This window comes from Balaenoptera physalus (assembly GCF_965194825.1).
Source record: "Balaenoptera physalus genome assembly, chromosome: 9".
NCBI classification, from domain to species: Eukaryota; Metazoa; Chordata; class Mammalia; order Artiodactyla; family Balaenopteridae; genus Balaenoptera; species Balaenoptera physalus.
This window is the reverse complement of record NC_138888.1, coordinates 18190980-18312875: the sequence shown is the minus strand read 5'-3', so window position 1 is coordinate 18312875 and position 121896 is coordinate 18190980. Positions and strand designations below refer to the sequence as shown.

At 39.5% G+C, this 121896-nt stretch overlaps 2 protein-coding genes across 3 annotated transcripts; both read left to right on the top strand.

Annotated features, from left to right (window-relative positions):
- The first annotated feature begins 16465 nt into the window (after window positions 1-16465).
- LOC309666883 (uncharacterized protein) lies at window positions 16466-41440 on the top strand. Its single transcript, XM_082475006.1, has 2 exons — window positions 16466-40596; window positions 40762-41440. Exons 1-2 carry the CDS (start codon window positions 40495-40497, stop codon window positions 41137-41139), a joined length of 480 nt encoding a protein of 159 aa, XP_082331132.1. The 5' UTR covers window positions 16466-40494; the 3' UTR covers window positions 41140-41440.
- A 14-nt stretch (window positions 41441-41454) lies between these two features.
- SAMD5 (sterile alpha motif domain containing 5) lies at window positions 41455-118192 on the top strand. Of its 2 annotated transcripts, none has more exons than XM_082474972.1 (2): window positions 41455-42255; window positions 116314-118192. In XM_082474972.1, the coding sequence occupies exons 1-2, from the start codon at window positions 41791-41793 to the stop codon at window positions 116356-116358; spliced, it is 510 nt and encodes a 169-aa protein (XP_082331098.1). In that variant the 5' UTR covers window positions 41455-41790; the 3' UTR covers window positions 116359-118192. The 2 variants fall into 2 exon arrangements, with proteins under 2 accessions (XP_082331098.1, XP_082331097.1); XM_082474971.1 differs by lacking the exon at window positions 116314-118192 and adding an exon at window positions 92098-96907 and having other exon boundaries at window positions 41465-42255.
- Window positions 118193-121896: the final 3704 nt, after the last annotated feature.

Sequence of the window (121896 nt, the reverse complement as noted above, 5' to 3'; positions counted from 1 at the left end):
GCCTTGGAAGATAGACATAGTGAATCCCTATGCAGCAGAGGGCAGCCATGCTTACTGCTCATTAGAAAAAATTAGGATTCCTAAGTTCATGGTTCCTCTCCTGTGATGCAACTCATTGCATGTACAGGTATCTATCTGGGCCCATCTGAATTGCCTTCATGGGACTTGAGGGCAAGAGGAATTGATGCAAATATGCTGATTCATGCTGCTTGTTTCATGAGTAATAAAGTCCTTTGTTTCTGACCCAGGAGTCTTGTGTCTTCTCTCAGCAATGGCAGCCTAACTTGTTAGTTTGCAAGTAGTAAAACCTTCGAACATTTAGAGATTTTGACATCTGTCAAAATGAAAATAATACAGTGAGTAATGAAAACTGGAATGGTGGGGAAGAGAGGTAGATGGAAGTATGAGTGTGAATCTCATTTTTCTTGGCAGAGTGACAATGAATACTATCTAAAATTGAAATATGTAGTTTAGAAAGGGAATAACTGTATTTTATTGATATTTTCATAATCTTGTTTCTTACCTTTTTAGAAAGAAATATATTTTTTTTTTACTGTTAGATTTTTTCCTTTCAGTTTTGTGGAGATGTAATTGACATACAGCACTGTATAAGTTTAGGGTGTACAGCATAATGATTTGACTCACATGCATCATAAAGTGATTCTCACAGTAAGTTTAGTGAACATTCATCGTCTCATACAGATACAGAATTAAAGAAATAGAAAAAAAATTTTTCCTTGTGTTGAGAACTCTTAGGATTTATGCTCTTAACAACGCTCATATGTAACAAACAGCAGTGTTAATTATATTTATCATGTTATACATTACATCCTTAGTGCTTATCTGTCTTATAACTGGAGTTTGGATCTATTGACTGCCTTCATCCAATTCCCCCTCCCCTCACACACACACCCCCCCTCGCCTCTGGTAACCACAAATCTGATCTCTTTTTCTATGATTTTGATGGTTTGTTTGTTTTTGAAGTATAATTGACCTACAACACTATGTTAGTTCCTGTTACACAACATAGTGATTTGATATTTCTATACATTTCAAAATGATCACCAAAATAAGTCCATGTCATTTCCCTGCTGATAAGTATTAGGAAAACAGCAAGTCAAAGTAAGTATGGAGAGACCACCTGCTGAGTTTGTTTTTTGGGTTTTTTTGAGAGACTGATCCAGAAGACTCATCTTCCAAAGCCATGCAGCTCATGATAATATACAAACCTGGTTCTGGAAACAGAGTGAGTAGCAGAGCCAGGGCCACACTGTGGTCATCAGTTTTACTGGCTTCTGAGAAAATATAAGCTTCCAATGGAAGATTTTCCCAATTTAGAAGGCCATGGGAATCATGCCTTCTTCCTCAGACTTTGAATAGCCTCTTTCCAAGCTCATCTCTGTAGAGGCTACATAAAGATGTCCACAAGAGAAATGGCAGCTGCGGCACGTTCTACGGGAGCGTGCAGCCAGGAAATAAGGTCAGTTTTAGGAGGAGTCTCTTAATAGAATTAGCATTAAACCAGTAAACTATTCATTTCATTTAAGGTTGTGGGTTCAAAGGTGAGAAAATAAGAAAAGACCACTAGCGATCAGGGAACATTTGTCCCATCCACCTGTGGACTCTGTGGACCTGGAGAAAGCCAGATGGACGGTGAGAAATCTGCACACACACCTTCCCTTTTCAACAAATGACTTGTATATCCCTTCCAAGTGCCCATCCATATCCATGTCCACACCTGGACTGACGTCATAAAGCATCTGAGGCAATAGTCTCCAAAATGGGGCATCTACTCCCTGGGAAATGTGCATGACAGAACAAGGAGGGGCAAGAAGAAAATATTAGATAAGTCATTTGTATTTGTTTTTATCATTTCCATTTTTGTGATATTTGTAAATTTAAAAATAAAACTATACTTTCACATAGTGTTGGGTGCTCAAAGGCTCTTTACTTGATAAAGATGAGTGATAACAAAGATTAGAGCTATGGACTCTAAGGACATTCAAGTTAATAATATGCATTTGCAGTTTCAAAAACCTGACCACATTCAACTCATTTATGAAATTGGACTCCCCCACTCTGGGGGTCCCTGGGCTGTCTGTGCCCTCCACACGAACCCCTAGGAGCCCCTTCTCCCACTGAGATGCATCCAGTGCACAGCAGATGAGGCCCCAAGGATCAGAAACTGCTCTGAAGCCCTGACACAGCTTCATGGTTTCAGGATCATTAAGAAATCATTAGAAAGGAGGGATTGCTGGTTTAAATTAGAATGACATTGACAGGCTTATAATTAATAGAAATGAAAATTGGTAATTAAAATTATATCTTATTTCCCCCTGGTGTGATCTCTATTTGCTACTTGGTTTAGTAAAAATAAAACCTTTTGATAGAATTTGTCAACCCCAAACAAATGTTAAGAAAGTAGAAAAACATTTTAAAAGCTTCACTTTCTAAGGATGACAAACTACCTCAGTCAGAGCTCATGTTTAAATTAGATTGTGTCTTGATTTAAAAAAATATGTTTTTTAACTTTTTTGTTGTCAATTGTTATGGGCTGAATTGTGTCCACTCAAAATCCATATGTTGACATCCTAATACCTCAGAATGTGACTTTTTTTGGAGATGGGTCTTTAAAGAGGTAACTGAGGTTAAATACTGTCATTGGGGTGAACCCTAATCCAGTCTGAGTTGCATCCTTACAAGAAGAGGAGGTTAGGGCATAGATAAGTACCGAGAGAAGACCATGGGAAAACACAGAGGAAGATGACCATCTACAAGCCAAGGAGAGATGTCTGGCATAGATCCTTCCTTCATGGCCCTCAGAGGAAACCAACCCTGCTGACACCTTGATCTCAGACTTCTAGACTCCAGAAATGTGAGAAAATAAATTTCTGTTGTTTAAGCTACCTAGTCAATTTAGGAATACCCAGTAAATTTTAGGGACACTAATTTCACCTCTTACTGAATTAACTTTCAGAACTATCAGAATTCAATGGTCCATAGATTAATTCTGTCTGTAAAAAGTTCGTCTCTACTATCAGCAGTTAACATATGACTTAAGATAGACTATTGAACATGTTAATAAATATGGAACATCTTGTTTGTTGAAAATTTTTATTCATCAAATTATCATCTGTGGTTCCAATAGTGTACATCTTATCATAAATTTCATCTTCCTCTTAAAAATGATTCAGAATAATCTCTTTTTGCTCCAGTGAAAAACGTTCAAATATGAAAGGAAATTGCACACTATATATGCTGTATACTCCAAAATAAAGCATTCTTCAAGAGGTCTGAGGGCTTTCACATATACATTCAGCGCTTTAGATGTAAATTCACTGACAAAATGAACTTTAAATAGTTCCTCATGACTACAAATATAACTTTTGAAATATGAAGTTATTAATTGCCCTCCACCACCTCTTGGAATCATAGAAGCTTTCCAAAAGTAGGTACAGATCACAGTGAATTGTTGATGACGTTCACCATGAATGCACTGAGGATGGTATCTTTATAAGGGGGAAACACACAGTACATGTGTTTGAACGACACTAGTTGTCTCCTGTTATGTGCTTCATACTGATGGCTGAGCTTACATAGATGTTTCACTGTGACTCATGCTGTCACAAACAAAAGAAAAACAAGCACAAGAGCACTTGTTACAGACTTCAGGAATGACAAGCCCATTGTGCATAAGTCATATTCTAAAACCATCAAGGGTCAACTTGATGCCTTGATGAAGACTGAAATTAATTGGGTCACATAATTAGACATCCAGGCCTGGTATATACCACAGAGGTTGAATTAACCCAGTGGTCCCAGCTCCAAGATGCCATGATTTCCTTGGCTTTCTTCAGCTCCATGTATTGACCTCATTCCGGAGCTGGGAGCCAGATGACAGCAGTATCTCCCGGGCTCACATCTATTCACAAGCACACCCAGGGGCTTCAATAGGCTCTCTCCAGAAGAGTGAGGAAGAACTGTCCTAGTCCTAGAAAATACTTCGTCACATCTCATTGGGTCATGCCCATCCCTGACCTACACACAGTGATGGGGAACGGACCATCCTTAGACTAATTAGTTCCATCCCAAAGGATGGAGTCAGTCTTCCCTGAGGAAACTGAATGTATGAGATGTAGTGAAAAGTCCAAGACAATTGAGGCCCTGTTAAGAAGGAAGAAATAGGGAATTCCCTGTGGTTCTGTGGTTAGGACTTGGAGCTTTCACTGCTGGGGCCAGGGTTCAATCCCTGGTCAGGGAATTAAGGTCCCGCAAGCTGCGCAGTGCAGCCAAAAAAAAGGAAAAAAAAGAAATAGAGGAGTGTTGTTGGATTGGCAAATGCTCTACACTACATGAGATCCCTTCTTTATAGAGGCAGCCCAGATTGGTAGTTAAGAGCTCCACCTTTGGAGCTGTACTGACTGGGTTATATCTCAACTCCTCTACTTACTAGCTCTATGACCTTTGGCAAGTCACTTAAACTGTGTATAGCTCAGTTTCTCATTTGTAAAACAAAAAGTAACAATAATGATGTTTCTTATAGGATTATTGGAGGACTACATTAGTTAATATACATGAAGTACTTAGAATAGAACTCAGCGCATAATAAGCAATTGGTTTCCAAGATACAAAGTTCAAAATAAAGTTCAAATGTAATTATGTTCTTTTAAAAAACCAAACACGTGAAAACACTTATGTCATCCAGGGATCACCAAAAGAGTTACTATTCAACTAATATTCTTGAAGAAATACTTAAATCCAAGTAAACTCATTTTCCCATCCAGTCATCTTATGAGTTGCGATTAGAAAAGGACAATCACATGAACAGAGCTGTAAAGACACCATTATAAAAATGATACAATTACCAGGAACCCTATAATGACAGTCTCCCAAACAGAATTATTGGGAAAAAGACAATAGTGTTACTCAGTTATGCCTTCTTGGGGACTGTCCCTGATTGCCTCTAGCTGCAATTCCTGCCAAACTAGGTAGTAAGAAGGGTAGGAGTTGTCAGAAAGATGCCAACTGTCTCCACTGCATCTAACAACAGCATCCTTAAATTGGGCAGTGGCAATTTTTTTAAAAGCAAGGGAACACTTTGTTTCTAATATAAGACGCTACATAGAATGCCCAACACATGAAACAAATATGAATGAGTTTTTTCTGGTAAAATGAGGAGTGGGGGATTGCAGAGTACTTCTAACCATGTAACCCTGCACAGGGCCAGAGAAGTGGATCTAAAACATTTAGATAAACACAAACAAATAAAAAACCCCCACAGCATCTTAATCCAGATGCACAAATTATTTTAACTAAGGTTTGGAATTGTGTCTTGTGTGTGGTATGCTGGTATAATTTTGCTACGTTAGCCTACTGCTTTCCTGCTGTGTGCTTGAAATGTGAATGCTACTAAAAGTTGAGTGAGGGTTCTTATGAAGGCCTCAACTGTTTTCAAGTTGCTTTGGGGGATGGTGAAGTCTGATGTCACAGGAGCTAGAGACTTCCTTGAAAGAGTCATAAAGGGTCAGGGACCAGGAGTGAAAAGACCACAGTTGGGATAGGGAAAAATTCAGTGATTGCATTTACCACACCAGGCAGAGTAAACTCACAATTCCAATCTGACCTATCATTAAAGTGACCCATAATTTATTGCAAAATTGAGCACGCTTCTGAGACTGAAAGGAGTTCAATTGCTCCAGGAAACAGGTGTAACTTGTGGATACCCTATCCATCACCACCCCTGCCCAAGCACACCCTCATATGTACCCACATCTCTTCATGATTCTCTTGATCTTTTCACTTGATCTGAACACCTTTGCATCCTCTTATGTCAATACTGAAATTGGACTCTGTACCACTAGAATGCTTTTTTTTCTGTAGTTAATACTATGGTCAATTATCAAGAGTTGTCTGAATGAATCATGGACCAAAAGCCTTTCTCTCAATAATAAAAATGCTGGTCAAGCATATATTCAATGATAGCTGTAAAAAGCTTCATAAAATGAAGACATTCTGAGGTCAAATAGAATTTGTGTTCTCCAGAATAAGCACTTGGAAATCTCTGCACTCAGATTCAGGCTTTCAGAGAAGGGAGACTAAGATGTTGGACCATCTATTAAACTCATTAAATTATACCCAAGCCTCTTTGGCTCAGCGGACCCTGAATGCATGGCTTTGCTTGATTGCTTTACAGAAACTCTTGACACTTATTTAGTTATATAATAAGTGTGATTTGGGGTGGAGGGATGCCTTTGATATTGCTTCCATGAGAAATTTTCTATTCTTTTCCCCAAACAACAACAAAAGTCCATTTCTTGAGAATTTTTATTTTATTTACTCTATTGTTCACTGCCTAAAATCTCAGGTTTACATGGTGGTGCAAAACCCCCATAGTTTCCAAAACTTTGGGTTTCAAGTTGCAGTGTTCTTTTTGCCATACTTATGAGAAAATATAATCTAATTATTTTAGCTGGGGTAAATTGCAAATTACTTCGTAAAATTAAGGATTCCCTAACTTGGATAAGACAAATTTTATAATGGATTTTTGCATGTGTTATTTCAATTTTTACAACAAGCTCATAATACGGGTCACTTTTATGTCATTTTAGGGCTGAGGAAAATGAAGCTCCAATGGACTGAGCAGCTTGCCCCAGATTACATCGTCTGCAAATGTCAGAGCTAGACTTGCACCCAATGGATTTGTATCCACTTCACTCTCACAACACCACCATGGCCTCCTAACACTCAAGATAAATGACAACACCTGAGTTCTGAATGAGCGGATCCACTTAGACTCATACAATGCAAGTCCCCCCTAATCTCTGGATTAGGCTCAAACTACAAACTATTATCCTCTCCCTAATTCTTCTGTCTCTTCTTTCCTTTGAATTATATCATTTTCTCTGGCATTTTCTTGACTACTCCACAGCAGTATAAAGGAGTCCCATCTGGATGTCATCAATTTGGGAAATTTCAGCCTACGATGCATATCTTCTAGCTTGGGGAAGCCCTCATAGACAATTAAACAAGTTCAAAAAAAAAATCTATTTAGAGAGAAAACTCCTTTCACTGTGTAACCCTTTCCTCTGCAACACTTTTTCTAAAGGAACTTAGCACATTCAAAGTTCCTTGCACAAAAGTTTCTTTTGATTGTCTGTTTTTCTCCAAAACAAAGGACACAGTGCAATGATGTAGTGGCTCTTCAGCAATACATTAATTCAGTCAGTCTGTGGTATTATTAATCTTGATAGTTTAGTGTATTTCAAACAGATCATCTGCAACAGAATAACCTGGCAAGTTTGCTTAAAGTGCAATTCTTGGGCTCAATTCAAGATTAACAAATCAAAATATCTGGCAGAGGAGCTGTGGAATCTGCATTTTAAACATAGACCCAGGGAGTTCCCTGGTGGCATAGTGGTTAGGATTCTGGGCTTTCACTGCCATGGCCCAGGTTCAGTCTCTGGTTGGGGAAGTGAGATCCCCGCAAGCTGTGCTGCATGGCCAAAAAACCCCCAAAAAGCAACAACAAAAAATAGACCTGAGTGATTCTCAGGTCAAAGTCTGAGAACTGCTGTCTAAGGAGCCAAGGCCATGCAGGTGCAAGGTGTAGCCGCCACAGACTTCTCCTAGAGCTTGGAAATCATGGCACCGAGACTCAGACCTTCTGAGGAAGGTGGCTGGGATGCTGGACCATGCATTAAACTCATTACAGCTGGTGAGCCTCAGTGGGATTATAGTTCAAATCCAATGGGCAGATGAGGAAACTGAAGCCCACAGAGGATAAGTAATTAAGGAAAAGTGTTTTCCAATATTATTCACGGTGTCAAACAAAACAACGATTCAAGTGCCTGCTGTTTTTAAATCTCTGTGGGTCCTTGGCACTCCTCCCAGGCAGTCTCCCACCACATCTCATATTACATATACTTGTATCTTACAAGTGTTGAGTTTAGATGCAGATGATTAGTTGACATAATTTTGTATTCTATAGATATTTCGTCAAACATTTGTTAAAATTTATTAATTTGATTCAGCAGTTCTCCTTCAAGATATGAAATCTCTCTTTTTAAAATCACAAACATTTCATAGTACCATGAAAAGGATATAGGCCCCAGGCACTGTGCTTATGGTGTCCAATGGATTAAAGAGCCCTGGCATCCTGTATGACCTCGCAGAACAGCCCTTTACTACAGTGTAACTGACTGGCAGGCCGCGTCTTACAGACCAGTTCTCGAATTTTCAGTTTCAGAAATGGCTTAATCAGTTCACGTAGAAGTGATCAGGCAAATGATACTAACAAGAAATGGAGCGGCAAACCAGAAACATGATGGGATAATTTACAATGAAAAACACAATAATCAATCATTTCCAATGTTCCTGTCATCACTGTGGCATATAATCATCTCTGGAGGGAAAATGACTTAAGTAACTTAAGTATGGACGTCAGACTATGAGTCATTCCTATACATCTGGGACTGAAGCAGATTTGTCTCTCTGGTTACCTCTCTCTCCTAAGGAGCATCTGGCTGTATTGGTCGTCTAGGGTAACACTTGCCAACATTTTACTTGGTAATCCTGGGTTGTACAATGAGTGTACGGTTAGTTGTATACAAACCTAAAAAACTCTTTTTAGTGGGTGCACAAAGTGGGTGCACAACTTTGCATTTCTCTCAGTGGTGTATGACAGTTTCAGTTATTCCAAATCCTTGTCAGCCCTTGGTATTGTCAGTTTTTAAAAAAAATTGTAGCCATTCTGGTAGGTGTATGACAGAATCTCATTTTTATTTTAATTTGCATGTCACTAATGAGATTATCTTTTCATGTGCTTATCTGCCATTTGTATCTCTCCTATTGTGAACTCAAATCTTTTGCTCGTATTTGCCCAGTATTTTGTGGTGTTCAACAAGCATATTTTGTAGTTTTGCTATATCTGTTCCTAAATTTTTCTTTTTTGAGTTTTGGAGCTATTGTAGATGGTACTTTAAAAAAAGTTTTCAGTACATTTCTACTATATAGAAAGATGATTCAGTTATGTGTGTGTTGACCTGGTATCTTATCCTGTGACTTTCCATATGATTACTAGAAATGTTTTTGTACATTCCTTGAGATTTTTATTGTAGACAATCATGCCTTGTGCAAATAGGGACAGTTTTATTTCTTACTTTTCAATCGGTATGCTACCTTCCTATATCTATCTGTCTGTCTATCTATCTATCTATCTATATCTAATCTGTCTTGCCTTACTGTACTAGCTAAGACTTCCAGTACTATGGTCAATAGGAATGGTAAGAGTGGCCATCCCTGCCTTGCTCTTGATTACTTTATTTTTTCAGTTTTAAAATTTCAACTTGGTCCTTCTTTATATCTTTTATTTCCTTGTTGAGGTTATTTTTCCATTTGTTTCCAGAATATTCACAATAGCTGGTTGGGATATTTGTATAGTAGCTGCTTTCAAGTCTTCCTCAGATCCTTCCAACATCTGTGTCATGTTAGCATTGGCATCTGTTGATTTTCCTTCCCTGTGAAAGTTGAAATTGTCTTGCTTCTTCACATATTGAGAAATTTTAGGTTATGTCCTGGATATTTTTAATATTATGTTACAAGACTCTATGTCTCATTTAAATCCTGTGGAGAATGTTGACATTTTTGTGTCAGTAGGCAGTTGACCTGGTTACGTTCAGGCTGCAGGGTCCATCCAACCTGCTTTCTGTGGATGGGTTCTAATGTCAGCTCTATTTTCAAAGTCTTTACAGTTCTATTCACAATATCCCATTTGTATGCCGCCTGATTGTTATTTGGAGACATGAGCGTGATTGAATGAAGTGAAGGAAAAGAAATGGGTATTTCTGTACTCCTTCTGCTCCTTGAGGCAGAAGTAGAAGTTTTCTTCTGAAGATGTTCCATCTGGTCCTCAGTTCCCAATTCTGGATTTCATGCTGCATTGCCTTCAGGCTGGAAGATACCAGAGGAAAAATGGTGAATTAACTGCTTTTTTGGTGGTATCTAGAATTCTGGTCTTCTTCTCCAGTTTGCCTAGTACTATTTAGTTTTCAGAGTCCTCAAATAGATTTTCCATGCATTTTCCCAGTTTTTATAGTTGCATTTAGCAGAGGAGAGAGAGTGGCATGTACTTATTCCATTTTGCCTGGAACTGGAATCCTCTTTGCCTTTCTACATCCATTGACTTTTTTAAACAGATTTATTGATATATAAGTTGCATACCAAAAAATTCACCAATTTAAAGTGTACAATTCAATGATTTTCTGTATATTCGCAGAGTTGTGTAACCACCACCACAATCAATTTTAGGATATTTTCATCATCCCCCAAAGAAATCCCATATCCATTAGCAGTTATTTCCCATGTCCTCAATCTTTCCAGGCCTAGTCCTAGGCAATCTACATTCTGCTTCTATAAATTTTCCTATTCTGAATATTTCATATAAATGTAATAATTCAATATAGTCTTTTGTTATTGGCTTCTTTCATTTTCATAACATTTTCAAGAGTCATCCATGTTGTAGCATATATTGGTACATCATTTTTTTTATTGCTGGGTAATTTTCTATTGTAGGGATATAAGCCCTTTTATTTATGCATTCATCACTTCATGGATATTTGGTTGTTTCTACTTATTCGTTATTACATATAATGCTGCTATGAGCATTCCTGTACAACTTTTCAGGTAAACATATATTTTAATTTCTCTTGGGTATATATCTATATATAGGTATACCTATATATGTATATAGAGTGGAACTGCTGGATCATATGGTAATCCTATGTTAATATTTTGAAAAACTCCCAAACTCATTTCCAAAGCCAGTGCACTATTTTTCAATCTCATTAGCGTTATGTAAGTGTGCCAGTTTCTGCACGTCCTCACCAACACTTGTTAGCATCTACCTCTTAAAAAAATTGTAGCCATAATTTTGGGTATAAAGTTGTATATCATTGTTGTTTTTATTCTCATTTCCCTGATGGCCAGTGGTTTCTTTTGTTGAGAATATTTTCATGTCATCATACACCTTAAGAAATTTCTCTTCAAATCTTTTGCTCATTGTCACTTGTCATTTTATTATTGTGAGCATTCTTTATATATTCTATATACAAATCCTTTATCAGATAAGTGATTAGCAAATTTTTTTCCCATTCTATAGGTTGTATTTTCATTTTTGTGGTGTCCTTTGAAGCACAAAAAAATTTTAGTTTTGATGAACTTACCTATTTTTTCTCCGGTTGCTTGTACTTTTAATGTCATATCAAAGAAAACATTACCTAACCTAAGGTCGTGAAGCACTTACATCTATGTTTCATTCTAAGACTATAAAATTTTAGCTCTTACATTGAGGTCTTTGAACCATTTTTGAGTTAATTTTTGTATATGTTATAAAGTAGGAGTCCAATTTTATTCATTTGCATATGATATCCAGTTGTTGCAGCACTATTTGTGAAAAGATTATTTTCCCCCCCATTGAATGGTCTTGGCATCCTTGCCAAAGATCAGTTGACTGTAAATGTGAGGATTTATTTCTGTACCCTCAATTCTATTCCATTGACCTATTCTATCCTTCTGTGTCTACCCTTATGCTAGTACCACCCTGTCTTTATTACTGTAACTTTGTAATAAGTTTTGAAATCAGGAAATGAGAGTTCTCCAATGTTGTTCTTTTTCAATACTTTTTGGTCTATTTTAGGTCCCTTGAATTTACACACAAATTTTAGGATCATCTTGTTAATTTCTGCAAAAAAAGCCAGCTGTAATTTTGTTTGCATTGAATCCACAGATCAATTTAGGGCATATTGCCACTTTAACAGCATTAAGTCTTCTGAACAAAGAACTTGGGATGTCTTTCCACTTATTTAGGTCTTCTTTAATTTCGTTAAGCAATGTTTTATAGTTTTCAGAGTTTTATAGTTTTGCATTTCTTTTGTTAAATTTATTCCTAAGTATTTTTTTATGCTATTGTAAATGGGACTTTTCTTCTTGCTTTCATTTTTGCATGGTTCCATTGAATTTCAACTTCAAGCGCTATATTTTTAATTCTTGAAAGTCCTGTTTATATATATTTTTTTCATATTGATCTAATCATTCATGCTTTAATATCTTTTTTTTTAACATAATAAAAGATCAGATCTGGAACCATCAGATACAGAACTTATTCTGTATCTGATTATTTCAATATCTGAAGTCACTTCAAGTATGTTTTTCTCACTTGTTTTCTTCTATGTCTCTCTTGTGGAGATTTCTTTCCTCCTTTGATTAGTTCCTTGGAACTTTAATTGCAGGAATGATGTAAGGCTTGGTTTGAAAGCGTTCAGAGAGCATGTGGTTTGCTTCTGCTGTATCCTTGGGGACACTGCCAACCCTTGATCACTTGGAAATAAATTTTACCGCACAGGAAGTATGTATTCTTATACCACACTTACCTGAATATTAGGAATCTTCTGGGGAAACCTGTGTTTCCTCTGACACTCAGAGTCAAATTTGAGATAAGTGTGCTAGCTCTCTCCCTTCAAATGGTGATGGTTTTCTATTTTACCCTATTACTGAGGTTAACGTCCTTTATAATTTCTAGCTTTATGTGACCAAAAAGTATTGAAAAAGACTTGTCCAAATCCCCACTCTGCTCAAAGCTCCAGATTTTGTATGTGGCTCTTTAAATCCCAAGTTCTTGGCCCCCAGGGATTGGCAAATACCATGGACAAACACCCGATTCCAGCACTTACATGCCACTCTAAATTCACACTTTCTTATCATTTTTGCCCTTCTTAATATTTGTACTTTTCTGCCAGCTCAACCATGCATTATAAAATACTTGAAACAAAATTATACAACAATTTTCCTTTCTTCTGAACATTTAGTCTGCAATATCGCCTGCAATGGAATTTAATTAATGTCTTTTTAATTTCACTCCAGTGAAGGTAGGGAATTTGATTCTGGTTCTAGCCGCGTGACCTTTGGTTAGTCTTTCATTCTCTCTGTGCCTCCATCTATGAAAAATGAAGAGGTTGGGCTAAATTATCTTTACGGACCCTTTCAGCTGTAAATGTCCATGACTCTTAGATGCAATAATTCCTACTTGTACAGGAACTTCAATAGTTATTAATCACATTCAAGGAGTTATTTTACTTCAGCAGGGGTGAGATTGTTCTACTCAAAAGTATAGTTTTTCTCTGACCTGAGTGGCTCATTCCTTTTCTCTCCGATAGTGGGAGTTCTTCTTATACTGGGGCCTGCACACCTGATTGATTACTATTGTAATTCCACTTTAAAATATTAGAAGAGTAAAACAAAATACACCAAAGTAAAAAATTGGTTTTTTTCTTCCCTTGGATTTTAATAGTACCCAGAAGAGGTAAAATAACAAGGTTTTATCCTTGAAAGTAAGACATTCCATAACTATTGTTCATGCTGTTAAAATTTTTTTAAGATATGGTTTGGATTTCTGTAAAAGTGTTGGCCCTAGAAATTCTCCTAAAATTTCAGAAAACATTCAGAGATAACTATATATTTAGCAGCTTCAACATTTTCAAAGCCCTTCAGAAAAACAAACCATAAATCGGCAGCAGGCATGGAAAAGGAAAAATCTTCTTGAAGCAAACTGTTTACTACTAAAAAACCATGAATCATAGAGAACAATATAAACCAAAAGTGTGTTTTCCTTCTGCCATTTGAAGTTGCAGGAGCACCTCTGTGGCCTTGAGGAGATGAAATGCACGGAGACAGGATAAAATACATTATTCAGTTGCTTGCTACATAATGTGATTTAAATTGTTTTTCCTTCCATTATCCTCGGCTCGTGGGCACTTAAGTTGAGGCAGATTTATGAGTATTTCATAATTAACAAGTGTCCTTCTCCAGCAAAGAAAGCAGCCTAATTTGGGGGGAGGGTGGAGTCTTTCTGTCCCCACTGAGCTTCTCCGTCAACACCTTTGCTTCCCTCCAGCCTGTGACTCCGTTAACTTTAAAAGCAAATTAGAATCTAGTCTCTTTAACTGTACTTACTTCATTCAAATCAAAAAGCACTTAATTAGTTTGCTTCTAGGATATATTAGTGCAATAACAGCATCTAGTATAAACAGTATAACAGGATTGTCTAAGATGAAGTGGGTTCAGAAACAGACTTTGAACCTGAATTATGGTCAATGCCTAAAGGACATTCCGGGCAAAGTCTATGAGTCTAACCTACATTCGTAAGACTGTCACCCATTTATAAAGCCTTAAAAGACCCATTTGGCCATGTTTGGCGTGGTAATGGTTCAGTCCCGTGACAAAAGTAAAAGTTTGAAAGTTCTCTTCTCCAAGGTAGTTTTGGCAGAGTCTGTTTATTTTCAACAAATATGAGGAGCTCCTGAAGGAAGTGATTTATCTACTTTTCCTACCCTGCTTCCAATTTGCCCACGCCTGGTACTCCAGGCCCCGACGTCCCCTCGTTGTGCTGGCAGGGACACACCTGCAAAATGTGAGAATGAGATGGAGAGGGCTTCTGATTGTCGTGATGTTGCTGTGCTCTGTTGCCACACCTCATGGTCACTTGGGAGGAAGCCCATGGGCATTTCTTAAATTCCGTCTCTCTTTGCCCAGCTTTAGAAAGCATGATATACATCCTGCTGTGTGTTTCACGGGATGGTTTAGTGATACAGAAACCAAGAAAAGAAAGTATTTCCAGAGAAGGGAGTGGGTAACTACATTGAATGCTGCTGAGAGAACAGAGAAGAGCCCTTTGGATATGACAACATGGATGAAGTCACTGGTGACCTTTCAAGAGAGTAGAGGGGAAAAACATTTGACCAGTAGGAGCTAAGGAGAGATGGAAAGTGGAGACCACGTGTAAAGATAACTCTGGTAATTCTTCTGTAAAGAATAACAGGAACGAGTGATGTACCCAGAGAGGATCACGGGGGTCAAGGAAGTGCTCCTAAGAAGGGAAATATCAGAGAAGTTTGTGTGCAGGTGAGAATAATCCAGTGGACATTAACAATGTATTTCCTTTTCTGGGAACTTAACCTAAGAATATAATCAGAAATGTGAACAAAGAGGAATGTATAAAAATGTTCATTTTATGTCTATTTAAATTAGTGAAAAAAATTGTATAAGTATATATAAAAGTGGGAAAGAAATGTGACAAAATGTCAACAGCAGTTATCCATGGCTGATGAAATTATGAATAGGTACTATTTTCTCCTTCATCGCCTATTTTCTAAATTTTCAATGTGAGTACATATTTCTCTTAAAATAAGTTTAAGAAAAACATTTTCTTTTTAAACATGTGAATGTGTCAAAAGCCCCATTAGATATGTGCAGATATTATTCCTCATGATAACATCTCCTAAACACAGTCTGATTAAGGAAAAGGAAATTCTTATTTGTGGATAAAAGCACAGAATAGCTAGAAATAAGAATTGGAATTCTTGGAAATAAGAATTCCAAATGTTTTTATATTCTCCATTTTAAGATGAGAATATTTATTTCCAAACCTAACATATAATTTTAAAGATGGAAAAATAAAACTTGCAGGTAATATTTATTTTTACAAAAAGGGAACTGCTTACCTTCTACTAGACCTGCAAGCATTCCATATGAATACACAATTCAATCAAATGGATTTATGTGCAGTTACAAAAATTGCATTAAGTGTATAAATTGTGATCAAATAAAATGCCTCTGGTAAGTTGTGTGTAAACCAAATGTTTAAGAAATACTTCTGTTAATATCTTAAGTGTAATAATTCTACCATTGGCAGGTTGTCCAGCTTAAAACTCATAATTAGAATCTAGTCAAGCAGATGACGAAACAGATGCCTAGAATACCAATGTGTAATTTATCCTTGTATAAAATTAATTTATGATACACTCTGCTTTGAAAATTTTGAAATAAGCCCATATATATTTCAAAAAGTCATTTCTATTGTAAGTGGTTTCACAAACAACACAATTTTATATTTAATTTAATTTTCATTATTTTCTTCTGGAACAAATGTTTTTTTCCCTGAAACATTAAAGAAGAAAGATGTTATATTAAGTATATAATTTACAACAAGAGCAGGATCTCCTACTTTATTTTTTATAAGGTATTACTTATTTTCTTGTATTTTAAAAAATTCACAAGACATTGAATTCATTAGTGAAATATTTTTCCCGTCTTCAAAGCACTGACTTTATTTTTGAAATTCTGGTTATGTCCAAATTTATAACATGTATCCTTTATTTTTATGAGCATCAATTTCAAGTATGATAGCTAAAAACCAAACAAATATCTTTATAATGTAAAAACAAAATCTGAAACATTTCAAAAGACTGCTATAAAGAAATAACACAATAGACTGTGACCTTATTAATACTGCTTGACTACAAACCACCCGGAAGCTCTCACTGAACTTTAAGCTCCTTCATATATCTTTAATAATAATCACAATCATTTTTTGAATGTTAGGAGGTTCACTGTGGCTCCACAGAAATGCTGATGGTACATGGAGAGGCCATTTATCTCCACAGTTACTACATTTCTTTCTTTCTGTGAGGTCTCTAGTTTTTACTTTATTTTGACATTTCTTTCGATTTTGACACTGTCCATTGGTTTGCTCTGTGCATCTCAACCTCTTTCTTCAATTATGGAAGACCTACCCTTCGCAACGTTTTATGCCATTGCTTTTACACAGATGCCTTTGGAAAGTTTTTAAAAATCAGATTATTTCAGGTGCTTTGATAATTTTTGATCAAGGATCGATTATATGTTAATGAAATGCAGTGAAAAGAACCTAAAATTTGGAACTGTGAGACGTGGGGTTGATAATCCTTTGTCTATAGCTTAATAGTTATGTGACTAGAAATAACCCACAGCCTTTCTGAGCTCTGGTTTCCACATCTTAAAGCGATAAAAATAGTTATTTCAAGGCTCATAGTGAATGAGGTGCACAAAAGATAAAGTGCTTTGTACAGTGAAATACTAACGCTATTGTTATTTTAAGACTGTAATCGTTCTGACTTTGTCTTCCTTTACTCCTAGTTGTCTCCAAGGCTTTCCACATCTATAATTGAATCTGCTATTTTCTCTTTGTTAAAATTAAAGTTTATGCTAAAACCTAAATGCAGCCATGCTCTGGAGCCCACAAATTAGCACCTTATTCTTTCCCAGTTTATCTATAGGGCACAGGCACGGTTCTAGGCAGAGGAGCGTGCAACGCGGCATGCTTAACTTTAAACAATGGAATGACGGAGATAAATTAGAAAACTGTTAGGAAGGGCTAGTAAGAACGAGACCAATTTTCATTTTATTTCAAAGTTCTTTGAGGCTGCTCTAATCATTCTGCTACAAATCTGTAAACACAATAGGCAATGAATGTTTCCAAATAAAATAATCCAAAGGAATAGGCCAAGAGAGTCAGATAACTTAGAGGCTTTAAAAGTCCTAACAGCTAAGTGTCTTGGCATTCTACTATTGTATATGTTTCCAAATGATTGGAGTAATATACATTACTCCATTATGCGCATATAGTGAAAGTATTCTCTTTACCAAGAAATTGCAGAAATTATGCAAGCTCTTTAACATAAGCTTGCTAGGTCTGGAAGTGCCTTATGGATTTTTCCACCATGTATGTCTTTACTGATCTTTCTAAGAACATCTATCACTGCCCATCATTTCTGCATTCGTTCCAAAAATATTCATTAAACACCTGTCATATGCCAAGCAGTGTTCCAGGCAATGAGTATGAACACACAAAACAGCCACTACCCTACCCCTAACCTCTGCTGTCATTGAACCTACAGTAAATATTATGTTAGATAATAATAAGTTCCAGGGAGAAAAAGAAAATCAGGGTGGAGAGTAAACTGTGCATGAGAGGGAGAATTTTTGTTTGTTTATTTGCTTGTTTGTTTGGTACTTTAATTAGGGTGGCCAGAAAAAGTACACTTGAGAAAAGATGAAGGAGGTAGTGAGGGAGCAGGCAGCAGATCAAGTGGGGAAGAGTCTTCCAGATGGACGGAGCAGCAAGTGTTAAAGTTCTGAGGTCAAGTGTGTGCACCTGGCACATTTGAGCATCGGCAAGGAGATGAGTGTCCTGGAGTGGAGTAAGTAAGTGGGAAGGTTGCTGGAGCCATACATGTATCCTGTAGGGCTTTACAGAACATCGTAAGGTCATTGGTTTCTCTTCTGAGAGAAAAGATGAGCAAACATGGAGGGCACCAAGCAGAGGAGTGACATGGCCTGACTTAATCTGAACAGGATCACTCTGGCTGCTGTGTGGGAATAGACGGGAGGAGAGCAGGGGCCGAAGCAAGGAGAACAGTTAGAAGGCTATTGCAAGAAGTGATGAAAAGCCTGGAGCAAGCTAGTGATTCTGAGATTACCTGAAAGTGTCATCACAATCATCCAAGATGGTGGACAGAGAGGACAGTAGACATTCAATTCAGAAACGCCTATATTTATAATAATAATAATAATGAGAAGAAGAAGAGGAATTCGCGGAGAAAACCAGACATAGTCTCAGCGTTCCAAGAGGTCTGAGTCTCTGCTAGACTTCTAAAGCAAGAAGAAGGACCAAGAAGTTATTATATCCTCATGAGGCAGCAAGGCAAAAATATCTGCTCTCATCACTTATGTTCAGTATTGTACTAGATGCCCTACCCAGAGTAATAACACTAGAAAAAGAAACAAAAGACATACCATTTGGAAAAGAAAAATAAAACTTATTTTATTCTCAGATAACATGACCATTTATGTAAAAAATCCAAGGGAACCTACCACACACACACACACACACACAGATTACTAGAACTAATATGTGAGTTTAGCAAGGTTACAGGATACAAGATCAATATAAAAAATAGTCATATTTCTTTATAATATTAATGAATGATTAGAAACTGAAATTTTAGAAAACATCTACAATAACAATGTAAATATGAAATATTTAGATAAAATTTTACAAAAATTTGCAAAAGACCTGTACTTTGAGAACTACAAAGACAGTGATGATGAAGATTTTTTAAAAATAGAAATAACTGGAGAGATACACCCTGCTCATAAATTTAGACTCAATATTTGTAGAATGTCGAATTTTCCCAAGTTAATCTATACATTCAAGGAAATACAGCTGGCTTTAGGAGGAGGAGGAATAGAAACTGATAAACTCATTCTAACATTTCAACAGAACTACAAGGACCTAGAATAACCATAACAACTTTGAAAAAGAGGAATGAAATCGGGGGATTTATACTACCTGATTTCAAGATTTGCTGTAAAGCAACAGTAAAGGCAGTTTGGTATTGGCATAGATATAGACATATAAGTCAATGGAATAGAATAGATAGTTCAGAAATAGATTCACACATAATTGACCAATTGGTTTTCTTTTTCTTTTTAATATAAACATATCTTTATTTGCCCTCAATATTATTTTTATTGAGTTATAACTGACGTACAACATTATATCAGTTTCAGATGTACAACATGATGATTCATTATTTGTACATATTATGAAATGATCACTACAATAAATCCAGTTAACATCCATCAGCATACATAGTTGCAGAACATTTTCTTGTGTTGAGAACATTTAAGATGTACCCTCTTAGCAACTTGTAAATATGCAATACAGTATTATCAGCTATAGTTGTCATGCTATGCATTACATCCCCAAGATTTATTTACTTATTTTATAACTGGAAGTTTGTACCTTTTGACCCCCTTTGCCCACTCCCCTGCTTCTCATCTCTGACAACCACTAATCTGTTCTCTGTATGTATGAGCTTGTTGGCTTTTGTATTTGTTCTTAGTTTTCACATAAAAGTAAGATCATATGGTATTTGTCTTACTCCGTCTGACTTACTTTGCATAATGCCCTCTAGGTGCCCAACTGATTTTCAACAAAGATGCCATGGAGAAAGGATAATCTTTTCAATAAATGGTATTGGCAAAGCTGATTATTTATATGTAAAAATGATGAACTTTGACCTTTACTTCAGACCACATACAAAAATTAACTTGAAATGGATCATAGATCCAAGTGACAACTACAAAACTTCTAGAAGAAAAAGGAGGAGAAAACCTTAATGATCTTACATTTGGCAAAAATTTCTTAAAGAAAACACAGAAAGTATGAACCCTGAAAGAACAAATTGATAAACTGGACATAATTTAAGGATTTTGTCCTTCAAAAAACAATGTGAAGAAAATGAAAAGGCAAGCCACATCCTGAGAGAAATTATTTGCAAAACATATATCTGATAAAAAAAAATCTATGCAGATTTCATGAAGAACCCTTGCTACTCAATATTAAAACAACTTTGATAACATAAAACAGGCAAAAAGTTGACACTTCACCAAAGATAAAATTACCAGATATAAGTACAAGAAAAAATGGTCAATGTCATTAGTTGTTAGAGAAATGCAAATTAAAGCCACAGTGAGATACCACTGCATATAAAATTGAATCTCTAAAATGAAAGGAACTGACAATGACAAACGTCGTAGAACATGAGTAGCAAATCAGGCTCTCCTCCATTACCAGTGGGATGTAAAGGTATATGGTCACTTTAGAAGGCAGTTCCTTATAGTCACTATATGACCCAGCAATTCCCTTCCAGGTATTTATCCAAAAGAAATGAAAGCATAGCATCAATCCACACAGAGATTTGTGCTCAAATGTTCATGGCAGCAATATTCATGAAAGAACCCAAAACGTCCATCAATCGTTAAATGGACAAATGACAGTACATTCTTAATGATAAATTACTACTCAATAATAAAAAGGCACTAATTACAGGTTCACACCACATGGTTGAATCTCAACACATTTTGCTAAGTGAAAGAAGTCACACACAGAAGACCACATATTTTGAATTCCATTCATAAGAAATTTTACAAAAGGCAGAATCCATGATACAAAGCACATCAGTGGTTGCCTGGAGCTGGGATAGGAGTAGGGATTGACTGCAAAGGGGAAAGAGGAACTTCTGGGGGTGAGAGAAATCTTAATTGGGTTCCGTATCTTAATTGTTGTGCTGGTTCAGGGTGGTCTGTGTATGACAAAATTCACAGAACCATACAATTCGAATGAGTGAATGTCACTGGATGTAAATTGTACCTAATTAAAGCTAATTTAAAATTTTAAACAGAAAGGAAATCCCACAAATGTATAAAAGAAGGTGGCAAAAGTTGGACTAAACGATATTACTTATCACAATAAATCATCCTATCTTTCCCCCTTACTATGGCAATACTAAAAGCAGAATCTTAGCTTGGGTGAAGACATTTAAACTGATTAATGTTTCCTCTATTCATTAAACAATTATTTGTTACAAGGTTTATTGAAAATTAATTGCTGACCAAGAAGGCAAGCCAGGACTTTGAGTTTGGGGCTCTCTTGATCAAAGAGGGGATATGGCAAAGGAAATGGTGGGAAGAGGTAGGATGGGAAACATATTTGTTTGGTGGCAGATTCTCACAGTGGTAAAGACTCGCCACCCTCTGGAATGCCAGGAAGTGGTGTTGAACCCCATTTGGAGATTTTGTATTTAGCTGGGGCCTGAGCACACCCGGGCTGAGCTTGGCATTACAGATGTCACCTTCAGATGGCTCCCAGGAGCCTGGAAGAGGACACGCAGCCAGGGTGGACTGAAGGCTGTAGCTTTTCTCCAGTTTCTTGGCGTGCAGAAGCCTCAGTGTTCTTGCACCTGGACTTGGGAGATGAGAGCATCGCAAAAAATGTTTTATCCTTCCTGCTACCTCTGGCTCATGGGGGTGGCCAGATTTGATTTGATTTTGAGAAACAAAGGAATGGATATTTCACGCTCTTGGAAATTGTGGAGCAATTCCTACCTGTTGTACATTTACAGATACCTACTGCATCCCTGGGATGCTGGATAAAGACTAAAAATGGATAATAATAAATAGCCCCCCACCTCCATCCTCAAGAAACTCAAAGCTGATGGGGAATACAGCTGCATAAATAGATAATGTACAGCACGGTGATAGAGATTTCTGTGGGGTACTGTGGGAACACAAAATAACAGGGGTTCCCTTCTGTGGCTACACTTTTTTTTTTTGGAATTTTATTTTATTTATTTTTTTATACAGCAGGTTCTTATTAGTTATCTCTTTTATACATATTAGTGTATATATGTCAATCCCAATCTCCCAATTCATCCATCCGACTTTCCCCCCTTGGTGTCCTTACGTTTGTTCTCTACATCTGTGTCTCTATTTCTGCCCTGCAAACTGGTTCATCTGTACCATTTTTCTAGGTTCCACATATATGCGTTAATATACGATATTTGTTTTTCTCTTTCTGACTTACTTCACTCTGTATGACAGTCTCTAGATCCATCCACATCTCTACAAATGACCCAGTTTCGTTCCTTTTTATGGCTCAGTAATATTCCATTGTATATATGTGCCACATCTTCTTTATCCATTCATCTGTTGATGGGCATTTAGGTTGCTTCCATGACCTGGCTATTGTAAACAGTGCTGCAATGAACATTGGGGTGCACGTGTCTTTTTGAATTATGGTTTTCTCTGGGTATATGCCCAGTAGTGGGTGTGGCTACACTTTAAAAAAAATTATGTATTGCTTTTTAAATTTGTATTTATTATTATTATTATCATTTTTGGCCCTGCGGCATGTGGGATCTCAGTTCCCCGACCCGTGCCCCCTGCAATGGGAGCTTGGCGTCTTAACACTGGACCTCCAGGGACGTCCCTGTGGCTGGTCTTTAAAAGCAGGAGGGACCCCGGCCTAAATTTTGGTTCAGATGTCAAGACTGATAATGCCACACACACCTTGAGAGGATATGAAGAAGTTTATTACTTACATAATTGAGCTCTCTGGGGAGGGGAGGGGAGGGGAGGGGCGGCTCCTCTAGCAGATCGGAAATGGCTTGAGAGAGGAAGGAAAGGAAACTAACTCCGGGTTTTTCTTGTGGCTGAGGGTCGGAGCCTCGGGCAGAATTCTTGGGAGCGGACGGGGTTTGTGTGCTCTGAATCTCTCTCTGGATCCAAAGGAAGGCGCACCAGCTCTTTCTTATCACCTGGCCCGGACGTGGCACACAAAGGAGAGCAGGGCGAGGCTCAAAAGCTGTCGCAGTCAAACAGCAAAACTGGAGTCTGACTCTTTATTGTAGTCTCTCACCCAGTTTTAAAGGAACAGGGTCCTCTAAAGGTTAGGAAGCTTTCCTGGAGAAGGTAATGCCAGAGATAATATGAATATTAGGAAAGGAGTATTTACTGACTCACTATTTTTCTTTTGTGTCTGCTTGTAAATATATTAAAGTTGCAAACAAATGGAAAAATACAGTAAAGTATAAAACAGAAATAAAAATTCACTCATAAACTCATCATCCTAAAATAACCACGGTGACCATTTTTGTGCATTTCCTTCCCGTATGGATTAGTTTGATTATTAGAAAAAAAATTATAAAAAATTAATAACGTATTTTTTCTGGTGTGTTTTCAGTGCATTTACCTTTTTCCTCAATGAAGTTGCGGTATAATTGTTACTCTCAAACTTCTTTATAGGAAAGTTAACACTTCTATTTAATTTTGCTTATGATCTCTGGTGGTGCTTTTAGCATATTCTGTTTTTTGAAACATGGCAGAAACTGAACCTACTGTATTTTTTTAAACGTTGGCAAATCTATGTTTCTTTGTTACAGAAGTGTTATCTTTACCACATGTATTTCCATTTTGTGGTCGAGAAACTGCTGGAATTCAAACTTGACCTTTTCTCTTCTATGCCTGTAGGATAGCTAAGAATCACCACAGGACCAAACGATTCTACACCACTCCACAAAAAATACATGTGTATTTGGAAATCCACAGTCTCTTAACACTTTCGTCTTTCAGGTGCTTAAGGAACTTGTCAAATTCAAAGGCAGAACAACATGTTTAAAAGATTTCAAGGAGACTTGGTGATGACGCTTCCGAAGACAGGGAGGGTAGGCTCTACTAACCCCAGCAACTCTCACCTTTCCAAATTCCTTACTGTTCTACCTCAAAGTATTTTTCATTGCCACAACTTAGGGACAAATAAGAAAAAGAATTCTCTGTCATGTCTTGCTTGTCACCTGTTCTTTCTTGGTCACATTTATTTTGCCGTGTTCTCTTTAGTGAATATCAACCCACATAGTCAGTTCCATTACAAAATGAGTGAAGTTAGCTCTATCACAAGGCAAAGGCGGTCATGGCCTTGGACTCTGCAAAAAAGCCCTCAAATGTGCAAGGACCTTCAACAACCTTGGTCCTCAAGGTGGTCCCCAGCAAATCCCTTTATGGCTTGTCAAAAGAAGGCTGACTTTGAATCATGGAAATACATGAACATTTTTCCACTTCATTTACATCAGAGACATTTGTGTGAAGTATACAATATAAACGTACACAGGTGACGAGTTTTTTTAAAGGGGGCAATGCATTTTGGACTCTTTGTGGAATCATCGAGTAGAATGTTTTCTGATATTTATGCAGAACACAACGACTAAAGCATTTACTATTGGGCCTTTGCAGCAAAAGTCTGTTGATACTTGCCCCAGTCATACATGTTCACACAGAAAGAACTGTTTATTTATGCCAAAATTTGTTAAAAATTAGTAGTTAGTGTGGCATTATAAGTAAATAGATTAATTAAAAAGTAAATTATTGGTAGTCACTGACTCATAAAATAATGAGATTATACCCATTGCAAAATTGTCTAGAAATGGAGAATATCATTCCTGGGCAGAACACTGGAATCAGACGGTACAAAAAACAAAGAAAGTGACTTTGGAAGAAAGCATGTGGCCTGTTGTTTAACTTATTCTTCAGGCCTCATTAGTTCCTGCACTTGAACTGTATTGTGAGAAAAATAAGCATAAGACCTACTTCAACTTCATCAACAGATATTAAGTGAACCTGGCTTGGTGCGAAATATACAAAGCTATAAAAGTCTAATTTTTCTCTCAAGAAGCTAATAGTAACACTATTATTATTAATAATAATTATACTAACAACAACAGCAGTGATAATAATAATAATATTCACCAACATTTGTGGCACTCTTACTGTGTGCCAAAAACCATTCTAAGCACTTTATCTGACTTATCTAAATTAGTCCTGCCAGCAGCCCTATGAAGTAGGTACGCAAGATCATCTCATTTTAAAGAGGAAATCCCATGTCTTCAAGAGATTCGATAACTTGTCCAAGGCCACGCAGCTACAAAGATTCAGGGTCAGGACACTAAACCAGGCAGTGTAGCTAAAAGCTCAGATACTTTTGCATTCTGTACCCCACTTCCCCAAAGATTCCAGTCCTGCATAGTAGGTGCTCTGGCGAAGGGTCCATAATAAAACCCTGTGGGACACAGGGAACTCTACTTAGTGTACTGTGGTGTCCTAAATGGGAGGAAAATCCAAAAGGGAGGGGATATATGTATATGTATGGTTGATTCATTTTGCTGTGCAGTAGAAGCTAACACAACATTGTAAAGCAACTATACTCCAATAGAAATTAATAAAAACAAACAAACAAACCAAAAACAAAACCCTGTGGGAGACTGGGGTTACTGGAGAGGCCTCCCCAGAGAGCTGAGTCCAGAATGATAAGGAGATTTTGTGGTAGTGTGGGAAGATACATCGCAACCTTCCCAAGTAATTTTTAACTGCAGATACTAAAGCTCTTTGGGCCACAGGCTTATCTCTACTTAGTCTCTGCACAAGCCCTGTTCAATTTGGAGGGTAAATAGGAGGATAGCAGCCTCCCTCTTTCCACCCCTTCTGTCCTAAGCCCATGTTAAAACACCGAGCTGAAGTTTCCTCTCCTTCCCTTCAATTCCCCTGTGTTTCCAGAAGTATTCTGAAAAAGAGAGCTGCATCCTTAGATCCTTGTTTTGTCTCTCCATTATGTGCTCTGCACCCACCATGTTTTTAACCTTTCTACCCTCCCAGTGATGAATACCAGTTTGCCTCCAAGGCCCTGGCATCACAAATAACATTGCAATGAACATCCTTATAGACCTTTGTGAGAACTGGGGTGGAATACGTATGCTGAGGTGGAATTGCTAAATCTTTGAGCCAGTCTGTACCCTGCCTCCCAGGAATGCATGATATCTTCTGTATACCAATATATAAACCTAATACCGATATACAGTGTAGATATTACACCTGGCATTTTCCAGCTTATGCTTCACTTTGCCATCAACATATCCAGTCTAAAACTACAAGTCAGGTAGCTCATCACTACCTGTACCTGCAGGTCCAGCTGTTCAGCTTGGAGGCAGGTGGGCACCTGTAGCTCTTCATTCTTACAGCCAGCTGAGGACTTATTTCTGTGTTTAGGCCTCCGTGCTTCCCATCGTGCGCAGGGCCACCGGGCAGTGAGTGAGTATCTTTTACGTCCAGAGGGCCTTTCACAGCCCCTGGCACAGGGGTACTGAGTACAGTGTTGTTGACTCAAACAAACAGAGAACAGAGCATGAAGAACCAGTTTGGGAGGAAAGATGATTCTACTGGGGGCAGATGGAATTACATGATCAGTTTGATTGGTAGTGAGACATTCATGTACATTTGTCCTTCAGGAAATCTAGAACTTTGGATTTAAAACACACCAGAGAGTGTGGGAGCCAAGCTGCAGCTGTAGCTGTTGAGTCATAACCAGTGCTTCAGGGAACTGCGCGTAGAGAAGTATATTGAGAGGACAAGGAACACCGGTTTATTTAGCAATCTGTGAAAGATGGTCGTCTGCCAAACTGGGGCCAGAGGACGAGGCTCAGTAAGACAAGTTTAGCAGCCGGAAGAAATCGGTGCAGTGTTAGCAAGGTCACGGGAAGTGTAGATGACAGGAAGGACCGGCGTCCCATACTGCAAGGCACTAGGGTTAAAATGAGACTAAGCAGGGGCTGCTGGATCTGAAAATTCATATTTTACTGGAGTCTTTAAAGCCCATTATTTTGTACTGATATTAAGAAGCATAAGACATTTTTTCTTCTAATCTACAGAGCATAGTTTGAACTTCCTCTTGTCTTAACTTGATTATAGGATACTTGAAAAATCTATATGAAAGGGAAATTTAGAATGGGGTATTATTACAGAAAAAGTGGAATTTTACTAAAAGAAGTCATGTTAAAATATTTTGCTTATAGATTACTCTGTACTGTATGGGACGCTTTTTAAAAAACCATTAGCTGATTCCTGTGGCTCGTAATACCACATAAGAATTCCCTTGAAAGTGTTGGAGCTCTGTGTATTTTTTAAAAAGGCACAACCCTGCGTCTTTCTACCACACACTAACATTGACACCATTTGCTTCAAAGAAATCTGCCCTTACCTAGAAATTCCATAAGGAACTAGAAGATACATAGACATAAGTCCCTGTAAAGTTACATAATTTATCATTTTGTTCTTACTTATCATCTAGTATTTTCTTCATGGAATTTTCATTTTAATGGACAACCTAAGTTTTTTGTCAAAAAAATTTAAACACTTTTTTTCCATTAATCTCACAGAACTTCTTGGAGAACATAGTTCTAAAGATCTTCTATTTGGATGACTTCAGACAAAGTCTACTTTATAGCTTTTATATTTTATAAATCTTTCAGGGTGAGTTTTGTAAATTATTCCCACCTTCCTTCTACCAATCCAAAGCATAATCTTTCAGAATTTTCTGGAAAAAAAAAATTTGCCTTAAGTCATTTTCCATTATTTCTAGGTATAGAATTAAATTAATGCAATAAAATTTAAAGAAGAAACTCTTCCTTTCATGTAGCTTTTATGCTCATTTCTTTTATTTCCTTTGTACCTGAAATTTATGTCTTTTTGTGCTCACAGTGACTTGTAAATCGTCTTTTCCCATCTACACCACTGAACTCAGGCCCTGGAAAAAGATTTTTGAGTCCTGATTTCCTTTCCTGCAGCATTTTCAGGGCGGTAGGTTATGCTAAGGTAATTTCAATTAGAATGTAAATTGGGTAATCTGGAATTCTATCAAGTATAGTCATTCTTTCCTCTCCTCTCTAATGTCAAGTTTAGTACTTCTTTCACTAGCACAGTAACTGACGCTCATCATTATAATCCCAAGGTACCACGCTGTCCTCTGAATCAAGAAGGTTTCCGGTATAGTTTCAGTAGGTGTACTCAACCTTTAAAAATGTATAATCTTATGTAACAAAGTTTTTTGTTAGTCAGATTATTTGATTAACTAGCTCAATTCTTTCTTTGCTTTATGCAGGATAACAGAAAGACTGTCAAACTTTTAAGTTTGTTTGTTGGATTGTTTCAGGTTTCCATTTCCTATGTCTAAATCCTCTCTTGCCTTGTATTCTGGGTTTGTTTTTTTCTAAGTCAAGGTTTGGTTAAAGCGAATCCTCTGCCAGCTCTGCACATGCACTGGAGCAGCTCGAAGCTGCTGAAGCATAACATACAATCCTGCTGACTGGTCTCATTCAATTTATGACCATAAGCTGCAAATACGACTCCAGGGTTACCGGCATCCCTGCTATATGTCTCTAGTCGATTCAGTCTCCCACTCCCTAGGAGGAGTGTTTCTACACCATCTCATATCTCCATTGCCTTCCTCCTCTTTCTCATCAGATGACCTTGCCTTCGGTCATCAATCAGAACATTCCACATCCTCCCATCCCCAAATCTGCTCATCTACCTGTGTCTGTCCCCACAGACTTGCTCTCCCACCTGTTAGAAACGAAACGAACCAGCTGGGCTCCTACCCGAGGCCAGAGCCTCCACGCATGCCCCCATTCCATCCCCTCCCAGCCGCCCAGGGGCTCTGTTCCTGCATCACTTGTTCCCCCCTCTTCCTGGATCCTTCCCTTCTGCAGCCCCACATACAGAAATTTCTCTTGTTACTAAAAAAGACCCTTCCTTTACTGCATACCATGCCCTAGCCCTCACCCCATTTTCCTGATCCCTTATGTTTACACTCCCTGTATTGTCACCTCCACTTTCCCCCCTCAGTCTCTCTTGAGCCCACCCCTGGGATGAGACTGCTCTGGGCAAGGCCAGAAACTGACCTCCCTGCTCTAGATCCAAAGTCAGTCTGGATCCCTCGGCAGCAATGGACGCAGTTGCCCGTTGCCTTCTTGAAGTGGCTTTATTCACAGGTCCCATCCCCACCTCACTGCCTGGTCCTTCTGCTTCTCTCCTGTGGTTCCTCAGAGTCCTTTCCAGATTCTCCATGTCGGGGTGCCCTAAATTTTCATCGCTTGCCTTCTTTCATCTAATCTCACTTCATCCTGTGACTTTAAATACCAACTACATGCTGAAATGGCCAAGTTTATACTTCTGCCCTACTGTTCTCCCCTAGCTGCAGACGCCCCTTGACAACTCCACTTAGGTAACAGGCATCTGAAACTTGATAAGTCTGAATGAGGACTCTTGCTTCCTCTGTATCCCCACTCCCAAAATCACTCCTGTCTCTCCATTATAATAGAATATGGCGAATCCGTCCCTCAGTTGCTCATGCCAAACATTTAGGAGTCAACCTTGGTTTCTCTCTTTTTCACAGTCCACACCCAGCAAGCTCTACTAGTGTAATGGCACTCTTTGGGAATACTGCAGGGTTGAGTTCCAGACCACCACAATAAAGCGAATATCGAAATAAAGGGAGTCACACGAATTTTTTGGTTTCCCAGTGTATATAACAGTTATGTTTACACCGCACTGTAGTCTGTTAAGTGTGCAATAGCATTATGTCTTTAAAAACAGTGTACATATCTTAATTAAAAGATAATGCTGTTGGAGAAATGGTACTGATAGACTTACTCAGAGCAGGGTTGCCACAGACCTTCAATTTGTAAAAAACGCAGTGTCTGTGAAACTCAATAAACAAGACGAAGCACAATAAAAAGAGGTATGCCTGTATCAGACATTCTGAATGCTTCTCACCACGTTTGCCAGTATAGGTGCCAAGTCCAAGGCCTTGCTAGACCTACTAAAGTAGCTTTCTAAGTGGTCTCACTGCTTCTACGCTTGGTCCCTGTGGTGTCTCCTCCATGAAGCAGCCAGAATAGTCCTGTTAAATTACGAATTAGCTCATGTTCCCCTGTCAGGAATCTGAAGAGATGGTTTTCTATCACACTTGGAACAAGCTCCAACACCCTCAAGGTGATTTGGCCCTGCCCCCCTCTCTGATTCTGATTGTTCCAACTCTCCCTCACTCTTACTTTTCTCCACAACACAGGCCTTCTTACTTCTCCCCAAATGCACCACGCTTGGTGCTGCCTCAGTACCTTTGCATTTGCTGTTCCCTCTACCCAGAACATTCCTTCCCCCAGGTATTTCATGACATTTATTCTTCCTTTCAGACTTTATTTTTCTTAATATCTTTATCTTCATCTGAAATGATACAGTTTTTTATTTAAGCCCTATGAGGAGAGAAACTGTCTCTCTTGGGCACTGCTGTATCTCTACTCTTAGAACAGTGCTTGAAACATGACAGGCACTCAATAAATATTAAATGACAAAGAACTAATCAATGACATACGGTATCTTCCAATTTTTTGGTTCTGGTTCCACCCTACTAATGCAATAGCCATTGACCATATTCTTTATATAGATATTTTTTCACAGTTCTAGTTCTAGCCATCTGCAGCTCCGACCTCTACATAATCTCTCTGATCTCTGTCATTGGCAATCTCACCTCCTGTTCTAATTACGGTAGGCCACCTTGTGCCCATCTACAGGGTTGCAAGCCATCCCACAGAACAATGTGGAGTTTGCAGCGCCTATATGTTTAACTTGTTATTACGAAAATTTGAAAACATGTAAAATAGTAAAGAAAATAACATAATGAACCCTATTTTATATCACCCAGCTTCAATAATTAACTCGTGGTCAGGCTTGTTTCGTGTATTACTACCTCTTACTTCTCCAAATTACTCTGAAGCAAATCCCAGGCATTATATCACTTCACCTGCAAAAATTGCATCTCTATAGAATTGCTACATTAAAAAGAAAAAAAAGAAAGAAAACACACATAACTACAATACTAGTATCACACCCCTCCCCCAAATGATCAATTTCTTAATATCAACAAATATTTAGTCAGTATTTACATTTTTCTCATTTTCTTATAACAGTATTTAACAGTCTGTTCAAATCAGGTTCCAGGAAAAGTCCATATTTTAAAATTGTTTGATCTGCATTTTGTTTCTCTTGTCAAAGTCTCTGTCTCCCAATTCCTTTCCACACCCACACCCCGACATTGCCATTTTTGTTCAAGAAAAATGGTGCTTTTTTTGTAATCTCCTTCAGTCTGGATTTTGCTGATTGCATCTCCCACATGTTCATCTGTTGTATTCCTATAAATTGGTAGTTGCTCATAGAACTTTGTTCAGAGTCAGGTTCAATATAACTTTTAGCAAGACTTCTTCATAGGTAGTGTCTACTTCAATGGAAGTAATAGTAATGTCTGGATGTCTCTCTTTTAGTGATGCTGTCAGCCATTGACATACTACTAAGATCAGCAGTTATCAAACTTTTTGCCTTATGAGTACATTACACTCTTAAAAATTATTGAGGATCTTGCAGAGCTTTTGCTTTTGTGGATTTTATCTACTGGTATTTACCATATTAAAAATTAAAACTGAGAAAACTTTAAAATACTTATTTGTTTAAAATAACAATAATAAAGCATTATATGTTAACATAAATAGCGTATTTTATGGGAGAAACTATATTTTCCAAAATAAAAAATTCACAAGAAGAAGAACATTGTTTTACATTTTTACAAATCTCTTTACCATCTGGTTTAATGGAATAGAAGAGCGCTGGATTTTTCTTTCTGCTTCTGTATTCAATCTGTCGCAATATGTTGCTTTAATTGAAGTGCATAAAAAATCCATCTTCACAAAGATGTGTTGTTAGAAGTGGAAGAATTATTTTAATACCCTTTTCAGATAACTGTAGATATTCTTCTTGGACACTATACAGAACCTTGATGAACGGTAGTTTTCTAAAGGTTAGTTGCAGTGTGAAATCTAAACCCATGTCAGTGGACTTTTCCTATTCAATTAAGAATAGGCTTATCTTCCTCTTTGAATGGATCTCTCACCAGGCATGATTTTGTGACAATATTTGGAAAATATACTGATATATGTAGAACTTCCAAATGTGGACATATTTCATTATTCAATATCAAAAAACCACATTTATTAATAACCATTGGTTATTTTTTAAAAATCTCTAAGTGTTGGGAAGCTGTCAAGCTCATGGTGGCAAACTAAAGTTTTCCCAAATTCAGATTTTTTTTGGAAAATTTGAATTTTACCACTGGCAACAGATACTGTCAGTTGTTTACTTGACATGTCAGTGTCACTTCATTCATTTTCAGGAAAATACCTGCCAAATACCCAAATCTGAATAACCATAATTTTTCTGTCAATCATTCCTTGAAGTGAAAATTATGTTCCATGGAAAAAGCAGTTAGTTCAGCTGGCAACTCAATCACACAAGTGGTTTTTAAGGAGATGACCACCAGAGGTCAGTAGTCAGCATAAGGGCTCTATGTGTATTTCTCCTTTATTTTTACATGGAAAAAAAATTTTTTTTTTTTTTTTTTTTGTAATCGAGGGTCAAGATTTAATGCAATTAATTACTTTTACTGCTTCATTAGGAAATTCTGAGGTGAAATTGGCTTGTTTTTGTCTTGCAGTGTGTGTTGGTAGAAATACAACGGCTGATAGTAAGGCAGTTTGTGCCACCGCCTTGACAGGTATTGAGGCCCCAGCAGTTTTGCCCACTATTACTTTTGTACCATTATTGTAAAAGTTAACACAGGGGAAAAGGCAATAATATCTTCATAGTGCCATGAAGATAATATTGAACTTGTGGTCTCCCTAAAAGCTTCTTAGGGATTCCTATTTTGAAGTCTAATTGTAGATATATTACTTTAATAGGAGTTGCATTAGTGACATTTTAATTTTCATAGCTGGGATGCTTCTATGAAAAAATTTCTCCTCATCAATGATTTTGTTTCCTGAGTTACAAATCATATAGGAAAAGCAGGAAAAGTGCTTGATTCATTCTCTTTAGGTAACAGTCTTTAAAATAATGAAGTGGTTCTCTAATATTCTCTAAAGGTTACCAATTAGGGTCTTATTAAAATATCATAGGAACTTATGAGTTTAAACATATTTGATCAGTTTTCATTCATTACACTTATGATCCTAATTGATAATGCTCAAATTATTCCATCTTTGTCTGGTGGGAACTTGTTCAGGTTGGTGCCTGAGCCCTTTGGCATGCCTAGCAGTCTTTGATAGATACCTTGTCTTCTGCTATGACAACATTTCCCAGACTAATCTTGTTCATTTCCTTCCCCAAACCTGGAACTGGGCATTTTTTTAAGGAAGTAGTTCCCTTTAGTGGGAAATAGTATTTGAGATCAGAATTTGGGTTCTAGAGGTCTCATTACTATTGGGTCAATCATTTTTTCTAAACCTTTTTGTAGACAAAGCTAAGAAAAGCTGTTTTTTTAAGATAAAACATATTATGAGTTCATATTGACATCTCAAATTAAAATTTAGGACTACAGAGTTTTATTTTTAACTCATTGATCTTACAACTCTAGCTCCTTTTCAATCGTGCCTTTCAAAAATCTTGGATCTCAACACCACCAACAATTATTATTTGATTTATACCACATTATACATGTAACAATGTCTTCATAATAATCCAAATACTATTAACAACAGTCCCATTAGTAAACAAATAGTTTACTATTTGTTGTTGTTGTTCGTTTTTCCTTAGGATGATCCCATTGGGTTTGTATGGTCAAATTGCCCTTTTAAGTCCCTTAGATAGCTCCTCTCTGTGAGGATATGCCACTACAGGGCAAATAGGTTTCTTTGTTTTGTTTTATTTCTAATTTGGGGAGGTTGATTTTAAAATTTAATTTAATTTTATGATTATTTAAAACATTTGCATTGTTCCACAGCCAAATCTACAAAACAAAATATGTTTAAAAAAAAAAGTCTAGGTCCTAGCCCCATCCCTTCCACCCTATGCCATCTATCTCTTTTTGAATAATCATTTCTCAAGTTGTAGGACATATAGTCACACCTCCTCCTCCTTAAATTAAGTATAGAATCCTAAATGTAAGTATTGAATACTTTCCTCCATCTTGCTTTTTGTTTTCTTCAAATAGTGGTATAGCCTGGAGCTCACTCCATGCTCATGTACAGAGGGAGTCCTCTTTCCTTTTAACAGTTGCCAAGTACTTCACTGTGTCGTTTAACCATGACTTATTCCATCAGTCCCTTATTGATGGACATTTGGGCTGATGCCAATATTTGGCTATTACAAAAAGAACTGTGATAAACAGTCTTATGCATACTTAAACAAGTTTTAAAAAAAAATTTGCTAGTATATCTTTGGGATAGATTCACAGAAGTGGGAATGCGAAATTGAAGGATAAATGTACGTGAAATTTGCTGGATATCACCAAATCCCCCTCCATAGGTGTTATGCTGATTATTTGTTCATTTTTTCTCATCTCTCCACCCACCATTTCATCCTCCACTTTGAGATGCAGGTGCTGGGACTCAGCCCTCCACCTTTCTGCTTTACCAGCTGCCTCCCTGCTAAGTTCTGGCAAAAGTGTGCTAGACGTAGGCTGCAAAGCAGGAAAAAGAATGAGGGACTCGCTGCTTTCTGCTTTGTACCCTCTTCCTGTCAGAGTCAACCCTGCAATGGTTTTTCATCCAGTAGGGACAGGTTACGGCTTCCAGTTTTCTACACTCTCAGAACCCTCCCTAAGATTTCAGCCCCAGCTAGTAAGCAGCCTTCCTTAGAAACCTCAGCTCTGCAGGGGGGCCTCCTTGGAGCTCCTGAGGTACCTCTACCAGCCAGATGGTGCTCCTTCCTCAGAACTCTGACCCCAGCTCCATGGGGTCCTTCCTCCTAAACAATCAGGCAGCACACCTTTCTCAGAATTCTGGGTCCTGGCTCAGCAGGGCTCCTCCTTGAAGTTTTTATATTCTAATAATTCCAACCTCTTTCCTTTGTTCCCTCAATTTTTTAGGATAAATAGCTACTTCCTGAAGTTACTACATCTGGTATAATGCAGGGTTTACTTTTTGTCTTTTAGGTTCAATACTTGGTTAAATTCTCTTTCAATTAAATAGATACTGTGAGTTTTATTTTTCTGAGTCTGAGCAACACAGAGGTTGTACCATTTTGCCTTTTTATTCTCAATTCTGAGAATGTTTGTTTCTCTACGGTCTTGCCAACTGAGTTTGTTGCTAAACTTTTGTTTTTTGCTAACCTGATAGGTAAGTGGTGGTCTCTCAGTATATTTTGAAAGTGCATTTCTTTTATCTTGAGGAAGGTAGAGAATGGTTTCAGGTGAGTATCCATTTGCATTTTTACTGGGAACTCTGGCCAATTTTCCTTTAGGTCTATTGCCTTTTTCCTTTTCTATTTTGAGATGCTTTTTTTGGTATTAGCTTTTCCAATCCTTGATTGTCATATAAGTTCTAAATATTTTCCCAGAGGGTGTCATTTGCCTTTTTACTTTGCTAATGGCAGTTTAAATTTTAATTTTATTTGCTTGCCATGCAAAGGCTTTTTATATTTATGTAAGCAAAGGCATCAATCTTTTTTCCCATTGCTTCTAGAAATGGATTCAAAATTAAGAAAGTCTTCCCTACTCCCAAGTTACAGAGGAATATACACATGTTTTCTTTTAGTATGTATATTGTTTCACCTTTATCTTTAAATTGCTGATCCATCTGGAATTTATCCTGATGTACACTATAAGGAATGTATCATTTATATTTTTTCTGGGCAGGTCCCTGAAGACCCCTCTCTCCTTGTTCATGAAACCAGCAAGTCCTCGGAAGTCAGGATACATTGGCGGACAGCATGCTGCCAAGACCATGGCCATGGTCCAAGCTGTGAGGGTCTGGGCTCACTCAGACAAGACAGCTGAACAACCCCAAGAGTCTGAAATTTGGTTTTGGTGAAACTGATAAGCTGAAAAGTTTTAAAGATGTATTCAAAACATCTACTATTCCCTGGTTTGTCAAACACACTTCTAGGAATAGGGCTTTGCTGGTTTAAGAATCTGGTGCTGCACTCAGATAGGATGTTAACACACCCATAAATGAGGTCTGAGTTTGCATATGTATATCCAAAGTGACCTCAAAGGTCACAGACAGTTTCAAAACTGCGGTGCAGTCCACCTGCCTCTATCTAAAGCTGGAAAAGGAACAAGGCCTAAGGTTTCCATAGGAGCCCCAATTACCTGCAGGTTTCCTATAAGTTAAGGGTTCAAGAGTTTTAGAGTGTATATTCCAATAGCAAATTTGAACCAAATAAGGGGGAAGAAAGATTTGAAAACAAACACATAAAATTACTTTGTCTCAAAAGAGACCATCTACAACCTCTCACTCATGGGGAGCCAAATAGATCTCAGGAAGTAGCCTCACCAAATCATTTGTCCTAACACCTGAATGGACATAAACTGTTAGATGGGAACAGCTAGTATTTGTTCAGTTTTGACACCTGGTCATAAATGGAGTGATTTCATTTTTGTGATTAGGTAGATAACTTACACTTGTCTGAAATAGTTTTTATCAATATCATTTCACTTGTATGAGATTATGTAACCTTTCAGGTGGTAAGTTAACTTTGCTGATTTAGATTTAAAAAAAAAAAAAACAGGTACTCCTAAGAGCTGCCTATCATTTAACAAAATACTTCACCTACCACCTTTATTTTAGGAAACACTGAACTAATCAATCCTTTCCTCCTCTTCTTGAGTGAATTTTAAAATACAGCATGTTTTGGGCTTACCAGAGATAAGAGCATAGATTTTTTTTTTTAAATGGATCTCATTTTATTTTCTATCACTATTAGTCTCTTGTTTGGCTTTTTCTGTTAGTGATCTCCAGGTCTCTGACTTTTTGAACATTTTTTTTTTACCCTTTGTTCCTTCCTTAAAGAAAGAAAGGCCTGTTATAATAGAAATGAATAATCTAATGGAATCCTGCTGCTACTCCCTACTGCTTCGTGTCTCTCCTTCTTTCATATACATGTTGTCACACACAAGTATAATGTATACAGCTCAGACATATTAACAGATGCCCCCGCCCAGCCTGCCCCTAATTAAGTTGCCAACCCAACGCCTGGCTCCCAGCCACCAGAGAACACATTGCCTATTACATCATTCAAGTCCATTATTCTCCTTTCTCCCTATGGCATACGCTCCTCCTAGATGCTTTTTAGCTCATAGTTTAAACAGAGGCAAGACGTATTCTGCATTTTAAGATTAATATTGTATATCCTTGACTTCTACAAGGCTAGACACACTGGGGACTGATGCTTAATAGATGTTAATGGAAATTAATTTTTACACACCCTATGTGCAAACAACTTATTCCGAAAAAAATGGTATGAAACCTTAAGTGGCACCAAGAAAAATTCAAAACAAATTGTTTTTCACTCTATATCCTTAGATCAGGTTACAGAGTCTGAGCAAAGTAGAAAAGCTGTCTTTTGAGATTTAGAATTTAAAACTTGAATATAATTATCATTAATTTATTACACTGAGTATCAACAGGCATTTTGCCATAGTTATTACCGTTACAGAACAGTTCTAAAAGAATGTCTACAAAGAAACGTTGTCTACAACCTATTTTCCCATTCATTTTCATCAGGCAAGGAGTCCTCTCTGCAAAAAAAAATTCTGGCTCCAAACATATTAAATAATAATCAGCATCATAAATGTTTTGAACATTTTTATAAAAAGAAAAAGATTCTAATAAAGCAATACCACTTCAAAATACTTGTAAAAGTATAGGTACTCGACAATGTGTGTTGAGTAAATTAATTTGGTGTTCTAAGGCTGTGCCTAGAAGCATAATAGCCACTTGTTTTTTTTAAATACATTTTTGTCTGGATGTAAAATAGTTTAATTACAAATTTGGCTAGTGTAAAGATTCATGGAATTTGAATAATTAATTAAAGATAGAAGAAAATATCACCTTTGTAATCTTCTTAATTCATGAACTCACATGCAAAAAACTATGGGTTTATTCTCTACATATTTAGACTGCTGAAATCTCTCCAGCCAATTAATGAAGGAAAACTCATCTCTTTTTACTTCAGTGCCTGGCACTGAAATGCCTACTTAATAAACGTTTGATGAGTAAATGAATGTTTTTGACAGTAGCCAGGAGCTTACAGCAAAAATGAGGTAATGCAGTGCATTGTGAAGAACATAGGAGGAAACAGATCTGGGTTCCTGTCCTAGATCTGTCACAAACTAGCGGTGTGACCTTAGGTAAGTAATTTGACCTTCCTGAGCTTCAACTTCCTTCATGTAACTATGGATGTTTGAGATGACCTTGCATGGCCTTCTAGCTCCAAAACACCACAGTTCTAAATCTTAAAACTGCCTGTTGTACTTTGGACTTTAGCCTTGTGTCTCTCCCTCCTGTTGAGCCTATAAAACTTTTGTATTTGCGATTATATGTAGTTGCCTCTGGAACTAAATCTATTAAGAGGTTCACTATGCTAAGGCAAAGCAGAAGAAAGATAGTAGAGCCTTGAGGGCTCACAAATAAAAGACTTGAGCAAGTGTAGGAAATAAGAGAAGCAGAAGGGAAAAAGTGTCTCAGTAGTTCAGACTAGTGAAGTCTCCACATAGCAGGCTTTCTCTACAGGTAACAGTAAGTAAGTTTTATTTATGACTGATTAACAGCGATTGATTTATAAAAGGCTTCCCTTCCAAAGAGAGCACCAGGATGCTTTATTTCCTAATTGGATAGTGACTTTGCACATAAATAAAGGGAGAATCCCCGCCACTGGTTGGGAAGACATTTTGACATGGCAGGTTTCTTCTTGTCTCTGCCCTGATTTACTGTATGACCTTGGACAAGTCATTTATCTTCCCCCAAACAAGTTTCCCTAATTATAAAACGGAAATACAAATACTTGCTGCCGTCACTGAGGATTAATGAGCAAGGTGAGTGTCCTCAAGCTCCCAGAGGGGAAAAGGCTGTATATAACGAAGCAAAGAACCCCTCGGTAACACTGTTGGACTTTTCACAAAACTGGGGAAAGAAAAAAACCCACAGCACTAAAAATCCCTGCAGCTTTCAGTTTCACAGTCTAAAAACAAAAAGCGCTCCCCTCTTACAACCAGACCAATTTTTCCTGCACGTTACCCAGCACACGCTGGAGACGAGGAAGTTTCCTGGCTGGAAGACAGGCGCTGAATTTATTCCTCCAGGGTTCTGGCCCTTGCTCTACCGTGAACAGTGACATCTTTGGGGTGGGGTGGGTGGGCAAATTGGTGTTTCGGTGCCCCCATTTCTTCTTCTGTAAAATGCTGGATAATAATACGGCTTGCCATATATAAGGAGATATGTGTAGGTGCCTGGCGTATAGTAAATTACAAATAAATAATCTGCTGTAACTTCTGTTCTTAGCAGCATAGTTCAAACTGCTGGAGTATTTTCCTCCTAAAAGTCAAAGGTCCTTATGAAACAGTGTCGGGGTACAAAGGTAAACCTGATGTAAACATTTGTATTTTAAAAGGGGGCCGGGGAACTATTATAAAGCCTTGAAGCTCACTTCTTTGGGGGGAGGTGTGCTTGAACAACTCGTTAAAATTCGGCCGCGCGATCGCTAGGGGGCACTGTGAGCCTGCTTTGGCGAGAGAGAGGCGGCGAGCTGCGCGGGGCGGAAGGGTCTTGGTGCTTTCAGCACCCAAGCGCGCAGGAGAAACGCAACCTAGCAGAGCCGGCGACCCTAGGTCGAGCTCCGTCAGGCGTGACCCGGGCGACCCAGCGCGGTGGGGGACGGGCTACATGCAGCCCCACAGCTCTGCGCGCTCGACTCCCCACGCCCACCAGGCTCCTACCTGGCAACTGTTCTTAATGTGGTATCCGCGAGTCCGGAGGCTTGGGAACCCGGACCACCCTCTCCCCCTGCCCCCAACTATAGGCAATATTTTGGGTGCACCTAGGTGGGGTGTTTTGCCTGCCCAAAGGGCCAAAGCTGTCATTTGATTCTTTAAGGGGTCTACGTCCGCAAACGGGTTCAGCTCTTTTGATTTAGGAAAGAGGGCCCCCTCCCTGCCCTGAAGGCTAAATGAGCAGGTCTGGAAACGACACTGAAATCATCGTCGTCCATCTCCAGGGTCGGGGCTAGCGGCTGGCATGCCCCACGGCGACTCCAGGAAAAGTGTCCAGTTCAGGTCCTGAAATGGCTCAGGTGCGAAGTTGAAACGCCCTTCCGCGAAAAGAGTGGAGTCAGTGAACCTGCCCCACTGAGTACCTAGACTAAAATTCCCTTAGCCCCAAGAAGAGGTCAAGACACTTAAGGAAACTCGGGCGAGGCACTCGGCGGTTCCACCTGCTCCTCGGGTCCCCACCCTAGGCGCCTGTTCAGGCGTTGGGCACGAAAGGGAAAATCGGTAGACTGCGTTCTTCCCTAGAGAGAAATTGTGGCGGGCGGAGGTCCGTGCGTCTCCTCTAACGCGAGCTGGGTGGTGGTGTATCGATGTCCACGCGATCCCGGGGCGGGAGGCGTAAGCTCTGCTCCCCAGGATCCAGGACTGAACGCCTCGAAGTGTCGTCCCTGGGGGGCAGAGCACCCGGAGAGGTAGGGCAGAATGCTGGGGGGGGGGGTGGGGGGGGACCGGAAAGAAAGCATAGTGGAGACGAGGGTGAGAGGACCCGGCAGAAAGTCGCGCGGGGAGGGGGGGGGCGGGGCGGCAGGGAATGCGCCGGCCGAGGGGAAAGTACAACCCATCCCAAACTTTCGCAGATCCGGGGGCCTAGGAAGGGAGAGCCAGGCCGAAGCACCAGCCTCTCCCGCCGCCCAGAGTGCCCAGCTGCAGCGAGGAGGGGGTGCACGCAGCGCCGGCTGAAAACGGGCGGTCCCCGCATCGCGCCCACCCGCCGAGCCAAGGCGCCGCGGCCGGGCGCCGAGCGGCCGTCCCTGGGAGAAGCCAGAACGCCCGGCTCCGGCCTGCACGCGGGCTCCGAGCAAAGGGGGATCCAACGCGGATCGGGAAAGGAGAAGGGAAAGTTGACCTCACAGCCTCGCCCAGCCTGGGGAAGTGCCCGTGGGCGGCCGGCGAGCGCGCAGGCTGCAGCCAGAGAGGTTCGGGAAGAAGTGAGCGCAGAGATTTCCACGAGCTAGAGAAAGCGGATTAAAAAGAAATGTGAAAAGCAATCCAAGGCATCCGCGGGAGCCCGGCAGTTTAGAAGACACCCCGTCCCCGCTAGGAGGACGACAGTGACTCGCACTCGCGAAGACGAGGCGCTCCTGGGCGGCCGCGGATCTGCGCCGAGGAGCTGCCTCCGCAGCGTGGGGCGCGCGTTCAGACGCCAACGGCGGCGGCCAGAAACTGAGATGCGGCGCGCAGCCCCAGGACGGTCCGGGCTGCGGAAAGTCCTGGGCGGCGCGATGCGCCGCTGACCCCGCGCGGGTCCGAGGGGTGTGCCCGGGCCCCGCCCGCCTCCGCCCCCTCGCGCGCCCGCCGCGCGCTCCTCCCCGCGGCGCCGGCGGCTGCAGCGGAGAATCTAGGGGCGGCGCGGAGCGGCTCCCCGAGCCGTCAGTGCCTGCGAGCTCGAGGCTGCTTGGGGAATTCACTTTGCCGCTTTTCCGCTTCTCCCTCTTCAGGCTTCTGATGACTTTCTATCTCCGGCCCTATCCTTTTCTTTAAAAGGAAAACTTCACTGAGATTTTTCTTTCCCCTTGGAGGAGAGGATTAAAAGTTCTCAGAACTGGTGCCGCCCGTGCCGCTCGGGCGCTGGGACGCCGTTTGCCGGCGGGGGTTCCAGTCCCACCATGTGCACCAACATAGTTTACGAGTGGCTGAAAGCGCTGCAGCTCCCGCAGTACGCGGAGTCCTTCGTGGATAACGGCTACGATGACCTGGAGGTGTGCAAGCAGATCGGGGACCCGGACCTGGACGCCATCGGGGTGCTGGCGCCCGCGCACCGGCGCCGCATCCTGGAGGCCGTGCGCCGGCTGCGGGAGCAGGACGCCGCCGCCGCCGGCCTCTACTTCACGCTGGAGCCGCAGCCACCGCCCGCGCCACCCGGGCCGCCCGCGGTCGCCGTCCCCACTCGCCGCCGGGGGGAGCCTTGCGGCGGCCAGGCCCAGGGCCCCCGCGGAGACCCCCGCAGGCAGACGACCGCCCCTCACGGCAGAGAGCTGGTGAGCTACCCGAAACTGAAGCTGAAGATCATGATCAGGGATAAGCTCGTCCGCGACGGCATCCACCTGAGCAAGCCCCCGTACTCCCGCAAGGTAAGGAGGCGGCGTGGGCGCGCGGCGGGAGGGACGCGGCCCGGCCGCTCCTGCCCAGGCTTGGCAGCCCACTTTTCCCAGGAAACGACGGGAGACGAGGAGGCTCTGGGTATTTGGGATTCTCTTCTGGGTTCTTTCTGTGTTCGCTCTTCTATTCCTTGCTTCCAGGTGTCACCAACGGTTGATAAGACAGAATCCCTCACCCAGGTGTTACTTCTAAACTAGGGCCAAGTGTCCGCGTAGTCTTGGTCAGGAGCTGGGCGCGCGGTGCTTCTACAGGAGCACAGGACAGGTCATGATACCCTCCGTGGTAGTGTTTGGGTCTGAAGGTACCAGAAGACTGGTTAAAACCCACATTGTTCTCGACCTTTCTTTTTCTCACCTTTTTGAGAAGCTCCCAAGGGAAATTGGCCGACTCTTTTCTTCAAAGAGTGAGAAATGATGCCCTGTTGCTCTCAATTCCAGAAAGCCGAATCCCAGCTGCAAATTTGAAAAGTGAACGACTGACATGAGCAGTCTAGGAGAGAAGTTAACAAAACACAAGTCAGTCCGCTTGGGATAAGTTCGTTCAGCTTAAGTATAGGGAGGTAATGGGTGCTAAGGACATTGGTGGTAATGGGGTCACGAGGGCGTGCTGCCGAGTTCTGTGCTGGGTCACCGGTTTGGTTGATTGTTAATCCAGATGAGATGAAGCAGGTACAGCTGTGACTTCTAGAAAGCCTGAGTGGATTCGCATGTAGGAAAGGAGGGCACAACACAAGGAAGTGAGATTTTCCGTCACCAGTGAGGACTTCCCTGGGGAGAAGCTGGGAAAGTATGGCAGCTGATCTGTGAGGAAGGCTGAACTGTGGATTTGGGCTTTTAATAATTAACTACAGAAAGTCTTAATTTCTTACAAGAGCTCAGCCACCAGCTGAGTCTGTTCAGTTCAGGCTTCTGCAGCCATCCAGGTAGAGGGTCCTGACTTGAAAGGGAGAAGTAAACAGTACATGTAATCCTCAAGCTTGCCTGGAGTTGCCCAGGAAAAGGAGCACCTCAGCGGGAAAGTCAAGACATAGAGAGAAGCCCAGCGGAAAATGATGGCAAGCATGCTGTAGCTGGAGGGGAGTAGACACAGCACCGCAGCAGAGACATGCGGATAATCCAAATGTTGTGTGCGGATGATCCAAATGTGTGCTTGTCTAGGACACTTGCGTTGCTTTATAGTCTTAAGTTACGGTCATAATGTCTGGATTTAAGGAAGTTCAAGAGAAAACTTTGTAAAAAGTAGATAAAAATATCTAGGGTAGATGAGAATAGAAGGTTTAATATTATCCATATGTTATCTTGTAAGACTGGCAACTGAGATAACCTGCTTAAGAGTATAAATTTGTTTTATAAGAACTATATAAAGAGGGCAAGTCCGGAGGACAGTTTGCCTCAAATTAAACACATGTTCCAGTTACCCACTCTGACTGTGTTTCTGATATGTGCCCCAAACAGGGCGATGAAAGGGAGAACACAGTTTTCCCAGGCAGGTAGAGGTGGAGATATGTGTAGTGTGTATATAATGACTCTGACCATCACTGTAAAATAAAGGCTCGTTTCTGGAGATGGCAGGTCAAAGGAGTTCAAGGCCAGTCAGACTTTTGTGATTATATCCCGGGAAGTGAGGCGGGCTTAGGCTGAGAGAGTGTGAGCTCCTGGGCACATGGTGAGGGCAGAGGTCAAGTCCTGGCCAGAAAGGGATGTCGAGAACAAGTTAATATCACTAGGGCTTGCTTCTTCTTCAGGAGAAGAGCTGGGTTCAGGGCTGGGAGGGCAGAGGAGAGTGTGGGCTGCAGGTGGGGATGATGTAACACATTTTGATTCTGATGCTTAAAAAGATAGGCCTCGATATCAAACCCAGAAGCTGAAAAGGATAAGTGGAAGAGGATTCTAAGGACATGAATAGTCTGGGCACTGGCTTTGGACTGTGCATTCCTGCCTAGATCAGTGTGTGAGATGGTAGTGCATTTGAGTAAGTGCAATTTATCGAAGAAAATTTTGACTTACATTGTAGTACTATTTACTTTTGTAAATAATAATTTCTGTCAACTTATATATAAATCCAATAACAATAATGTTTGATAGTAAAAATATACCCTCATTCACTTTCTATACATATGTAATTTGTCGAACTGATGAAGAATAAAATGGGGCCAGAAGTGTTTTTGTACCTCCTTCATTGATGCTCCAGGTGGGGATCAAAAAAATGGAGCTGACGAATTTAAGTGTAAAAAAAATTCTGTCACTTCATATATTTGTTACAAGAAAAACACACACTGAAATAGAAACTAAAATACAATTAATGTACCCCAAACTGAGCATGCACGTGTATAGTGCCAGATCATGTTGGTTTTTCTGAATTTGTTGCTTACATGTGCATTGCTTCTTAAATTTTGGATTTTAAATGATCTAAGACGTTGTTTTCTGCAACAGTGTTAGGACTTTTTTTTAAAATAAATAAATAAATAAATTTATTTATTTATTTTTGGCTGAGTTGGGTCTTTGTTGCTGAGCTCGGGCTTTCTCTAGTTGCAGTGAGCGGGGGCTACTCTTCGTTGCGGTGCGCGGGCTTCTTATTGCAGTGGCTTCTTTTGTTGCGGAGCACAGGCTCTAGGCCCGCGAGCTTAAGTAGTTGTGGCGCGCAGGCTCAGTAGTTGTGCCTCATGGGCTCTAGAGCACAGGCTCAGTAGTTGTGGCTCACGGGCTTAGTTGCTCCGTGGCATGTGGGATCTTCCCGAACCAGGGCTTGAACCCGTGTCGCCTGCATTGGCAGGCGGATTCTTAACCACTGTGCCACCAGGGAAGCCCAGGACTCTTCTTTAAAGTGTGATCCACTTTTTAATTTCTCCAGATTCCTTGGCTCTGTCATGATCAGAACACAGTGTTCATTCTGTGCATTTGGAATTCTGCTTGTTAGAGAGGCCTCACGTCTCCTTTATAGTCTGCATGGCTGATCCTTGTAATTTTTTTGTACTTTGGTGAGAATATTAGATGGTTTGAAATCGGATTTTACGTAGGGTGATCAAGGCAGGAATAGTGAATCTTTACAGAGGAAAGTAAGTTGAGGAATTTTCCCAAGAATTACTTGAAAGGACTGCAGGATTGTGGTATTTGCCCCAGTAACAGTTCATGTTACCAGGAACTGTGCTGCAGTGCTGCGTTCATTGTCTTATCAACAGTTGCCACTTTCCTCTTTTAGGTGAGTTAAAATGTAAGAAAAGTAAGTTTTTCTTTGTACCAAGGCAATCCACTTTGGAAAACCAGGAGCTTGGAAAGAGTACTACTTGAAATCTAAAAACATTGGATGAATCCCTCTTCTGCCCTGTCCTTAGCTTCTCCGACTGCTGTGATTTGTACCTTAATGAAGTGGGGATATGTTTTCACAAAGTAAGGATTAGGAAAAGCTTTGTGTACGTGTTCTCAATACTTTACCAAGCTTCTCTATGCTGAGGCTCTGCCAGGCTCCAGGTTACTACGATTGGCAGGATGCAGAAGCCCTGCCTTCAAAAACTTGGGATCGAGCGGGGAAGACATAAAATGGAATGAACAACAGTGATGAAGTGTAGTGATTGCTTCCAACCTAGTTTGCGGGGAGGGGGGACCATGGCAGACTTTCTAGAACTGGCCTTTGGTCTGAGAACTGAAGGATGGAGGGTTTAGCCTGAAGGAGAGGAGGGTCCTAAGGGAACAAGTGTTCTAGGTATAGAGAACAGTGTGTGCAAAGGGCCAGAAAGGGAAGAAGTGCAGCAGGGCACCGGGAATTTAAAGGAATTCAGTCTGGCTGGAGCATAGGATGCTTGGAAGAAGTGGCAAGAGATGGCGAGACAGGCAGGGGCTGGTCCTGGATGGCCTTGGAGTAATATGTAGGAGTTGGAGTGTATCTCGAGAGGGGAGCTATTGATGGATCCTGACCAGAGATAGAGGAAAGGATTAGGACGAGGTTGCAGTGTCAGGAGAGATTTGCTGGCAGCCTGGACTGCGTGGCGACAGGCTGGGAGGTGCCACAGAGGTAACTGAGAGGTAGAATTGATAGAACTGGGTGATTGTTTGGATGACAGGGATGAGAGGGGAGAGAGGTTGAGATGACGTGTAGATTTCTGATTTAGGATTGCGATGCCCTTTCCTGAGCAGGGGACCCAGGAGAAGAGCAAGTTTGGAAACAAAGATGTTACCTTCAGGTTTAAATATACTGAATGTCTGATGCCGGAGGCGTATTTGAACATATTTGTCTAGTTGGCAGTTGGAAATACAGTTGTGGAGCAGAGGAGAGATGCTGGGACAAAAGATGCAGATTTGGGAGTAGTTTGCACATTGAAGCCAAAAATATGAGTGATCTGTAGAGGGAGAAGGGAGAAGGGACCAGGACAGAACCTTGGGGAACACCAGGATTTGGGAGATGGGCAGAGGACGAAGAACCTTCGAGGGAGGCGGAAAGGGTGAGTCAGTGGAAGCAGTGACGCTTCGGGGAGGAGGGACTGGTCAGGAGGTCAGAGACCGACCGGTCAAGCAGGACAAGAGCTAAATGTATCCCTGGGAAGTAGCAGCCATGCCAGCGGGGCCTCTGAAATAGCAGGTTCGAGTGAGGGACCAATGAGAGGACGTGGAAACAGGGAGCATAGACAACTTTTATTTTAAGATTTAATTTTTTTTTAAAGAGCGGTTTTAGGTTTGCAGCAAAATTGAGAGGATGGTCCAGAGAGTTCCTATATACCCCTGCCCCACACATGCATAGTGTTCCTCACTCCCACCAGAAGTGGTACATTTGTTACAATTGATGAACCTACCTTGATACATTATAACCACCTAAAGTTCATAGCTTACATTAGGGGGTCACTCTTGGTGGTGTGCATTCTTGACTTTGAACAAATGTATAATGAATGACATGTAGCCATCATTATGGTATCATGCAGAGTATATTCATTGCCCTAAAAATCCTCTGTGCTCTGCCCATTCATTCTTCTTTTCTCCCAACTCCTGGCAAGCAATGATTTTTTGCTCTCTCCACAGTATTGCCTTTTCTAGAACGTCACATATTTGGAAAGGCTACATAATATATAACCTTTTCAGATTGGTTTCTTTCACTTGGTGATAGGCATTTATGGTTCCTTTGTGTCTTTTCATGGCTTGATAGCTCATTTATTTTTAGCGCTGAGTAATATTCCATTGTCTGGTTGTACTATAGGCAACTTTTTAATGAAGTCAGACTGAGAAGATAGAACTAAAGCTATAGCTGGAGGAAGAAGGGAGAATTTGAGTCAAGGGAAGAGTTTTGTGAATTTGTTTTTTTTTTTTTAAGGATGAGAGAAGCTACAGCATGTCTAAGTGTTGGTGGGAGGGAGCCAGAGAGAGGGAGTGGGTGAAGATGTGGGAGAAGGGAGACCACCCAAGAGATCAAGGAGGTGGGAGGGAATTGTGTCCAGAGCACTGGAAAAAAAAGGGGGACACACTTCCAGTGGGAGGGGATGCCTTCTGTATGACAGAGGGGCAGAGAGGAAGGGTGAATGAGGAGACTGGGAACTTTGTGGGGATGGCGTTGAAGAGCCCTCATTTCTCTGTCTGCTCACATGATACCAGTGAGGGGGGAGATGGAGAGATTAGAGGTTTATGGAGCGTATTGCGTTAATATACAAATACTAGGTATTATGCATCTGATGTTTATAGCTATGCCTAAATGTAAACATTATACAATAATGCTTGTAGGATGGATATAGCTAAACGTGAATAGAAAGTACCCTCACCATTCCTATGTTTGCGCTGCAGGTTACAAGCTATGTGTGATGTTGTATTGCGTCCTGTAAGTTTGGCAGTGCTTGTGCATGGGGGTTGTGGTAGATGTGGATTGTACGGGACTGTAAAAGTATCCTGTTTTCTAGCAGACTTGGAAAAGCGGAAGGCAGGCTCTAGGGTAGATGGTGGATGGGGAAGGTGTATAGACTTCTTCACTGAAAAATATCTCCTTGCCACACACTACCAAGTAGAGCTGAGTTAATATAATGTTATTTAGCAATGCTGTAGGAGTGTTAAGCTTCATTCACACCTCAGTGTGAATTTAATTACTGTAAGTAACAAGACTCTCATGGTGATAGGGTTATTCATGGATTTGGGGGAGAGATGGCTTGGGATGGAGGTGTTTGGAGAGACAGGTGGCATGAGGGCTTTTGTTTTTGGGGGCCAGGGTGAAGGATATAGAAAAAATATTTAGAAAGGAAAGAGAGAGGTTGGCAGAGAATATGCTTGTGTCCTTTGGAGTTGTGCCTTGGGTCCTGGCAGAAGCTGAAATGACAGTAAATATTCCTTCTCCCAAGAATTCCTCTGCCTTCATGGTGCTATCATTGTTTATTTTCAATCTATTGTTTAACTTATTCATGTAGTACCATGGGACACATGACAACTTTTACAAACTTATTTTAGAAAATGACTCTTATAACCAAGTTTGTGGATATTAGCAGGCATTGAGCAAACAACATTTGCCAGATGGATAGCCTGGCCCGTTACCCCGTAGCTGTCCTTGCTTGGACATTTCAGCCGCCATCATAGTGGTCATGTCTTGGCTGTGTACAGAAAAGCCTGTTGGCCCAGGTCTTACTCCTGATAATAGGGGGATTTGGTAATTAATCAGCAGTAAATTTTTAGTACAAGTGATACCCAGTCATTTCTGCAGGCCCGAGGATACAATAATGAAAATTATTTGTAAAAACTTCAAAAATTAGATTTTCAAAATTCGGTTGTAATGTTCAAAACTGTCACCTGGTAGTGAGAGATTGACATATATACTACTGATACTGTGTATAAAATAGATAACTAATGAGAACCTACTGTATAGCACAGGGAACTCTACTCAATGCTCTGTGGTGATCTAAATGGGAAGGAAATCCAAAAAAGAGGGGATATATATACGTATAGCTGACTCACTTTGCTGTACAGTAGAAACTAACACAACATTGTAAAGCAAATATACTGCAATGAAAATTTTTTTAAAAAGGAAGATAAAAAAAGAGAGAGGTTAAGCAACCTGCCCAAGGTCATACAACTTGCCCAAGGTCACACTCTTAACTACTGTGGATGGGAAGAAAAATACAGCTATTCCTTCTTGGTATGTATTATTATTTTCATATTTTTATTAAAATTAAAAAGGTCAAAAAAAAAGAGAAAGCTCTTTTCTCTGCACTGGCATCTCCAGTCTTAAAGAGGTCTCAATTGTGCTTATTCTTCCTTCCTCACTGTTCAATGAGAAAAAGATGCTCGAGGCAGGGTTAGCAGTACTAAGGGTGGCCTCATGAACCTTGTCTGCCCTTAGGTAGTTGTCGAACACATGCCAAAAAAGAAGAAAGAAATTTTGATAAAAAAGCACATTTTTTCAGATTATGTAAGTAATTAGATTCCAGTTCACCAGAAATATGTTCTGAAATGGATTTTCTTGAAGTAAGGTAAGTCAGATGACACGGGCTCAACCAACGCTGGTGCTTGAAATTAACAAGGGATATCCTAAGGTATTTGGAAGAACATTGCCCATGGTGAGGGAAAGTACACCCAGGACCATGATCGGTATAACTTTTCAAGGTTATAGTCTGTGTAGAGCTAGAAACGGCATCGAGTCCTTAGCTATAGCTAAGACTTATTATACTATTGCTAGCACTTGAGTTAAAAAGTTTTTAACAGTTATTTTCTAAGTTTTATGAAAAATGCTATTTCAGATCAACCGCTGATTTGGACTCGAGGACGCCTGGGAGGAGTAGGAAGGGAATCCTTGTTTTCAGTCAATATAAAAAGTATTAAGGGCAGATAATTGTGGATCATGCCAAAAGGCATTAAGCATACAATCCGTCTTACATAGAGACTAAGTGACATCTAATAGTTTAAAGAGATTTAATTACTGCTTCTAATTGAAATAAATGGTCTGATGAGCTCTTAAAACCTTACTGTTATGTTTCCATAAAGTTATAAATACAAACAAAATAAGACCTACTTCATTTGGAACATGTCCGAAAGATGAGGAAAACAATCAGCATGTATTCTTTACCAAAATCATAATGAACAGATTTTCCAAATTTTAAGATATTTTCCCTAGAGCATACCATAATTTTATAATAAGACTGGAAGTGTACCTGTTGTATTTGACACCCATATTTTTTTTAACACCCTACCTCTATTTGACAAAACTATTTTAAGTAAAGTTATGGACTAATACACAGCAATTATTTTCTTGATTTCTTCTTTAGTTTTAAACAGTTAACAGTTAAAATAAGGAATATATTTCAGTTTTAAAGAATTCAAATTTAGTAAAAACATTTCATCTATAAAATAGAATTTGCACTTAACCAAACTAACATATTGCACATTGCAGTTTGTACTCTGTTTCACTGTTTTGAGTTTTCAACACATACAAAAACTCTAAGTGGTCATAAGAATAATGGAATTGAACTAACTCAAGTTTCACGTTTTTCTGTTTTTTTACAAATCACGATGCTATCATTGTTTATTTTCAATCTATAGTTTAACTTATTCATGTAGTACCATGGGAAAGACATGACAACTTTTACAAACTTATTTTATTTATTTATTTTTAAGTTTTTTTAAAAAATTAATTAATTTATCTTTGGCTGTGTTAGGTCTTCGTTGCTGCACCTGGGCTTTGTTTAGTCGCAGCGAGCGGGGGCTACTCTTTGTTGCGGTGTGTCGGCTTCTCATTGCAGTGGCTTCTCTTGTTGTGGAGCACGGGCTCTAGGTGCACGGGCTTCAGTAATTGTGGCACGTGGGCTCAGTAGTTGTGGCTTGCGGGCTGTAGAGCGCAGGCTCAGTAGTTGTGGCACACGGACGTAGTTGCTCCACGGCATGTGGTATCTTCCTGGACCAGGGATTGAACCCGTGTCCCCTGCATTGGCAGGCGGATTCTTAACCACTGCGCCACCAGGGAAGTCCTACAAACTTATTTTAGAAAGGACTCTTATAACCAAGTTTGTGGGTTGGTGCCAACCATATAACCAGGAGTTCTGTGAATTAACTCCCAGGTAGAACACAATGCCTATAAAAGGACAGGTAATAAAAGATGCTAATTAGAAGCAAATGTAAATGCCATTGAAACTCGACAGTAACTGTGACAGCTAGAAGTTAGGCCAACAAAAGGTTTTTTTCAGGGAGAAGTGTTTTATCACTGACATTGTTTAGAGTTTCTATACGTCTTGTTCATAATTTAAAATTTCATTTTGTTTTAAGGGCCCCTTCTTTGCCTGCCCTTTCTCTCTGCCCTTTCCTTGGAAGACATAAGGAAATATGATCTTTTTAGTTTAAGAAACGTTATTTCTTCTTTAAAATAATGCCAGTATTTATCTCAAAAGGTTGTAGTATGAATTAAATGGCATAATATTTATGAGGTTGTTTTGTAAATTCTAAAAGAACTTCACAAATTTGAAGTGTTCTTACTGATAGTGAATAAATCATTGTTTCTAATACAATTTTGAAAATATTTCTGATTGAAAAGTAAATATACTGAATTGAGAAAATTTGGAGAACACTGAAGCAGACTGAGAAGAAATTTAAAACGGTCTGTTTTACAGTTTCTAACGCTACAGTGTATTTCTTTAAAAATCACCTATGAATTAGAATTTCTGTCTTGTACACATGCATAAATCTGGTATTGGATAAGAGTAAGGATACGGCTGGCCCTATGTTGGCAGATATCATTTGAAAAATGATTTTAATGCTAAGACGTATTCCATCTTAGTTTAGCACCATAATTAATTTAACCATTTTCTTATTGGGTTGAAACCTCACCCATGTTATTATTGATTATTTTAATTTCTTCATAATTTGAAAATGTCATGTTTGAGAAATAGTATTTCATCATTCTTTGAATGACATTTCTTAGATTATTGATTTACATAATTTCATGTTTGTGGCTTTTATAATTATGTATTGCTTGTTCACTGTGCTTGCCTGTTTTTTCTGTTGGTCTTAGACCACTTCCAGTTGCTTGGCAAGAGCTCTTAATATATTAAGGAAAATAATCATTGTTGCATAGAGGTTGCAGAGATTTTTCAGAGTGTGGTTTACGTTAGATTTTAATGATTTATTTTTGGATGTCCAAAATTTAAAAACTCTTATGTATTCCACCTTATCAATAATTTTAGTTGTTTCTTCCAGACTGGAGGAATATAGAGGGTACAGACTTAGATAGAATTGAAGTTACATTCTTTTTTACCATTTACTTGGAGAAACTATTTAATCTTTCTAAAACTAAGTTGCTTCATCTATAAAATGGGTATAATATTACCTACTTCTTTTTTTTTTTTTTATAAATTTATTTATTTTTTATTTATTTATTTTTGGCTGTGTTGGGTCTTCGTTTCTGTGCGAGAGCTTTCTCTAGTTGCAGCAAGTGGGGGCCACTCTTCATCGCGGTGCGTGGGCCTCTCACTGTCGCGGCCTCTCTTGTTGCGGAGCACAGGCTCCAGACGCGCAGGCTCAGTAGTTGTGGCTCACGGGCCCAGTTGCCCCGCGGCATGTGGGATCTTCCCAGACCAGGGCTCAAACCCATGTCCCCTGCATTGGCAGGCGGATTCTTAACCACTGCGCCACCAGGGAAGCCCTACCTACTTCTTAAGGGTGTTGAATCAGAGAGACAGTATATGAAAAGTGCCTCAAAGAATAACTGACAGTAATTCCTCAAAACATCTGGCTAATCTTTGTCGTATAATACAAAATCTTGTGATTATGAAGTTATTCTCAATATGAAGACCTATCTTAAATTATTAGTTCATGTCCTTATGATTCTGTTGAGGCTAAATGTTCTTTCCATAATTTCAAAAAGCTCTTTAAATAACAACATACATAATTTGTTTGTCATAATAATTGAAAATATTTTACTCAATTTACCATCTGCCTTTTTGGTTTTCCTTTCTCTTTTTTTAAATTAATTTTTATTGGAGAATGGTTGCTTTATACTGTTGTGTTAGCCTCCACTGCACAACAGAACGAATCAGCCACACATGCAGACATCCCCTCCCTTTCAGACTTCCCTCCCATTTAGGTTATCACAGTGCATTAGGTAGAGTTCCCTGTGCTATACAGTATGTTCCCATCAGCTCTCTATTTTATACATAGTACCAATAATGTATATGTGTCAATCCTAGTCTCCCAATTCCTCCCACCCCACCCGTTTCCCCCTTAGTATCCATACATTTGTTCTCTATGTCTGTGTCTCTATTTCTGCTTTGCAAATAAGATCATCTATACTATTTTTCTAGATTCCACATATATACTTTATTATATGATATTTGCTTTTCTCTTTCTGATTTACTTCACTGTGCATGACACTCTCTAGGTCCACCCACGTCTCTACAAATGACCCAATTTCATTCCTTTTTTATGGCTGAGTAATACTCCATTTTATATATGTACCACATCTTTATCCATTCATCTGTGGATGGACACTTAGGTTGCTTCCATGTCCTGGCTATTGTAAATAGAGCTGCAGTGAACATTGTGGTACATGACTCTTTCTGAATTGTGGTTTTCTCTGGGTATATGCCGAGTAGTGGGATTGCTGGGTTGTATGGTAGTTCTATTTTTAGTTTTTTAAGGAACCTCCATACTGTTCTCCATAGTGGCTGTATCAATTTACATTCCTACCAACAGTGCAAGAGGGTTCCCTTTTCTCCACACGCTCTCCAGCATTTATTGTTTGTAGATTTTTTGAGGATGGCCATTCTGACTGGTATGAGGTGATGCCTCATTGTAGTTTTGATTTGCATTTCTCTAATAATTAGTGATGTTGAGCATCTTTTCATGTGTTTTTTGGCCATCTGTATGTCTTCTTTGGAGAAATGTCTAAGTCTTCGCCCATTTTTTGATTGGATTGTTTGTTTTTTAGGTATTGTGCTGTATGAGCTGTTTGTATATTTTGGAGATTAATCCTTTGTCAGTTGCTTCATTCGCAAATATTTTCTCCCATTCTGAGGGTTGTCTTTTCATCTTGTTTATGGTTTCCTTTGCTGTGCAAAAGCTTTTAAGTTTAATTAGGTCCCATTTGTTTATTTTTGTTTTTATTTCCATTTCTCTAGGAGGTGGGTCAAAAAGGATCTTGCTGTGATTAATGTCAAAGAGTGTTCTGCCTATGTTTTCCTCTAAGAATTTTATAGTGTCTGGCCTTACATTTAGGTCTTTAATCCATTTTGAGTTTATTTTTGTGTCTGGTGTTAGGGAGTGTTCTAATTTCATTCTTTTACATGTAGCTGCCCAGTTTTCCCAGCACCACTTATTGAAGAGACTGTCTTTTCTCCCTTGTATATTTTTGCCTCCTTTGTCATAGCCCAGGTGACCACAGGTGCGTGGGTTTATCTCTGGGCTTTCTATCCTGTACCACTGACCTATATTTCTGTTTTTGTGCCAGTACTATACTGTCTTGATTACTGTAGCTTTGTAGTATAGTATGAAGTCAGGGAGCCTGGTTCCTCCAGCTCTGTTTTTCTTTCTCAAGATTGCTTTGGGGACTTCCCTGGTGGCACAGTGGTTAAGAATCCACCTGCCAATGCAGGGGACACAGGTTCGATCCCTGGTCCGAGAAGGTCCCACATGCCGCGGAGCAACTAAGCCCGTGCGCCACAACTACTGAGCTTGTGCTCTAGAGCCTGTGAGCCACAACTACTGAGCCCGCATGCCACAACTACTGAAGCCTGCACACCTAGAGCCTGTGCTGGGCAACAAGAGAAGGCACCATGATGAGAAGCCCGCGCACTGCAATGAAGAGTAGCCCCTGCTCGCCATAACTGGAGAAAGCCTGTGAGCAGTAATGAAGACCCAACGCAGCCATAAACAAATAATTTAATTAAAAAATTTAAACAACCTAACCTCACACCTAAAGCAACTAGAGAAAGAAGAACAAACAAAACCCAAAGTTAGTAGAAGGAAAGAAATCATAAAGATCGGAGCAGAAATAAATGAAATAGAAACAAAGAAAACAATAGCAAAGGTCAATAAAACTAAAAGCTTGTTCTTTGAGAAGATAAACAAAATTGATAAACCTTTAGCCAGACTCATCAAGAAAAAAAAGGAGAGGACTCAAATCAATCAAAAAAAAAGCAAAAAAAAAGATTGCTTTAGCTATTCGGGGTCTTTTGTGTTTCCATACAAATTGTAAAATTTTTTGTTCTAGTTCTGTGAAAAATGCCATTGGTAATTTGATAGGGATCGTATTGAACCTTTTTTTTTTAATGGAGAAGTATAATCAATCTATTTTTGTGATTACTTTTATTCTTATAATAAATCCTTTCTTTAGTCCAGGATCAGTTAATATTTACCTCCATCTCCAATTAATTTATTTGGTTTTAGGTTTACATTTAACTCTAATTCATCCGAAATTTATTTTGGGACGTGATATAAGATAGAGTTCTAATGTTATATGTAATCATACACAGGTGATAATTTTATCACCTACTTTACAGGAATTATAGCTTTTATTTCTGTGTTCTGGTCCTATTGCATTGGCTAGAATTTATGTAGCATTGTTAAATGATAGTGATAATTAGATGTTCTTGTCTTATTCCAAATTTTAATGGACATGCAACAAGTATTTTGTTATTATTCTGACATTGGCTCTCAGCTTAAGATACTCTTCATGATGTTGAAAAGCATCTTTGTCTTCCTAATTTTGTAGGCATTTTTATTGGGAATGGATATTTGATTCTATTAAATATCTTTGTAGCAACTTAAAAATAATTGAAAGTCTTTTTCTTCCTGGGCCTAATGTTGTGATGTATCGCATGAACAAATTTCCTAATATGAAACCATCCGTAAGTGTTCTCTTTTGAAGCAACCTGAGTGTGAGAGGAGGAATTTTGTGATCTTACTCCCAGATTATTGTGACATTCTTTTACATTACATAGCTTTTCTTTCATGAATGATGTTTGACATTTACCTTCAGTTTGGTAACTACTATGGCAGTTATTGTCATGATATTATTACAGTTGACTTCCTGCCAATAGCTTTTTGGAGGTTGCCGTCTCTGTCTAGACAAGCAAGAGAGGCAGTGACAGCAGTGAGACGTGGGGACCAGCCCCGCACCCTTCTTGCTCAAAAGACAACAGCCACATAGTCGTGGGTAACGATTTAATTTTCTGGTTTTGCAGACATTTTGTTTTTGAACCAGAGGGCAGAGACTCTGAGGGGGGTGAGGGGTTAACTTGAATCTTTATTGATTTTACTGTTTTCACAGCCAAAATGGGCTTTTTTCCCCCCTAAGTATAGTTCGGGAAATTGCTCCCAGATTCTAGAATTATATTCTTCTCCTTCATCCTCCCACTCTTCCACTCCCCCCACTCCCTTGTACTCCCCCATCAACTAGTCTGCTCCCTTCCTGCCCTCACCCTACCCAAGGCCTGTTGGTAGAAAATACAGAGGGGGGCTTCTTGCCAGATGCCATGTTAAACTGAAAACCCTTATAAAAGAAATTGAAGTAGCGTTCATTTTAATTTGAATGTTTGGCTTTGCGTAGAAACAATAGCCCAATTGTAACAAAGATGAAGTTGGAAAACTCTGTAAGAAATATTGTTATAACAAATCCTTGATTTACATTTAAACATGTGTTGACAGGTCAGAAAGAATTACTTTTTTAAAACGTAGTTGAAGCAAGGATTAAAGATGGGGTACAGGAATGGTATGTTTCTGGAAGAAATACCTACCTCAGGTGCTGAATTCAGCTCAGTGTGTAGAAATGGATGCACCCAATGCTTCCCAAGCTGGCCGTCAATCATGCAATAAATATATAGGCACTTTAAAGTAACCATATATCAACGCAGAATGGAACACTGCTGGATTAGGAAGTGCTCCTTTGGGAAACTCTTGATTGACAAAAGTAGTACTGCATTAAGTAGCAGCAATATTTTCATGGCCAGAAAGTAATAAAGCAATAGATAATCTTTATGAAGAGGAAAATATTTTACATAAAAAACCGTTGAGCAATTCTTAGGACTTGCTAACTACAGGATCCAGTTAAGGTGAAAAATAGCTCTACCTAAAGAAAAAAATGATAATTCAGTGAATTGTTAATTGCATCCAAGTTCAGTACTCTAGTCACTGTCATTGATAAGGCATCTAAAGAAAAGAGGGGATTCGTTGCTATCTGGGATTGCACGAACCCCCGGTATCTCTGGCTTGCACAGTAGGAGAAAAATTCAGGATATGCGTATTGCATCCATTATAGATTAGAGTGGAGCCAGAGGGTATGCAAAATAATTTACTCTTTTGAGACCTACTTCATCATGGAGAGGTGGTGGAGAGTTGGAGTTAGGTTGGTGACATTAACTTTGAGTTTTATTGTTGTGTCATTTTATTTTATTTATTTTTATTTTTGGCTGCACTGGGTCTTTGTTGCTGCGTGTGGGCTTTCTCTAGTTGCGGCGAGCGGCGGCTACTCTTCATTGCGGTGCGCGGGCTTCTCATTGCAGTGGCTTCTCTTGTTGCAGAGCACAGGCTCTAGGAGTGTGGGCTTCAGTAGTTGTGGCACGCGGGCTCAGTAGTTGTGGTGCACGGACTTAGTTGCTCCGTGGCATGTGGGATCTTCCCGGACCAGGGCTCGAACCTGTGTGTCCTGCATTGGCAGGCGGACTCTTAACCACTGCGCCACCAGGGAAGCCCCTTGCTGTGTCATTTTAAATCAGAGTTTTCACCGCCACTTCTTGGCACAGCAGTTTGGGCCATATGTTTATTCTGTTAATATGGTTCCTTGTATTGATATACTTACCTTGAAAATGGTGGTGAATTGAATCTTCTGATCGTTTATGAAAACATTGTGACAGTGACATGCTTGACCTGCTGAGGCATATTAGTCCTGCTCCCTGACAGGAAGCATGATCTTCTTTGTTATCCCCAAGATTGCTGTTTTGGGATGCACATGCTAAATTATATTAAAAGTGATTTGTAGGGAAACGGGGAGAGGGATGGTGTTCTTTTGAAAGCAGGCAAATTGAAAAAGCAAGAGCTTCCTAGAGTAGGGAACTCACCCTGTAGTCTGAACACCTTTCACTGTGCTTTGATTTCATTCACTGTAAAATTTAGACTTATTCTTGATTCAACCTTATATGAATTATTTATGGATATGTCTGATTTTCCTCTTCACATCAGGGGAGGACTTCTCTTTTTCCTTGTACCACCTCCCTCGTGCAGGATAATAATAGTGATAACAGTCTATATTATTTGTTAAGAGTGCTTTATCACATTATTTCATTCAATCCTCATCACAGGTCTCTGAGGAAGATGCTATTTTTGCTATCCTTGTTTTATAGGTGGGAAAAATGAGGCATAGTTGTGGGGTAGGGAGTGAATATGTCCTAAAGATTTTTACTTTATTTTTAAAATTTAATAGCATACTAATTAGTGTAAATTTCACAGACTTACGGTAGAATGAATCCATATTTCGTGTTTGATTTAAGATAAGGAGCATTCCTTCATTCTTTCCACATGCATTACAAATCCTGATTGGCAAAAGGAGACTGGAAAGAAAGTCATATATAAATTAAATCACACCAGTTTGGTGACAAAATCCCTGTTAATCTTGAGCCTCCACTGATGAAGTGAGTAGCCATCATTAACTACGTATGATTGTTACTGTGGTACATACTCTGCAAAGCAAATATTGGTTTCCTTTGGTTCTGCTTTTCAGGAGTCTTTACTGAATTAATGTCTTTGCTAATAAATACATAACCTGTGATTTTAGTTTAAGATAAGTTCTTAAGATCAGGACTTTTCTTCTTTTAGACAAAGTGGAGAATAGTACTGGAAGCAGGCATTTAATCAAATGATTCTTTTCTTTCTTGGAACACTTCTTGAAGTTAATTTGAGTTGCTTTCTTAGCCTCCAGCACAGTTTTTGAATATCCATAATGGCATATTTGGTGTTTGAGGTGGGATTTGGAAACAGTTGAAAGTCATTTTGGTAAACAAGTTAGTTAGCGGGTAGTCCTATTTTAGTCCCAAATACCAAACAATCAAATAAAAAACAAAACAAAAATGTTGACTATCACGAGACAAGTCTGATTTTCTTAGAACTGTGCATTTCTCAGGAGAAATGATTTATTAATATCTTGATCATGTACATAGCTCTACTGTTGTAATAAGCATTGTCTCCCAACAAAAATTATTTTTAAAAAATTTCTTATTTTAAAATTTTTTAAAAAATTTAATTTTATTGGGTTATAGTTGATTTACAATGTTGTGTTAGTTTCAGGTGTACAGCAAAGTGATTCAGTTATACATATATATATATATATATATATATATATATTCATTCTTTTTTAGATTTTTTTCTCATATAGGTTATCACAGAATATTGAGTAGAGGTCCCTGTGCTATACAGTAGCTCCTTGTTGGTTATCTGTCTTATATATAGTAGTGTGTGTATGTTCATCTCAAGCTCCTGATTTATCCCTCCCCCCACGTTTCCTCTTTGGTAACTCTAAGTTTGTTTTCGATATCTGTAAGTCTGCTTCTGTTTTGTAAATAAGTTCATTTGTATCATTTTTTTTTAAATTAGATTCCACATATGAGTGATATCATATGCTATTTGTCTTCCTCTGTTTGACTTCATTTAGTATGATAATCTCTAGGTCCATCCATGTTGCTACAAATGGCATTATTTCATTCTTTTTTATGGCTAATATTCCACTGTATATATGTGCCGCATCTTCTTTATTCAGCCCTCTGTCGACGGGCATTTAGGTTGCTTCCATGTCTTGGCTATTGTAAATAGTCCGAAAGGATACATGCACCCCAATGTTCATTGCAGCACTATTTACAAAAATTACTTTTTTTTTTTTTAAAGAAATGTTTCTTTTTCCTTTTGCTTTTATTTATTTATTTATTTATTTATTTATTTTTTATATTTATTTTTGGCTGTGTTAGGTCTTCGTTTCTGTGCGAGGGCTTTCTCCAGGTGCGGCAAGCGGGGGCCACTCTTCATCGCGGTGCGCGGGCCTCTCACTATCGCGGCCTCTCTTGCTGCGGAGCACAGGCTCCAGACACGCAGGCTCAGTAATTGTGGCTCACGGGCCCAGTTGCTCCGCGGCATGTGGGATCCTCCCAGACCAGGGCTCAAACACGTGTCCCCTGCATCAGCAGGCAGACTCTCAACCACTGCGCCACCGGGGAAGCCTCACAAAAATTGCTTTTAAAGATACCTTTTTGGGTCATCTGTAAGTCTTGATTTGTTTGCTTAAAAAATCTATTTAATCATTTGTAATAAGTATCCCCTTTGCTTAGGTTCATGTGTTCTAATGGTCTTATTTTGCAATTAAAATTAAGAATAGATATTTGAAATTGAGTAGCAATTATAAACTTGGAGAAACAGGCTGTCTTCTAGGCCTTAATTATAAAAGAGGGAATTAACCTCTTCTGAAGAATTAGCTGACATATTATTCAGTTCCAGTAAGACTCAGCCCATGTTACATCTGTGAACACTGTGTGTGTCTTAATGGGAATATTCCTAGGATACCTTCAGATCATTTGAGTCTGAAAAAAGACTCACATACTGAATATGAGGCTTAATTTTGTTGGAAAGAAGGAAAGGAAAGTTTCAAAATAATGAGAAAGCCTTTGGTTCTACTGTAAAGTCCTATAGGATCATTAACTTGTTTTAAATAATACTTAACTCTAGAGTTCTGCTTTCATTTAAGGTATAGAAAACCACAAGAAGATACTGCTCCCACATTAACCATGAGAAAAAGGTGGATAATGTACAGTATCATGCCTATTTTTGGTCCCATCAGAGACCTGAGTTCTAAAGGTAGTCAGATGATCTAAATTCCAAGGAGAGAAGAGACACATCATTGTTTTGTCTTTAGCAGGGCCCGAGAAGGAGGGTTAGCAGCCATCAAAGCAGATGTGAAGACAACAAGTAAAATTTTTGTGAATATTTAAAAGCTAGTATGGGCTAGCATGACAATTTTAAATTGTCAGGAACCCCAGATACAAAGAGGATCTGTATCTATCAGTACTTACCACTTTTTACCATAGGCCTTCAACTCAATACTCATGAGAAAGAATGAGTGGGGCAGGATACCAGAGGAAGCTTGTCAGTGGTGCAGGCATGTAGGTCATGACCAACTCTACCCCTCGGAGACAGGCACAAAATCCACCAGTGTCCCAGGGCTTGTGTCATAGGACACAGAAGCTGTCATAGGCAGGGGATGGGCAAGAAACCTGCCCAAACCTGGATCCAGGCAAAGTTTGGTACATTGTTGGAATAGGGATAGAAAGTATACTGTCTCAGCCCTGCACTGATGCTGGATAGATCCCATCAGCTGGGGAGAGCAGGCTTGGATTCATGATCCACTGATCCACCAATGGTGCAAGGTAGAGGCTGGCTGTCGTTCATAGGTAGCAGAGGAAGGGATGCTGAGAAAGCCTCACTTCTGAAGCTCAGGTGCACAAGGTCTGTCAAGACAGAGGCTGCAGCAGGAGAATAAAGAAAACTCCTTTGACCCCACCATGTATCGGTGTGGAACAGGAACACTAAGAAAAACCCTCTGTTACCCCAGATCTCACATTAAACATGAGGTGGCTGGAATCCACTGCTAGAAGAATTCATAGTTTTCGCTGTACCGAAAGTTACTATAGCATCAACAAAACACACACCCACCTCAGTACTCTTAGATTAACTCAAGCACTCACAATAATAACCTGACAGCAGAAGAGATATGCCCATTCCAGAAGTAAATTCATTTACCTCAGTCTCAGCTGCTCTTCTGTATACAGTGTTTTGTATTTAATCAAAATCTGTAAGATATGCAGAATAAAAAGGGAAAAGAAAATTAACCTACCAAGAGAAAAAGCAGTCAATAGAACCAGACCCAGGAATGACCAGGATGTTGCAACTATCAGATAGAAACTTAAAAAATGGATATTAATTATAAAAAATATACCATAGTAATGTAAGATGTTAAAAACGGGGAAGCGGGTATGGGGTTATATGGGAACTCTTTGTACTATCTTCTCCATTTTTCTGTAAATCTGAAACTGTTCTAAAAATAAAGTTTATTAAAAACTATATTGTTAAGGAATATATTTAAAATATATTATTAAGGAAATAAAAGTTCAAGCCAGAGACTGAGAGAAAGAATTTGCAAAGTGCCTGTCTGATTAAAGAAAGAACTCTTAACAACTCACTAATAAGAAAATCATTTCAGCAGGAAAATGGACAAACATTTTGACCTTCACCAAACAAGATTTATGGATTGCAATTATGCACATGAATAGATGCTCAACATCATTAGTCATTAGAGAAATGCAGATTAAAACCACAGTGAGATGCCATTAGAATGGCTAGAATTAAAAAGCCTGTCAAAACCAAGCGCTGTTTAGAATATAAAGCAAGTAGAACTCGCATACGTTTCTGTTGAGAATGCAGGATGGTCCAACCTCTTTGGAAAACAGTTCGGCAGTTTCTTATGAAGGGGCGTGTTAGCTTACCATACAAACAAGCAGCCCCACTCATAGCTCTCTACCCAAGAGACATTAAACGTATGTCCATACAAAGACCTATGCATGAATATACATGGAAGCTTTACTTAAAATAGCCCCAAACTGGAAACAACCCAAATCTTCATCTACTTGTGAATGGATAAACAGATTGTCATATATCCATACTATGAGATACTACCAAGCAAGAAAAAGGAACAAATTACTGATACTTGGCAATAACATGGATGAACCTCAGAAGAATTATGCAAGGTGAAAGAAGCCAGACACAGAAGACTACATAGTGTATGATTCCATTTGTATGATATTCTAGAAAAGACAAAACTATAGTGACAGATAAAAGATCAGTGATTGCTGTGGGCTGGGCTGGGGGGATGGGAATGACTGCAAAAGGGCACGTGGAAAATTTTTGAGATGATGAAAATATTATATATTTTATTGTGGTTGTGGTTTCATGACCGTGTACATCTGTCAAAACTCATTGAGCCAAATAGATAAGAAGGGTAAATTATTGTACGCAAATTATATTTCAACAAACTTGTCCAAAGACACGATTATACCATAGATGAACAAATAGTAAGTTCTCAGAAAATAATTTAAAATGTAATTTTAAGAACTTTTGGTACTTTCTGTCTACAGTAATGCTGTGCTATGTGAGGGGCCTTGAACAAGTTACTTCACTTCTTGGGTCCTTATTTTCCTTATCTATAAAATGGGATAGCAGTCCTACATATAACTGATATGAATTTTTTGTGAGCATTTAAATAATACTCATAAAGGACTTAGAAAAATTCCCAGAACATAGTACGTACTCAAATAATGTTATTTCTGTGCTGCTTTAGCTTCTGTGTATAATAGGGGACTGAAAACTTAGATGTCCATGTGTTGTTGATAACCTGAAGTAAGGATTTAGAGAAACATTACTATTGTTAACTGAAAAAAATGCGCAACCTAAAAGTTGAGGGTTATGTTTTATTTGATGGACTTACTGAGGACTTAAACCCCCGATATAGCCTCTCAGATAGCTCTGAGGGACTGTTCCAAAGAGGTAAGAGAGGAGCCAGGATATATAGGAGTTTTTGCCAAAAAAAAAAACAAAACAAAACCCCAAAACCCATGTAGTCGGAACATCAAAAGATTACTGCTAACTAAAGAAAAAAGAGACATCTCAAGTTAATGAGTTTAATGCTTTTCTATGTATGGGAAGATGCAAGAGTCTGAGCTTACTGAAATTATTCCTTTGATGTGCACCTTAACTATCTAGGGCCAGTATCCTGTTTTTCTCCACCCTGAGTTCCCCTCAGGTGCACCATCAGGGGTGGCTGCAGTGGCTGACGACTTGATGGCTGCAACATCCTTTGTTTACTGAAGTGGCAGGTGACATTCTTTGTCCACACAATTTTACTTCAAAATTGATGTTTGCTTGTGCTATTGCATAGACTCATTTCTGCATTCATTTGAAAGTTTTTAACTGGGCACTTCTCTCTCTGTTAGACATTGTTTGTCTTGAAGAATAAGACTCAGTCTGTGTCCTCAAGAACTTATTGTGAAAACAGACCACTCAGTAGGGGATTACAATGCTTTGACTGTGATAAGTACTATTGAGTAGGCATGGGAGCCTGTTATGGGAGTCTATATAAAAAACAGAACTGGATCTGTATAAATAGTATTCGACCTTTTAGTAAAATCAGTTGATACCCAAAGTTTAGGTAGCTAGAGGTTACAAGGGATCGGATTCTAACTTTTCCCATTTGTGACATGGCATTGTTGTCAGTCACAATGGTAATGTCAAATTTAAACCACAACCATCAAATTCCTGAAGAGAGCAGTCAAGGTTTTTAAACTGAGGCGTGAACCATGGTGCTAGGTTCCTGCATGGGCAAAATCATCTGAAGCCTGTGTCTCAAAGCCTGATGGCGAGAGAAACATCTGTCAGCCTGTGTTAGAGAAGCACTGGTTATCGTTACCGTCCCTGAATATGCTTTAGAAGGATCAGTCTGTTGATATGCTTACCTACAGGTAGAAAAACACAACCAAGAAAGCCAGTATGCCATCTGAAAAGCTAGACGGTTTATGATAGTGATAAGCATCAATTTCTAAACCGATCTTAGGTTCCAGCAAGCAGGTACAGGTCCAACCTTTGGGCCATTATCCTTGGATATACCACAGAGACCATACCTGGCTGGCTTTTGTCATTTAGTTAGTGTCACCTACACACCACACTCTAGATGGCCTGCTAGAATTCCTGGGGCAGAATCCAGGCATCATGAAGTGGGCTGAGGCAGTTCAGCTCAAAAAAAGTACGAACATTTGCAGAGGGAATGGGCAACAGTGTTTTGCAGAGAAAACATTGTAAACCTAGAAATTTGGGGGCCTAGATTTGGTGAGTTTCATATTTTTGTTTAGTTCTGTACCTTAGCATATTACTGATTACTGTTCATTAATATTTTAAAATTAATTGACGTTCAGCAAATATTTTTTGAACACCAAGAATGTGCAAAGTACTGTTAGGTGTTATGTGGGGAATTCAAAGGTAACTAAAGTATAAATTATGCGCTAATGGAATTTATAATCTAGAGGACGATCTATATGGATATATCTGTATCTGTATTGATATCTATGTACACCCACAAATCCATACATAGTAAATATGTATATATGTAAGTATACGTAATATTTCAGTATGATATGAATGCCAAAATGAAATATAAACAGAATTTGGGGGGGTACGAAAGAGAAAGCTGTCCATTTTGATTGGAGGTTGGGAGGATCTTTGGAGAGTAAATGGTAGGTTTCACTAGGCAGAGGTACAGTGGGGACTAGGGACTGGAAACTGAGGGAAATAGACTGTCCATTTTATAAACTTTTGAATATTCAGCACCTTGCTACACAACATTTGTTGAATGAATGCATGCATGAAACATCATCACCAAAATTTCAGAGTAAAGAGGGGCATAATGTAAATTGGTGAGTGGTCCACCATGGGCAGTGCTCAGCTAGGGGCCAGTGTTTATATGGTATAAGGTGCAGCTTAGCGCTGGGCTGGGTTTTTGAGGGACTTTGCTATAGTGCTAAGGAGTTCAGAATTTATTCCGCTGCCTGGGACCTGTCGGATATGTTTGACCTGGAGAGTTACCTAAACTTATTTATTTTACAGAGCTCCTTCATGCTTTCACCATTCTTTGCTTTCTTTCCTGTTATCTCCTCAGGAGTTCTGAATCTCTTTATCCACAAGCACCCAGTTTATTGGGCTCCACCCTACCCCCATCTTTGGGGCTTTGTTTTAAAAGACTATCTCCTACATTGCTCTAATGGTAATCAGTTAATTTTCCTATTTTATTGGTCAAAAGCATGTAATTCAGGAACATGATATTCCTGCAAAGGTTGAATGTGGATTTAATTGCTGACTGTGTTAGTTGGCTGGGACCGCCATAACCAAATGCCACAGGCTGGGTAGTTTAAGCAACAGAAATTTATTTTCTCACAGTTCTGGAGGCTGGAAGTCCAAGATCAAGGTGTGGGCAGGGCTGGTTTCATTCTGAGGACTCTCTCCTTGGCTTGCAGGTGGCCATCTTCTCACTGGGTCCACACGTGGTCTCCTCTCTGTTTGTTGTCTGTGTCCTAATCTTCTAATCTCCTCTTCTTATAAGGACACGAGTCAGTCATATTGGATGAGGGCCCACCCATATGACCTTATTATACCGTAATTACCTCTTAAAGGCCCTATCTCCAGTACAGTCACATTCTGGAATACCGGGGGTTAGGACTACAACATGTGAATTTTGGACGGGACACAGTTCAACCCATAACACTGACCTAAGAAGTTACATCCGTGCTCTACCACCTGACAGGAAGTCATTCTGTTGGGGTTTAAGGCAATCTGTGTCACATGTGGTTGGGATCTAAGCTTGAATCTAAGACTAAGTGGCTAGTTGCTCAGAAGCTGATGGAACTCGATTGTTGCCTAGTGAAAGTGATCCCTTCCGAAGTGCTCAGTCTCTACCAAATCCAGAAGCAGTCCATATTATAATAGTTTTAAGTAAGTTTGGACAGGATGAACATAAATCCAGAGCATAGTTGTACGACATTTACTAGAAAATCACCAACTAAGCAAGTGCTAAACAGTATAGTTGATGAGATGAGTCAAGTCAGGTGTACTGGACTCCATCATTTTTGATCTGTGTGACCTCAGGCAGATCTTTCTCTGCTACTCTTTCCTTATCTATAAATCAAAGATAATGCTTCCTACCTCATAGGATTGTTCTGAAAGGTTAAAGGAGACAATGTAGATCAAGCATTTAGCACAGTGCTTGGTACATAGCACTCAGAAAGTTAACTAATCTAATATGTATTCAATGTTAGCTGCTATTAAAGATGAAAATGGTGGATCTATTCATAGGCATGTTAGCAATAGAACTATAGCAAAATATTAGTCTTTGTAGCCATATTTATATAAATAGCAGAAATAATTTTTATATATTTTAAAAATATCATAAATATTGTTCTGATACCCTTATTAAATAAATGTACTTCTTATTCTTGTGTACACTATAGTATTATTGAAAAATAATTTTCCTTGGCCTTAATCCAACAATTTGAGGAATACCAATTTAGATGTAACTTAGGTGGATTTATCTTCTAGAATTGAACATTGGATTCTGTTAATAGTATAAACTTTAATTGTCTTACGGGGTATAGATACAAATAAGTTATTTCTTTGTGTTGTTAAGATACACAAAACAATTGGACGCCATTATCATTTCATTACAGATAATGTCATAGGAAGCCTTCCAGGAGGTTTGCATAAAGGAAGGGTGGCACTCATATAAAATGCTGAATAAATTCATCAGTAATGATTTGCTTGGACCTTTTGTACTTTCTGCCTACTTCTTCCCACCTTGAGTAAAGCAGTTTATTATTAATGCTTTTCATACCACTTATTTTGCTAGTCCTATACTTGTTTTAGAACATTTTGAAATTCCAATAAAAATGAGTCAGGTACTTATAAATACTTTGTAATATATGGCTGTTTTGAATATTATCATAAAATAATTCTTTCAGAGGTTGCCCAGTTTATACAATACAAATGATAACTGAGATACTTAAGATTTGTATTGCATGTTTAAAAGAATAAAGTTAGTGGGAAAGGTTTGTTAGTTTTAGAGACGGGTTGAAAGGACATTTTAAAATATTGTCAACAGTTGGGATGTTTCAGCATCCTTTCTTTTTTCTTTAAAGTGGATTAGTCTTTATTACATATGGTGACGGTACTTTTCTAATATTTAGGTTCTGCTTTAAAAAAAGAAACAAAGCTACAAGCTGAACTATCCAGCAAACATATTAAGAGGTTCTGCCACAGGAACGGAAATATTTGTTGTTTGTGTTTGGGATTTCTCTTTAGTAATAATTAACCTTCGCTTTTTTTTTTTTTTTTTTAAATAGAGAGAAAGTCTTTTTTTTATATATATATTTATTTATGGTTGTGTTGGGTCTTCGTTTCTGTGCGAGGGCTTTCTCTAGTTGTGGCAAGCGGGGGCCACTCTTCATCGCGGTGCGCGGGCCTCTCACTATCGCGGCCTCTCTTGCTGCGGAGCACAGGCTCCAGACGCGCAGGCTCAGTATAACCTTCGCTTTTATACTATAAACAGATGGGACCTGGACAGGAATCACTTCAATATTAGCGGAGGAATGTTTTTTGGCGATATGGTTAGTTACTACCGTGTTGTAGCCACGTGTGGGCACACACGTGCACATTTTTCTTGTTGGCATTTACCTTGGAGCAGGGCCTGTGGGCAGTGTGCAGGAGACAGGTGCAGAGAGCTTTTTATGAGTGATAGGGCATGTCAGTTCTCATTTCCTTCTGCAGAGAAGTGCAAAGTGAAGCAGCCCACGGTGCCCTCTGGGGCCAGCCCACTCCTTCCTTTAGCTGGCATCCTGGAGACATGCCATCCAGCCCCTACCCCCGCCTTCTCAACCACAGCTGGCTTGTAGTTTTTATTTTTGCTTTGTTTTGTGTTTTAAATCTTTGTGGTGATTGTTGAGGATTGTGAAATTAATTTAATAAGCAGAACAACCAGTGAGAAGCAAACTTTACAGAGGTTTGGCTGTAAATGCTAAGAATCAGCAACTAAAAGGCAGAGAGCTGGGGTGCAGAGTGGCTTGGGGTGGAGTTAAGGAACTAGTGAGATGCATGGCCAGGCCACTATTTCCCAAACACTGGGAGAAAAGTCCTGGGTTCTGAGCCCTGGGCGTTTTGCATAATCAGGCTTCTTTGCAATTTCTGTCATCGGATGTCTTAATCTGTTATTCTTAGAACTACCAAATTGTGTTACAGAGATCCAGGTTAATCCAAGTTACCCTCTGAACTTGACCTACTTTCACTTAGAATTAGCCTTATTTAAAATTGTAAACTACTGTCATGACTATGGCACGTTAAACAGTGTTCTGTTTATCAAACATATGCCTTTTTTCCTACTGTAGATCCTTTCTGGCTTGAGAAATCTCTATAACAAAACCAGAATATGTATTTCAATTACCCCAGGACATTTGAACTTTCAAGGATTTAAAAATAATAGTTTTTTTTTCCTTTTCAATTTTGGAGATCAAAGAGGTTCTTTAGGCTCTAAAACTCTCAATTAATTTTTGTTCTAATGTTTTAGAAAAAACACTTTAATCTTGTTTATGTGAATAAAGTCCAGTCCACGTGAAATCTACACTCAAGTCATAATAGTCAGTTATGATTATGTAAATTGTAGAAGTGAATTTGGCTCAGCATTTAAAATAGTCTGCCTGAAATTACAGTATTTAATTGTAATCTTAGATGATTAGCAGGATAATTGCTGTTTTAAGTCTTTTTCGTTCCGTAAGATGTGAAGGCAGGCCCATGTCTTATTCACTTCTTCAGCCCCAAGGCCGGACACCGTGCCTAGTGCTTGGCAGGCACCCACTCAATGGAATGTGCACCAGGAGGACACTTGCCGCCATTTTCATCTTGCTCATTAATTTAAACAAACATAGCAACCAACATTCATGTCAGAACTGGACTCTTATAAGATGGGTTGGCTTCCAGTACAAGAGTTCAGCCCAAATCAACAGAAGCATTCTGTGACAATCAATTGGGTATGATGGAATTACAATAAGGGGTATTACAGAGTTTACCTTTTTGTAAATTGTGTGCTACACATCATTTATATCAGTAAAATTTATAATATATTTATGAACGTGTATGTATGTATACATTTTTTTCCCCCTGGGGAGCCGGTTATTAAATATTAACAGCACTCCACTGAGGAGGCCTTATTATTAGAGTTACTTCTAAGATTTTGGATAGTCAAGGTTAACTTAAGTTCTTCTGAGCTGAGATTCTACACACCTGCCATGCAGCCTAGTCCCAGGAATGGTCAGGCCTTGGGCAGGGTAGGAGTCCCGCAGCACTGCCAGAGGCGAGGCAAGTTCAGCGCTCAGACTCCAACATAGGGACCCAGGCCCACACAGCCATGGAACCCAGGGGTGGAGCCAGGTCTTTTGGAGATGAGGTTTATCAAACTGAGAGGACCCTTTTTAAGAAACTAAATACACAATTAGGTAAAAGGCCTGGGAAAAGCCCAAGTAAGAAGCCTCGAGGCTTCTACTTCATGGTATACCTGCCTTTGATCAAGCAAAGCGAACATTTTAGAGATCAGGCAAAGCTTTCAGGCTGAGGTCAGGAAGATAGACAACAGGATTGCAAGATTCAGTGGTGGCAGAAGACAGTGAGAGACTTACTGCAAATCCAGCAGGGTGAGTATCCTGTATTAGAGGATCAGAATCGATAGGGTGTGTGCGTGTGGGGTGTGTGTATGTGTGTGTGTGTGTGTATGTGTAGAGAGAGAGAAGGAGGGAGTGAGAATGATTTATTTTAAGAAATTGGCTCATGTGATTGTGGGCGCTGGTGTGTCTAAATCTGCAGGGGAGGCCGGAGACTCAGGGAAGAATTGATGTTACGGTCTTGAGTCCAAAGTCAGTCTGAAGGCAGAATTTCTTCATTCTTGGGGGACTTCAGGCTTTTCTCTTAAGGCTTTCACCTGATTGGATGAGACCCACCGACATTGTACAAGAAAAGCTGCTTTACTCTATTGTCTGGTGTTAAACACATCTAAGAAATATCTTCACAGCAACATCTAGACTGTTTTGGGGCACCATTGCCAAGCCACACTGACACAGAAAATTAACCATCACAAGCCCCAGTGCAAGTTCTCAACCTGGACCACAACAAGGGGTGGGGGAGGGCAGGTCACCTCCTGCCACAGTGTGGAGATGGCCTGCTACACCTAGAATGCAGCAGAATGACCACAAGTGGAATATGGGGGTCCAATCCCTGCTCTGCCATTGGCTACTTTAGTTTGGGGTCCTGAGGGAGGTGAGCCCTTAGCCTTTCCAGCCTGCGTTTTCTTCTATATTAAATGAAAGCATTTGTAGAGACATGCCACGTCAGAGGTGAAAGGACTGGGGTTTTCAATTTTTTTTCTTATAGTACTTTAAAAAAAAAATTTATTTATTTTTGGCTGCGTTGGGTCTTCGTTGCTGCGTGTGGGCTTTCTCTAGTTGCGGCGAGCGGGGGCTACTGTTTGCTGCAGTGCGCGGGCGTCTCACTGCGGTGGTTTCTCTTGTTGCGGAGCACGGGCTCTAGGCGCACAGGCTCAGTAGTTGTAGCTCGCGGGCTTCAGTAGTTGTGGCGCATGACCTTAGTTGCTCCGCAGCATGGGGGATCTTCCTGAACCAGGGCTTGAACCCGTGTCCCCTGCATTGGCAGGTGGATTCTTAACCACTGCGCCACCAGGGAAGCCCTATAGTGCCTTTTTTGAAGCAAAAATCTCATAAGGAGTTCCTAAGCAGAGTTAAAAGGAGCTTGTCTGAATGAACAGTTAGGGCAAGGACTAAGAGTCAGATAACAAACACACAGCAGGCTGGGTAATTCAGTGGTGTGAGAATCACTGATCCATGTCATTCTAACCCTACTTTCCCATCCCGGTTTTCTAAACCACTGAATCAACATCCCAAACTTGTGGAATGACAAAATCAAGATTTGAAGTCACATTCCCTCTGGCTGCAGAATTATTTTCTCTATTTGAAAGCTGTGTCATTTGGCCTGACGTGCATTGATTTGCTTAAACACATGTATACATTTTGACATCTAGAAACATTTTTATGGTTTCAAACGAGAACATCCTCTGTTCACTCCTCTGGAGAAAGTTCTAGTGAGAGCAAGGTCAGAATTATAGAACTTAGTTGAACTTATCTAGAAGTGAGAAAATTTTAATTAAAAAAAAATTTTTGCCATTTGTTCTGCCATTTGTGTGTTTGATTTGCTTGGAGCCAAATCGGATATAATGACCAGAATATACAATATTTAGGTCTAAATAACTTGAGAAAGAACATCTAGTCCTAAAATTATGGAATTCTTGAGTGTTGAGAATTATGGACAATTTTTAAAAATACTTCAGCACTAAGGCATAGTTTCTGTTGATGAACTTATAGTTGATAAGAAAAGACAGAAAATTGTGAAACGTGAAATGCATAGCTTAAGGCAGCAAAGATGGGAAAGCAGGATGGCTGCTAAATGAATGTAAGAGTTTAGAATAAGGAGAATGAATTCTTCAGGATGGGGTGATCTGGGAACTTATAACATAAAGGATGGAATTTGAGTCAGGTTTAGATATGAGTTGGGAGGAGGAGCGGAGGCATTCCAGGAGAATGTAATAAGATATAAGCGAACACATATAAGCAGTGGGAAAGGACTGTTCAAGGGAGAGCAAGATCCTCTCTTTTGAAAGGTAGTAGAAAAGTATATTCAAAAATAAGATGCTCAAAGGAGATTAAGGCCCTTCAGATGCCAGTACACTGTGAATAGAAAATTATAACGCATATAATTTATAAAAAGGCTTTCTATGGTGGCACAACCTCATTGAAAGAAAACTGTTGGTCTTTCAGGGCTGTAACGTCTATTGTGGACATCAGGCAAATTAGTAGGCGTTAGTATATAGGAAATTTAATGTTAATAGAATGATTACACTGCATACTCAGCCATGTGATGTAAATAGTAAATACTGTATCTACACAGATACATATATTCATGTGAACTCCAGCATTTACGGCATATATTTAAGAGGGAGTTATTAGATCATTAGCTATTAAACTTAAAGTTATATTCATAGTATCACCATCCCTCCCAGTGGCTTGGTGGCCGATCCTGTGTTCCTTGCTCATATGCACGCAAATAACAGTGTTGTCGTTATCACCTTTTTGTAAATGTCCTGACACACCCTGGTCATTTGTAGTAAGGAGATTGATGCTGGTGTTGCCGGGTCTCTTGTAGCCCCCATCACATCCCATTGGGCAGGGTGGAGGGGGCTATGGAAGTGATTTGGGAAGGGATGCACCATTTAATATCCTTTCGTGGATGGTAGATTCTATATGATTTTTCTGTTCTGTTTTTCTTTTTGCATATTATGGTTTGCTTTAGAAATGTAAAATCCTGAGTGCTTAAGAAACCATCCACATAGTTTTGCTCCGAAATCAACTCCCCCAATTTGGCAGTGTAAAATGCTCTTACTTATTGCTCTAGACAAAGCAAACGCTTTCAAAGTTATTTCTGAATAGCTGAAATTCTTTGGCAACAAAATAATTCTGAATACTAGCAGAAAATTTATGGATTTCAATTTGAGTTTGTAGGGTATCATAATTCCAATTTTATATTCCATGCAGTTCAGTGTTCTGGATTTTTAATGGGGCCAGTGCAGTAATAATAAAAGTGATTCAAAATGCACCCAGTAATTACAGAGATTTGCTGTTGCCTTTGCATTAAAAATGATGATGATTTATGCTCAGTGAAATTGCAGTCTGTGGCTCTATTTAGGGTATTCTTGCTATTAAGCTGCTTATTAGTTATGGTCAGTGATTTAAAGCTTAAGAGCTGTATTAGAGGGCTGTAAAATTATTTACTCTTTAATAGATAACAGTAAATTTGAAACAGACTTTGGGTTAATTATAATCTCGTACATTAAAGGAATACGTGTTAGCCCTTTGTCTCTTCTTAGGTCTTGAAATTCATTTCAAGTAAATGGCAAAATGGGTGATTGGGTTAGAAGGCCTGGTATATTCACTTCTGCCTCCTGGTTTATAAGTGGTTAACACCTTTTCTGAATGTTCAGGAAAAATAATTTGACTTCTCATTGTGAGTCCTTCTGCCTGCTAAACAAATGCTAGTTTTCACTTTAAACTTGTCTTTGTTCCAGGCTGACATTGATTGCTTACATTAGGCTGAAAAGATCAGAGCGCTGGGCCCATTTTCTGAGGCGGGGGTGGGGGTAGTGGGGGATGGAGATGTGGTTAAGGTTAAGTGTACTTTTTTTTTTTTATTACACTAGTTTTATTTTAAAAGTCTTGTTATTGCATAAATAAGTTTCCACAAGGTTAAGTATACTTTAAACTGGCGTTGCAGGAAGGAGTTTGTCATTATTCCTATTATTAATAATTACATGTATGTGTATAAATCTGCATGTATACGTGTGCGCCTCATTGTAGTTTTATGTAAGACAGAAATTATCCAGTGTAAATATCAGATGTGTCGGAATGTGAGTGTCTTGTAACAGTAATTAAATTTGATATTCAAATTCCTGTGTTAATGTCCTTGTGTAATGCTTGGGTGTTACACTAAATCAAGAAGAAGCCTAAGATAAAGAGATTCTGTCTAAACCTGTTAAATTAAATCCAAGGAGAAAATATATTTGTATTATTTAGGATAAGTGAATATTATTAAGCTGTGCTGTAATAAGAATATTACCCTCCCCCCCCCCAATCTGAAAACCTTAACAGATACTTATTTCTGGCTCCAACAAAGTCCAGTGTACCTTGGTGGAGGCTGTCTTCCATGCAGTGACTCAGAGATCCAGGCTCCCTCAACAGGTGGCCTCTTCAGGGACAAGAGAACTTCAGATTGGTTCATGATATTTTTGAAGAGGGTGGCCTGGAAATGACTTCTGTTATTTCTACTTACATCCCATTTGCCAGAACTCCACTGTGTTCCCAACATATTTGTAGGGTAGCCTGAAATGGTAGCCTTCCTTTGTGCCAAGGAAAAGGAAAGGACATCAGGTGAACACACAGTGTTTCCTCTGCTGCAATATGTAAATACTTCTGAACTCTGCATATAATCATGTGAATTTATAATTGGAAAAATGCCAGAAAGGCATGACATCGTTTAAACAATTTCATCATCTCCCCTCTCTCCCCCACCGCATGTACTAAGAATTGACAAGAAAATCAGTTGGTTGTACCCAGTTTCCTGTCACTTTGTGCCGTGGCACATTTTAGTTTATCCTAGCTGTTCTGCCTCTTTCCTTCCTTTAGAGTACTGTAGTTGGTGGCCCAGCACATGTGACACTGCAACCAGGCAGGGTAAATGATACAGTGTTTGCCATTAGTCTGTCCCACATTGGGTCCTACTTTTCCATCACTGACCCTCCTCCCCCTTTTCTCCCAGACAATTCCCCTCATTTCATTAGAATTAATGGTGCATATTCTGAAGGTGGGAAAGAGTCGTTATTTAGCTGTTTAACAATAGAACACTCAGTTGATAAATCTGGTTACATGTTGTATTAGTTTTCTCTTGCTGCATGACAAATTCCTACCAACCTAATGGCTAAAAATAATACCCATTGGTTATCTCACAGTTCTGTAAGTCAACACTCTGGGCAGGTTGGCTGGGTTCTCTGCTCAGGGTCTTATAAGGCCAAAGTCAAGGTATCAGCCAGCTTGGGCTCTTATCTGGAGGATTTGGGGGAGAATCTGCTCCTAAGGTGGTAAGTTGTTGGGAGAATCCAGTTCCTTGCAGGAAATTCCCTGGCCGTCCAGTGGTTAGGACTCCACTCACAGCTGTAGATTCGAGGTTCCCAAATCTTTGCTGGCTGTTAGCGGTGGGCGTCTGGAGACTGACTGCATTCCTTCTCCTGTAGCCCTTCCATCTTTAAACCAGCAGTGGTGAGCCAAGTCCTTCTCATGCTCCCAGTTTCTCTGTCTTCCTGTCTTCTAGCCAGAGAAGCACTATGCTTTTAAATGACTAGGATTAGATTAAGCCAACCTGAAGAATCTGCCTTTTGTCATACAGTGTAACCTAATCATGGGAGTGACATCGTGTATTCATGGGTTTCACCCTTACCCAAAGGGCAGGAACTTGGACAAAGGCAGGAGTCACTGGGGCCATTCTTAGAATTCTGCCTCTTGTACGTGTTTCTGCCCAGGACAGGTAAGAAAGGAAGTTTTTGTTTAGCAGAACCTGTATTTTTGCCCAAATACAGACTTGAAAGGTCAGAAATCTTTCTACAGCAAGAATTAAATGCAGGTAGGAGAGGAGGGGGTAACTGAGGGTGGTGAGGAGGGAGGATGAGTTTTCTTTCAAAGGCTTCATGATGTATAGAAAATACTTAAAAAGCAACTTAATTTGGGTAATGGGGATATAAAATAGCTTACTTCATTTTTAAATTGTCTGTAATCATAAAAGTGTATTTAATAAATAAAACAAGAAAAAATATAGTAATGGGCAATTAAAAGAGAGATTTAGTGAGGGATGGGAAGTGGAGGGAAAGTACAGAGGGTAAAATCCATTCAAAGATCTTACTAGAGTAACAGTAGCCCTTAAAGGATAATGTTGCTGATTGTTACTAACAACCGGGTTGTGATTTTACATAAATAGTGTCATAATTTTCTTACATGATGCCTGCTCAGAGAGACCACCACTTACAGATCGACATCCCACCTCTCACCATCAAACCACTGTTTTACTGTCTTTAAAGACCTACCCTAATGTGAAGTTACCTTGGTTATCTACATGTCTAATTGTTTATTCTCTGCACTCCCCCACCCCCTCCCCAAAGTGTACACATCGTGAGGGGAGGGACATTGCTGCCTTGCTCTTTACTGTCAGCTCATTGCCTAGAACTGCGCTGTGCACAGGATGGGCGCTCAGGAAAAACGGATTCAGTGAGTAAATGGATGGAATAGTTTGCCATGCTTTCATCATTGGCCTCGAAGGCAGATCAAATTAGGTAAAGGCTTGGAGGTTACAGTTTCCTCTCCCAAATAGGGACTCCCTTTATTTAAATGAGGCTCGTCTAACCTCTTCTCTCTTCCCTCTTGGTTGTTTCATCTGACAAAATTCTGATGGTTCTTAAGTTTGTACAAAGAACTCGATATCTCTGGTCAGCAGGCTGGTAAATCAAATGCTCTAACTGTAACATGCTTCCTTTAATTTATTAACAAATTAAATTGAATTTTGTCTCGTCAGTGTAGTGCTCACGTCGCTATTTTAAATTGTTTCATTGTTACATTAGGTTGTTAACTTTATAAAAGAAACAGATATTTTCTGTAAAATGTATGTACTTTTCAGGTAATTTGAATGTAAAATGATGACTAATGTTTTCTATCAACTCTGTCCTGGAATGGGAATACAGAGAATTGAAGCCTAGTCCCAGGTCTGTCATTAACTTCCTCAGGAGTCACTTCATTTGGGATTTCTTAAAATCATTTGAACATCTATAAAATGAAGAAATTCACAAAACAGGAAGTAGATGGTTTCTTAACCTTCCCCATGAGGTATCACCCATGCTTTCTTTTTCTCATTGGAAAAAGATTTGCTTTCTTTGATTGAGACTTAATATTCCTAAATATTGGTTGCCATGTGCCCAAAGAAAAATGGTGCTATGAAATAATTTTCACAGGATTCCTTTAAGTTAATTGTTCCTCCTACCCTTGGCTTTTCTGCCATGAAAATGAAAGTATAGAGTAACAGGCTGTATTACTGTACTCCAAATCACTCTTCCTACATTACCCCTCCCTGCAGGAGGATTATATATTCCAGCCCTTCAAACTAAGAATAGGCAGATGGCATGTTTTGGTCAATGAAAGGTGAGTAGAAGTGATGTGGACCTCTTCCAGGCAGAAGCTTTATACAACTGTGCATAGTTCACAAATTTAGTATTTTCCCTCAAGTCACAATGACTGGCTATGTTTTCTGATGGAGACTGATGTGTCAGCTTTGGTCCTGGAGTGAAGAAAATGGCCCAGAACCATAGCAGACCCACCTTGGATTTGTAGCATGAGTAAAAATTAAACCTTTGTTGTTGTAAGCCATTGAAATCGTGGGGTCATTTGTTACTGTGGCATAACTGGCCCATCCTGACTCATACACATGCCTGATGCTTGTGTGCACCAGTTCAAATCACCTTAGCCTTGTTTCTTATTCCACCCACTGCTGAGTGAACACTTCTGCACAGGCTTAAACAGGTAGCACATAAGTGTAGCCTAACGGCTCATTGGCTCAAGCCTGCGCTTCTTGCTTTACAGCCAGGAGCTTCTTTGATTTTGTAGTTCACTTCTATGGGAGCTGACTAGGCTCTCACCGTGTGAAAATACAAAGTGCAGAAAAATTGCCACCCACCAGGAAAACCTTGACAAGTGGGTAATAGAAGATGAGGTCTAAATATTCCTCCTTTCTTCTTTCACATGCATGGTTCTGAGATGCATTTCCTAAGGTTCCCCTGAAGGTCTTACAGAATTGAACAGCACGTCACTGAGTGGCCAACTCCAGATGCATCCTTGTGTTGGCTTTCCCTTCTTTATTTCACTCTCCCTGGGCCCTACTTCTGCTCTCTGGGATCACATTCCCAAATAAACGACCTGCACCTAAGCTTTTGTCTCAGTCTCTGTTTGGGGGAACCAGTCAGACCTTCATTTAATTGAACCAATCAGAACATTATCCACCACCAGAGTGAATTATTTAAGTAATTCAGTGGTGTAAAGGATTATGCTATGCATTTATAGAAACTTGCAAAGCATAAACACTTTGTTACTCAACCTGGAAGTTATTGTTAGATTTGCTGATCCAAAAATAAGACTTTCCCCTTACCCCCTACAGAGATTAGTTTCCTGTCATTAGTTCTCTGTCCATTCTGATGGTGTGACACAGACCTTAGTTGGGAGGAATCCATGTTTTTTCTTTTTTTCTTTTTTTTTTTTTTGAGGTTCAGTGATTTGTTGAATAGCATATTGTTAGGCAAATGTTTACTTGTTTTGTTTTTATTTATTTGTTTTAAAAGCCAATACTCAGTTGAATATTTTGTTTTTTAACAGGTGTCATAGGGATCCTTGCATTAACAATAGAATGGATTAAATAAAGTGTGTAGGCAGATGTTTAAATGTTAATGTGGAGTTGAGGTTTTGGTGAAACTGCTGTTCTGTGGTAGCTTCGAATTGCCAGTCCACTGACAGTGCCCAGTGGGATGTGTGTCTGCATCATGGGAAATACTGCCTTGTTTAGGAACTGAACTGGCCAAGTTCCCATAGCATCTTGGCTCTGTTTCCCCTTTGCCTCCTCATCAGACTATTCCCTAGAAATCTTAAAATCACGGCATGATAGAACCAGAGGGTATCTTAAGATCATCTAATCACACTCGTTATTTCCTAGGTCAGAAAGCAAGCCCATAAAGGTTAAGAAGAATGACCCGCTTTGGTGGCGGGGGAGGAGAGAAATTGAGGGGGATGCACTTCTGGTTGTTAAAAAGATACCGTTCTTTTTTTTGACATAATTAAATTCTTGATTGTGATGCTCTTAAATGAACCATGAAATTATAAGTGCTTCCAATGCAAGTGTGCTTTTTAACTAAGGCTTTTCTTCCCCCCAATCTGAATGTTAAGGTGGCAGATGCATAACTAATCTTAGCTGAATCTATATTAAGAAATCAGCAAGGTGTCTTTTTATTTAGCTTGCATGATCTGTGAATATAATGTAGTGTCAAATAACATGATTTTGCACATTATGTCCTAAAATAAAAACAACTCTGCCTTTAAAGTGATAGCAAAATGCAATTATGTGAGAGGTTGTTTTACATTTGCTCTCAAAGGGAATGAGAAGCACAGGAGAAAATAACTGAAGGACTTGTTCCTAAACGTAATTTCAGCAGACGTTTATACCTGTTTTAAATACTATTTTGTCTGAGGGACAAAAAGTCAGCTCTTGGGATTGCGTTCCGTGTCATACAGAGGAAAGTCCTATCAACAGTAGGGAGTTTCTAAAATCTCTTGTTATCCTAGTTTTGAATTGTCTGAAAAATGTCCAGTCCCCTGAGCTTCTCTGTTTTTGCCTGGGGGTGTTTCCATGCATCTGTATTAGTTCCAGGAAATTTGGGTCCTTTCTGTTATCTCTGGAACCAGGCATGTTTCCTGTAGAAACTGCATGGGATTATCTGTTTCTCTGTTTGACATCTTTGCTGCAGAGGGTCAGATTCCTGAAGGAGTAAACAGTGAAAAATTGTGAGGCTCAACTGTGAAAGATTGTGTGGAGAGGAAAGCAAGCTATTCTGATTTAAGTCATAAAAAATGTTGGCCTTTAGCTTCTTGGAATACTGCTGTATTCAGATGTACTGAAATACTTCTTGCCTGCCATATGCTAACCAATGCAAGCCTGGAGTGACCACTCGGTGTTAGATTAAAGTCGGGATCCTGGGGTTTGACTTTCACTTGGTTAATCAACTTTTATTTTAATATATTTGAATTTCTTCAAGAACACGATCGTAGCTTCTGATGATTCCATTACTCTGTGAAAGCGACTTCTAATCTGAGAAACCCAGACCCCTGAGGAATTAATACAGGAGTCTTGGAACCAAGTTCCCTGGTGGCCTACTGGTTAGGATTCTGTGCTTTCACAGCCGTGGAATCCCTGGTTCAATCCCTGGTTGGGGAACTGAGATCCCGCAAGCTGCTCGGTGCAGCCAAAAAAAAAACAGTTGGAACCTACTTGGGTACCAACTATCCTCAGTGGATCTGTACATAAATAATATGTTTCATATACATTTATTTGAAGGTATTCTTACATTCTTGGTCACTTTTAAAGCAACAATTTTTCTCAAAGAGTGGTAGGAAAGTAAGAAGAATTTAATAGTGAAGTTACTCTCTTTTGTGCGTGTGTGTGTGTGGGGGGGGGGATGCATGCACTCACACACATGCCCTGTGGCGGGGGGTGTGACTTACGTTTTAAAACAATTAAAGGGGTCTTTATGCTTGAACAAGCTGAGAACGACTGCTATGGCAGTTATGTTCTATAGGGCATGCTTCACAAAGCTAAATGAAATTTTTCAAACTTAATGGCTAGACAGTGCTTAAAGCATACACATTATTCATGATTTATTCTAATAACATTTGTGGATGACTAACTTAATAATGTTGCCGCACATCCATTATGTTTTTGTTCTGAAGATGTGCCTAAGTATCTGTGCCTCCTTAAGGGTGGGTTTATATCACTCGGTGATTGAATGAAGAAATAGAATTCCATGCCTTTTATGGGGTATGTGTTAGAAGAAACATCCACTTATATAGGCTTACACCGTGCCAGATACTGTTCTAAACAGTCTTGCAAATATTAGCTCGTTTAATCCTCATAACAGCTCTCTGAAATGGTACCACTGTTGTTCCCATTTCAGATGGGAAACTGAAGCACAGAGCAGTTAGGTTAAGTAATGTGCCCAAGGCCACCCATCCAGGAAGTAGTAAACCTGGGGTTTCCTTCCAGAGTCTGAGCATGGGTCTCTAGCCCTGCACTGCTTCCCCCCAGGGGCTTTCACTTCTGTCCTGGCAGGAAGGGATGCGCTGACTGCTGAGCAATACCTGGAGGTTAGGCTGGTTTGGTTTGAGGAGGTAGACCCAGGTGTTCTCCATTCCCCACCCCAACCCTCAGTGTCTCTCTGTCTCTCCCTCTCTCTGTCTTTCTCTCTCTCTCTCTCTCTCTCTCTCTCTCTCTCTCTCACACACACACACACACACACACACACACACACACAAAGAGCCACCCTGGGCTCACTCTGGACACAGTGACATTAGGCTACCTTGAACTGTAACCGTGTGAAGGCCTGCGATTTGGGTTTTGCTCCCAAACCTTCTAGAAGTGTCACTTCACAACAGCAAGTGTGTGTGTGGTAAGGACCTTCAGTGTATGATGGAACTCAGTCCTATTTACATATTTTGCTGCTTCAGGTAACCCATTTACATGTCCTCAGAGTTTATTTGGACAAGGCCAGCATCTTGAGGCTTATTCAGATGACTTCATAAGTACTGTTTCTTTCTTTTTTTAATTTAATTTTTTTTTTTTTTGGCTGCATTGGGTCTTCGTTGCTGTGCGCGGGCTTTCTCTAGTTGCGGCGAGCGAGGGCTACTCTTCCTTGCGGTGCGTGGTCTTCTGATTGCGGTGGCTTCTCTTGTTGCGGAGCACGGGCTCTAGGCGCATGGGCTTCAGTAGTTGTGGCACATGGGCTCAGTAGTTGTGGCTCGCGGGCTCTAGAGCGCAGGCTCAGTAGTTGTGGCACACTGGCTTAGTTTCTCGGTGGCATGTGGGATCTTCCCGGGCCAGGGGTCGAACCCGTGTCCCCTGCATTGGCAGGCGGATTCTTAACCACTGCACCACCAGGGAAGCCCAGTATTGTTTCTTTAAAGCAATTAGCTGATGGTCCTTAAGACCCAGAATGATGGCATCAGAGCTTGTGGCTTTCTTGAGACATTTAAAAATGTCCCTCTTTTCCCCTGCCAAAACCAGGGAAGAGGTAGAGTGATGGAAAACAGCACAGACCCCCTGGGTAGTGCTTCACTCTGGCTGCCACTATACATGCAAATGTGCTTTCCAAGGAATTGCTAAAAAGGATTATGACAGTTGTCTTGCTTCCCTGCCCATTCCAATTTGGCAGGTGAGGTTAAGGCCCAGTGGAGGCCACGCTTCAGTGTTCAGGGGTCTGGGACTGGACGCCAAGAGACCACGGGTTATTTTTGATCAGAATTGCCTAAGTCACATGAAAAGCCCTTGCTTTTGTCAAAGCTGGCAAGCACTGTCCCTCCGAGAAGGGTTTCCCCCCCTAGCCAGCCCAGCTACCTTTGCAAACCCTCTCCCCACAGGAGGAAAGTCAACTCACCTTCATGGCAGGAAGGCTACAGACTTTCTAGTTTCATGGGGCTGAGGCAGGTGGGGAGCCAGGTGGGTAAATACAGAGTGATTGTTAGGAAGGAGTTATCATTTCAAAGGGCAGAATTATATTCCAGACTGATGAGTTAGTCTGAGATCTACTGGTGCTGATTTTGTGGCCTGTACCATCTAGAAGTGGTTTAGACAGTGGTTCTCAAAGTGTGGTCCACAGATCCTTGGGGGTCCCAGGGGTCTTTGAGGTAATAATTATTTCATAACAATGCTATAACATTATTTGCCTTTTTCACGTTGTGGGCATTTGCATTGGTAGCACAAAAGCCACAGTGGGTAAAAATGCTGGCACATTAGTGCCAATCAAGGCAGTGGCATCAAACTGCATCAGTGCTTATGGCATTCATCACCTGCACACATGCCAAAAAATAGCTGTTTTCCTTAAAATATCCTTGATGAAGCAGTAGAAATTAGTAAGTTTATTAAATTCTCAACCTTTGAGTACATTTTTTTTAATATTCTGTGTGACAAAATGAGAACTACTCACAAAGACTTCTGTTGCAAATGGAAGTGCATGTGAACCTTGTCTCGTCACCAACCACTTCTGCTGTTAAGTTACTAGCTGAACTCGCTGCTTTAGTCATGGAACAGCATTTTGCTTTAGAAGAACAACTGAGGAACAAACTGTGGTTACTTACTCGGTATTTGGCAGCTAAATTTCTTTCTTTTTTAATATTCATTTTATTTTATTTTTGCCCACGCTGCGTGGTATGTGGGATCTTAGTTCCCCAGCCAGAGATCGAACCCGCACCCACTGCATTAGAAGCCCAGAGTCTTAATCACTGGACTGCCAGGGAAGTCCCGGCAGCTAAATTTCTTGAAAGTGAGTAAAGGGAACCTAATATTTCAAGAAAAGTAATGGATAATGTTTGTTAATGATAAAATTTGAATATTCAAGTAAAAATTACATTAAAAAAAAAAAACTTGTGTCTGCCACAGTGAGCTTGACAGTTTCCCAAGACTTGAAGGCTTTTTTGATGAGCTGGGTGGTGATAGTAACAAATGTTACTTTTTTGATATTGAATGATGATACGTGTTAACATTTAGAAGATCTGCATAACTCAGGAACCTAATATTTTCCAAATGATTAGTGCATGATGTTACCAAATCACGTTTGACAAGAGATCTGTTAATAGTAGAAGACAGACCAAAGATTTTCATGTAGTTGATGGAGTACAAAAAGTTCATTGATATGGTTTCAGATTTCACATGGTAACTGACTTAAGAATCTATATGTTGTCAAATTTTGGCATGGTAGCAAAAGAATATCTACAATTATCTATCTTAAAAAGCTATTAAAATATTTTCCTTTTTCTAATGGCACAGATTTTCTTCATCTATTTCAAATAAAACAACATATTGTCACAGTTCAAGTGTGGAAGATATGAGAACTCAGTAGCCTATAAAACTAGCCATTAAAGAGATATGCAAAAATGTAAAACGACGTCATGCTTATTATTAATTTTGGGGGAAATATATTTATTTTTAATAAAAATGTTATGTTAATGTGATACATGTACTATTTTAATTTTTAAATGAATTAAATAAATATTTTAAACATTTCTCAGTTGCAGTTTCAAATATGGTAAATGTCGATAATTATAACACATATAAACAAAAGCTCTTTGGAATCTTCAGTCTTTTTTAAAAATGCAGTTTGCTCCTGGAAACAAATGTTTGAGAACTGCTAATATAGAAACTGCCATGTTATCTAGCTGGAGGTTTCTGAGCTGTCAAAAGAGTCAAGAAAGTTTTCCAGGTTGGGAATAGTCACTGTTTCATTATATATCTTTAAGTATATCAATGAAAATTATTTAAATATTTTCCTCTGTAAAATGAAAGCTTCATTACAGTTCAGATATGCTTACATTGCACATTAAACTCACATTCTTCAATAACTGATATCAAAACAGAAAAATACTGGTGTTTACATTCAATTTTAACTTATTGGAAATAAAAATGTCCACGTATATAGTGTGTTATTTGTAGAGAAATGCTTACAAATAGTCACTGTAACCTTCCCTCTGGTCTTGCAACTTAAAGGAAATCATAAATATTCAAGTAAATTAACTAGTGGACATCAAGCAAAATGAAAACAATCATCCCAACTGCTGATTATTTTCTATTTTTGATGCTGTGGGAAATAGTTAAATCTCAGTCTGCATCGTAATATACAAGGAGGATGCATAAACACAGCATATAGTTTTTAATGTATTTTTTACAAATCATATAACAGTTTGCATCATTTATTTAATAGGACGAAGTTAAAATTTGCTTGTATATTTTGAATGACATTAAATATATCTAAGTAAGCATTATGCACAACATTTTGTATCCTGAATAAAAATAAAATACCTTTTGCCTAAAATCACATTTGCATGTATTGCTAAAAACGATGGAGTGATTAAAAATACTCCCAAGAGCATTTGAGAAATTAAGTATTTCTGTGAAAGGATTCCATATTAGTTTATGAGAGCTGCTGTACAAAGTACCACAAACTGAGTGGCTTCAAGCAACAGAAGTTTACTCTCTCACATTTCTGGAGTCCGGAAATATGAAATCACAGTTTGGGGGGGCCATGCTCCCTCTAAAGGCCCGAAGGGAGAATTCTTCCTTGCCCCTCCCAGTTTCTGGTGGTTCCTGGCATTACTGGGCTTGTAGCTGCATCACTCCGCTCTTGGCCTCTGTCTTCACATGGCCTTCTTCTCGGTGTGTGTCTGTGTCTTCTCCTCTTCTTAAAAGAACACCAGTGACTGCATCTAGGGCCCACCCTAAATCCAGGATGATTTCATCTCCAGAGTTTAAACCATCTGCAAAGGCTGTATTTCCAAATTCACATTCTGAGGTTTCAGGTGGATGTGAATTTTGGAGGATGCTGTTTAACTACTATACATTCACAGTCAAAAATGATAGGGGGAAATTCCCTGGCAGTCCAGTGGTTAGGACTCTCCGTTTCCACTGAAGGGCGCACAAGTTCCATCCCTGGTCAAGGAAGTCCCGCATGCTGCACGGACCAAAATAAATAAATAAATAAAAACAAAAATGATGGGGAGTGCAGACATACTTTTACAAGGTTGGGCATTGCTGTGGGACAGGACTGCTCTGCCACTGATTAGCTCTTTGACCCTCTCAGGGTATCTACACTTGAAGGCCTCAGATTCCCCATGTGTAAAACTGAGTCCGTGATAGCCATCATGCTGGCTTGTGGTAAGAAGTAAAGGAGATTATGTTTAAATATACTGTGTCCTTTGCACAGTGCCTGGCACAGAAGAAGGTCGCTCAGTTACTGTTCGTAGCTGTTTACTGTTGGCGGGGTAGGCAGGTAGTAATAATTGTAATATGTACTATAAACCTACAGTTGATGGCAATTACATTGGTGATAATTGTTAGCAGAGTTAGCAGGTTAGTGTTAATGGCGGTTTCAAGCACCATTAGTACATAATAAGGGATGATTTTACTGTGAGTAGGTAGATGAGAGAGAAGGAGAGAGGGAGGGACAGAGAGGTGAGAAACCCTTAAATGGGTAGCCAGGGAGCCTGGTTAGAGACAGATGATGCTATAGACTGAATGTCTATGTCCTCTCAAAATTCATATGTTGAAACCTAATCCCCAATGTGATGGTATTTGGGGGCGGGGCCTTTGGGAGGTGATTAGATTATGAGAGTAAAGCCCTCAGGAAGGGATTGATGCCCTTATAAAAGAGGCCTAAGAGCTCTCTTGCCCTTTCTTCCTTGTGAGAACCCAGTGAGAATATGGTGTCTGTGAACCAGGAAGACGGGCTCACCAGACACTGACCCTGTGGGCACCTTGACCTTGGACTTCCCAGCTTCCAGAATTGTGAGAAATAAATCTGTTGTTTATAATCCACCCCGTCTGTGGTATTCTGTTATAGCAGCCCAAACAGACCAAGCTAGTCCTCAACGGCACTGTTTCATTCAAAGGCATATCAAATATGCCTTAAAGAGCTTTACTGGAAGACAGAACACTCATATACAACATACTGTAGCATTCATCATTATTTCTATTCTGGACTTCCATTGCGCATTTCCAGGCCTGTGTCTTGATCACTATTTTGGGTAGTATTTGGAGACTTTGAAGCGTAATACAGAAAAACTCTAAAAGCTCATTTCACTGTAATTCTATGCAGTCCAGCCCAGCTGAATCTGCCCTCTTGCAGCTGTCAAACTGATTTCATGTCCCAGTTCAGGCCCCCCTTAACCGCCTCTGGGCGCCTTAAAACTGTACCCTTGCTCCTCTCACCTCCCCTTCTGCAGATGACCTTGGCTAGGTCGTCCTGAGAACTGCAAGTCCGTTGCACACGAGCTACCTCCCTCGCTCTCTCCTTCATCTCCAAGTGTGTTGACATCTTTGCCCATCTGTTCTTCTTTCCCTCTGTTTCTGATGAGGAATTGCCCTTCTCCCCTCTTAAGACTAATCCCTCCTCTGGGTATCTACTCTTGGCCCTAGTCATAATTATGGTCCATGATTATGCCTTTATTTTCTTGCATTTGGTCTCTCTCCATGGATTCCTTCCACTCCATCTGTAAACATGCTCAGAATCTCTCTTTGTTCTTAAAAGCACTGTCCCCTCCAGCTACTATTTTACCTCCTTAACAGTACTATTAAACTTCTTGAAAGTGTGGTGACCTGGTCCCAGTTTCATGTTGTGACCAGCTGTTAATTATTATAAAATTGTTGAAAGAAGAATTCAGAATTCCCAACGGTTAAACTCCTGATCATTTCTTCCTGGTAGAGATAAGACATGACCCAACTCTGGGCAGTGAGGAGGTCCCAGGCCTCTGAAGCGTGGTCTCCTGGCGTTTGCTGTCACTTGCTGACCACAGCCCTGTGGGCTGTCCTCCGTGTGGGGGGAATTTAGCATATTCAGAATATGTCAACGATGACTATAACAAAGTGCTTGTAAGAAATTGGGAATTTACATAGCTATTCAGTTGGAAAAATTATAAAATCGGTGAATGCCCTGAGGAGAGCATAAATAAAGACGCTTTTGTCTTTTAACCTCTGAATTTGTTCCTGAGGGTTTTCTGAATAATAAGGGGTAGGCAAATTTCCATCCTCTCCAGTATACTTCCCATTTGCTTAAAACCTGCAGATTCAGTCCTGAGTGAAGCTTAGAACTCTTGTGGCGAGAAGCCGCGCAGTTTATTATAACCTGTTTAGTTTGTTTCAGGAGTTAGATAGTAAATCAGTACTTACCAAGTACACACCATAGATGGAGGCAGGATAGTTGTATAGAATGGTTTATAATGGTTTATAATGCGTCTGGGTATTTGTGTTTAAAGTCAGAAAAAGAAAATATACGTGGATCATTCTGGAGCAGGCCAAACATTTTTCTAGTCTACAGAATCCCTGGAAACCTACCCTGTAAGACTCCTGTAGAAAAAAGGACATATATGCCCGCTCATTGTGTAACATAACATTGCATCCTCCAGCCTATTGGGGGCTGGGAGGCAGCCTGAGGCGTCCCCCCAGAGGCCTTCCGAGGAACTGAAAGATGACCGTGAAGATGCAGATGGGTTTAGTGAACATATTGCTGTTTTATTCTCTGCTGTGTAGGCAAAGGAAACTGTACTCCTATCTATCTAATATTCCCGAGGCAGAGAGAAAGAAGTGTAAAATGTGGTTTCTGCCTTTGGAGAAATTTACAGCTAAAATGAGGTTGTATTCACACCCGCCCACCTCCCCCGGTCTCTTATCAAATTACCAACCTTCCTTGGTTCCATAACAATAAGTAGTGTGACGTGGCTGAATGTTGAGAAACTTATGCGGCAAAAAAAATCTTGTCTTATCACCAGCCACCCAAAGGTTCAGATTCATGTGCCTTGTGCCATCCAGGAGGAGAGAAGGCAACATTTGCACCATTGTTCTTTATTAATTTTTTCCTATGAGAGAGTCGTCCCTCTCTCCCCGCCGTAAGGAAATTGCATGGCCTATTATTGTACAGTCACCAGTTTTATTTTTTTTATCTCAGCCACCACATGTGGAGAATTTATTGGTTCTACATCTGCAATGGAGCTACATCCTTTAAACTAATATCGCAATAGAGAAATAACTTCTAAATGGTTTAGCCTGCATATAACTCTGATTGCCTTTTAATTAGGGGGAAAATCACAAGCTGAAAAGAGCAACAGACTGGAAGCCAGTTACAAATCAGAATAATCAACTGAGAAAAAAAAAAAAACATAATCTCGTAACACTTAATTTTTAACCACAGGATAATAGTTTCTTTATTCCTTAAATAACTTTTTCTGCACCCCTGCCCACCCCCTCTGTTTCTCAGATTGGAACTCTAACACAGATTAGAATTGCCAAATATCTGTGAAATGAAGGACTGTCCCTGTACCCCTCCCATCCCCCATAAGAGCTTAGAGCAAATAAAACTGAGAAAGTCACAGTTCAGCCCAAGAATTAGGTTTGTATGGCCCTGATGTAGGAACTGAGAGTGGGCTCCAGGCAGGTCGGGGAAGAATTAGGCCAGACCAGAGTATAAACCTTTTAGTAATGTTTCCTTAGACATAGATAATAATTTGGCATATTACAAACCGCTGGCATTCAAGTTTTACAAACTTTAAAAACAGGAAAACTTCAGGAGCATTAGTAGAACCAAAAATATAACTTGATATTTATTGGTCCAGGGGTTGACTTACATGAATTTTGAGAAAGGACCAGATTTGAGGCAATTCCTTTCATGATTTGTTAAGTCAGCCTAGTCATATCCAAAGAAGGCTGTAAACGCATATAAACAGATTGTTATTTTTGTTGGTGGAGTGAAGAAAGGGCTTTTTTCTTTGTAGGAGTATGCTGGATTATTTAGGGGGGAAAATGAAAGGAAAAAATGTGAGGTGGTAGGAGCAGCTCTGTGAAATGAGGCTGGACTGGCATCGCTTGTTTGCCCCAAAGACGTATTTCTAGCAGTTATCTCCTTAAAGCTGGTCAGAGTTGTAAACATCTGTTCATTTCTATTTGGCTTGACGACTGCGGTCTGTAAGGAACAGAATCTGGGATGTCACAATGCATGCCAGGCGCCAGAGCTCCAAGGAGCCTTCCTAGCATGGAAATTACTCACGTTTCCTATGATCATGAAGCAACATGTGCTCAGCTAATTACTGTTCTCTGCGACTGCTCTCACATCTTGAAATTCTCCATGACCCAACTGTGGAAATCCTGTTTGCCTCCCACCCCCTCCCCACAAAGAATGAAAAGTAGCAAATTGCAGGGCTGGGCTTGTTTAATGAATGCGATTTGTTTTTGTTGAACCAAAGACAAAAGAGGTTTCCGAGGCTGTTAGGTTGATGCTAGATTTGTGAATGACTTCATGGTCCACATCTTTAGATAAGTTTAAGGTGGAGGGTGTCTGCCCGTTTACTAGATGATAGTCTGTACAAAGGCATTTTCTTTATTTGCACAGGTTCCTGGAATAAAATGACCTTTAACAGTAGACAAGGTCATCTTGCTGACTTCAGGCAGAGCCTATCAGTTGCGGTGCAGACATCTGAGAATCATTTTAATAAGAATGTCCTCAGTATGCTGCCTCCTTCCTTTGTGACCCCTTCAGAATTCAGCTGTAGTCTTCCTGAGGTCTTAGTAACCCTAATGCTGTAACCTGAGGCTCTTTCTGGTTTTTCAGCTAGAAATAGCAAGTTATCTTGCACTCTATAGCAAATACAATTTCTGTTGCAATGCTTTTTCATTCATTCATTCGTTAGAGCATTAAAGATGAAACAGTTTTGCCTTCTTCGTGTTAAGGTAACTTTGATCACTCCTCCCTAAAAAAAAAGCTTAGTTTGTCAAGACAGATTGAACATTACTTTTACATAGTTTATAACAGGAGTTTGGTTTTCATAGAGGCATTGATTGGCTTGGGTATGGGTTTATCTGAGTGACTGTGAATATATTAGTGAGTAGTAAGATATTATTACTTGGTCTTACAGTGGCGAAAAAGGCCTGAAAACAGATTGATTTTCTGGAGAAAGAAACTTCCTGAGCATGGCTAGTAATACTTCCTATCCATGTAGATGCAACTGCCAGATGATATTACCCAAAGTAATTAATGATGACATATTAGTTAACATATTGCCATCGGCAGGTTTGAGCAAGGGTGAAGATGGCACGTGCTAAAACAAATTATTATGCCCGAGAGAAATATGCTGAATTGTTTCTTAAAAGTCTTAATAATGCCTGCAATATGATTTTTTTTTTGCAAGAGATAAAACTGGGGGTACCACTGGAGAGATACAGACTAGAAAAACAAAACAAAACAAAAACAAAAGAGAGCAAAATTGATTCAACCTTTTCCAAAAGCTTTTCCAGTTAAAAAACAACAACAAGAAAATCGTTGAATCCAAGCAGCACAGCCTGCCTGTCATATCAAAAATCATAGGAGAGACCCAGGCATCCTCATTCTTCCTTTGCACTCTTTTTTTTTTCCTTCTTCTCCTTTGTCCATTCTCGTTCTGTCAAGGGATTCTAGGCCCAGGGCATAACTATGACAGATGGGCAGGAAACTGTAATCTGTTGCTGTCTTTCAATTTTGGAGGAATCATGGTGACCACGAAGGGGTTAAAACTGTCAACACCGATCAGAGCTTGGAGATAATTAGTGTAATATCAATCCCAGAACACTGGTGCAGATGACCACACAATAGCAGATGAATTCAACTAGGTTACTGCTTTGTAAGAAATCCGTCTTCATCTCTTTCCAGCTCATGCACAACTATGCTTTTTAAATGCCTATGTGAAAAAGTTATGTGCATACAAATCATGATTAAAGATGATTGTGAATCTTTTTTTTATTTTGGAAGGTACATTTTGAATTAGCAGTTGCACAGACAAGCTGGATAGATAGATATGTACCCTCTGAGCACGAGCTAGGTAGCCTTTGAAATGTTTTGCAGTATGTTGACTGTTACCTATGACTAAGGCTGACAGAATGTAGAATTCAGTGATGTGATTTAGGAAGGCAAACTATTACAAGATATACTTTTATTTATTTATTGTTTTTTAACTTTTCTTATAAGAAACATGAAAGGAAAGAGAAGTAGACCTTTTTTTTTTTTTAAACAAAACAGAGGCTTGAGAAGAATAAAATACATTTTTCTCTTATTAGCTTCAAAGAGAAAATTGATAGATAAAAAGCAGAGACTGAAAGCTAGTTTTCAAAAGTCCATGTGGTAACCAGAAAGGGACAAGTATGACTTAAAAATTGGAGCAGGAATCCATGATGGACTAGGGGAAGAATGGGTAAAGGAGAACTTAAATAACCCCGATATGTTCAAATCCACAGGTCCCAATGGCTGGCATCCTAGAGTTCTTAATGAATTGGCCGAAGTCATCACAGAACCGCTAGATATCATTTTTGAGAACTCGTGGAGGACTGATGAGGTGCCTGAAGACTGGAAAAGGGCATATTTAGAACCTTCTTTCAAAAAGGGAAATGGATGATGACCCTGGAAATACTCATCAGCCTAACTTTTTGCTTGGAAAAATTCTGGAATAATCAACTTAGTACACTGGGTAACGAACTTACAATAGCTAGACAAAAGGCAGTGAAATATCACACATAAAGAAGTACTGAGTTCATTTTTTAAAGACATACCATTGTGAGAGACAGTCTTCTACATATTTTGGGATTCTGCCCTCGGTACTAAGAATTCTTGCTGAAAATAAGTGAGGTTGGCTAAGGCATTTGGGTACTGACTAATTTTAAGTGGTAATACAAGACAAAAAGATTTCTGGCAATAGCTAGAAATTACATCATTTCCAAATTAGCCTTTAACTTGAGAATAGTCATTTTAATTTTGTATTTTAACATACTTTTTCACTTTATGTAGGGCTGTTTTCATAGGTTAAGTATTTTATATAATTCTCTATAGAATAGTTTGGTGAAGGAATTCTTATTTTAAAGTGCTTTATATAGTTATTTCATATGTAGGTACAGTGATAAAGGTGACAAATTCAGGAACATCTGCAAAGGAAGAAACTTTTTTGTAACTTCTCTTTTTAAGTTTCATCTGGCTGAAGTTGAGTGTTAGGACCTGTGTCTTACTCTGATGTACATTGAGCAAGGGCCAGCTGTGTGACTGGATGACCAGTTTTCCTCAGCCCTGGACACTGCCATGGCCCAGATTCCCTCCCCAGATTCTGATTTCAGGCCTTTGGAGGTGGGGCAGAGAGGTGGGCCGTGGCAGTGGACAGTAAGAGCACTGTATAACCACAGCCAAAAAGGAGAGTAGAAGGAGGTGGGAGGAAGAAATTAAGATGAATCCGGAGTTCTTCTAATTCCTATTGTTTATGCCTTTGGATGTTGGCAGTTTTCTTTTCTGCTTAGAAAATGCAGTCATGTTGATCGGACCCAAAACTTAGTTAAAAGGAGATCATCAAAAGAGATCTAGACATGCAGCAAGCTCCACAGTCAGACAGCTTCTGAGAGCAGCTAGGCAGTACTGTATTCCAGAATCTTCCCTGCACTACTTAGAAGTACAAAAGAGATTGAAGCTTACATCACATTGTAATGCTCAAGAGTAGGGAACCCTCGGAGAAAAAGAGATAGATGTACATTCATTTCTTCCTGGTGCGTAGGGGAATGGGTAGGCAGTTAAGGTCTCCAAGGGCTATTTTAATCACAATACTGCTTTAAAAATCTGAGGTTGACATAGTTTAGCTACTTCTAGAGATTAATTTAGACATCGGGTAAAGTCAGTCTCATTCTTAAGTACAAATGCAAGGAAATTAAGCTCTAAAAGCATGTATACGTTGTCTTTTAAACTACATGTTTAAAAAAAAACTGCTTGCAGTTTTGTGAGAATTATACGCCAATCAACCTTTCATCATTTTTTTTTCCAAGTGAGTCTTTAAAATTTCCAAGTTATGTTTTGTTTTTGTTTTTTTTAAGGAGTGGGGGGTCTCTGTAGATTATAGATATAATTTATTGTGATAATAAATGGCTTCCTGTTCGAGACCTCATTTCCAGGTGCAGGATCTGTGGCAGATTTATTTCACAGATGTACATTTACATGCATTTGTTGAATTGTTGCTAGAGAGGACCCGATTTCTGAAAAATCTAGTATTTTTCACTGTGGGCATTATGATGCAATCTGCTGCAACCAAAAAGGGGGCTCTTTGGTCATTGCAAGTTTTATTTTCTATTTATATAATGTCTAGCTTCAATTATTTTGCCAAATTTAAATCTTCTCTTTGTGTTTACTATTGGAATTTGAAAATAACAATCCTCTATCACAATGTAGAATGGTGAAATAGCCCATGGATTTTAAAGACTTCTTACCTAAAGCTAGAGGAAGAAAGCTTTAAAATAAGCAGAGAAATATTAAAGGAAGCCCATTAATTCTTTTGCATTAAATGAAGATGAGTTAAGGGTTAGACTATAAGACATAAGAGAAAGGAAGTAATCTTACCATGAATTATATCTGGAGCTAATTATGCTTAAGAAGAGTAATTTTTTCATAGTGTTTTTTTCTTTTATCTATTTTTCATGATATCCTTAATTTTTTAAGGTAAAGGAAATAGCAAAGGGACAAATAAATACATTATCAAAACTAGAGGATTATCTTGATTTGTATTTCCTAGAACATGAAGAGAGGTTAATTACAGACTTTTACTTCATAATATTGAGGAAATGAGAGGATTATAGCAACACTTTCTTCATTTCATCTTAAAACAAAATTTTTAAGGTGAGGAAAGAAAGATTTTACGCACATATTCTTGGCATAGGGAATGCATGATTTTAAGGGCTCTTTCCTCACAGAGGAATTTACAGCAACATAGAATAGCTGTACTCAAGCAGTTTTTCAATCCAGAGAAATTTATAGCATCTTGGTGTTGTGAAATAATAACAGAAACAGTAAGCACTGAGTTTTTATTTTGGAGTTCCTCAGATCTGAGTTCAAATTCTAGAATCACGTTGATAGCTTTTTCCTGTCATGAATCTGTTAAGAACATAAGCTAAGAATGTAGCATGAGAAATGATCTTGAACAATTATTAAACTCATCAAAGCTTTTTATCCTTGTCCATAAAATGGGAAGAATACATACTCTCCCTTAGTTCTTAAGAGGCTTAAGAATTCTGCAACATACACCCACACAGTTCTTGGCTCGGTGTTGACACATAGTAGGTGCGCAGTGCCTCGCTCCCTTCCCTTCTTTTTTTCCTCTTATATGAAAGAGATTACCTTAAAACTGACTAGAACACTCAAGAATAAATTGACTCAAGCATAAATTGTCCTTATTGATGCCTTAAACCCACTGAATAAGGAAGGCCCTTTGCTTTCTTTTAGGAAGGATAAAGGAGAGCTACAGTGCCTGCCCATAATAGGAGTTGAGTAAATGTTTATTGATCGAATGTGATTTTTAAAAACAATGAGCAAATAGCTAAGGCCAGCATTTTTCAAGTCTGGGGAAATTGTCACATAGACATATAAAGGTATTCTTTAAGTTGCCCCTTTTTAAAACAGCTTTAGATTTATAAATTTAGTGTGCAAATTAGAGAGTGGCAGATATGCATTTCCTCTGATGTTATGATTGTGATTTACAAGTTAAGAGTGCAAATGGGCATTCCCCCATAGCCTTTTCTGGGATAAATCCAGCCAAGACATGAAGCAGATGATGGTGGATCGGCAAACTCTTTTCTATGCAAAGAGAAACCAGATGTGCAAGTGCCTGGGATGCACCTGCCAGCAAACTGAGATAAGCCTGTCTGGATTGTCCTCTGTGAAGAATCTGAGTGTTGTAAACAGGTCCTTTGCATGGGCATTGAACAGTAACAAAAAGGAAGGTGGAAGAAGATTAAATTCTTTGACAAAATGGTTAATTTTTACATGTCATATTTAATTACGTGTCAAAATATCATGTTCAGACAGGTGGAGGATTTCTGCATTTCAAAGTGAATAAGGAATAAAGAGTAGAAAATTACATCCAGAGACATATGCAAGAAATGAGCAAGAGCTACACCTCCAAAATGGCCAGTTCACCATTCAGACCAAGGGCAGAGGAACAGAATTCTTAGAAGAGACCAGCTGGCATCTTATGCTTAGAATAAAACCATCATACTTGCTGTATTAAATTAAACCAGATAAGTTGTGCAGAGCAAAGTGAATCAGCTAGGCTTTCTCTTCTAGAATTTTCTAATTAGCAGTCTCAGTGGTCATCAATTAAGTATTCCTACATCAGATGTTTTATACTATCAGATTCTTTGATTAGAAAATCCTCTTCAGTTTTCTGTTATTAATCTCTAAGGAGATAAAAATCTAATAACTTTCTACTCCATGATCACTATTTTAGATATTTCCATAAAAGGCAAAAAAAAAAAAGGTAGAATGGTAGTTCAGAAAATTGAACAACATAACTTTTTTTACTTATAAAAATAGATATTTTGTTTTAAATTGTTTAAGTTCCTGGAAATTAAGTTTTAAAAAAAAATTTTGTTGTTAAAAGATAACTTTTAGAGGAAAATTGGAGGTTAAAGTCTACCTCAAGAGCCTGGTGGTATTTTTTTTGACAATTTGACCAAAATTTCTTCCACTGGAACAAAAGGAAAGAAGTCGACTCTTAAACATTGTTTGAGATGAGAAATACCTTTTATAGGTGTATTCCGTATCATGTCCTTTGTCAGATGAATTTTCCCTTGTTATTCCAAAAATGAAGTGCTGTGTTGAATTTCTTGAGGGCAAAGTAGGATATTGATTGGGGCAAATGTTAGAAATTCTGTTGTTCACTGAAGTTGTTGCCCTGCTTGCTAAACTCTACACTATTCTGAGATACTCTATGGGTTACGAAAGCATTATTCTTTGAGAAGTTCTGACCGTACAAAAACGTGTGCATGGACCTGAAAAATCACCTTGTGTCCATCCAAGTAGTAGAGCAGAGATTCATTCTAAATGAAAGTTGCCATGTGGTTTTGTGCATGTAACTGCAATTGACACCTTTTTCCTTTCAGTTACTGTTTTAAAAAGGGACTGTGTGAGAAGGCCCTTTGGAGAGCCGAATTGGAACAGCATTATGAACCCTGGACTGTGTGCTCGTGCAACGCTGTAATTTGCAAACATATGTCCTGTGTTCAATAAACGTTAACAGCTTTCACCGCGGTTCCCGCCTTGACTCTTTTGTGATCGTTTACATTTCGATGAATGGGACAGAGTATGTGCGTTATTTAAATGGACAATATATAAATGTTTAGGGTACTGGAGCATTATGGTTAGCATGGGAAATCAGAGTGCGACCTCAGAAGAAAGGAGAAAACCAGACTTCCCACACTGCCTGCAAAATGCAAATAAAACCTTAATGATGTTTGCTTGGATGCTTTTGTGTGATGGTTGTATACATGTATGTTGTGGCTTTCTCCCTTCTCCCCCCACCCCGCTTCTGACTAAAAAAGTACTTCTGAGGGTGATAGCATGCGATTCTGTGCCAGTAATTGTGGGCCCCCGCCCCCACAGTGGGAGGTGGGGTGGTGGTGTATATTAGGTGGTAGGCAGGGTCATATGTGGAGTTTCTCTGTATGGGATCCTGCTGTGGCTGCCAGAGTCCCTGAATCTCCCCCCAAAGGTTGTTGTGATTCAACCATAGATAAGCAGCATCTCAGGGGTCCTGAGACCTAAAGATTTGAATCCCAGCCTTACTACTTTCTTCCTTCAGGACCTTGAGCAAATGGAATAATGCTTGTAAATGCTTAACACGATAATTAGCACATGATAAGCAGCCCCGAACATTAATTCAAAGAAGTTTTGTAATAGTGTTTTGGGTTCTGTATAAATGGCATCATGTGATATGTGTTGATGATGATGAATAGCTGTTTTTATTCACGCTGAATACAAGATGAAAGGAAAGTAAATTTAAAGCAAGGAAGATGTGGAGTAAATATTAGGAAGCAATAGCTACATTTTTGATTTTTAGAAATGAAAAGGACCTGAGGATGTCCTAGATGGATTCAGAATTGTGTAGTTAAGACACTGAGGAGCCTAGAGTGCGTGGCACACCCGCCGTGACACTGGGCTGGTGATAGACAGTTGAGGTTATTCCCAGGTCCTCTAATCCCAGCTTTTTGTCTGATGTCAGATCCTAGAAAGTATACCTAAGATATGTGGCATCTTCAAAAAAAAGACCTATCTTTCTATACTGTCCTAAATTTCAACTTAGATTCATGGTTTTCAAGGCATAGCCTTAGAATACTTTTGTTCATAAACTAAAGCTCCAACCAGCCCCAGGGTTCTGCAGGGGCCAGCATTATGGTATGAAAACCTAATCTGTCAGCTCTAAAATCGTATGCTTCAAGACTTCGTTGATCTGTCAACGAAAAAGTCAATAATAGAAAAGTCAGTAATATTGGTGAACAGCACTAAAATGTATTTTTAAAAAAGGGAAAATGCGAGCATGCAGTAGAAATCCCAAGTAAGGAGCGTTTGATAAAGAGTAGGATGGTTTATATCATAAATAAAATCACTTGACCTAAGGCAGCCTTTAAAGTCTGTCAACTGAATCTGGAAAATGAGTACCTTTTAGTCTCATTCCAGGTCATATGCTGTCCCACTGAGGACTTTTTAATTTAAAAGAGGAATCTTGAACAATTTTAAGTGAAAAACTTACTTCCCTCCCTCCCCTACCCTAGAATTACTCTGAGGACAGAGTGCCTTCATGTAATTACGGACACTTTTTTGGCCCACCTTCTCTACTTTATTATATCCATGTACCATTAACAGGATGCCTGTGGAATCTCATCTGTCTCTTGGTTGAAAAATGAGCACCAGTCATGAACTGTATATATTCCGTGTGCATTCTTTTACATCCGCTGAGCTCCATCAATTTAACTTCAACTTCATTTTGGAAATTAATCAATCTACATAATAGCATTTGTAAAAATAGCCATTTTGAGTGAAGAATATACATTTAATTTCTTTCTAAATCCTGACTGATAAATCAGAAGCGCTGAATCCAATCCAGTTTTGGTTTTCTTGGTGAGTAGCTATCTAACCACTTCTTTTTACCCCTTTGCTGCTCTCACGTCTGTAAAAGAGTCCAGTGAACAGTGTTACCTAAACACACACTGTGAAAGGTCTGGGAAACAGATGGTATCTGTGAATACCATAATGCCCTTTAGAAGAAAGTCACAGAGCAATATGGTCTGGTTTTTTACTATGACCTCCCCGAGGCTGTGAGCACATCTGGTTCGCCCCCAATAGAATTGTTCCCGGCTTAGTACTTCTGTAGTTCTGGTGTATTTTCTGGCACATTTTAGGTGTTCAATAATATTGTTGAATGAATGAAGAACCAAGTGAACTTTCTCACGTGCCTAAGGAAACTGAACACTGAAGTTGTATCAGTTGGTTCTACCAGGGCATTTCCTGGTCTCAGGGAATTTGCAGGAACTCCATGCCCTTTGTGTTTGAAGGAGAGCATGCCTTTCACACCAAGAAGCGGGAAACCAAAGTTCTTTTTATCAGAAGTTCACCTTGGGGTGTGGTTTTGTTGTTATTCAAGTCCTCTGGCTTTCCTGTTTCCTTTTATATAAAACTATAAATGCAAATATTTTATAAAATAAAAATTTACATGCTCATTTAGGTTTTCTTTTGCAGAAATGAATTAAATATTATAATTTGTGAAGGCATCTGGAAGTATTAAAATGACACAGTATTTGAATTATGATTTTCTTTTGGCTGTATTTTCCTAATCTGAATTGTGGAGGGATATCACCTATTCCTGCAATTAAAGCTTACAAAATATCAATCTATTCTTGCAATTAAAGCTAATCAAACTATGATGAATATACTTATCATATGCATGCTAGTGTATGGTGTGCTACTAGACAACATACAAAGATATTTTGATAACCTATCCTACAAATAGTAACTTCCCTCTTTGTTGCATTTTGGACACACTGCCTTTTAGATATATTTAATATAAATATATGACCCATGGTTTTGTCCTTGGAAATGATTATTTCTTCCCTAAAGATTATGTTTACCTTCTACCATTAGAAAGGCAAAAAAAGAGTGGATTATTTAAGAATAGTCATTCCACGAGTGATATAAACAGGTCGGGGAAGGGATAGATTGGGAGTCTGGGATTGACATGTACACACTGCTATATTTAAAATAGATCACCAATAAGGACCTACTGTATAACACAGGAAACTCTACTCAATATTCTGTAATAACCTAAATGGGAAGAGAATTTGAAAAAGAATAGATATATGTATATGCATAACTAAATCACTTTGTTGTACACCTGAAACCAATGCAACATTGTTAATCAACTATGCTCCAATTTAAAATAAAAATTTAAAAAAAACAGTCATTCCAGGGTTGTTCCGACTGGATTTGAATCCCAGAGAGCACTGAGAATTACAGTCACTTGATCTAGAAGGAAACTTGTGACTCTACAATGGTCACATGTCTTTCTTCTGTTCTGTTGATATGTGTGGATCACGTGGAAGGAAGGGAAGAACATTAAGGCTTTGGAATCACAAAGACCTGGATGCAAATCCCAGTTCCCCACGCCGGGCTCAGGCTCAGTGACCGTAGGCAGGTCACTGAACTCTTTCAGGCCTGTTTTGCCATCTGAAACGTGAGGTTAATAAAACCCCCTCAAAGAGGTCTTGTGGAAATTGAACAAACTAACCTGTAGCCAATATAAGGTCTTGTGTTGAAGGAACACGAGTCCTTACCACAGATCTGGTGGGCAATATTGGCAGGTAGGAAGTAGAGATGCAGGACATAGAAGAACAATTTGTGACTCATGAACTAAAATTGTATTCCAGATCTGTTAGAAAAAAGCTTACCGCCTTGATTACAGACAACAACATTAAAACGTATAGTTGTCAACACTTTAAAGGATATTTAATATAGTACCCAGGACAGTTCAAAGTACTTTGCATGTATGTTCTCTTTTAATCTTCCCGACAACCCCATGAGGTAGATGTTATCATTATTTGCCCTCTACAGCTCAGGAAACTTAAGTAAAGACGGGTTTTTGATAATTTCCCTGAGGCCACACAGCCAGCAACCAGGAAAACCGGAATTTGAATCTCAGTCGTGTAACTTTAAGTCTCTCCCCTTAACCTTTATTTACGGTTTATGGGGCCAAATTATTATGAGACCAAACATAAGGGCCATAAATTAAGAAGTAGGAGAGGGCAGGAGGATGAGAGTAGGGTTTATCTTAAAAGAGGGAGTGCTTGAGGGGTCAGGAGACAAGGTGAAGAAGGTGTGAAATATATTGCAAGTCTTAGGTGCCATAAAGGGTAAGACCGCTAGTAAGTGCCACTGAGAAAGAAGAAATGTTCAGCTGGTACATTATACTGCTTTTCCATTAAGATTTTTATTTGCAACTTATTGACAGAGCTGTCTTAGACTTATTTATACATAGATGTTTATGACTTATCACTCAGACATAACTATAAAAGTAAAGTTAAGCAAGTATGAGGTAATCCTTCAGCATTTTTCTAGGCAGACTCTTCTGAGTCACTTTTGGACTCGGGTCCATCCTCACAGTGTCATGGTCGGCAGGAGGATGGCTAATGCAGCCTGTCTCCGAGCACTTCTGTCATCTCTGGATTTCATCCAAACCCTTCTACGAGTTTAGATGCTGGTACTATCTTGATCTTACTTGACTGCAGAAGGTTTCCAGACAGCGTCTCATTCTTTTTTCAAATGGTCATTAAGTGGTTTGTAAACTGAAATGTGGGTTTGCGGCTCTGCAGTTGTGCCACCAGGAATGGCATCCGCGTTTGCATACATGCACCTAGGGGCAACTGCATCGCTAGCCGCGGGTCAACATCAGCTGTAGCTCCCCCTCCATTGTTCTCAGCCCTGGTGTCGTTGAAATGTGACAAAGTGTGCATTCAAATCCACAAAATATACTTGTGTGTTAAGTTATGAGGAAAATTAGACCTCCTATCTCATTTTACTTTATGTTCCTCTACTTTGTTGATAATTATATATTAGTAATTTTGTCTGTAACTACCTTAGACTCAATAAGAATTTCTTTCGACTTTTTTGTAGTTGAGCCTGTGCTAGTATTATTCTCCAGTGGCTCTCTGACATGATTTACCCCATAGTCACATAATACATATTGGTAAATTTGGCTTACTGTATTCTGTATCTCATGGGGATCTCTGGCTCATGGAGAGTCTGTAAACAATGATTTAAATATTATTTTATAGAATTTATCACCTTCACCCATGGAATGATAATTTTTATTTGAGTCCTTTAATAATGATGCCCCATTATAGCGTTAACCATCATAGCACCAATGTACCTGCCCACTGTTGGAAGCAGGAGTTTGTTCTCACTAAGGCTTCAGGGTAAGAAATACTCTCTACTGTAGTTAGAATTCCAAGTGGCAGCTCATAATTTACCATTTGACCTTTAAAAATTAGGACCCTGTTAAAATATTTGAAGTTTCTAAATGTCTTCAGGAGCTATTAGGCTTCCATTCCTTGTGCTCAGAGTATTATGGGTGGTGTGGCAGAAAGAGGGTGGGGCCTTGGGACCAGGAAGAAAGGAATACCAAACTCCCTACTGAGTGGCCTTGGTAAAAAAACACCAAGTGCTTTCACTGGTCAGAGCAAGGTACATACAAATTCCATTTAATTCTTACAATAACCCAATAAAGTAATTGCTGCTACTACTCCATTTTACAGATGAGGAAACTAAGACTCAGAGAGTTTTTAAGTCCCTTAGGAAATTTATTTCACCTCTTTCATTCTAGGTGTCCTTAGATTTATAAAAGTGATTATTTGTGAGTACTAGTCATATCCTGAAAACACACTGCATATATCAGGTGCTTGAAATGGAAACTAATTTTATTACACTGGTTTTTAATTGCTTTTCTCCTCCTCCATGCATGCCCTAAGGTGTAATAATTTGCCATTTGAAATCGCCTTATACATTCTGAGAGGAAAAATAAACATTTTGGAATTTTTGATCCCCCCAAACCGTTTTCTGTTACACATATTGATTTTTCATGTTTTGTCTTAAGTGATTGATAACCTTTAATTTTTTTAAACTTTTTATTTTATGTTGGAGTATAGTTGGTTAATAATGTTGTGTTTGTTTCAGGTATACAACAAAGTGATTCAGTTATACATATACATGTATCTATTCTTTTTCAAGTTCTTTTCCCATTTAGGTTATTCCAGAATATTGAGCAGAGTTCCCTGTGCTATACAGTAGGTCCTTGCTGGTTATACATTTTAAATATAGCAGTGTGTACATGTCAATCCTTTTTTTTACTCAGAAAACCCAGTAGGCAGCTTCATACCAAAGTCCAAACATTTCTAAATATTTGTGAATATTCTCCATGATGCCTAAACTGAAGGAATTTAGTGACCAAATATTTTTTAATTGGACCTTTGGGTGACAAAACCTAATATCTTCTGTACTTTTAATGAACCAATGATCATCCAGTTAGATACATAACAAACTATAACTTCCAATAGTTCCTATCTTGATAAAATCCCAGTGTTAGCATTAGAAATATTCCCTTCAGAAAATTACTTCAATGCCCCAACAAAATACAAAACAGGGTAGTATTTATATACATATTAAGACTAAGCAGTCCATTCAAGAATTTGATAGATATAATTGATTAAGGCATAGTTTTAGGAAACATTAAAATCATTGCCTTAAGTTTTTGAGCCTGTCTTCTTTCCTTCCTTCTTTATCTCTCTTTCTTGGAAGTGACAACAAAATGAACCAAATATATCTCTTTCAGCCCACAAGTCCTATTCATCTGCTTTTATTTTTCTATGCTTTAATCTCCTTCCAAGTACATTCAAAGAATAAGTAAATATATTTTCTGAAAATCTTGGCACATTTCCTAGATTTTGGAGGGAGGAAAGTGTTGGTAAAAAAAGTGATTTTTGAATGAAAAATTAAATCTCTTTTAGATTTAAAATCTCCAGAGACATCATTGATGTAAACCAAAATAGCTATTGGTAGTAAGGAAAATAGCTAGGTTGTGTGTGATTTTGATGAATGAGTTTTAAAACATGTAGCAACTAAATATATATATAAATCTAGTGTTTAGTGTTTTTATAACACAAACCATAGTGTCATCTCAACCAATAATTGGAAAAGAATAAACCAATGAGGCCTATATTCTAACATTGAGTATACTATTTAAAAAGTCCAGTCTATCAACATAATAGGTCTGTTAAATGCAATGTTAGGAATAAGGCAAAGCATCTGTGTCATACAATGAGGAGAAGTTGGAAGACATTTACAAAGCCTACTTCAAGGAGTTACATACAACCGACAGAATAAGGAAGGACAAGAAAGTGCTGTGAATTAAGTTTACTGCCCATCGGAAGAAGTTTATTGCCCTTCTGCTTTATAAGGTTTTTGAATCTTGCCTTTAGATTTTTTGACTCTAATTAATAGTTGCTTAAGGTTTAATCATTTTGATACTCTGCTGCTTAGTTGTGGTGTTAGTAGAATGTTTATGGTCTACTTATGTATAATTTACCTGGCTTCATAAACAGCAAATAATGTTCAGCAGCTAAAATGCTATGCCCATTTTCATTCCCACCTCCCAAAAGAAGAGTGACCTTAAGTTAGGAGGGTAACCTGCACTGGGTAATGCGCCTCTCTGCTCACCTTGGAGATATTGAGGGAGCTTTTAACTCACATCAGTTATTAAAAAACTGCATGAGAGGGACTTCTCTGGTGGTCCAGTGATTAAGACTCCACACGTCCACTGCAGGGGACATGGGTTTGATTCCTGGTCGGGGAACTAAGACCCTGTGTGCCGTGTGATGCAGCAAAAAACAAACAAACAAACAAACAAAAACTGCATGAGAATAAATATTTCTTCACAATAAAGGATGAGTTTATTTTTTGCGTGATTCAAAAATAATTCTGAGGCATTATCTAGTCACAGAAAAAAGTTAAGCATGAGTTTCCCCTTGATGGTAAAGGTTACAGTAGACATAGAGAGTGATAAATATTAATAGGCTGTAGTCCACATCCTGTAGTTAAAAATGCTTTCAAACGTTTTGGAGTTAATGTCCACAGGAAAAACAGATGGCAGAGGTTGAAAGTCGTTTGTGGGTAATAATCATTCATATTTTATAGATAGCATCAAGAGTAGTATCTTCAAAGTGAAAAAAATCAAACCTATCCACACTTATTACAGATGATAAAACACAGTGCAAAGAAAAGAAAACACAAAAATCAGTGGAAAGAAAAGAGTTAGATGTGGGTTTGAATTCCTTTCTGCCACCTAAATCCATGTGGCCTTGGGCAAGTTACCTCACCTATGTCAGGATTATATGAACTATTTGTGTAGTTCTATTCATATAGTAAGTGCCCAATAAATGTTAGTTAGCAGTTGTCATCAGAATTCATTTTCATATTTGACAACTATACTGTTACGATTGTGTGATGAACCAAGGCCCATTTCCTAAACGATGCTGTTTAAGGAGAAATTATTGAGCAGTATGCCCACAGGTACCACACTGGGCTCTGAGGGGACCACAAGGAAGACTGAACAAAGGATTTACTGTGTATAGGAGGAGGTGGTGTGCAGAGGATTCAAACTCCATCAAAACAAAATGGCACTAGTGCCAAGTAAATTCCTAGGACATGATGAGAAGTAAAGAGATGTGTATGATTTAGATGAACAGTCTTAACAGGTGGGTAGGATTTTGATTATTGGGGGGTTGGAAGAAGAGTGAAGTGGGGAGGGATTCCCAGATGGGGGAGCTGCATGAACAGAGGACTAAAGGGATGAAAGTGTGTGGTGTTTGTGGAGGAAAGGATGTTGGCCAGTGGCTCTGGAGCCTAGGAACCTAGGACAGATAGGTGAATAAGAGGAAGATATGTCTGTCATAGCTTGGAAGCAGGTCTCAGATCCTTAAATATTATACTAAGAGGACATGTTTTATTTTGTAGGCTGAGTCTTTTCAAGCTTTTCTTTCTCGAGGTGTACGGCTGGATGGCATTCACACGCACAATGTATTTTCATGCGACAAATATGTATTGATTCCTTACTCATGCCAGGCACTGTTCTAAGAGCTAGGGAAAACTAGACATAATCCTGCCATCATGGAGAGTGTATTTCTAGAGAAGTATAGGTGTGGGTCATTTAGTGGCTATTCCTTTCGTCTTTAACTCAAGAAGGCATATTAGAATGCAAATCCATGATAATGTGGTTATGATAGGAAGAGCCTAGTGCATAAAATTGCTAATTATGCACAAACTGCTGCTTTATATATACTTGTCAGCAGATTACTGGTACACTTAAAATCCATGCCAGCTCTTCTGAGCGTCTGACAACTGCCGCTCAGGAGGGAAGAGATGTGATCTGAGAAGAAACCAGAGGATGCTAATATTAAGGCTAGTCTTGACTTCCCTGGTGGTCCAGTGGTTAAGACTCCACGCTTCCACTGCAGGGGGCACGGATTCAATTCCTGGTCAGGGAACTAAGATCCTGCATGCTGCATGGTGTGAAAAACAAACAAACAAAAGGCTAGTCTCGTGAGCACCATCATTCCATGAATTCACAGGCAGCCCTTCCCTGGGCTTCCCCTGAGACTTGCTCCTACTTGTTTGTCAGCACCACCTTTATACCATACAGGCTAAAGGCGCAGCTCCTGACAGAGCAGATCCGCCACTGGCCTTTTCCTCTCATTCAATCTTACCTCTCTTTGTTTTAGTTACCGTTCTCATTTCTGTAATTATATTTTTCTGGGTCAGCACTGTCAGATAGCACTGTCTGCAATGATGGAAGTGTTTTATTCTGCACCGTTCAATACAGTAGCCACTAGCCGTATGTGACTGCTGAGCGTTCGGATTATGGCTCGTGCTACTGAGGAATGCAACTTTAAATTAAATTAAATTAAATTAACTTACATTTAAATAGCCTTAGGTGGCTAGCAGTAACATATTAGACAGTGTAGATCTAGACGTTCGTAAAAAATGTCCAATGCCGTGTTCTACTTCCTTGACAATCATGTATCTGGCAAATTTTTCTAGTTTTCAAGTACCTGGAATTCTTTTTTGCAGCCAATCTATGATTTTTTTTTTTTTTTAATTTAAAATTCTCAACTAGATCGAGGAGCAGGAGAGTGACATTGCTATTTGCTCTTTGTCTATACGTGGTCTTCCGGCCATAGTAGCAGGCAGGAAAGAGATGCCAGCTCAGGGGTACAGCGCTGCTGTGGCTTTTTATTTTAATCTACCTCTTGCCAGTCTCTAGCCAAGGAAAAGAACGTTTTTTTTTCTTCTTCTCTCTTCTAAACAAGCTACCTCAGGGTAAGAATTGCAAGAGAGAAGAGGTAGTTCTGTTTAGACAAAATGGTACCCTGCAAAGTGATATGGTTCCTCTGCACTGGCTCCTGGTTTTTAAGGGATGTGGGGTGAAGGAGAGGGAGGGGTCACGTATGACCTGACAGGCAACTCCATGTGTGGTGCCATTCATTCACGAAGGGTGCACAAGAGAAGAAATCCATTAGCAGGGCCAGGGAGGTGATGCGCTCCAGTTTGGACATGTTGAGTTCGAGGTCTTTGTGGTGAGATGTGCAGTTGGATGGGGGATGTGTATCTGCACCTCTGGAGAGTGATCTGTTCTGGAGATAAATGCCTGGGGGTCATTGGCATATGCTAATTAAAGCCACAGGAAAGATAAGATGGCCCAGACACCGTGAGAAAAGGAAAGGACAAGAGACAGCACATAGCCACAGCATCAGTATTTACGTGATTGATGAAGAATAGCAGCTTTGAACGAGGTAGGAGGAAACAACCAAGAGAAGACAGTCACCAAAGACAAAAGGAGAGACAGTTTCAAGAAAAAGAACATTTGACAGTGTCATGTGCCGTGGAAAGGTCCAGTTAAGGAGGGACTGAAAAGTAGCCATTAGATGAAGCCACATGACATGGAAAGTAGAGACTCCAGTGAGAACGGGTGACACAGCTTTGAGGGATGGGTAGGAGGTGAGAAAACAAGGACAGCAAGTATGTTCCACTACTCAGGAAAAGTTTGGTTGTGATGGGGAGAGAGCTGGAATGGCTGTAGCTGAGGGAAAGTGAGACGGGTGGAGAGGTCTTTGGATTTGGTTTTGTTTAGTTCTAAAGGTAGATTAGAGTTGGCTCAAGCTGAGGGGTCCATAGAGAGGGGTTGAAGGTGTGATATGGGAAAGGGAGTGAGCAGATCATCCAGGGAGGGGGCTCATGAGAAGGGGGGATGGTTGGGGTCCAGGAACAGGTGGAGGGGGAGACATCAATCTTAGGCAGAGAGAGGGGTGACTTTCAGTCTAAGATGGAAAGGACCGGTGTGGCCACGGGTGAGTTAATAGGCTCAGTAGATGGTGAGAAAGTCCTGTCTGAGCGCTGGCTTTGCCAAAACTAGTTTTATGTCTAAGATTCTCTGTATCCCTAAAGTGACCTTTTTATTTACCCTAATAGAAGTATGCTCATAAAGAGTCCCCATCCAAATCAGCTGTGCTTCTGAAGTTGGTCTAGGGTTTATGAAAGAGACGGGTTCACTGTCATCTGCAGGACTCAGCAGCAAGCAGTCCTGAGGCTCTAAAATCAAGAGGAGCTCGGACTTCCCTGGTGGCGAAGTGGTTAAGAATCCGCCTGCCAGTGCAGGAGACATGAGTTCAAGCCCTGGTCCGGGAAGATCCCACATGCTGCAGAGCATCTAAGCCCGTGAGCCACAACTACTGAGCCTGTGCTCTGGAACCCGCGAGCCACAACTACTGAACCTGCGAGCCACAACTACTGAAACCCGCGTGCCTAGAGCCTGTGCTCCACAACAAGAGAAGCCACCGCAATGAGAAGCCCGCGCACCGCAACAAAGAGTAACCCCTGCTCGCTGCAACTAGAGAAAGCCCGCGCGCAACAATGAAGACCCAACGCAACCAAAAATAAATATCAAATAATAAATAAATTTAAAAAATAAAATAAAATCAAGAGGAGCTCTAGGTATCCCCCTTGAGTAAGTTAAAAGCTGGAAGCGAGCACAATAATTGTTTTGGGTTTTCCTCTCTGCAGTTTGTATTGCAAATGTGTGGTTTTAATTTTAAAAACTCTACAAAAACGCATCCTTGAGTTTCTAAGGTGCAGAGCCCTAAAAGCTGTGAGCTATGCTTCGGATTGGATCAGCGCTGCAGCCAGAGGCCCAGTGTTAGAAGCGCCTGTTTGTGTGAGACAGGGGTCTGTGGTGCCTGCCTGGCTGGCTGCTTTGGTGCACAGCTGAAGCCATCATTGTCTTCCCAGGTGCTAGAAAACACAGTTGCTTCAGGCGGATGGGACGGGTTGGGATCTGGGTGGCATCAGCTTCTGAGAAAGTCTTATTATGCAAAATGAAAATATGACTAAACATTAAAATACTTAATGATTTCTTAAAATAACATACCCTTTTCATTACATAAAAACTGTATGTAAAATATCCATATCTAGTTTTAAACATAAACATTTCATTACGTGAATATTTCTCCAGTATGAAACAGCGCAGCTGTTTCTCCAGATGCCACATCAGGGCTCTGGAGGGAATAGTTACTCAGTCCAACACCACAGTTAGTTAGATATTGAAAGAAATACTACAAGATATATCTGGTCTAATCAGTAAGCCTCAGTGAACCAAAATTTAAACACACAGCATGGAATTGATGTGAGAATTTGGGTTACATTCTAAACAAGGGAAATGTAATTGCTATGCTTCTGTGCTTATCACGTTGTAATTTTTATTATTTAAAACCTATTAAGGATCCATCACAAGGAACCCTCTTTGTTTTTCCTACAATCAGTTGTCATTGTGGCAGCCAATTGTTTTGAGAGAGAAAGTATAACATTATTATTTATGGGAGAGCTGACACATAAGATCCACATATTTAGCCGACTCTAATATTCCTGGGCCAGCATAGTAAATCATATGCGTAGCTACTTGAAAGATAGATCCAGAAGGTTATAGGTAATTTTTATGCAGGGACCATCAGCCCTATACTGAAGTGAAAATCTACTCATAAAGTAGTCTGTAACCTATTGCCATTCCGCGAGGAGTGGTAAAATGAAGAGGAAGAGAAATTTATGGAAGGATTCCATTGCTCTAGAATGAGTTACCTGATAATTATGTAAAACAGTGGATTTTTAAAAACCCTGCAAAAATTGGCAAGTTACCTGGAAGAAGTTTATTAGAAAAAAACGAGTTGATTTTTTTTTTTTTTTTTAACAAATGAAAACTATGTCTCTGGACTATTCTTCTGTTTCTAAAATGTATAAAGATAAAATGTTCAATTGTACTGCCAAGTTAAAAAAAAGTCCTTAAAATGCTCTAACATACTCTGAAGCATATAGGATTTCAGTAAAAATTTATATAGTCTATCCATGTAGGAAAAATACTGGAAGGTCAAATGGCAGTATGTAATAATTTTTATCTCTGATTGGTATGATTATAGGCATTGTTATGATTTTTCCTTTATTAATGAATATTAGCTCTGAGCTTGTATTACTTCCATGATTACTAAAACACAATCCACCAAAAAAAACCCCTAAGTGTTTTACACACTTTTATAGAGAGTTCATGAACACCATTCAGATGTTCTTGACTAAGGACTTCCTTTCGTTTCTCAAAGAACTGTCATTTGTCTTTACATTATATTGGATTTATAACGGAATTCTTTAATCTCTGTAATTTGATACACTGCTTCTTTAACTCTTTGCCACTCATGTTCCTTATCCTAAGATACCAAAGACCACAGCACTGGTTTCAAGCAGGGCTCACTTAGCCTGAAGCTGCCCAGAGCCCAAGTCTTCCACCTGCTTTTCCAGCCCAGCCAGAGCTGATCTGGCCTCACAGCTGCTGCTCTGGCCAGTTCCTGGCCCACACCCCTCTCCTTATTACTGCATGAGAAGCCCAGGGGCCATGCCAGGCGGTGTGGGAACATAGCTTTGGATGACATTTGTTCCCCTGATTCTACACAGTGTCTTATCACTGATGAATTATTATATAAATTACAATTATATACATATTTTGTTAGTGTAACATACCTTGTTAGAGTAAGTAAATGAGGACACATATTTATTGTTAACTGTTTCAAGCAACTAATTAGATTAGCCCTGTGAGTGCCTGGCAAAATGTAACTTGTGTGTTATCTTTGGCAGCATCAGTTATAAAACCCTTATTAGAAAATGTGACAGAAAGGAGAAAAAGAGCATGAGAGAAAATCGTTGACTTCACAAAAGTAGCTTGCTGGTAGAAATAGATGTAGCAAATCAATAGTTCTTTATATCATCAAGGATGTATAAATGTATGGTTATATTAAAAGTATTTGTGGGGGGACTTCCCTGGGGGCACAGTGGTTAAAAATCCGCCTGCCAATGCAGGGGACATGGGTTCAATCCCTGGTCTGGGAAGATTCCACATGCCGCGGAGCAACTAAGCCCGTGAGCTGCAGCTGCTGAGCCTGCGCTCTAGAGCTCGCGAGCCACGACTGCTGAGCCCGCACGCCCTGGAGCCCATGCTCCACAACAAGAGAAGCTACTGCAATGAGAAGCCTGCACACTGCTACGAAGAGTAGCCCCCGCTCGCCGCAACTAGAGAAAGCCTGCACACAGCAACGAAGACCCAACGCAGCCAAAAAAAAAAAAAAAATTGGGGGGGATGGGGTTCTAAAAATTGCACCCATCCACATTGACTCTATATGCTTTGCCGCCAACCTCTGATGCCCCAGCCACTTGAGTGAGCCTTTCTTATTTATGGGAGTTGTGTTGGTACAAAAGGTTGAGAACCATTGATAGTGATATAAGAATCTGGAGAATATCATGGCAACTAGATGAGGATCTGTTAATGGAGAGGGATGGAGGCCAGTGCAGGATTTTTAAACATTGAAAGTTTCAAATGAAAAGTTACAGAGATAACTCCAAATGCAGCTGTAAATATTATGAGACGGAATGGAGGAAGGAAAGGATGAGGCTGATGGAGGTATAGCATGAACCCTTCTTCCAGTGATTGTTAAGTCAGAAAACTTGCCCCCAAAGTCAATAATCAATCTCACCAAAGAGAATAAGATTTTGCTCTTAAGAGCTGTGATGGGCTAACTGCTGCCTCTTATGAACTTTATGTACTAGGAAAGAACTATTAATGAGAAGGCAGCAAAGTACTCCTGTTAGTAGGTGCATTAAGTCTCTCAGGCCACTAGGAATTCATTTAATAAATTACTACTCTAGCATAAGAGATCTCTCCTTAATAGCCTGAAAAAGTGTTCCAAAGGAGTAGCGATTTACTTCCTTCTTTTCAGGAGGAACAAACCCCATTATACAGTATGAAGAACCTGCCATTTCTTTGTCATTTCAAGGATTCTTATTTTTGGTCTTTAATTATGAATTTCGAAAGAACTTTGATTTTCTTAAGTCGTAACGCCACCTCAGTTTGAGAGAGAAAATATATGCATATCTTTACACCGCGAATGCAGAAAACAGCTAGCGAAAAGTGAAAATTCATTGTTGACATAAATTCTGCAGAAAGGACCACAAAAGAGATGAGTTGTAATTTAAATGAAATTTTCTTGGTGTCTCAGTTCTGAACAATGTGGTCATGACAAAAAGAAATGGGTCACATCAAAGAATGGGGTGGGAAATGAATATTAACTCGGAGCTGAGATAGCAGTCATCCTTAAGGATGGCCATCACAAGGAGCCATGATTAATTAAGGTATCTGCCAGTCATATGGGCTTGAATCATTGCTTCGAAAAGGGCAGAAAGCCTGGGTATTTACATAGGGATCATACACTCATATTCAGAGCGCTGTCACCGCTTCTCTTGGCAGCCTGTGACTTGTTGGCAAAATGTCTTCAATTATGGGCAAGCTGCCTAGTCTCATATCATCACAAACCAATTTGTTAGGATGTGTGTATTTGGAAAGCTTTGGAAACAGAAATATTTAACTTATTTTAAAAGGGTGGGGAAAAATCCTTGTGTACGTATATTCAGAAACACCCAATCTTATGAAATTTCACTCATATATTTAATAAAAATGTTTATGCCTTTCACAAGGGGAACAAACTAGAGAAGAAATATCTGTGTTAATGTTGATGATAATAGCTCTTTGGGTGTTTACAGAGAGATTGCTGAGTGGAGAGACTAGAATATTTCTGCCTGACCTCCACATTTAAACTAATCAACAATACCATGGTCTTTCTTAAATAAGTCCACATTGCCTAGATTTTTTTTTTAATCATCATTTCCTCCATACTCTGTGAGAATAATGGGGGTTAAAGTATTAGCTATTATAATTTATATTGCAATAATATAAAGATATAAATGATATAAAGATAAACATAAAGATACAGAGTATGGAAAAGAGCCTACGGCAGCAAAAATAAAGGCCAATTAGTAGAAGAAAAGCCGAAATGAAGACATACATTAGCATTCTTCCATTTTTCTTGCTTCTCGTCTTTCTCTTTCCAATACGCTGAAAGAAAAAAGGTTATGGGAACTAACAAACAATTATTAGTACATAAATTATGTATTCCGTTGCTCCTCGTCTACGGTTTTATGTTACTTTAAGCTTTGAAGAAAATAGCTGCTTTTCTGCAATGTTGATTGTAACGTGAATGCCAGCAAAACGAATGTTATTTTCCCATTAGATTTAGTTATGGAGTTTAAGAGTCTTTATTTATTTGTGTGTCCACTTGTTTACTTCTTGTCTTCCCTGCTAGATTGTAAGCTTCTAAAGGGTAAGGCTTATGTCTTTTTCATCACTGTATTCCCACTACCTGCAACAACTATTATAATTCTTGCTAAAAATATTTTTTTCAACGACTCTTGAAGACATGCTGTTCTGGAAAAGTATCATCCAATATAATAAATCTAAAATCTTGTAAAATAAATAAATATAGACAGTTAAGAGATAGTCTACATTCATGTCATAATGAATATACTAGCACAGCAGCAGGGATACACCTGCAGGCCACGGAGTTTACCATGTGATTACTTTTTCTATCACAGCTTTTTCAAGACTTGGTGGGACTTCTCCTCTTCTACAGTTTTCCCTTCTACAGTCTGACATAGTTTGCCCCTCCCAGCCTGCCAGAGTAAGGACTTATTTTGTTCCTTAAGCTCCTAGGAGTTAGCCCCTCTTCTCTGTTTCACCTTTGAGTTTCCAGTAACAGAGTTGAGCTGTGAGGATTCATTTCCCTGAAGGATATTCTACAACCTGGAAACTTTCCATGTTTGAAGCTTTGCATTTTGCAAAACGAATGAAGATCTGTTTCCACTTTTAAAGTTTAAACTTCTCTCTAGAGACTTCTTACAATGGTAGGTACTTGCCGTTACAAGATTTATAAAACGGAAGCAAAGAAATTAAGGTGAAACAAGCCATCATGTGAGGCAATAGAAGGATGAGGAGCAAAGACCAGGGTAAAGTTGCTTTAAATTTCCCTCATTTATTCTTGAGAGAAATTATTATATGCTAATTAACAAATCTTTGTAGGAGTCTGAAACATCTAATTTGCTTTCAAGTATTTTAGATAAATATATGATGTGAATAATATTAACTGGTTTCAGACAATCATTTCAGTTCCCTGAATAAAATTTGTTTTCTTACTCTGTGATGTGATTTTGTTTTTGTTTTTAAAAATTTTTTATTTATTTATTTATGGCTGTGTTGGGTCTTCGTTTCTGTGCGAGGGCTTTGTCCAGTTGCGGCAAGCGGGGGCCACTCTTCATCGCGGTGCACGGGCCTCTCACTATCGCGGCCTCTCTTGTTGCAGAGCACAGGCTCCAGATGCGCAGGCTCAGTAATTGTGGCTCACGGGCCTAGTTGCTCCGCGGCATGTGGGATCTTCCCAGACCAGGGCTCGAACCCGTGTCCCCTGCATTGGCAGGCAGATTCTCAACCACTGCGCCACCAGGGAAGCCCTGTGATGTGACTTTGAAGTAGATTTTAGAGGACTACTAAAAAAACATCGTTTGCTTATCAAGATGATTTATACTTTTGTTACTTGTAAGGATCCCCTAACCTAGAAAAAGTGGTATGTGGGTTATTTTCCCCCATGCATCTTTTTTCCCATTAGATTTAGTTATGGAGTTTAAGAGTCTTTATTTATTTGTGTGTCCACTTGTTTACTTCTTGTCTTCCCCGCTAGATTGTAAGCTTCTAAAGGGTAAGGCTTATGTCACCTTATGTCATTACTCACTTCAACTAATAAGGTGATTCATGGAGATATGGGCATGATTTTATCAGGGTTCTGGTGGTGACCATACCTCTTGGTTTACGCCTGTTGTCCTGGCATTATTATTAACAGCGCCCATTTCACTTTCAAAACTTTAGACAGTAACTTATGTGGTTAGTCAGTCTATAAGGACTTTCAGAAAACCTCTTCATTCTTTAAACATTTCCCACTTTTCTCCACCTCTGCTTCTCTAACAACAAGCTTTCCTTTCTCACATGTGCTACAGAGATAAATCTAGCATGGCCATTATACCATGAGGACATAAAGGATTGGGAGCTGGAGACAGATGACCTAGTTTGAGAGCCCAGCTTGACCATTTGCAGGCTGTGTGACCTTGGGCCAGCTAGCCAGCCCTCCAAGCCCCAGTGTCCTCATTTGCACACGGGGTTTCAGTAGCACTTCATTGGGAGGCAGTTACAGGCCTAGACTCTGGTGCCCAGCTGCCTGAGTGTGAATCCCAGCTCTGCCACAACTTAAGGCTATTAGAGCGTTAAACAAGCTGACATATATACAAGTTCTTAAAATAAAGCCTGACGAATGGAAAGTGCTTGGTAAATGTTAGCAATTGTTATTAGCGCTCTGAGAATTAAATATGGTATAAATGCAAGTGCCTAACACATAGCACTCATTAAATGAGATCTAGTGGTGTTACTGGATACTGACCTGGCATGTCTCTGGTTTTTTCCCTCCTCATCCCAGTAAAAATATATTCATCATAGATATCCTAAATATGTGCATTCATATGTGTGTATATATGGACCCGGAATTAGGAACTCTGAGCAGATACTGCTTTGTATCCCCAAACAGGCAGTTCAGTGCTGCCCAACTACAGTTAAAAAATCTAGTGAAATGCCAGCACATTTGGAATAAGATGCAAATGTGAAATTCACTTGCTCTTAGAGGGTGTATAAAGGCTTTGCTAAATAAGAAATGCAGAGAAAGGAGGGTTTATTTGTCCAGTTTATTTGAAGTCAGAGCCAGAATTGTGATGCTTTAATGGTCCTAAATACTTCTTTGGGTTTTTCCAGGAGAGAGAGATTTGTATTTATCTCTTAAATGGCCCATAGCTATTTCCACATAAGAACTGGGAGAAATTTTATTTCTTTAGCATTCTTCAAAGAAAGTGTAACTCCAGGGGAATACAAGCTTCTTCAGTGAATGATGTATCTCGTATCCCTCACGTACCTGGCGTGAGACCCTGTACCCGTCAGAAACTAGTGAGCGTTTGCTGAAGTGAAGGGGGTTGCACCCCACAGGAGGGTGTCAGCCACTGCTTGATTTCACGGTCTTTTTTTCTTTCCACTTCTTGTTTACCAGGAACAAAGTTCAGTAATAAGAAGTCTACTTGACCTCACTGAGTGACATTTGAATGCAAAGTTTTGAACATTTCTTTGTGACCAGCTTACATTTTACAGCTTGCAACATGAGGATCAGCGTTCTAGCAACATTTAATTCAGTCATGTATCTGGGTAATGTGTTGCTCCATTGAAATGGGGATATTTATTTGGCAGAAATAGGAGATTTTCACTAATGTGACTTACTGTGCTTAGAATAAGGATATAAGGATCACTGTGACATTTTTGGAAAACGACGAGCTGTGACAAGCATAGAGCGCCCACATTTATAGGTTCCGGAGCACGAAGCTCAGAATCCCTGAGCCACTGCTAAGGAGGGCTCTGGGGACATAGCCGCTCAGCAAGCAGCTCTTCTGTCTCCAAAGGTCTCCCCAGTTTCTCCCAGCCTCGGGGGAGGGCAGCCATAGGGAAAAGCAGGTCAGATCAGTACTGGAAAACAGGAGAGTCTCGCTCTCTCTTTAGGCCCTGGAGGGCCTCACCTTCTGTATTCAAGGAGACGCCCAGCTGTTTCTTAAACAAAGCCCTCCCTTGGCTGGTATGAACTGTTCCACTCCCCCAGTGGCTTCGCTTAGCTCTTGTTTAAAGGGAGAATGTTTTCCTCTCACCACACAAATGAAGAAGCAGCTATAATACGGTATCGTCAGTGCTAGGAAAGGGGTGAACACAGGTTGCCCTTGCAAACAGAGGCGAGGCACCTGGTCTCAGGTGTTCAGGGAAGGCTCCTAGATGAGGAGGTACGCGAGTTAAACTACCAGCACATCCAAAACCAGGACGTTGGTTCCTGATGATTTAAAGAATGAAGTCCAGGGCTTCCCTGGTGGCGCAGTGGTTAAGAATCCGCCTGCGAATGCAGGGGACACGGGTTCGAGCCCTGGTCCGGGAAGATCCCACATGCCGTGGAGCAACTAAGCCCGTGAGCCACAACTACTGAGCCTGTGCTCTAGAGTCCGCGAGCCACAACTACTGAAGCCCGCATGCCTAGAGCCCGTGCTCCGCAACAAGAGAAGCCACCGCAATGAGAAGCCCGTGCACCTCAACGAAGAGTAGCCCCCGCTCACCGCAACTAGAGAAAGCCTGCCTGCAGCAACAAAGACCCAATTCAGCCAAAGAAAAATAAATAAAATAAATTTATTAAAAAAAAAAAAAAAAAGAATGAAGTCCAGATATTTAAAGTTCTACTCAATCCGTTTTTCATCCACATTTCTTGACTTCTTTCTTACTCTGCCGCTTCTCAACCTCCCACGCCCATCAACACTCTCCCTGGTCCCCAAACACTTTTGGGTCCCATTGATATCTGCCTTCTGCTCTTCTCTGACTCATAAAGTCCTTGCCTCACTCAGGTCCATGATCACTCATCTACACTCCTCTTACAATGAGTAGAGAAAACACAAGTTTTCTCTTTTGTTCTTTTCTCCAAGAGACTCCAAGCTCCTAGGAGACTGGGTCTGTGTGCTGATAATGCCCAGCATGGTGGGTACTCAGTGATGCTGATGGCCATGAACTTTAGGTAGCTGCGAAGCAGTGGGCAAGATGTTTAACTTTTCTGCACGTCAACCTGCAAATCTGCAAAACAGAGTTAAGAATGTCCATATTGCAGGGTTGCTTGAGGAGTGAGTGAGAGAACACATGTAAAATGCCCAGCCTGGTACCTGGCATAGAGCAGTCCTTCATAGATGGCTGTAACAGCTGTTCCCACTACTTGGTTTCTCATGCTGTATTCAGGATCTGTAACATCTATCCAACGTTGAGATCTTGAACCTCCTTCAAGCAGAGGTAGAATCATAGGCTCTTGCAGTCAGATGAGACCTTTAATATCATGTGGTCTGGAGAGATGATTTTTTTTTTAATATTTTATTTATGTATTTATTTAGGCTGTGCTGGGTCTTAGTTGCGTCACGTGGGATCTTTAGTTGTGGCATGCAGACACTTAGTTGCGGCATGCATGTGGGATTTAGTTCCCCGACCAGGGATCGAACCCAGGCCCCCCGCATCGGGAGCACAGAGTCTTACCCACTGGACCACCAGGGAAGTCCCTGGAGAGATGATTTTTTAAAAAGTATGAAGTCCCATCCTGGGATACTGCAGAGGAAATTAAGGCTGTGTAGAGGGAAAAGAACTTGTGGTAGAGGGGAGTGACTTCACTAGGTCACATCAGAATTTAGTGGCCAGGACTGAATTCCAGCACCCATGCATTTGCCCATTCATTCATTCTTTCACTCATTTTATTGAATATTGAGAGCCTATTCTGTATCATGCTGGAAAATATCTGAATTTGTAATGGCAAACGAAACAGACTTGGTTCCCTGTCTTAACAGTGCTTACAGTCTAGTGGAGAGGCAGACAATGTACAAATAAATATTGAAATAAATACATGATCAGTGCATTGAAGCAAAAGGACAGGAGACTAAGGAGGAGGAGTGGGGGACCTACTTTATTTTTTTATTATTATTATGTTTTTACATATATATTTTTTATTTTTCAGATTCTTTCCCATTACAGTTTATTACAAGATATTGAATATAGTTCCATGTGCTATACAGTAGGTCCTTGTTGTTCATCTATTTTATTTTATTTTTTTTAGTCCTAATCTTATTTTTTTTATAATTATTTTTTAAATTTTATTTATGTTTTTATACAGCAGGTTCTTATTAGTCATCAATTTTATACACATCAGTGTATACATGTCAATCCCGATCTCCCAACTCATCCCACCACCCCCACCCCCCCTGCCACTTTCCCCCCCTGCCGCTTTCCCCCCCTTGGTGTCCATACTGTTCTCTACATCTGTGTTTCTATTTCTGCCCTGCAAACCGGTTCATCTGTACCATTTTTCTAGGTTCCACATATATGCGTTAATATATGATATTCGTTTTTCTCTTTCTGACTTACTTCACTCTGTATGACAGTCTCTAGAACCATCCACGTCTCAACAAATGACCTAATTTTGTTGCTTTTTATGGCTGAGTAATATTCCATCGTATATATGTGCCACATCTTCATTATCCATTCATCTGTCGATGGGCATTTAGGTTGCTTCCATGACCTGGCTATTGTAAACAATGCTGCAATGAACATTGGGGTGCATGTGTCTTTTTGAATTATGGTTTTCTCTGGGTACATGCCCAGTAGTGGGATTGCTGGATCATATGGTAATTCTGTTTTTAGTTTTTTAAGGAACCTCCATACTGTTTTCCATAGTGGCTGTATCAATTTATATTCCCACCAACAGTGCAAGAGGGTTCCCTTTTCTCCACACCCTCTCTAGCATTTGTTGTTTGTAGATTTTCTGACGATGCCCATTCTAACTCGTGTGAGGTGATAACTCATTGTAGTTTTGATTTGCATTTCTCTAATAATTAGTGATAATTATAGAGCTTTTCATGTGCTTCTTGGCCATCTGTATGTCTTCTTTGGAGAAATGTCTATTTAGGTCTTCTGCGCATTGTTGGATTGGGTTTTTTTTTTTTAATATTGAGCTGCATGAGCTGTTTATATATTTTGGAAATTAATCCTTTGTCCGTTGATTTGTTTGCAAATATTTTCTCCCATTCTGAGGGTTGTCTTTTCATCTTGTTTATGGTTTCCTTTGCTGTGCAAAAGCTTTGAAGTTTCATTAGGTCCCATTTGTTTATTTTTGTTTTTATTTCCAGTACTCTAGGAGGTGGATCAAAAGAGATCTTGCTGTGATTTATGTCAAAGAGTGTTCTTCCTATGTTTTCCTCTAAGAGTTTTATAGTGTCCGGTCTTACATTTAGGTCTCTAATCCATTTTGAGTTTATTTTTCTGTACGGTGTTAGGGAGTGTTCTAATTTCATTCTTTTACATGTAGCTGTGCAGTTTTCCCAGCACCACTTATTGAAGAGACTGTCTTTTCTCCATTGTATATCCTTGCCTCCTTTGTCATAGATTAGTTGACCATAGGTGCATGGGTTTATCTCTGGGCTTTCTATCTTGTTCCATTGATCTATATTTCTGTTTTTGTGCCAGCACAATATTGTCTTGATTACTATAGCTTTGTAGTATAGTCTGAAGTCAGGGAGTCTGATTCCTCCAGCTCTGTTTTTTTCCCTCAAGGCTTCTTTGGCTATTTGGGGTCTTTTGTGTTTCCATACAATTGTGAAATTTTTGGTTCTAGTTCTGTAAAAAATGCCATTGGTAGTTTGATAGGGATTGCATTCAATCTGTAGATTGCTTTGGGTAGTATAGTCATTTTCACAATGTTGATTCTTCCAATCCAATACCATGGTATATCTCTCCATCTGTTGGTATCATCTTTAATTTCTTTCATCAGTGTCTTACAGTTTTCTGCCTACAGGTCTTTTGTCTCCCCAGGTAGGTTTATTCCTAGGTATTTTATTCTTTGTGTTGCAATGGTAAATGGGAGTGTTTCCTTAATTTCTCTTTCAGATTTTTCATCATTAGTATATAGGAATACAAGAGATTTCTTTGCGTTAATTTTGTATCCTGCAACTTTACCAAATTCATTGATTAGCTCTAGCAGTTTTCTGGTGGCATCTTTAGGATTCTCTATGTATAGTATCATGTCATCTGCAAACAGTGACAGTTTTACTTCTTTTCCAATTTGTATTCCTGTTATTTCTTTTTCTTCTCTGATTGCTGTGGCTAGGACTTCCAAAACTATGTTGAATAATAGTGGTGAGAGTGGACATCCTTGTCTTGTTCCTGATCTTAGAGGAAATGCTTTCAGTTTTTCACCATTGAGAATGATGTTTGCTGTGGGTCTGTCATATATGGCCTTTACTATGTTGAGGTAGGTTCCCTCTATGCCCACTTTCTGGAGAGTTTTTATCATAAGTGGGTGTTGAATTTTGTCAAAAGCTTTTTCTGCGTCTATTGAGATGATCATATGGTTTTTCTTCTTCAATTTGTTAATATGGTGTATCACATTGATTGATTTGTGTATATTGAAGAATCCTTGCATCCCTGGGAAAAATTCCAATTGATCATGGTGTATGATCCTTTTAATGTGTTGCTGGATTCTGTTTGCTAGTATTTTGTTGAGGATTTTTGCATCTATATTCATCAGTGATATTGGTCTGTAATTTTCTTTTTTTGTAGTATCTTTGTCTGGATTTAGTATCGGGGTGATGGTGGCCTCATAGGATGGGTTTGGGAGTGTTCCTTCCTCTGTAAATTTTTGGAAGAGTTTGAGAAGGATGGGTGTTAGCTCTTCTCTAAACGTTTGATAGAATTCACCTGTGAATCCATCTGGTCCTGGACTTTTGTTTGTTGGAAGATTTTTAATCACAGTTTCAAGTTCATTACTTCTGATTAGTCTGTTCATGTTTTCTATTTCTTCCTGGTTTAGTCTTGGCAGGTTATACCTTTCTAAGAATTTGTCCATTTCTTCCAGGTTGTCCATTTTATTGGCATAGAGTTGCTTAAAGTAGTCTCTTAGGATGCTCTGTATTTCTGCGGTGTCTGTTGTAACTTCTCCTTTTTCATTTCTAATTTTATTGATTTGAGTCCTCTCCCTCTTTTTCTTGATGAGTCTGGCTAATGGCTTATCAATTTTGTTTATCTT

Excerpts from the sequence above, each read along its gene's own strand:
- LOC309666883 (XM_082475006.1), top strand. The coding sequence starts at position 40,495 with ATGTCCACGCGATCCCGGGGCGGGAGGCGTAAGCTCTGCTCCCCAGGA. Across the intron at positions 40,597-40,761 it reads GGGGCAGAGCACCCGGAGAG|ATCCGGGGGCCTAGGAAGGG; the intron begins GTAGGGCAGAAT and ends AAACTTTCGCAG.
- SAMD5 (XM_082474971.1), top strand. The coding sequence starts at position 41,791 with ATGTGCACCAACATAGTTTACGAGTGGCTGAAAGCGCTGCAGCTCCCG. Across the intron at positions 42,256-92,097 it reads AGCCCCCGTACTCCCGCAAG|GTCCCAATGGCTGGCATCCT; the intron begins GTAAGGAGGCGG and ends TCAAATCCACAG.